The 144,179-nt window shown below is 40.7% G+C and overlaps 3 protein-coding genes and 1 long non-coding RNA gene across 6 annotated transcripts; 1 reads left to right on the top strand and 3 right to left on the bottom strand.

The window, feature by feature from the left end:
- Positions 1 to 16,222: 16,222 nt before the first annotated feature.
- Positions 16,223 to 41,382, bottom strand: pomgnt2 (protein O-linked mannose N-acetylglucosaminyltransferase 2 (beta 1,4-)). 2 transcript variants are annotated; one of them, XM_052023737.1, is made up of 5 exons: positions 41,366 to 41,382; positions 40,742 to 40,869; positions 37,103 to 37,203; positions 32,273 to 32,352; positions 16,223 to 24,714 (listed from the first exon to the last, which is right to left on the bottom strand). In XM_052023737.1, the coding sequence occupies exon 5, from the start codon at positions 24,646 to 24,648 to the stop codon at positions 22,894 to 22,896; it is 1,755 nt and encodes a 584-aa protein (XP_051879697.1). In that variant the 5' UTR covers positions 24,649 to 24,714; positions 32,273 to 32,352; positions 37,103 to 37,203; positions 40,742 to 40,869; positions 41,366 to 41,382; the 3' UTR covers positions 16,223 to 22,893. The 2 variants fall into 2 exon arrangements, with proteins under 2 accessions (XP_051879697.1, XP_051879698.1); XM_052023738.1 differs by lacking the exon at positions 41,366 to 41,382 and having other exon boundaries at positions 40,624 to 40,752.
- A 5,031-nt stretch (positions 41,383 to 46,413) lies between these two features.
- On the bottom strand, positions 46,414 to 54,852 carry LOC127574544 (uncharacterized). Its single transcript, XR_007956919.1, has 3 exons — positions 54,761 to 54,852; positions 51,072 to 51,185; positions 46,414 to 47,888 (listed from the first exon to the last, which is right to left on the bottom strand). It is a non-coding gene; the product is annotated as an uncharacterized LOC127574544 (long non-coding RNA).
- Positions 54,853 to 55,191: 339 nt separating this feature from the next.
- Positions 55,192 to 90,781, top strand: snrka (SNF related kinase a). 2 transcript variants are annotated; one of them, XM_052023601.1, is made up of 6 exons: positions 55,192 to 55,395; positions 64,702 to 65,418; positions 82,386 to 82,527; positions 83,259 to 83,471; positions 84,965 to 85,096; positions 87,818 to 90,781. In XM_052023601.1, the coding sequence occupies exons 2-6, from the start codon at positions 64,830 to 64,832 to the stop codon at positions 89,004 to 89,006; spliced, it is 2,265 nt and encodes a 754-aa protein (XP_051879561.1). In that variant the 5' UTR covers positions 55,192 to 55,395; positions 64,702 to 64,829; the 3' UTR covers positions 89,007 to 90,781. The 2 variants fall into 2 exon arrangements, with proteins under 2 accessions (XP_051879561.1, XP_051879560.1); XM_052023600.1 differs by having other exon boundaries at positions 55,192 to 55,426.
- A 999-nt stretch (positions 90,782 to 91,780) lies between these two features.
- Positions 91,781 to 138,711, bottom strand: ano10a (anoctamin 10a). Its single transcript, XM_052022990.1, has 13 exons — positions 138,596 to 138,711; positions 134,680 to 134,832; positions 133,619 to 133,801; positions 132,948 to 133,082; positions 131,731 to 131,850; positions 123,166 to 123,735; positions 120,411 to 120,466; positions 118,791 to 118,865; positions 115,577 to 115,759; positions 113,885 to 114,076; positions 112,368 to 112,496; positions 99,365 to 99,481; positions 91,781 to 93,124 (listed from the first exon to the last, which is right to left on the bottom strand). The coding sequence occupies exons 2-13, from the start codon at positions 134,822 to 134,824 to the stop codon at positions 93,038 to 93,040; spliced, it is 1,992 nt and encodes a 663-aa protein (XP_051878950.1). The 5' UTR covers positions 134,825 to 134,832; positions 138,596 to 138,711; the 3' UTR covers positions 91,781 to 93,037.
- Positions 138,712 to 144,179: the final 5,468 nt, after the last annotated feature.

Raw genomic sequence — 144,179 nt, 5'->3', positions numbered from 1 at the left:
TGATTGAAACTTTTAAAGAGTGTGTTCCCAAAAGGAAGGGAAAGAGCAGAGTTCAGTCCTTCTCAGAGAGGATTTATCAGTAAGTGGGCTCCACACTGTCCCTCCCCCCCTACACCCTGGAGAGAAATTTTAACAGAAGCTACAAGGGAAGAAACATTGGGTCGAGAGAGCTTGCTGAGAGCCTGGAGACAGAAGCACCCTTTTATACTGAGGTCACACTTCTGAAAAGCAGAAGGATCACATCACATTAAGTGTGATATTTTTTCAAACCCTTCAGGGTCCTCCTGCTGGCCCTTGCAGAGTTATTGACTGGTGTATCTCTTTCTCTCCTGCTTGGCCTCTCTTTGCAAATTATGTCAGACACTTCCCATGAGGGTGAGACCAGGACCAGAACTCAATAGGAGTAGGATTCCCAGATACAATGGTCCTGCAAGCCCAGCTCCTCACAACAGAATTATCTCAACATGTTCAGTCAGGATTACTGCAGCATTTACATTTCATTCTTAGCTCTATTATTTCTTAGATAACAAGAGAAGTGGGTTTATTATCATTGTCTAAACTAATAAAACTTCCAAAGACCTTTCTCTGCTCTAATTACTTTGATCTAATTTGGAGCGATCATTCCCATTGTAAATATCCCTCACAACTCTTCCGAAAGTGGAGTAGTGGGTGCTGATATACATCCTGAGCACAGCTCAGCCCACCCGAGTTTCATATTATTTCAATATAATGGAGGTGTGAGCACTCCTGACTGCCTGGGGCAGGTGCACACTCAGGAGTAAGGAATCCCTGCCTTACATAAAGCTTTAAAAGTTCCTGCCTCCTGCTGTAAACATACAGTAATTCTGTGAAGTGGACTGAGTGGATGCTGAGTGGGGAAGAGCGAAGCGGTGGATGGCGCTAGGGTTGGTAGAAAAGCCTCCTGCTTTGACATTGAGGCTGTCATCACCACCGGAGGGACTGAATTGGGCTGCCCATATAATGAGCTATCTGTTACATCAATGCCAACAGCACCTCTTGGGGTTACACCTGCAGCACTACAAAGGAAAATAATGGAGATGCTGCAAAGCCGAAGTAAAAACTGAGAAAAAGGAAAATAATGCAGATGCTGCAAGGCTGAAGTAAAAACTAAGAAAGATGGAAAGACTCAGCGGTGTTAAGTTACATCTGTGGGGAGAGAAACAGAGTGAATATTTCAAACTAATAACTGTTCATCAGAAATGGGAAAGAAGGGAGACAGGGAGAGAACAAAATGTAAGATGTCTGATGGAGTGGAAAGTAGGAGAGATGACAAAAGAGGTGATTGCACATGATGAAATATGGGGTAACAGGGAAAGTATTGGAATAAGAGGAGTGTAAATGCAGAATAATTACCAGAGGGAGGCGCTGGAAATCTGAAATGGAAGTGCTTTAGAAATTGCTGAGATCAGTTTTGAGTCTGGAAGACTGCAACGTGTCCAGTTGGAAGATGGGATGTTTTTCCCTGTGTTTACAATGGCATGAATCGTACTCAAAGGCAACACAGGCCACAAGTATGGTCCCATTGTTGGTCCAGTAGTCACACTTATCCTTTGTGGCCACACAGCTCCCAACATCCTCAAAGCCTTGATGTCGTACCACTAAGTGGGATTGTGCACAAATAGCAAAACCTGGAACTGCACCCTCAGGCTGCTCTGCTGACCCTCCATCAGCCTTTCCTGCCAAAGGCCTAAATGTCCCCATCGGAGACATTTGGAACCAAATGAAATATATTTAATTGCAAAACTGAAGATAAAATACATAAAAAATAAACATAGAGTGAAATAAAGGAACAGAAATAATAAATCCTTCTGTACCTTTTTAAAGAAGGGGCAGCAATCTCCCTTAAATGAACAGGGCTATGGTACATATATTGGTCATGAGTGTTTGGAACTTCTTGCCACAGAGAACTTTGGGCAGAGTCCTTCAGTGTAGTTAAGGCTGAGAATGGTAGACTCCTAAGGGAATCAAAGGTTATGGGGAAAGGGCAGGGAAGTGGATGTAAGCAATGTTGGATCAGCTGTGATTGTATTGAATCGAGAAGTTGAATGGCCTCCTCCTGTTCTTCTTATGGTTTCATGGTGTAATTGTAGTGTTCAGTCCCTCAGCTCAGGTCGATCCAGAACTGTCCCAAGGCTTGGTGGTAAGGCTGCAGTGGAGCAAGAGGTGAGATGTGCTAGTGTCTGACCTCTATTCCATTCAGAATTTCTAGGAGATGGAAAATTAACATGACATCAACAGGAAGCTCAGGCCATACTTGCCAACTGAATAGAAATTTTCCTCAAAGCAATCACTCAATATGCATTTGTTCTCCTCAGTATGAGGGAGATCACATTATGAGCTATGAATATAATATCCTAGGTCCAAGTAATGTTACATCACCTGGACTGAATGTGTGGGGCCCTGGACAGTGGGAAGAAGTGATAGGGTAGAATTTGTATCTCCTGTGGTTGGGTGGGGAGATGCTGCAGGAAGAACAGGTCCATTGGCTGTGGCTGTAGAGTGAAACTCAGAATACTGAAAAGGGAGAGGAGGGGAATATCAGGGGGTGATATCAAATTGGAGGTGTCGCAAATTATGGAGGCTGATGCATTGATTGTGCAGTCAAATGGATGGAAAAAGAAGAGAAGGGAAATCATATCCCCCTATCCCCAGAAGTGCAGGGAATGGAATATTGTCAAAAGTTCCATAATGGAAGGATATTCACAGTTGAGGAAAAAGGATCTTTGCAGATCTCTTAAAGTCTATTGTCGATGTGATCCCAATCCCTGCCCACCTCACAGTCCAGTGAGTGTGATACAGTAATGAGTCAAGGATCGGATGCAAGGAAACCCGCCACCTCCTTTTTGCTGTTCATTGCACAAGGGCCAAAGTTACATCCAGACCATAAGGCCAAGAAAATTCAGGCCGACAGGAACACAAGGACAAGAGAGGCCATTCTACTGCTAGCCCCAGTTTCAGATTGCGGGGATAGTGGTTGGCGTTCCCTTAGGTTTTGTTGTTGGAGAGTTTTAAAATTAAAATTGTAAATAGATTTTAAAAAGCTTTTCTGACTCTTTTTCTCTCTCTCTAATCGTTCTCTCTTTGTTTTATTTCTCTATCTATACCTGGTCTCAGTTTGAATTCACCCTCTCTAATTTACACTTCCTCCTCACTCTATTAATTCTCAATCCCTCAGACCAATTAGTTAGGGAGACACACCCTTTGCCTTTTACTAAAGTCCTAGATTTCCTTGGAAGAACATCAACAGCTCAAATTTCAACCAACTAGCCACACAAAATAATTAAAACCTAATTGTACAAGGGTAAGTCTAAATAAAGGCAATTGGTGTCAGATATCTTGCCAGAACAAAATTAATGCTGATGCTACAAATTTATAGACCGCTGAAATCTAATTGCCATCTGATCTGTGGGTTTGGATTGAACAGATTAAATCAAGTTATTTGAAAGGTTTTGATTTTCTCGTGCTGAACTCGGTTACAGCTCCATGGTAAAGGGGTGGTAGAGGAGCATTAGGTTCCAATGGATGGGATGGGTGTACTAAGTAAGTGGAACACAAGTTGTGCAGTGGTTGAACAGTTTACTAAAACATTCCTGTGCTGCTCCATGGCAGCACAGTGCAGGACACTTTACATGAATACATCAACACATTTCTTTATATCAACCACAGTGTTATATTCTTGGGGACTTCTTTATACATTCGCCTCTCAGGATGTAGGTGTTGAAAACTAGGCCAGCAGTTATTGCTTATACCTAACTACCCTTTAGGAGATCATGTTGAGTCCCCTTACAATCCTGCTGGCAAAGGACTCCCACAACACCAGAAATTAGACCCAGCAACATTGAAGAACTGGTGATACAAAAACAAGAAACTGTAGGTGCTAGAAATCTGAAATAAAAATGTGCTGGATGCTGGAATCGCTCGGAAGGTTGTGAGAGAGAAACAGAGTTAACGCTTCAGGTTGATGACCTTCGAGAAAAGAGATGAAAATCAAAGGAACTGCAGATACTGGAAACCTGAAATAAAAACAGAAAATACTGGAAACACTCAGCAGATCAGGCATTTTCTCTTTTTTCCCCATTTCTGATGAAGGGTTCTAGATCTAAAATGTTAACAGTTTCTCTGTCCACAGATGTTGCCTGACCTGCTAAGCACTTCCAGCATTTTCTATTTTTCTAATAAAAACATGTTTTAAGCTGCAGAGGTTGGGAGGGTGGAGAGAACAACAGGAATGTCTGTGACAGGGTAGAGACCAAGGCCACAATGCCACAGTTGGTGTTTGTGCTGGCTGTGAAATAGTGGTGAGGCCTCATTAATGACACATGGAGAAGATGTAAATAGAGGAAGATGATTGAGAACAGAGGGGAGTAAAAATCCTGCAATTACGTGATAAAGACACAATCTTTGCTGGAAGTCTGGAATAAAAGGCAACACTGGAAATACACTGCAGATCAGACAGTGTACGTGAGAGAGAAAAACAAAGTTATAGTTACCAGTTGATGACCTTTAATCAGAATTGGCTGGTTCTGACACAAACTGGAAAGGCCTGTTATCTGAAATTGGTGAATTCAATGTTGAGTTCTAATTACTGTAACATGTCTGGTCACACAATTAGACGCAACCAGCACACATTAGGCTTCTTTGAAACAGTGTAAAAGGCCAAATCATGGAGGTCAGAGTGGGAGGGAATGGAAATTTAAGGTAACTCCTGTCACCTCTATGGACAGAACAGGGGAGTCCTGCAGAACGGCCAAATGATTTGTATTCGGTTTCTCCAGCATAGGTGAAACCACTTCATGTGCACTGAAAGTAATACGTAACCGCGATCTGCATCTCCCCGTTGCCAGTCATTTCAACTCCCTCTCCTACACTATCACTGATATGTCTGTCCTCAGCCTCCTTCACTGCCAGGAGAAGTCCAAGCACAAACTGGAGGAACAGCACCTCATTTTCCGTCTTGAAACCTTTAAGCCTAACGACATGAACATTGAATTCTCCCACTTTAAGTAATCCCCAAATCCCCACCCCCCTTACCCACAACCACCCCCCCTCACCACCACCATGTTTCTCTTCTTCCCTTTCCTAGCCTATCTTTTTTCTACCCTTTTTTCCCCTTTCCCTCCTTACCTTTGGCCCATCCCTGGTGGATCTGCTCTCCCCTCCTCCCCCGCACCTGCCTATCACTATCTCTTACCTGCATCTACCTATCACCACCTTGTGCCCACCCCACCTCCCCTCTTTCATCCACCTATCACTGCTCTGCTTTTCCCTTCTATATATTGGGCTTCCCCTTTTTCTATCTTCAGTCTTAAGGGTCCTGACCCAAAACATTGACTACCTGCTTTTCTCCACGGATGCTGCCTGGCCTGCTGAGTTCCTCTAGAATCATAGTGTTTTTCAACATTAACTGCAGAGTTTGAAACATTTCAACCCTTTGGCTACCTGGTTCAAAAGCTCTTAAAACTCCTTCCTGTAACCTCTCCATCTTTCCCTCCTCCTTTAAGCAGCCTTGGAATGTTCTCCCACCCAAATGGCACAATATGAAAGCGTGTCCTTGTTGCATATGTAACCTTAATGAGTGCCAATTGAAAATCCACGTACAGTAAATTCATGGTTATCCAGTATTCGTGCAGATGGAATTCTCATGCAACTGCCAAAAATTTGTTTTTGCGAAAATAGGCTCAAACGGTGAATTTTATTTTGTGGTTTGTGCAAAATAAATGTGAAAAGATGTTTTTGCTTTATTTATATTTATACATAAGGCAGTGCAGTTGTAGGCTGATTAGCAGCAACATCCTCTTTGAAGATTTGGTACCTTGTGATGGTGAGTTCGGTCATTCACTTGATTTATGCTGTTGTTAATATTAATACTGTTTTGCCTTAAAATATAGAATTACAGTGTAAAACATTGTTATTTAAAAGAGTAAGGGGATGACAGATAGTTCATCAATTTACTCAAAGGTTTGTGCATAGAATACTAGAGTGTGATGTACAGTAACGTTTTTTTGAGTAATTCTCATGCAACTGGCACCCCCATTCCCCATAGATGGCAGATGGCTGAGGGTGCACTGTATACAATCTACACTTTATCAATACGTACTGCTGAATCCGTAATTTGCCGGGCATGACTTGCTTTTTACCAAATATACCTTAGCTGTCAATGGCCAATCTTGCCTGTGTGAGTATTAATCTTATCCTTCGCTATGGCCTCTGCAATCATATCCCCACATGAAATGTTAAGCCTTGGACCATGGCAGTTAGGTGGAAATATATTTTCAGAAAGGCATATTTTAGTTTAGATATCAGCTTCACATTTTCTCGACATTGTATTTGTATGAGAACATTGTGGTGGTGGGGTCACATGCACTCTGCTCCCTTGACTGCGTTCCTTGGAGGAGAGGAGGTGAGGGAAGTCATTGTTTTTTTTGAAACTCTGAGTGTTATTTTATAGTGGGTAAGGCTAGTGCCTGGTAGTCGGTTTGTAGGTTGGCAGCCAGAGATTAGAGCCAATGGAACAATTGCCCAAAGAAGTGAAGAGGCAGCAGGTTAAACGTTGATGAGGAAGGCAGCTCTGAGTGCCAGCTCATGTCTGTACACAGGTGATGGGCTGACAACTCATTGTAACACTGAAGGAGGCCTGCATTGTCACCGTTAATAGCCCCAGTCTAACAGCTGCTGAGGAAACTCCAGGCACTTATCCCTATAATCACGCTAAGTGTTACACCTGCCCCTACACCTCCTTGCTCATCACCATTCAGGGCTCTAAACAGTCCTTCCAGGTCAGGCAATCCTTCACATGTGAATCTACCGGTGTCATTTATTGCATCCGGTGGTCCCGGTGCAGCCTCCTCTACATCGATGAGACCCGACGCAGACTGGGGGATCGCTTCATCAAGCACCTTCTGCCGTACCAGCTGGGATCTCCAGGTCGCCAGCCATTTTAATTCCACTTCCCATTCCCACACTGACAGGTCTGTCCACAGCCTCCACTACTGCCAAGTTAAAGCTCGAAGCAGGTTAGAGGAACTGCACCTCATATTCAGCCTTGGTAGTCTCCAACCTGATGGCATGAACATCAATTTCCCTAACTTCCAGTAACCACTCCCCTCTGTCCCTTTTTCCCTTATCCCACAGGCCCCATCACCCCATCTCTTTCCCCTCCCCTGCCCTCTCCAACTACTCATCACCCACACACTCCTCCCACCAGTTCCCCTCCTTACTTCCTTCCCTTTATTCCATGGTCCTCTCCTATCAGATTCCATCTGATTCAGCCCTTTGTCACTTCCACCTCCCAGCTTCTTACATCATTCCCAATCTCCTCCTTCCCCCACCTGCCTATCATCCCCCTCCCCACCAGAATCCACCTATCACCCGCTAGGTCTTGCTCCAACCCCTCCCCCTTACCTTTTTATACCAGCTACTTCCCATCTTTCTTTCAAGCCCAGATGAAGGGTCTGAACCCGAAACGTCGACTGTCCATTTCCCTCCAATAGATGCTGTCTGACCTGCTGGGTTCCTCCAGCATTTTGTGCGTTGCTCCAAATTTCCAGCATCTGCAGTCTCTTGTGTCTTGATACATAAACTACTCACACCATGCTGGAAGACCCTGTTGTTTAGCACTACAGCCTCAGTACAAGCCTCTGCTGTCCTGTAATAGCTCTGCAGAACAAGTCTACACTTCTGACACAGTAAGCAAAGATGGTTCTGCCATCATGTTTCTCTGCTGACCCTGATTCTGAAAACACAGGTCTTCCAGGACAGGCATTTTGATAGATGCACCACTTGTTCTCAATCACCTTGTCATGTCCCAAACAGTGTGGAGATTGATGTGCTACAGCCAGGGAGCTTCTAATGGACCTTCCAGCTTCAGCAAGGGCATTGGCATGTATTAACTCTCCCTGCATATGCACCTATTCTAGTGCTGGTTGAAGAACTGGGACTAAGTTAACTGCCAGCCAGCCTTCCATGGATTCCAGAGGAAGGTGAGCTTGGAAGCCCCCAACACTCCTCCCATCAATGATGTTGAACAAGAATCACTAAAAGCAGTCAGGGTCACAGGAATGGCAACAGAGCGAAGGGCCCTTAAATGACACCCCAGAAAAATGAACAGCAGAATCAGGGCTGACACTCCACTGCAGTACTGAGGGACCATGGCATAATTGATGGTTCCATCTTTCAGAAGAGACTTGAATCCAAGGTCCTGTCTGCTCTATTAGTCAACAGAAAAGGGGGTGTTTTATACTCACTTGATACAGCAGATGGGACATCAAAACTATCAGCACTAATGCAAAGGGTAGTGAAGTTCACTTTGATTTCCTAATATTTCTCACGCCACAACTCTATAATACATTAACCAATCATTGTCATATTGCCACTCCTGGGAGCTTGTTATCCACAAATCAGCTTCCACTTTTCCCCACATAACAGTCATGCCTAAAACTCACCGGTGGGAAAGTACTTAGTACGTGGTGAGGTTGCGGAAGTGCTGTCGAAAGTGATGCTTAAGAGAGGTGTTACAAAATTGTTGGAATAGCCTTACAATGTGTCACAACTAATCAGAGCCTTTACTAAGACTAAAGAGGCAGGCGATTATAAACTGACATTAAAGGACTGACTTAATTGATGGCATGTACTTACAGTGGCTGGAGTGGGTAGCATCTACAATATTAAACGCAGCAACTTGACCAGCCTTCTTTGGTAACATCTCTGACCTCTGCCAGCCATCACTTGTAGGTTCCCCTCCAAGTCACAGCTCATGCTGATCTGAGAGCATATTACCATTCCTTCTTCACTGCTGCATCCAAGAGCACTGCGGGGGCACTCCCACCATGTGGATAACAACAGTTCAAGGAGTTAGCTCACCACCATCTTCTCATGAGAAATAAAGGATGGGCAATAATATAATGACTACGTCACAACCCATGAATGAATTCAACATGCCACTTGCTCTTCGGATGTACATTAGGATGTTACACCTTTGCAAAAGAATGAAATTTCCTTTTGCATGGTATTGGCCAGACTATCTCTGACAGGGAGAAGGGTGTGCAGGTACAAAAGGCAGAATGGGAAGCAGAACTTAGTGTGAGGAGGTTGTAGCAGACATAATGCCAGTGTAGACTGATTGGCCTGAATGGCTTATTTCTGTGCCATAAATTCTATTCTATTTCCTTTCTCCCATAAGTATTTTGTAATTATCAAACCAGCTGGGAATGAGAGACTTTCCAGACATGTGTTGCAGCACTTATTTGGAGAGGAAAAAATAATTCTGGGAAAAGTGAGGCTGTTACTGGCATGTACAGACCAAGGATCAATCTTTACAGCAAACAACATCTGTGCACCCAACTCTCCAAGACCTCCTCCAGCCCTACCACCCTCTGAAGTCACTACAATCCTCTAACTCTTATTTTCCCTGCTCCACTATGAGTAGCCGTAGCCTTAACTGTCTGGGTCCCGAGCCTCGGAACCCCCTCCCAAAACCTATCCCCCTTAAGATGTTGCTTAAAACCTCTCTCTTTGGTCAACCTTTCTGTCAGCTCCACAAACATCTCCTCCTTTGGCTCAGTGTCAAATTTTGTACAACAATATTCCTGTGAAGTAGTCTGGGGACATTGTGTTGTTAATGATGAATTGTATTTGGAAGAGAAGACGCATTCAACAGTAGGTGGCGATATTATGAAAGTTAAGACGACGATGGAAGATTCAGGGGCACCGAATAAGCAGAGATGCCACCAGCCGTGACTTAGATCTTATCTGCATGTGGTGATTGTAGTGACAACTGACGCCACATGGTAACAGAAAGGCTTGCACTACGACAGCACCTTTCACCACTGCAGATCAGCCAAAAACTTCTCACAGACAACAAAATAATCTTGTGATGCCGGAAACACAGCAACCAATCTGTCCAGAGCCAGTTCCCACAAACAGCATAGTGATAATACCCTGATAATCCTTCTAGTGATGCTGGTTGATGGATAAACATTGGCTTGCATACTGGGGATACCATCCCAGCTTCCCGCAAGTGATAAAACATGTCAAACTGAGGAGGCTAAACAGGGCCTCTGACAGGTCAATTATCCCTCAGTATCACTCTCTCAGCATTCATCTAGAGTTTGTATTTGAATTGCTGAAGTGGGACTTGAACCCCTGGCCTTCAAACTCAGAGGCAGAAGAGCATGGTAATTGCCATTGTTTTCATTCTGTTTTTATCAATTCCCTGGATTTTAGATTGTAATCTCATTTCCAGATTGGTGCTAATTGTTTTCCCCTAGTTAATTCAAACAGGATCTCACCATGGCAATACCAGCATCTTTTTTAGACACTGCAATTTCCTGAAACTTGTTTTCTATTGATTTATGGAGTCAGGTTGGATCTATAACAATATAATCTTTGTGCTCAAATCACTTTTTGACCCCACAGCATCCGACAACCCTGTGATCTCTGTCTTGGAGGCCAACATTAGAACATCCTTCAAGAGGATGAACCCTCGCAAGGTATCAGGCCCCAACGGTGTACCTGGCAGGATACTGAAAATCTGTACCAACCAACTGGTTAGAGTGTTCAAAGACATCTTCAACCTCATTGCTGCAGTTGGAGCTTCGCACCTGCTTCAAAAGGGCATCAATCATACCAGTGCCCAAGAAGAGCAGGGTGAGTTGCCTCAATGACTATCGCCCGGTAGCACTCACATCTACTGTGATGAAGTGCTTTGAGAGGTTGGTCATGGCTAGAATTAACTCGTGCCTGAGCAAGGACCTGTAGCCGCTGCAATTTGCCTACCACCACAACTGGTCTACAGTGGATGCAATCTCACTGGCTCTTCACCCGGCTCTGGAGCACCTAGAGAACAGCAAAACTTATGTCAGGCTGCTATTTATCAATTACGGCTCAGCGTTCAACACCATCAACCTCTCAATACTAATCAACAAGCTTCAAAAGCTGGGCCTCTGTACCTCCTTCTTATCGGGAGACCACAGTCAGTGCAGATCGGTAGTAACATCTCCTCCTCGCTGACAATCAACACAGGCGCACCTCAATGATGCGTGCTTAGCCCACTGCTCTACTCTCTCTACACTCATGACTGGGTGGCTAGGCACAGCTCAAATGCCATCTATAAATTCACCGATGACGCCACTGTTGTTGGAAGAATCTCAGATGGCGATGAGGAGACGTACAGGAGTGAGATAGATCGGCTGGTTGAGTGGTGTCGCAACAACAACCTCGCACTCAACATCAGCAAGGCCAAGGAACTGATTGCGGACTTCAGGAAGGGGAAGTCAAGAGAACACACAACAGTTCTCATTGAGGGGTCAGCAGTGGAAAGGGTGAGCAGTTTCAAGTTCCTGGGCATTAACATCTCAGAGGATCTATCTTGGGCTCAACACATTGATGCAATCACGATAAAGGCACGCCAGTGGCTCTACTTCATTCGGAGTTTGAGGAGATTTAGTATGTCACCAAAGACTCTTGCAAATTTCTACAGATGTATGGTGGAGAGCATTCTGACTGGTTGCATCACCACCTGGTACGAAGGCTTCAATGCGCAGGATCGCAAGAGGCTGCAGAGGGTTGTAGACTCAGCCAACTCCATCATGGACTCAACCCTCCCCATCGAGGATATCTTCAAGAGGCGGTGCCTCAAGAAGGCGACATCCATCACTAAGGGCCCTCATCATCCGGGACATGCCCTCTTCTTGTTACTACCATCGGGGAGGAGGTACAGGAGCCTGAAGACCCACACTCAATGATTCAGAAACAGTTTCTTCCCTCTGCTATCAGATTTCTGAATGGTCCATGAAGCTTACCTCATTATTCCTCTTTTTTTGCAACTATTTATTTATTTTTGTAATTTATATTCATTTTCTGTCTTTGCACTGTACTGCTGCCTTAAAACAACAAATTTCCTGTCATATACGTAAGTCAGCGATAATAAATCTGATTCTGATTCTCTGCAACCCCATGCTCCTCTTATTCTGACCTCCTCTGTACTTCCAATTTCCATTAATCCACACTGATAGCTGTTTCTTCAGTTCCCTGTCCCTAAACCCCGGCATTCCTTCTCTCAATCCTAACTTGTCTTTTCTGCTTAAAACCTACCCCTGACCTAATCTCTCCAGCAGACTTGATGTCAAATTTTGTCTGCTAATGCTCCTGTGAACTGCCTTGGGCTGTTTTACTGCACTAAAGATGCTAGAAAGGTAAAGTAATTGTTGTATATCGCACAAAAGAATTCTAGGAAAGCACAGGCTATGAAACTCAGAACCGAGAGAAACTGTAAGTCGGTTCTTGCTCAAGGAATAATAGACCATGAGTTACACAAAGAAAGAAGGGAGACTATGTGTTTCTTGAAAGGGATTTCTTCATAGGTTTGCCATGAAATAACTGCTTCATTCTGAACAATCTTACTGAAGAGCTGTTGCCCTATCAGCTTTGCATGTGTGTTCCATTCTGACAGCCCTCCCAAGCAAATGAGGGCTGGAAAAAGTAAAGGATTAATGTAATTTTAGAATCAGTCAGAAATGGAAGAGACAAGCCAATTAACAACAGTGTGTCAACCTCAGCTGAAACTGCTGCATGAGATTGCATCTGCTGTCTTAACCTTGCTGAGAATAACCTCAAGTGAAGAGATGAAGGGAAGCAGGACCAAGTGAGAGTGTCAGCTAATACAGAGGTTTCTTAACGCATTTACTAATGCAAGGGTTGACATACAACATCCAGACTGACATGAAAGAAAATGGAAATGCTTGAAGCTGTATGAGTTTTCTTATTCTATTTCTCATTGCTGTGTATATCTACTAGTATACACACATTTTTGGACACACATACACAGAAGCGCAGGTATACAGACATTTTAATGGTCAATTTTGTGGCTATGGTAGAGGAATTCTTGCATAGGCATCTTCTTTTCCTTACAGCTGGACCCCAAAATCCTCAGATTCTTGACCGAGATGGACTGCGAAGAAGATATCTTCTGGATTTACAGATGCCAATTATATTTTCAGCTGTGGAGACACAAGAGACTGCAGATGCTGGAATCTGGAGCAAAAAACAAACTGCTGGAAGAACTCAGTGGGTCAGGCAGCATCAGTAAAAGGAAATGGACAGTCGATGTTTCAGATCGAGAGCCTTCATCTGGACTTTCAACTATACTTGGTGTCTGTAAATCTAGAAGGTATCAATGGAAAGAAGGCTAAGATGCAAAGTAGGTTATTGGCAAATGCTGACTATCATCCTCATAGTATTTGCCCAGAAGCTAGCTCTAATATAAAAGATGTTATAGTGAAATAGATTCTCCACAGAGCATACTTTCAGCATGGAAATATACAGTATTACCATTGGGATGAAGCGTTTGTGTTATATTGGCCTATGGTCTAGCTTTCAATTCTTTATTGCTATAACAGAAGGGGGATCTTTCCCAGGAATAGATTGATGTGCCAATATTGCATCGTGAAATTTCAGCCCCTAAGTTTCTGTAGTCTCTTGCACTTTGTGTGACCTGAGAGGGTGAGCCATTTGAAATCCAGACATACTTTGAATATCATGCAACCCACATAACTGAAAATTGATTCAATTATTCTATTGTTGTAATAATAGCCCAGATTTTGGGCTCACTGTCAAAGTTACAGCTTATAGCTACCCTTAGACTTTTAGCACCAACTTATGGGTTACTGGGTAACTTCACCAAATGTGTTTGAATGTCAAGTCTATTCACAACTTCCTGGGGTAGTGAAACCTGAAGGGAAGCAGGGTGTCTCGGCCAACAACAACTTGCATTATCTGTTTAATTGCTCATGTGTGGATTTTATTAGGCACTGCTCAACATCCTTCTCAATACCTGTCAGCACCAATGGCTCCATCATTATTCAGTACTCCAAATCCATGCCAGGAGAAAACAAGAGAAATCAAACAATCCTATCAATTGTTCTGTACTTCCTGGTTACTCTGGACACTCTTCCAGGTTTACTCCAGGGTCTACAGAAATTAAAGATCAAGTTCTGAGATGATGCTGTGAATACAAGTCTGGGAGAAAATTCTTGGGGGGAATATTAACAAACTGTGATATTAAAAAATCATTTGGACTCTTTAATCAGTAACAAAAATATTGCAAATGGAGGGCAAGGCTTGTTTGACATAACATTGAGTCCTGAGGGTTGTAATATGTCAAGTTCAACAATTTCAGCCATCTGAATTTGCTTCAGATCTGGCCATTTCTGAAAGAAACTCTATATGAAACATTAACTGTTTCATTCTCCACTGATGCTGCCTGACCTGCTGAGTATTTTAATACTCTTTTTATTTCAGTTTTTCATCATCTGCAGTGTTTTTCCTTCAGTTTGAATCTCACTTCCAGAATTCCCCCCCCAACACACTTTTCCTGTTTTCATTCATCTTCTTCTATTTCCTTCTCCTCCAGAGTGATCCTCTGTGATTACAATGTCATCACCATCCCAGCTCTCCTGACCACCTGCCAGTCTCCACCCTATCACAGACATTCCCTTTCTTCCCTTCACCCCTCCCCCTTCCATGCAACTTCAAACATCTTTATCTTCTAACTTTTCTCAGGTGTGAGGAAAGTCACACCAACTTGCAGAGGATTTCCAGCATTCCCTGCTGGTCTACTTTGCACTCAGGATGAAGACCATTGCATTGACACCTGGATTATGCATTATATTCAAGACCTGTCAGTTATACACAAAATCCAAATGTCAATTAAAGTTAAACCCCTTTAAAGTTGAGGAGGTTAATTCCTCCAACCTCTACAGGCTTATCAAGATTTATAAAAATTCAGAAACAAGCCAAGGGAAAGATCAGCACAAATTCCCATGGTTACACACCAACTAACAACAAAGTTAAACCAGTGTTACTGGCAAGCAGGAAGCTTTAATAGCTTCTCCTCCAAACCCAATCCCAGCCACATAAAACCTAAAAAGATTTGAATTCCACTTCAACAAGAGCATTCTGGAAGCCAGCTTGCAATTTTTCAAATGCGTGTATAGCAGAGAAAGCAGTCATGGACACACTGTGCAGGTCTTTTGGCCTCTTCTCCGAAAGAGCTCGCCAATCAACACAATCATCCCAATCTCTCCCTGTAACACTGTCAATATTTCATTTTTAAGTGTTTATTCAATTTCCATTTGAAAGTTATTTTTGCTTCCACCATTATTTCCAGTAATGGATTTCAGGCTTAAAAAATCAATCTTCTGCTCCTATCCCTTTGCCAATCAGCGTAAATCTCTGTTCACTGACTGCATGCCCCTCATTGGAAAAGGTTCCTCCTTATTTACCTTGCAAAAACATTTAACTTCCCTTAACCTTGATGTTCCAAGAACAACTCCAGCTTCTCTGGTCTCCCCATATCACTGAAGTCCCTCATCCTAGGCTGATAATAGTAAGTCTCATCTGCAGCCTACAAAAGGTATTGGCATCCTTCCTGAAATGCACTTACAAAAGACTTACAAAATTTCTATAGGTGGAAAGCATTCTGACTGGTTGCATCACAGCCTGGTATGGAGGCTCCAATGCACAGGATCGAGCCTGCAGAGGGTTGTAGACTTAGCCAGCTCTATCAATGGGCACAACACTCCCCACCATTGAGGACATCTTCAAGAGTCAGTGCCTCAAGAAGGTAGCATCCATCGCTAAGGACCCTCACCATCCGGAACGTGCCCTCTTCTCGTTACTACCATCGGAGGTGGTACAGGAGCCTGAAGACCCATACTCAATGATTCAGAAACAGTTTCTTTGCCTCCGTCATCAGATTTCTGAATGGTCCATGAACACTACCTTGTTATTCCTTTTTTAGCAGAACTTATTTTTGTAATTTATGGTAATTTTATGCCTTTGCACTGTACTGCTGCTGCTAAATAACAAATTTCACATCAGTGATAATAAATCTGATTGTGATGCATTGGTCAGAAATGGACTCATCTGAAGTCTGTACTGCTGAAGAAAGCTGCACACATAAGGAGAACTGAGCCCTTGGAGGGGTTGGAAAACAAGGATGAGAATTTAAAAATAGCAACAATTGCCCCCTGGGGAAAGGTTTGGGAATGCAAGGGGTCTACAGTTGTTGCAATGTATTCAATATTAGAGTAATCACACATTTTGAGAATGCTGTCAATGTCTTTTTGGACTGATTCACAATTTCAATGTAAATTTGCAGATTAAAAAGATCAGAAAAATACTTAACAGAATCCAGGAGCTGAAGTTTGAATTAGCTAATCCTATATTTAATTATCCAGTACAGAAATGTCACACCAGATTTATGTCAACATTAAATATGAATGAATTGTCACACTGCATCCAGCTCAAATTCTACTGAAACAAACAAATGTGCAAATGTATCTGGACACAATATTAAATAACCTGCCACATCACAGGAAAGTTAGATTTCTTTTGTGCAGTTCTTGACATCCTGGCCAATACAACAATACAATTTATCAATAAATAGATAAAATTCCCAGAGCAAAAAACAAATGTAAAACATACATTACAAAACAAATATTAAAGACATTTCATAATGTTCACAGTACAACCATCTTACAGTTTCTCACAATTCTTTCTATGCACTTTCACATTGGTTTGAAAATATTAATTATGATTGGTTCTTAAAATTGGTACATTTGGCAGTCCTCAGTGCTACCCAGAGCAAGTGGTACCATATTAGTCTTCTATTCAGATGTTACTTGGTCCTACTGAGCGTTGGGACATTCTGAGGCCATGAAAAGTGCAAGCGTTTTTCTTTATTGATCTATTGTAATCGATGTTATTCAGTCACCATTCACAGTCAATCAATGATACAGAATTTAGGCCTCATTATTAGGAGCCAGCCTTGGCTCAGTTTGAATCAGAAATTCCATTGCAGAAATTTGAGCACATCTTTTGGATGGGATATTAAACTGTGGCCCCAAGATCTCTCCCAGGTCAATATAAAACTTCCCATAGCACTATGTCAAAGAAGAGCAATGGAGCTCCTGAGCAACACTGATCCTTCACTATGCACTAAAATGGACTTTGGTTTATATTCTAATTGTGTTCTTTCTTGTAAATTAAACTCAATTTATACACAATTTTATGTTTTTCTTGTGAATGCTGCTTATATGATGCTGTGTGCCTGTGGTGCTACGGCAAGTAAGTTTTTCATTGCACCTGTGCATATATGTACTTATGCATATGACAATAAACTCTATTTTGATATTACTACAGTCAATATCACCGCTGTTTGTGGGAAGTCACTGCTTCCCAGAGTATAACAATGGCCTTTGGGACAAGTGAGCCATGACATAAATGCAGTATTAGTATGACTCTGTATAGAAGATATCTTTTCAGCAATCGGCGTTAGCAGCACCTACGTTAGGAAATACAGTCTCCATCCACGCAGTAAGTTGCCAGTACATTATCTTGCTGCTGATCAGCACTGTAATCCTGTGCAATAGCTTGACACAACCTAATCTTCAATGACATTGCTAATGTTAAGTCCTACACTGTTGACACCTTGGGGTGCATCACTAGGCAGAAGTCTTATCTGGCCAGATGCACTGGCAGTTGCTTCTAGATCAGGACAATCACTGAGAACTCTGAAAAGTATCACACTCCCTGTCCCCTTGATGCTCTTCCATTAACTGCCAGAAGTGAGATTGGATAGTCACCTGGATATATTACAAGTGCAATGACCCAAGGAGTTCAGTAGTCTACAGAGAGACCTGTCTGTGAGACTGGCATCTAATGCAACATGCAGCTCTTAAATCAATGAGTATGAACTATCCAAAGGAAGCAGAGCATAGACTCAGAGGTACTCTGATACCACAGTTCAACAACACAAGTTTTCTTACTGAGAAGGGTGACAGCTGTAAGATCATGGGAACATCTTTACCTCCAAGCTTCTATCCAAATCATTCAGCACCCCGACTTTAAAACTTAGAGTGGATTTCCACTACTAGAGTATGCATGGTATAGCCAGTGATGTACTATTGAAGTCTATAATGTACAAAATATGGTGGCCAATTGTACACAGCAAGCTCCCACAGGCAGTAATGCGATAATAATCATATACTGATGTTGTTTTAAGGTTAACTAGGTGAAATAGTGCTATTGGGATATTTTATGTTCACCTGAGAGAGATGAGACCTCAGTTTAACCAAAGAATCGCACTTTCACCAATACAGTTTCTCCTCAGTGTTGCACTTGGAGCATAAGCCTAAACTTTTATTCTCAAGCCTGCAACATGGCAACTGAACACACAAGGGTCTGCCTCAGAAGTGCAGGTGTTACCCATGCACTGCCATTTCCTCCACATCATTAAGCTAAGATCTAAGAATTAATTGCCTAATATTCTCATTAGTGCAGTACCTTCACCCCAAGGGTTGCATGGGTTTAATAACGGGGTGCATTATCATCTTGTTAGGGAAACCAGGAATAGACCCCATATCTGAAGAGCAAAATCCTTTATCCTTCATCACTTTTGTCCTATGATTTCTTTGAGGGTATTTTGAGAGTAGCAGTGCTGAGCTGATACAAACTATTTCCAGCCATCAACATCTGGCTTATAGCTGCCGAGCATCTACTGGAGGCTTCAGAGATCAGGGGATGCATCATATAAATAAGAGGGGTTTACAATCAGCACACTGCAGTGCTGATTACAAGATAGCTGCCGACAGCTAGTCAGTGACACAGATGCAAGTTAAATAGGGTATACATCAAAACCAGAAGAGCTGTGCTAGTTTAAATTTTTTAAAAACATATAATTACATAACATTTGTGGCATAGAAACAGGATCTTGGCTCAACCAGCCTTTGCTGAAGTTTTTGCTCCACATAAGCATCCTCAAAACCTAATTTTTAACATGCTGCCAATGAGCTGGCCACCTGTACTTTGAAGGGCTGCTTGCAATTCACATAAATACTGAGCTCTCTTCAAAGGTAACCAATTGGCTTCAATTGTGAAATTATTTGCATCTGGCACAGTTTGTAATCCAAGCTTCCTGAAAATACAGTACAGTATTTGATTTCTAAAATATCGTGATTGCATTGTCAATTTTGAGTATTTTGTTAAGAGACAGTCAAGATGATCACAGGATCTCCTCCAGCAAAGGTGACCCCCATAAATAAACTTTCCTGGTTGCTAATCTTTACCTACCATATTTTAAAAATATTGTGCCTTTCCCAACTTCAAGTGATTCCAAAGGGATTGCAATTAATTGATTTGACCATTAAAAGTTTTTTATGGAATTTACTGAGTATGATTTCTGAAAATACTGGGAGAACATCTAGCCTTTTTAGGCAACAATCTAATACTTGAGTAGCAAATGATTGTCTGTAGTGTTTTATACTGAACGTGCTTCAAATTGTGGATTAGCTCAGGCAGTTCTTGAGTCTATATAAAGTGAGATCTGCTGCAACTGGGTTTAACAGTACAGATCATTCTCCCCTATGTAGCTGGTATGCAATCAACTCTTGAATGAGCCATTTACTATGATTAGGATTCACTGTAGGAGGCAAGGTTAGAATTGAAAAGTTGAGTTTGTGAACAGGACAAAAAAATGTGAAAGAGGGTGAGAAAGAAAAGTAAAAAATAAATAAAAGCTTCAATCATTGTCATTTTCAATCTTGGCTAACAACTTAAAACACACACACAGTGAAACATACAAAACATTTTTCAAGAATATATTCTGAGAACACAATTGTGTGTTCAATATACCACAGACTCCCTTCAATGCCAATAGAACATATACCTGTAAACAGTTATCATCTTGTTTCATGTTTTCAATAATTCAAGAACAACCTTTAAGATAATGAAGACAATGGACCAGCTTTTGCTATCCAAGTAAGAGCGAGGCCAATGGTACCAAACGTTATAGACACACAAACAGTACAGCAATTTCAGGCAAGCATTTGCAGGGCTAAACCTAAAAAAAACTTTCCCATGAGCATCGGACCACAGGGGACTAAACTGCAATAGTCAACATTTAATACTTAAATACAACTCCTGCCAAGATCAATAGCACCATCGCAAAAGTGAGAATTCACATTATGTTTATAAGGGATGTATTTTATGCCAGATCAGATGGGCTTGCTGCTTTTAAATTGCTAATGACTACATCAACATAGTTGGATTTCCTGTGATCCATAAACATGGTGATGGCCCTATTGTGTTGGCACCAGAAATGTTCACAATGAAGACAAAGCAAAAACTGATGTAGATAAGATGGTGTGAATTTCATCTTGCATCAGGCTAACTCACAGATCTAATTTTGAATGCAGCTATCATATTTAAGATGTCATTAACAATGAACTATGTGACTTTGGAAAAAACAGAATACACAGTGACATCATACATCCTGGATAGAATGAAGACCGATGTACATGTGACTAATAAAGGTATCTTATCTTCTCCCTTTCAATCACACCTGTAGCCTACACTGCTCTGAGTGACTGGAATTGATTTTACACATTTTATTTGCTTTGTGTAACTATCTTGACAGGACGAGGGCATAGCTGGGTTTTGCCCTTGAGGGAGTAATGGCTATGTGTCTATGTGCCTTGAAACACTGTAGTCCTTTATAGCGAAGGTACTCCGCAATGCTGTTGCACGAGAAGTTCCAGAATTTAGTCCAGCAACAATGGAATTTCAATATATTTCCAAGTCAGAATGGTACAATACTTGAAGGGGATCCTGCAGGCTATGGTGTTCCAATATCCCTGCTAATTTTGTTTTTCCAAGTAGTATAGATCAGATTTAAGAGATATTGTCAAAGCCCTCAATCTGTACTTGGTACAGACTATAGCCGTGTTGTGGTTGTGGGCTAGGGAGTGAACGTTCATGGTGGTCAAGTAGGTTGCATTGTTCATCTTAAGTAGGTTGCCTTGTCCTGGATGGTGTCAAGGTTCTTGAGTGCTGATGGAGATGTAGACAATTGGAGAGTATTCGAATATAATCCCAAGCTGTGCCTTGTAGATGGTGGAAAAACTTTTGAGAGCCAAGGGGTAAGTCACTAGCTGCAGTATATCCATTCTCTGACCTGCTCAAGGGGAAACCATTACCTTCAAGTTTTCTCACAAGGAAGAAATTATGCTGATACTTAATGTGTCATAACAAATGGAATCCATGGAACTCACTTTACCACCAACCTAGTCTTCGGAAACCAGAAGTTTTCTAATTGCATCCAAACATGATTCTTTTTAAAATCAAAAGCAATTAACCTACTGAAGACTATTCTGTTGGAGTTTAGTTTGTGATGGACTGTTGATACTTTGTTGAACGGTTTACATTTTATACTTGAAAATTCTAAACCACATAAGATCCCTGGCTTTCATTAAAGATACTCCAGTTTAGGAAGTGGTCTTTTGTCTCATCTTGCCCGATTCAGAAAGAATGACCTTATGCTCTGCTCAGTGATTCCCAATGCAGACACTTCCAACTGGGGGAATAAATCTGTCAAATCTAGATTTGCACCTAATCCACTTACATTAATAATTATGTGCATATTTATGGTAATGTCCACAAGTGAAGATTTTACAATTATATTTAGCCATTGTTTGTGCACAGCTGGAGTACTGTTGGTATGGAGATTCAGCTAGGAAAGAAGATTACTACTTGAATTTAAATGAAACTCAGTGGATCAAGCAGCATCTGTGGAGGCAAAAGGTGCAAGTCGATGTTTCGAGTCAAGACCCTGCATCAGAACCACTTTGAAGAAGGTTTCCTCCTCTCTACAAGGATATCCATGAGTCTCTCCCTCACCGTTCTTCCTCTGTGATCTCTGCTCCTGGATAACATCCTCATCTTCATATTACTTGAATTTACTGTGTTCAACTGCAGGTACTTTTCCAAAAAGGGATAGGAATTTGAAAGAAGGTTAAAAGAGCATAATCTGAAAGCAGATACATTTTGCTTTAAATTCATAAACAGGATTTTAGAATCAGAAGTCTTCAAAAGTTCAATGGAAAACTGAAGCAGACAGACATCCTGTCTTCCACAAAAGGCTCTTCAATATATGGCATAAGGAATCTTTGAAGATGAGGAACAGGAAGCTCAAAGATGATATGTTCTTGGCATCTGAAGCTGGGTTGGGAGAAGGTGGTCACACCTACTGGATTCTTACAGGCCACCGATTGCTTTCACTAGTCAGAAATGTAGCATTTTACAATCGGAGGGAACAAGTTATTACAGTGAGAATCGCTGTTGGATCGAAACAAATTTTTTTTTTTACAAGAGCACAAAATACGTCAACCACCAAGTTCACCTGAGCTAATTTACACACTGGAACATATGCTTTTCTGCCACTGTGGCTTGAATCACACCAACCATGCGCAATGCTCTCAACAGCTGTGCCTCACAATGTTTGCTGATGAATCTTTAGCTGTTATTTTCCACTTCGGTTGATTGATGTGTAATACTATTATGTCATTCATCAAACCAAGTTAACCAGTGTTGCTTCTAAACTCCAGCAGTGGCTTCGTTACGAAGATTCAAACATCCACAATCTCTCTGGACTGCACAATACAATATCCTGTGGTACCATTAATGTCCACAGTCGATCCCATCAATACTGAACTTCTGATTTGGGATGCCCTTAAAGTCATTTCAAACGAGTGCATTAAAAACCAGTCCAATCACTTAATACTAATCTTTGTTATGATCCATCACAACCAGAGTGAATCTTATTCCAGCCAGATTAGTTGCCTTTTAACTGTGTTTCTTTGCGTCAGGTCAACACTGTGCACAAAGCCCCAAAACAACTCGTTATTTAAGATCAGTCCTGTTATTCGTTACACACTTTGTCAACTACAGGGCTAACAGAATATTGAATTACACACTTTTGAGCCACACGACATAGTGAAGTACAGGATGTTTCCTCCTTGCCCATACAGCAATCTTGCCTTATGTATTACAAGCCAGTGCCTCTGCAAATGGGCCGAGAAGGTTTTTATTAAAGATGCACCTTATCCAAACCAGATAGGTTGTAAATGGTTTAATGTTTTCTACAAACGTGTAGTTCTGGTGAGGCAAAATGTAGGGCATATACGTGTTCTCACCTTGTTCCTGGATCCAAACCTCATATTTCACCTCTTTTACCTTTAGGTACTTCAGATTCCAAGGTACTTGCCATGAAATTGACAATTTTGCTTCACTGGCACTCTGGACAGAGGCTTGACATGTGGAATCTCGCACTTTCCCAGGATATATTATACTTCTTGCTTTAACCTTTCCGAGAGGAGGTTTGGATCTCACCGACTGATGAATTGTGGTCATTAGCGATGGCATATCTATGAGTGTGTCCTGATAAATACGGAATAGCCATTCAGGATTTCGGCAGCACAGGTGGCGAGGGACTTCTTTGCTCTTTACTATGCGTTCTTGTTCAGCCCTATCTAGGTGAGCAATTCCACCTTGTTCCCAGGGCCTGTCAGGATAGGTAACAGTATTCTCTTCCTTAGTGTTCTGCCAAGCAACATACTGAAGGTCCATGTTTGGGAGAGATGCCAAGGTTTTATAGGGTGTGTAATGTTCTGGGTTCACTGCATAAGGGAAGAGTTCAACTACCACAGCACCCCTGGGCAGAAACAGTGCCATCACCAGTTGGGATCCATGCATGCTGACCAACATGGAGGCGCCGCTAATTAGTCTTACAAGATCTCCAAAGGAATATTCATCCAGAGACAATGCAATAGTCTTCATCTGAAACTCCTGTGCCAGACCTAGGATCAATTCCGCTTCATTCAAAATTAACCTGTTGACTGTGCGACTGAACAGTACAATGTACTCTTCACCACTGGAGCCTGTAGTAACATTTAACTTTTCCACAACGAATTGTGTGAATTGCCTTATTTCATTGCCAGATACCAGTATATTTGCTTTCGGTCCCTGAGGTTGGATGAAGCCATACTGATACCAAGTTGTCATTTTCGACAACCCAACATAAGATTTTGTAAAGCAAAGCAAGCTCCCAAGACTTTTTAACTGTTCCCTCAGAAGAGGTTGTTTGTTGCTAAATAATTTGTAGAGCTCAAAGTGCAACCCTTCATTCCAACCTTCCATGAAGACTAGGCGCGAATCTTCATTCAAGTCTGGGAACTGCTGCATTGTGTAGTAGATTGGGAGCAGATCATCATGGAAGATGTGCATGAGGTTGTCTGGATTGAACCGGTTCATGATCATTGCAACATCTGGCACAAAGACTGGCTTCTGCATGAACTTGAGAGCAGCAACAGGCAATTCAACAAAATTAAAGTATTGTGCGGTATGATCTTCTACCGAAGACAGGTCCAACAGAGCAGGCTGGAACCGCCGCGAGCCCAGGTTTGGCAGCAATATAGAAGCATTGCCATGGAAGAAGACAAACTCTTCGGCCTCAGTAGAGTAGCAGAGGGATTCAATCCGACAGATCCGCTCAGTATGCATCCTCCCTATGCAAACCATTCTGGTGCCATTTTCCATAAGAGCCTGCAGGGCTGCGTGGTAGTCAATCCTCACTTGGGACAGTTCTTGGGTTTGCTGGGATAGCATCAATTCTTCCTCTAGTGAAGTGGCATGCTCCCACAACTTGACATACTTCCACAGCACTGCCGCCAGGATGGATACAAGCAGAGCGTTGAAAATAATTGCTATGCTCATTTTGCGGTTTGATTTATACATGTAGAGCTGAGTGCATATCACAGCAAGGAGATGGCGAAGAGACCCTCTCAAGGCAAAGTGAAGACCCTTAAAAAGACAGCATTATTAGGCAGTTACATTTAATAAAAACATTGGAAAATTGAATTACATCCCATAAAAGTAGTGCAATCACAAGGAGACAAAGAGGGAGGGGAGCAATGATAATTTGACTTAATAAACATCCCAAGGAACTTCATGGAAACAGAATAAAAAAACAATTTGTCACCAAACTACAAGGTCAAATCTTGGTAAGTTACAAGGATGTCCTTATTGGAAGATGAAGCAAAGTGGAGAGGCAGAGAGCAGTGGGGAAGAAATTCCAGGGTCAGCTAGCAAAGGGATGGTCACCGGTGGTGCAGTGATTGAAAGTGGGGAAGATCACGAGGCTGGAGTTGAAGAAGCCGTTTCCATGCTGGGCCTCTATGACTCTAAGAACGGAGATGACAAAGGGATGTGGGAAAGGATGTGTTTGTCAACCAGGATGAGAATTTACAACAGAATATGTGCTAGAACAGCAGTGAGTGCAGGTCAGTGAGCACAGAAGGTGATAAGCAATGGAATGTGGTACAAATTAGGATTTGAATGAAATTATGTTTAGAGGAGATGAGAAATGGGAGATTACTTGAAAAGCAAAATGGTCTCCTATTTCTCTCCTCTCTGGAAGCCTGCACCATGTGTGAATAAACCATCCAAGCCGATTCAGGAGGCGTATCCATCACTTTTGGCAAGACCCTTGGGTACCTTTCCCAGGGCTCAGTAGTGTACCCCTGCGCGAGTGGGTTGTGTTCCTAGAAAACTGTCTGTATCAGAATATTCCAAAATGTGAATCCTTTCTCCCAATTGAATCTCTCAACAGTTATGCCCTAGGTCATGCATGAACTGTAGGTAAGGGAATTCTGACTGTATTGTAGGGAGAAGAGAAAGGGTTGTTGTTTTAATTAACTAGACATGTATGTTAAATTGTTTGATAAAGTATCATTATATAAGTATCAATAGAAGAGATTACCTTGTCAATTTCCAAAGCAAATCTCTTAAGTAGCCTCCCACTGTGAACCAGCAGACTGTGATCATTGTCCTGGGTAAACTAGTTCAGTTCTCCATATACATTGTTCATTTGTTCACATAAATTCCATAAATTATATACTGCATCTCAATTTTTGGTAAATAGTTTGGGAAATTGATTTGTGAATTCCACAAGGGTGAATTTTCTTTACACAAACCACTATATTGTGTGTGTGTGGGGTGGGGGGGGGGGGGTACACTGTGCTGAGCTTCATTGACAGCTCTAAGCCTGTACCCAGCAGCATGGAAGATGTCAATCACATCTCTAAACAAATTCATTTATACATCTGCCCCATATGTGCTCCACAAAGTAAAGCAAGTGGAGAATGAGCACAGCCTACCAACTACTCTCACCCATTCCTCCCACTTTTGTGGTTCTTAATCCAGAGGTTGAGAATGCTTATTCATTGAAAACATTTGTGACCGAAATGAATAAACTTTTGGCACTAAGGAAACAGACAGGGTAGGGAAGTGAAAGTGATGTGGAAAACCAGTCACCTTATTGAAATGCAGGACCATATGTCATAATTCTACTTTCTATTTCTTATGTTGATACCTTCCCAACCCATCCCTCATCCTGTGAAGTTGCACAGGATTATTTTGCACCAAAAACAATTCTACTACAGTATCAGGTAATTTACAGAGAAGCTTTAAAATTCTTAGTATATTCCTAGTTTCATAAACAGAAGATAAATATGTAACAATACATCTATTATTCCTAAATTGGAGTTCTCCCTCATCCAGGGAGAAAACCATGCACAAGCATCCAAGGGTATTTTTTTTTTTAGATTGAAAATTAACAACCTGCAAGTTTTAAATCATCATTAATTAACAGTGTTGCAGCATTCCCACTAGAAGCTGAGTCTACCACAGCAGAAATGGGGTAACAGGATTTGACATTAATCCCCCCGTTATGGCTGAACAGGTTCTTAACTCCTTCCACCTTCTTAACTCATGCCCTGTGATACAACCAATAATTTAACCATCACCTATATATGCATGCAAGGGATTTACCCATTTAAAGTTTTACAACATTAAAGGTTCAAGCATTCAAACCTCAACAGCAGCTAATAAAGTAGGATGACGGAATCATGTAACTAAATGGAATATAACATTTTGATGCCGTAAACAATAGATGTAGAGAACATTATTTGTATTTCTTCCAAGTGGCAGTAGACAACCCCACCTCATCCCACTTACAAAGAACGTTCCAGTACTTTTCGGTGTTTACTCCCCCTCCCTGCTCAAAACCTTACATTTTCAGCTGCATTTTACAAGCTTATTTGGTAGCCCTTTTCAGAACTGTTTGATAAAACATTTCTTTTACTCAGGATTAAATTTTAATCAAATCCCAGTCTTTGGGTCTCTTCACCTTCAGCTAATGACAGGTTTGAATCAATGTTAAACTGGCAGTGCTAGAAGTTTGTTTTTAATATGCATCAGATCACTCCTGTCTTATCCAAGCTGCTGTTTTGTTCTGAATCTGTTCTCGCTTGTACAAACAATTTCCTACCATTTGCTGGCGTCCCAGAGGCTGGTCACATGGGTACGCCTGCAACTCTGAGAGACAGGAACAAGGATGGAAATAAACACAAGGTCAACTTTTTCACAGCCAAGCAGCAAACGTTAAAGTAGAAAAGAGCTGTGAACCAGCTTCATGTGCAGCATGAATAAAACAGTGCAAAATGTTTTTTCTCAAGTACAGCAAAAGTTTTAGTCATGAATGTTATTTGTGTCAAATACGGTTTGCCTCAGTGAGCTCAGAATAGAGCAACATATGGTTATGTATCCACTTGTTGTCTGCCTTTCTCACAGGTTTCCGGTGATACTTCTCATGATGGATTTATATTTTAGACCTCAGTCACACTGCCCCAATGATAACCATCTGAAGTGAGCCCAAGCCTGTCCTCAACCCTACTGGATTTATCCCCACCTCTCCTCAGATCACAATAGGTTGAGTCTCCAGCTGTCTGTGCCATGTAATAACAGGATCTTCTTTCTGGTCCTCAATCCCCCTACAGATTCTTCTTATTCAACAAAATGGATCCCCATTTCTCCTTCGGTCCAAAAGTAACGGCACTAATCCATGAGTAAGAGAGGTGATGAAAGTTGGAAGTTTGTTTATTAGGTGCTGGTATTCTAGGTTTGAACATATTTTATAATGAAGGTATTATTGAGCCAGATCTCATTTTCTCATAGCCTCTTACCTAACATCTGTTCTAGGACCATTGCCAGCCAACCAGTACCTTGCTTGTATTGCCAGGATGAATTTACAATGCTGCGGCTTTTTAGATTCCTGGGCACATTTTATTCTGGCATTGGTACTGTACTGTGAAACTACCTCTTCAAGGGGCCTCAAACTACTGGGCTCTGAGCTGGGTAAGATCCAAGTCCAGAGCCATAATGCAACCTATGTTAGTGTGCAGTAGAAATTCATTCACAGCGTGGATACAGTCACAGTCAGAATGCATCCTTACACACAGTTCAGTGCTTTATTATGGATTGGTCTTAAGCAAATGAATCATCATAGGGACATTTTGATGCTATGAAGACAGATCTGTGGTTGTAAGTAAATGTGCTTTAATTGGCTGCTCTCAGCTGCAAAGCTAAGTGAAGCCAAAACTTATTCTGGATTCAAAGCAAGTACTCTACAGAAGATACAAGATTCCTCATTTTTCATTGATACTGAATTTCATTGATATGAGGTGTCCTAGGTACCGAGGAACAGGGCAAGGCTATTCAGTCCCTCATTTATTCCAATATCTGGTAAGATCATGGCTACTTTATGTCTTTAACTCTCATCCCTTGTCTTGGCTCCACACAATGGAAATTTACCAGAGAAAAAAAGATATTTGGCCCATCATTGTCCATGCTGGACAAAAAAAAGCAGCTATTTAGTTTAATCCCACTTCCCAGCAGTCCACATTCTTGAAGATTACAGCTCTATGTCCTCATCTTGGTACTTGTTAAATTGTGGTGAAGGTTTCTGCCTCCTTCACCCTTTCAGGCAGTGAGCTTCTCAACATCCTTCTATTTTGTTTAAGCGACTAACTTAAAAATGTGTTCTCTAGTTATCAAAGTCACTAAGGAAAATAGGTCCTTCCTGTTCACCCTATCTAGGCCTCTCACAACTTTTACACCTCATTTAAATCACTCTTCTGTTCCTCCCTTTCCAGCTTACCCAAAATTCTTGTATCCTACAGATCTCCTCTGCACCTTTTCTCAGTGCTATCACATCCATCCTGTAGTGTGGTGATAGCTTCTGTAAAGCAGTACTTTAGTTGGGGTCCAACTAGCATTTTATACAATTCCAACACGACCTCTCTGCATGTATATTCTATGCCTTGGATGATAAATGCAGGCATCTCATTTACCATGTGGTTCACCTTTTCTACTTGCTTTGCTACCCTCAGGGATCTTTGGACATGCAATCAAAGAGTCATCTGTTCCTCTCCCATTTCTTTGCCCTTTTGCCTTCCCCAGAAGCATTACTTTATCCTTCTCTGCACGACCATTTTGGTGCTCAGTTAACCAGCTTGTTGATACCTTCCTACAGCCAACAAATTTCTTCCTCACTATCAACTACACTGCCAATTTTGACATCATCAGCAAACTTCACCTCAGCCTATTTGTTTGTCTATATCATTGGTAGATATAATCCACAGAAAGGAAAGGACCTAGTATCGAGCCATGAGGAACCTCACCACATCTAGCTCTCCAGTCACCAAAACTCCTGACCATCATATCCCTTTGCTTTTGCCCAATTGACCCAATTTTGAGTTCAACTTGCCAACTTTCCCTTGGATCACATGGCTTTTACTTTACTGATAAATATACCAGGTGGAACTGGATCACACATTTTGCTTTATTCTTGGTTCACAAAATCCTATCAATCCTAGATCTTAAAGTTAGCATTAACTGCTTTTTCTGGGAGAGGGCCCTACATTTTTACCACCCATTTGAAGAAGTGCTTCATAATCCTTCTCCTGAATGACCTGGCTCTAGTTTGAAGGTGACATTCCTTGTCATAGATTCCCCCACCAGCAGAGTAGGCTTCTCTCAATCTAGCCTGTTAATTCCAGTTATGACCTTAAAATTCTCATCAAATCATCCCTTAACCTTTTATTTTTTTGGGAATATACACATAGTGTATATATGTACTAATTAACCCTTGCGATCCTGATAATATCCTGTTGAAGCTGTACTGCACTCCACCAAAGGCAAGTGTATTCTTTGTGGTACACTGCCAAAACTGTACACAATGCTTCAAATACATTCTAACCAGAAATACATAATTATAGTTATGTATATAGCTCTTCCCTTTATAATTCTATCCCTCCAATAGTGAGATCAGGGATGGGTGTGCTGATATTCTTGGCCATGTTGATATCAAGAAGATAGTGGTGTTGGGTCTCTTGAAGAAAATTAAGGCAAGTAAGTCTCCAGGGCCAGATAGGATCTATCCCAGGTTATTGAGAGATGCAAGAGTGGCGATTGCTATGGCCTTGCTATATCCTTTTTAGCCACAGGCGAGGTCCCCAAGCATTGTAGGATAGCCAATGTTGTTCCTTTGTTTAAGAAGGGCTATTGGGACAAATAGGCTAGTGTTCTCTAATAATTTTCCCATCATCGGTGCAAGGGATAGGACTGACTTGCATCTGGAAAAGCATAGACTTATTAGGGATAGTCAGCATGGCTTTGTGTAGGGGAGGTCATGTCTTACAAACTAGATTGTTTTTTTTTGAGGATGTGACAAAGATGATTGATGAAGGTAGAACAGTGGATGTTATATATATGGACTTTAGTAAAGCATTTGATAAGGTCCTTCATGGTAGACTGATCCAAAATGTTAAGGAACATGGGATCCACAGTGACTTGTTACACTGGATTCAAAATTGGCTTGGCCTTGGAAGACAGAGGGTAGTGATGGAGGGGTGTTATTCTGCCTGGAGGTCTGTGACCAGTGGTGTTTCACAGAGATCAGTGCTGGGACCTGTATGGTTTGGACGAAAATGTAGGTGGACTGATTAGTAAGTTGCAGATGACACAAAAATTGGCAGAGTTGTGGATGGTTAGAAAAGTTTTCAAAGCATATAGCAGGATATAGATCAGTTGGAAATATGAGCAGAGAAATAGCAGATGGAGTTTAATCTAGACAATTTTGAGGTGCTACACTTTGGGAGGTCAAACGTAAGAGGAAAGTATACAGTAAATGGCAGGACACTTAAGAACATTGATGTACAGAGTGATCTTGGGGTCCAAATCCATAGCTTCCTGAAAGTAGAAACACAAGTAGATAGGGTGGTAAAGGTGGCACATGGCATACTTGTCTTCATTGGTTGAGGCAGTGAGTACAAAAGTCAGGAAGTCAAGTTGCAGCTGTCTAAAACTTTGGTTAGGCCACATTTGGAGTAATGTATGCAGTTCTGGTCACCATATTACAGGAAGGAGGTGGCGGCTTTGGAGACGGTGCAGAAGAGGTTCACCGGGATGTTGCCTGGATTAGAGAGTATTAGCTATAAAGAGAGGTTGTCTGGTGCACTAAGGCTAGTGCATCAGGCTGCCCTTGATTTTGGAATTGGCCACAGGTTGAAGAGTATTAACCACAACCAAAAAACAAGACACGGGCAATAGCAGCTGGTCATTACAGACCAGTAAGGCACAGCTGCATTGACCTCTGTTCATAAAGTCAACAGGCTGGCAAACAAAACTACCCCACTAAATGTAATTGAATAGTGAGTCGCAGTGTCTTAACTTTGTTCTCAGCAAATGTAGGCGCTGAGCAGTGGTTCATGTTTGGAGGTTCTGCATTTATCGTTATACTCATACGTTGAGTGCTGTCAGTGTGAATGTAGGCAAACAAAGGCGCCAAGCCAGCAGCACGCGACACAGGATGGTTAGTCAGTATCCGCAGTGGAATATCCAGCTGGAGACCTGGCCCCATCTCTATTCGTACTAATCTGTGACAAACAGATGCCTGCTATAACACCTTTTCTGGCACTTTAATTTTATCTCTTTCCCTACTGCGCATGCACTGGCTTCTTCAAGCATGAAACCAGCCAAGGCACTGAGTGAAAAGCTGCAGGAGGGGCTGAAGAAAAGTAATCGATCTATGTTTATGAAGGAATGTGGAAGAAAGTTGACCTACAGTGGATTTATTTCTAACAGATTCATTCCCTGCCAATACCTGAATCATCCACTGCCACCGGGAAATGAATCTTTAAATATTCCTGCACCTTTACCGGAAATTCTGTTGTGCCTGAGAGAGACCATAAATGGGAACAAGTTACAAGTTAAAGTCTCACTTTACTCAGTTTCTGATCTGAACCTTATTTACCAAGGAATAGGTCCAGTCTTATATCATCTTCCAGCAGGATAAAGACAGGGATAAAGAGAGGGATTAGCATCTCCCAGCACCAGTGAAGGGATAACAGCAGTGAGCCACATATCTGCCTTTTTATAAACTATATATTAATATTTAATCATTACATCTCCCATCTGTGTTATATCTAATATTGCCATTTTTATCTACATGTCAACTTACCTCGAAGTTCTTCACAGACTTGGAAAACTATTCAGGTTTTGGCCCAACACTTCCTACACTTGAGTCTCCATTCAGCAAAACTGCAGAGGTGAAAGGGAAAAAATATTTTAAAAATTTCAAAATGGTGTTCAGCGCTGTTACACACAAAGCAGGAGCATGCAATTAGTACCTGGTATACCTAGACTGCTTCAGACAATGAACAAATTTAAACATTTAAACTTTGACTGCACATTCCAAGATTTCACTGGTGCCTTACAAAAATATTACAGTAGATATGCAAAGCTATTATAATAAAGTATTGCCTTTTGGCTTTAGCCAGGTAACACTTTTCTCTCAATTATTCATTGCACCATTTATTAGGCACTGGGGTATATTGACACTTCAACATGACTTAACATTACAAAAGATCTAGAGAGTTAGTTCACTAGTGACACTACTCATCAGGAGTGGATGACACATAATTGGACAGGGACAATGTTGTCTTTCTCAATTTGAATATTCTCTTTACAGGCAGAACTGATTTTGACATCCGAGAACACTACCCAGAGGTTAACAATCATTAGAACGGTGGGAGCAGGGTGTGGGAGCCAGGGGTCGGAGGGCAGGCCATTCAGTCCCTAGGATCTGCTCCACCATTCAATGTCACAGCTGATCTTCCTCCAGAACACCAATTTCCTGTCCTAGCCCCATGTTCCTTCATTCCTTTAATATCCAGAAATCTAATTTGAATGAACTCAATGACAGAGCTTCCATAGCCCTCTGGGGGTAAAAATTCAGAAGATCCACCACTCCCACAGTCCCAAATGACCCGTTCCTTATTTTTGAGGCTTGTGACCCCCTATTTCTAGACTCCTCAGTCAGGGGAATCATTCTCCCAGCATCCAGCCTGTCAAACCCCATTTGTATGTTTCAATAAGGTTATCTCTCATTCTTCTAAACTCCAGAGAATAGAGGCTTGCCTACCTAATCTCATCTCATATAGCAGACCTGCCATCCAAGGAACCAGTTACATTCATTTACAGCTCAACAGTAACACTGGGTTCAAGGTTGAGTGCTTAGCATCACTCATTCCCACACCTCCTCCCTGACACACTTTTACAAACCCACCTCCTCCCTCTCCCTTCCATTCAACATCTCTCCAGCTTCATTAACTTTCCTTTCCTCCCTTCTACTCTACAACAACATTTACCCACACTGGGCTCCACCTTATTTTTTTAAAAAACACATTCACATGTGATACCTTTAATTGCCTGGGTTTAAATAGAATGAAGGTGAGAACAATAAACAAACTGCTGGAGGAACTCAGTGAGTCAGGCAGCGTCTATGGAGGGAAATGGACAATCAACTTTTCATGTCGATACCCTTCATCTGGACCGAAAGATCGCGGGGAGGTAGCCAGTATAAAGAGGTGAGGAAGGGGTGGGGCAAGAGCTAGCAGGTGATAGGTAGATCCGGGTGAAGAGGGATGATAAGCAGATGGAGGAGGGAAGAGTGGAAATAGCGACAGATACTGGGAGGTGATAGGCGGAGGCGACAAAGGCCTGCAGATGGTGGAACCTGATAGGAAAGGAAGGTGGAACATGGAACCAAATGGGATGTGGGGAGAGCTGATGGGAACAGTGGGGGGAGGGGGACCTGATGGGAAGAGTATGTGGGTGATGGGCAGATGGAAAGGGTGGAGGAGGAGAATGTAACAGGGTAATGGGAGGGGTGGTGGGTGTAAGAGGAACTGGGTAGATCAGGAGTAGCGAGAAAAGGGACAGAGGGGTAGCAGCTTACCCGAAATTGGGAACAAAGTGAGAGTGACATTGCTCTCCCTACATATAAATATGTGATCTATGGTATGCATAGAACATTACAGCGCAGAAAACAGGCCATTCGGCCCTTCTAGTCTGTGCCGAAATGGTATTCCGCTAGTCCCATTTACCTGCACCCAGTCCATAACCCTCCAGACCTATAGAACCATAGAGCATGAGAAGTGATGGGCAAATGGTCAGAGGTGGGCCATTATTTTCTGACAACAAGAAAGATGCGCAGCCCTCATACTCAAAATAATTTGTGAAGGTGCAGGAACCATTGGTAACTGGGAGAGATCGACATGCGACTATCCTGGCTTATGGCATAAAGTGACCATTGTACAGCAGGTCTCAAAGGTGCTGCAAACTGACATCTTTCAGCTGATTTTAAATATCAGTAACGTGCAACTTTCTTTAAATAATGTTTGCTCAGAGTACCTCTATCTAACAATACAATAAACACAGAGGAATTTGTGGGTATTAATTGCAGCACATCTAGAATGGTGCAACACACAAAAAGCTGGAGGAACTCAGCAGGTCCGGCAACATCTATGGAGGGAAATGGACAGTTGATGTTTTGGATCAAGACCCTTCATCAGGACTGGAAACAGGGGAGATGGCCAGTAATAAAAAGGTGGGGGGGGGGGGGGGGAAGGGGTGGAGCAAGAGCTGGCGGGTGATAGGTGGATCTGGATGAGGAGGGTGATAGGCAGGTGGGGGAAGGGGGAGAGTGGGAATGATGCAAGAAGCTGGGAGGTGATAGGCGGAGGTGACAAAGGGCTGAAGAAGATGGAATCTGAAAGGAGAGGACAGTGGACCATGGAATAAAAGGGAGGGAGGTAGGGAGGGGAACTGGAGGAAGGAATGTGTGGGTGATGGGCAGATGAGTGGGTGGGGAAGGGGAAAGAGAAGGGGCAATGGGGCCATTGGGAGGGGGGGGAAAACAGAGGGGAGTGGTTACCAGAAGATAGAGAAATTGATGTTTATGCACTCGGCTTGGAGACTACCAAGGTGGAATATGAGGTGCTGTTCCTCTAATCTGCATCAAGCCTCAACTTGCCAGTAGAGGAGGCTGTGGGCAAACCTGTCAGTGTGGGAATGGGAAGTGGAACTAAAATTTTTTTTATTCCAAAATAAACTTTATTCATAATAAAAGACAAGCTATATACAATTATAAAACAGGGAAAGCCTTTACATTCTTGTATACATCATTCATTAGTGTTACCTTTTTATATAAAAAAAACAGCACCGATGCCACACGTGTGGCTCCCTGGGGGCTACCCAGTCCTGTATTTACGATATTTAGGGGCTTTCTCGCCTGACCCCGCCCCTCCCTCTCCAGTGGCAGAAGAACCCTAAACTGTAGTCCTTCCCCACCGAGCCTTTGCGTTGTCTGCACCCAGCTTCAGCGCGTCCCTCAGCACGTACTCCTGCAGCCTGGAATGTGCCAGTCGGCAGTATTCCCCTACGGACATCTCACTGTGCTGGAAGACCAACAAGTTTCGGGCAGACCAAAGGGCGTCTTTCCCCGAGTTGATGACCTTCCAGCAGCAGTTGATGTCTGTCTGTGTGTTCCCCTGGAAACAGCCCATAGATCAGAGAATCCTCTGTTACACAGCTGCTGGGGATGAACCGTGACAAGGACCCTTGCATCTTTCACCACACCCTCCTCGCAAACCCACAGCCCGCAAAGAGGTGGGCAACCGTCTTGTCCCCAGCACAGTCCTCCCGGGGGCAGAGTGCGCTGGGAGTGAATGGGAAGTGGAACTAAAATGGCTGACCACTGGGAGATCCTGGCTGGTACAGTGGACGGAGCAAAGGTGCTCAACAAAGTGATCCCCCAATCTGTGTCAGGTCTCACCAAAGTAGAGGAGGCTGCATCGGGAGCACTGGATGCAATAAATGGCACCGATGGATTCACATGTGAAGGACTGCCTCACCTGGAAGGACTGTTTAGGGCTCTGAATGGTGGCGAGGGAGGTGGTGTAGGAGCAGATGTAACAGTTAGCGTGGTTGCAGGGAAAAGTGCCTGGAGGGGGATTGGTGGGGAGGGATGAGAGGACAAGGGAATCATGGAGGGAGCAATTCCTGAGGGGAGAGGGGTGGGGAAAATTTGCCTGGAGGTGGAATCCCATAGGCTCGTGAGGTGGTAGGTGAGGAGGCAAGGGGAACTCTTATCCCTGTTATGCCCGGGGGGGCGGGGGGGGGGGGCGGCGGGGGGCGGATGCACAGGAAATAGAAGAAATGTGGGTGAGGGCTGCATTGATAGCCGGGGGGGGGGGGGGGGGGGGGGGGAGGAGGCGGTCGGTGGTGGTAGGGAACCACATTTTCTGAAAAAGGAGGACATCTCAAATATCCTGGAGTGGAAAGCCTCATCATGAGAACAGACACGGCAGAGATGGAGGAACTGAGAAAAGAGAAATGGACAGATTATGTTTCAGGACGAGACCCTTCATCAGGACTAGAAAGAAAGAGGGCATATAGCCAGTATAAAAAATTGGGGTGGGGGGGGTGGTGTTTGGGTAAGGGGTTGAGCAGCAAGAGCTGGCAGGTGACAGGTGGATCCAGGTGAGGGGGGTGATAGGCAGGTGAGGGAGGGGGAGAGTGGGAATGATGCAATAAACTGGGAGGTGTTAAGTGGAAGTGACAAAAGGCTGATGAAGATGGAATCTAAAACAAATGTGTTCCTCCAGTTTTTTGTGTTGCTTCAGATTTCCAGCATCTGCAGCCTCTTGTGTCTACATCTATAATGGTAATCTTTCCTAGGATAATGATCTCACCTCAACAGCTGAGGAATTAAAATTTAAATAATTAAGTAACATTTGGAAGAGAATGCTATTATTAGTAATGATGACCATCGAACTACCAGAATATCCTAAAAATCACTGGGCTCATAATGTTAACTATCTAATGTTTGATTACCTATTTAATATGCATCCATTGTTTGTATTTGACTACACATTAGTCGTTAGATTATGCTCATTTGTGCACACCTATTTCTATTGCTGGGTATTAACATCCTCTGTAGTCTTACCAGTATTTGCTTGGCAACAGCAGACAGATTTGGTGGTGCTTTCAGTTTCTTTCAACTTTTTCAGTCACCTCGCAGCATCTCTGATTCAGCGAACTCCAGAGCTGAAGGTTTAAAGAAAGTGGGAGAGAAAAGATCAGATACAGGTCTTAACAGAACAGACATGCATTTGCAGATCAATTTATTACAGAGATCAAATGTTATTACTTCAAGCAAAGCACCATACAGATGGGGGAGGAGCAAGGCATCCCATCATAGAGGCACCAGGTGTTAACAAGTTACAATTGGCATACACATCACACAACTGAGCAAAACAGTTGCAATAACTCAAGTGTTATTGAGTTATTGAGGGTTGCCAATATGACCAGATTTCAATAGGATATGTTAGCCCTTTGTAGAAGGAATTCAATGCTCCTGTGGAAAGCATCTCACTGCATCATTTGGCTCCCCTACACCATTCAATAAGTGATCAAATTCATAGAATAGAATCACAAAGCCTGGTGTGATTTTGACCATGAGGTATCCATTTTGACCATGAAGTATCCAGTTACGCTAATCCTATACCAATCCCATTCTCCCTGCACTCCCATCAACCTCTCTATATTCTACCACTCATCTACACTCCAGGGACAATTTACAGCAGCCAATTAACCTACCAACCCACACATATTTAGCACGTGGAAGGAAACCCACACCATCACAGGAAGGACATGCAAACTCTGCACAGCAGAATGTGCAAGTCCACACATCTGTAAATCTGGCTAACAATCTTAATTTGCTTTAATCTCCCAAGAGTTAGGAGAATAAAGCAAACATCAACCACCACTGTCTCCAAAGATGGGGCAATTGACATAGTAGGTGCAGAAGATAGATACTTACACAGAATACCAGAAACCACTGAACTAGTTCCAGATTTCTGACATCATGTGGAATTGGAACCTACCTACTGGCTTGAATAGGGAAGTGGTTAGGAGGTGACAGAATGAATGGATAATGGAACATTGGATCAATGGTTTCCCTCACATTTGTACTGATGACACAGATTTTCACCATATTTATAAATGACTTTTATAAAAGGAATGGAGAGCCAAAATATTTTTAAAATTTGCTGATTACACTGCTAGGTGACATAGGAAAATAGTGTATATGATACAGAGGTTGCAGAGATACATTATCAGATTAAATGAGTGGGCAAAATGGTGCAAAGCCATCCACATTGGACCAAAACAAAATCCGAATATTCTCCAAATAGTGAAAAACTAGAAGCAGATTTTTAGAGGTCCAAGTACAGAAATCGTTAAGAGCTAGAGAACCGAAACAAAAAGAATTTAAAAGTCCAAAAGATCACTCGCATGACATTGGAAAGGGTAGACACGTTGTTACAGTTGCACAGAGTTCAATATTGGCCCCATCAGCTTTACTGTATTCATTCTTGATCACTGCAGATTAGAGAAGTTGTATTGGCATTGGGGGCAAGTGAGGTGTTGCATTGCAGATTCACCAGCAGGCATTCATGTCATGCCTAAAGTGTTATATTACAAGGACTGGTTGCACAGAATAAGCATGGATTCCCTTGAATAAAGAAAATTAAGGAGTGATCTAATCTAGGATGCACAAGATGATTGATAAAAGAATTCTTTAGTGTAGATCAAGATAAACTATTTCCTCTGGTGTGAAAGTTTTGGACAAAGGGGCATAGAATTAATGTCAAAGCTTGGCCATTCAGGGATGATGTCAGGAAGTGCTTCTCATGCATAAGAGAACTCTGGAATTTTCCCAAAGAGCTGCTGTGGCTGGCAGTCAACAGACAACTTCAAAAACATGAGCTTGTTAGCCAAATGTGTTAAGGCTTAGAAAACCAAAATGAGGAAAATGGAGCCGAGATAAAAGGGCAGCAATGATCCAAATCATCCGCAAAACAGGTTGGAGGAGCCAAATTATCTACTTCTGTTCTTATGATCAGTTGTCTTAAAGGGCACCGAATACATATGTATGGTATATATAATGGCACAGGTTCCTGTATGATGCAAAACTTGAAAGGTCAAATTTTCCTTCCCCAACAGTATAAATGAGATGAACACAGATCAGCAACTGGTTTTATATCCCCTCTGATATTCTGTTCAATTGAAGCCAAAGGGTAAGAATATTGGACATGGGTGGTAAAACAGGCTGTCCAATTACAATTATCCATTAAGCACGAGCCCAATCCCCTCCTACACCCAGGACAATTTCAATATTGGCTCACTGAAACCACCTTCTTTCCATTAAAAGACGAAAGTATTGGAGAGAAAGTTGAACTGGTCACATCCTTGAATTAATAATCAAAACACTCTTGGCCCAGATTTGTATACAACATTCTTGAGCAATATCATCTGGTCCACAGCAAAACTCACTGCCTTCCAGTGAGAGAGGAAAGTGATAACAATTAAAGTTAATCATGGCCTGTGAAAGAGAGAGGGATGAAAATCACAGTCACCCAGCTCACATCCTTTACACGAACAACATTTTTTTTTGAAAAATAGGGATAGATGAAAATACAATGAAGATAATTGTGGGGTAGAGATTCAAGATTAATTTTGGTAAAGAAAATAAAAACAGCCCTTAACCTTACTATAACATCTATTTGCATCATTCACTGTTTTGGTTTTTCAATTTGGTTGCACAAAAGTAGCGATTACAGAACTTTAAAATAATCTATGAAGTGACAAACACCTTGGGTTTTGGAAAATTTAGTTGGATATTACAATGAGTTAGTACTTTTTCTCTTGAGGCTTTGCAGTTGGGTGGCCTCACATCTGAAACACAGCTGCGGTTTAGCTACACGTTCCTTTAATATTACTGAAGTAAGTAAGAAAATGTGAGGATGTACAGTGACTTACAATTACTGGGACCAAAGAATAGCTTTAAACTGTTTAAGATTTCAGCTGCAGACCAATGGTGAAGGGTCATCGATTTGAAACATTAACCCTCGTTTCTCTCCACAGATGCTGCCTGTCCTGCTGAGTGTTTCTGGCATTTTCTATGTTTATTTCACATTCCCAGCATCTGCAATTATTTGCCTTTTGACCACTGAGAGGATTGTTTTGAGGTTTTCTTTTCGATCCATTACACATTATCATAGCAAGTCAGAACGTGGAGATAAGAATTTTCACATATTCCCTTTTAAGCAATTCCCTCTCCTCCAGCTTTCCTCACCAAATAAGCAGAGCACCAGGTGTACGGAAGAGACAGCCTGAGTGGGAGGCACTCGCTTGCTTAGGCCTCCGGCAGTGGACTCTCTGCAAAAAGCACCAGTCCTTAAGTAGGCCGTTATCAATCACCACACACGTTTGTCCCCTATTCTATCTGAGGCAGCATCCATTAATGACACAGATCGGGGTTATCTTGCTAATAACAGGCCGTCCTATCTCTCGATTAGCTTAAATTCGGCACAATATATTAAGACAAACATCATCAATCATATGCATTGGAGCAGAATGATACAAATGCATACGTCTGACATATTGTATCAAATATTCACATACATTGTATCTGTGGTTATACATAAGAATCGAAAGGTTGCACTTTGTATCAAATACTGCAGAGAACCGTTTGCTGTATCTATTTCACGAAATGACTGTCCGCCTGCTCCCGTACACTTACTCTGGTTCCTACAGTGGCAGCGTCTGTGCTACACACTGGCAATTGCAGGCCCGGCCCAGCACCGCTTCCACAACACAACCTCCTGCCTCGGACACGTCACACGCCGCCACACGTGACTCGCCGCTCTGCTGAAACAGGACAGAGGTTCAACTCCAGAAGATGCCGTTCTGCGCGCAGTCTTCTGCTTGTACTGCATCGTACCGTTTCATGTAGTGACAAAGGTTGCAATAGGATCCGAATCTATAAATTACACTGACATTGTTTAGAATGTTAGTGAAGGAACGATCTCTCTCCACTGCTACAGACTCGTTGCACAATCCAATCTTTAATTAGAGATCGGGAATATTAGCCCCGTTACAACCCCCGTTCTCTCGCCACCAATCCTATCCGCCTTCCTTATCCACAGTCTTGGATTGAAGAAGACTCACAGCCTACGTGACCTTGAGGCGAGCTCCTGAAGTTCGGTCCTCTAATATCACCAACTTGCATTTCCCCTATTCCCGGTCCCCGTCCCCTGCCTCGGTCATTCTGCTCTGCACACCTTCACCTTTCCCAATTTTGTTTTATTACCTTCAGACTCGCTTTCCCATATTCAACCTTGAGTTCACTCAAGGTCTAACTCACCAATCATCCCACTGCTCATTGCATTACCGCAGTAATGCCATTGATTTTAAGATGCTCGTGTATTTACAAATCCGCCCAAGCTTTGTCACGTTCTCTGTGGCCTTCTCCAATACTAAAACCCTCCGCGGACAGTACCCTGCCTTATACATATATAGCCTCCAGCACTCTACCAGTGTCGGTATCGGTTTCAACGGCCCAAGCCCTCAATTCAAGAATTGCTAAGCTTCTCTATCTCTCCATCCTCAATGACAGTCCTTAAAATATAATTTTTACTATGTTGTTAGGCATCTTCCCCAACACCATCTTTGGCTCAGTATCAGATTTTGTCTGCGTACATTCCTATGAGGAACTTCCTTCTTTAAAAGGTGTTTGTATAAATGAGTTGCTGTTAACACAGACCACCCCAACAATCTGTAGAAAACGTTTGCGAGAGCGGAAGAAACGGCCATAAGAAGGTGTGCTGTTACCACTCTCGGCTAAATTTTGCTGACTTTATTGAAATTGATATAAACTTTCCGCACTTTTACGCAATTACTCATTCTATTTTTAGATTTCTAGAAATGGCCTGAAATTAATTGAAACAGATCTGTGAAAAGCGAGTAGTTTTCTGAAACTTGCTGTGCCTAAAGGTTCATTTTAACTCCAAATGGCGCATCAAGATGGTATTTTTAATTTAACGTCAAGAAATTTACGGTAAATATTCCATAATACCTACTTTTAGGCCACTGTTTAATTATATTCATAACTTTTAGACGATATTGTGGAACAGACACATGACAGATTTAAAGACATTAGGATCCAAATTCCATTAAAGCGCACTGAACGCACAGTTCTGCCTTGCCATTTGCTCTTTCCTTGATCCAACCGTAGGGCTCCGTCTCAAAGATTCCAGCGTTTGGAACGTTGACCTTGGACATGGATCGGGTTGGCCTAAAAAGTTGGTGCGGATCCTAGATGACATGGTACTGCTGTACCTCAATCACAATAGATATTATCATCCGAATATTAAACCCTAGGAGCCCATTTACAGCAAGCACACCTGCTTCATGCCTGCGTACCTCCTACTAGCTGTCTGGTGTTCAGATATAGAGACACAAGAGACTGCAGATGGTAAAACCTGGAGTAACACACAACGCGTTGGAGGAACTCAGCGCGTCAAGCAGCATCAATGGAGAGAAATGGACAGTCGCCGTTTCGGGTCGAGATCTAGTCTGGATTACATTAAATTCATGCCAGGCCAGTGAAATAGCTCAGAATTTCTATGTTATTGCATTTTGTACTGCAGTATTTCCTGATGTTTTCATGTTTCTTGCAGGTCTAGGCACCAATTCCAGTAATGTTCTATCTGCTTTCCCTCACAGAGCAACTTTCTTACGGTTTCTGCCACCTTCCTTGTTAAACAAATGGGCTGAAATCAAGGCTTTATGTGGAAGAAAATAAACAACGATGGCTGAGCACAAAGAAGAACTTCTGAGAGGCAAGGCTGATGTATTTACAACTATCTTCAGCTAGAAATGCTGAATGGATAATCTTGGCTACTTGTAAGGTTTCCACCATCAGTATCAATTTCATCAACTCCACATGATGTCAAAAAGTAACCAAAAGTTCTGGATACAAAGACTATTGGACCAGACATCATCCCAGCTGTAATGCTGAAACTTGTGCTCCAGAACTAACTGTGCTTCCAGTATAATTACATTGGCATCTACTCAACATTATACAAAATTGCCTAGATACATTCTGAACACAAAAAAGAGAAATCCGTTGTAACAATTGCAGATCATCAGGAAAATGGAAAGTGCCAACAGTTCTAAATTAAATTAAATTTTATTTACAGCGTGGTAACAGGCCCTTCTGGCCCAACGAGTCCGCGCCGCCCATTTTAAACCTAAATTAACCTACCCGTATGTCTTTGGAATGTGGGAGGAAACCGGAGCACCCGGAGGAAACCCATGCAGACACGGGAGAACGTACAAACTCCTTACAGACAGCAATGGGAACCTTGATCGCTGGCGCTGTAATAGCGTCGCGCTAACCGCTACGCTACCGTGCCGCTATCAAATGACACCCACTAATAATGTGCTCACCAATGTAAGATACCACTAGGAGTACTTTGGAGACACAAGAGACTGCAGATGCTGGAAATCTGGAGCAACACACAAATGCTGGAGGAACTCAGTGGGTCAGGCAACAGGTATAGAGGGAAATGGACAGTCAACATTTTGGGTTGAGACCCTTCATCAGGGCTGGTGGTGAAGGGTCCTGATGAAGGGTCTTAACCCAAAATGTCGATTGTCCATTCCCCTCCATAGATGCTGTCTGACTCACCTAGTTCCTACAGCATTTTGGGTGTTGCACTAGGGGTACTTGTATGCTGATGATTGCACAACAATCAGTTTTATTTACATCTCCTCAGAAAATGAAGCTATTCACTGAAGCAGGAACAGTCCAACAGTTTTCAGAAACAGACTCATAGGTGGCAAGTGTCAGGCAATGACCATGTCTAACAAGAGTCAAACTACCTATCCTTGACAGTCACTGGTGTTGCCATCACTGAGTCCCACACCATCAATATTGTGGGGTCGCCAGTGACTAGAAACTCAACCGGACCAGTGTTGTGAGAAAGGTTCTTTTGGATCTTAAAGATAGAGATCTGGACACACAGTCTTTGTACTTCAAAAAGGAGAACTTTTATTTACAAAGACAGACGCAGGAACAGAATGGAAAGGAACAAATGCACACTCGCACACTCTCAAGCAGGAGATCGCGAACGTGAAGGGAATCACAACAGGGGGTGAGGTGCACACACACAATAACTGGTTACAAATGATCAAGGAATAAACAATACAATGTTTGAACACCCTGATATTCTGGACAAACATTGGCTCTTTGGTCTCGGGAGTCCTTAACTAACTGCCCTGAAGTAGCGCACAGCTTACCTCAACATCCTCGGAAACAGAGAGAGAAAACCAAACATGCAGCACTTATATACTGCTGGGGGGCTGGGTGGTCCAGCAAGGACAAAGATATTTAAACGGGCCAATGGTAGGTGTGCCCAGGAACAAAGGTGCTCACAAAGACCAATCTGAGTGGTTCAGCAAGGACAAAGGTGTTTACCTAGTGGGGTGGAGCCAAACCTTGATCGACAGTGGTGTTGCTTTCAGCCATGTGCTCAAGGGTGTCATCCCAGCCAGAGGGGTCAGTGTTGTCATGGTCACATGATAGCCATGACCTTTTACACTACAACCAGCTACATAAATATATGGCTACAAGAGCAGGTTAAAAATTGGATCTGTGGTGAGTGACACCCCCCCAGTTCCCCAAAATTGTTCCATAAAGCACCAATCTGCAGGGTCATGTAATATCTTCACTTGCCTGGATGAGCGAAGCTCCAACAACAGTCAAGAAGCCCAACACCATCCAGGGAAAAGCTGCCACTTGATTGGCACCCAATCCACTACCCTAAACACTCATTTCTCCACCACTGTGGCTGCAGTATGTATCATCTACAAAATGTATCATAGCAACTCACCAAGACATCCTCAAAAAGCATTTCCCAAACCAGTGATCTTTACCACCAAATAACAAACAAGGAGAACAGATGCAAGGGAACACCACCACCTGCTGATTCCCCTCCAAGCTGCACACCATATTGATGTGGAAATATATAACACTGTTCCTTCATTACTGCGAGATCCAAATCCTAGCATTCTCCACCCAACTGTTACCGCAGGAGCACATTCAAGATGGGAATATCGGCAATTTACAATGATGGCTCACCACCACATTCTCAAAGGAACCCATCAGCATCCTGTAAATTAATTCAATAAAAGAGGGTCTGTAAACATTATGGAAGTAAGGAACATCATGCATATCCTTTTACCAAGGCATTTGTTAAGGGTGTCATGTAGATGGAGACAAGTAGAATGCATCAACCAGTCTTGGCTCAGTGGAAAGCATTTTGGCTTTGATTCAGAATGTTATAGGTTGAAATCCTACTTTAGAGGCTTGAGCAGAAAATTTAGGCTGATTTCCCTCTCCCCGTGTAATACAGACAGAGTGTCACACTGTTGGAGCTGTTTTCTTAATAATACCAAGATTCTTAGCCCTTTTAAAGATCTCAGCTCATTTTGAGCAGTAGGGGAGTTCTCCCTGAAGCTCTGTTGAGAGTAAGAAAACAGATTCGATGGGTCTCAAAAGCAAGGACTCTGAACACAGTCTGGCAGTAAATGATTTTATTTACAGAAGACGAGTGTGGGAAAATGGTAATGGGAATAACACACACACACACTCACACAGTTTACAGCGAGCATGGGAAAAATTGCACCGGGGATAAAATACACACACAATGAACTAGGTACATACAATCAAGGAAAAACAATACGATACCTGCCATCTCAGGGTTCTATGTTACTAGGGACACTAACTAAAACACTCCCAACCCTTTAACAGTGCACACCTCACCAATGATTTCTCCAGCGCTATTCCATGGTACTCAGCCTGGAGTGAAGCAGGGTGGTCCCTCAAAGATGGCAAAGAGAGCGAGCTGAGCACATGTGGCACCCTTTACAGTGCTGGAGGGTCCAGCCCAGGTAATTTACAGGGGGCCAATGGCTCAGTGCCAGCAAGGACTAATTGATTACAAAGGACAGTGGCCCAAGGCCAAGTACAAAGGTACTTAAAGGGGCCAATGGTCAGGTGTGCGCTGAGCCAAACCTTGATTTGCAGTGGTGTGTCTTCCAACCAGGTAGTGGGCAGTGCTGTCACGTGACAGCCACAACCCTCCACAATATAAGCTCTCATCAATATTTATCAATATCATTATCACATTTCTGTGCACAAATTAACTGCCACATTTCCTACAACAGTGACTGCAATTAATATATTGGGAAGCAGCTTGGGACACCCTGAAAGGTAAAATATAGATGTAAACATTTTTTGCTTTACAGTTGAACCACTATGGAATAAAGAAGCTCATTTCCTACTAGGCTGCATGATGGACATCCTCCCTACCACATACCCCCACACCACCCCCCCCATCTCCCCTTTGAATACCATTTTACTTGTAAAGTGAATTCCTTTAATTTTTTTTGCATAGCCAGTTGTCTGCAGCTGATGGTACCACAGACCTGGTTACAAGCCAACTGATTACTGTACTTTTCCACAGAGCCCATCTGCCTTCTCTGAGTGCTCACTGCAGTGGTCTATTTATCCACTGTTCCATAAATTGACAATTCATTAGCTGCAGCCTGCCCACAGTGTGGATCTGCAGATGATTTTTTTTTGGGGTCAATTTATGTGAACTTCGCTGGCAATATACTGTACAGATTGCAACCCATCCATCAAGTGCTGCTTCATGCCTATTAAGTATTAGTTATGTAGAACCATTGTAGATTTAAACAAAGATTAGTATTTAACAAATAAACACAGATAGAATCTTTAAAATCAAAAAGGTAGTTACAGTCTAATGTAGCACTACAGAATTCTAAATATTTGAGATTTCTAGTCACTGTGCAGCAATATCTGGGGTAACACTGGAGTAATTTCTACTTCCATTGCTCTGTGGGTCACCTAATCCATCAGGGATGAGGTGCAATCATGCTTATCTAGGGGATTTTCAGTAATGAGGCTGGCAGTTTTAAATTGGAATGCTGCTTATAATATTGATAGATCCAGTTCCCATACCTATCAATCTACTGTGATCTATGGCTTGGAGGGCAGTAATATGCAATGGAGCCTCATGGCTTCAAGTTTAAAAACTCAAATACTAAATCCCACTGCAGTATTAAGAGGGCAGTGCATTGTTAGAGATGTCATCCTTTGTATGCATTTCACACCAAGATCACATCTGCATGGAACTTTAAAGATACCATTTGGAATTAGAAAGAAAAAGCATTAGTGCTTTCCTTAGTGTTCTGATTGATTACTCATTTTTAAATCCACATCACATTGTGGAAGTACTTCATTTAAAGATCAGCTGCCATGATTCCCACATTACAACTTCAAAAGTACCCCATCAGCTGGAAAGTACTTTGAGACATTTTGGAAAGTCCCATGTTAGTAAGCTTTTATTTTATTGGTACTTGCATACTGAAAGGTTCAAATACAACAGGAATACTCCAAAAGCAAAACACTGCAGAAGCTGGAGGCTAACAAAAGTAGAAAATACTTAGATCAGTCAACATCCATGGAGGGAGAAGCAGAGTTAAAGTTTCACATTGAAGGACTTTAAGCAGAATTTGATAAATGTCTTATAAAATCAACAGTCCCCAGGCAACTGTTCTGTTTAAGTCAGCTAGGCCAGTTCAAAATCTTGGAGTAGAGCAGAGTTGCAACCAACATAGGAAACAAAGCAAGAATGGCTAGCTGGAGCAACAGAAAATGTTGAAGGAACTCAGCTGGTCAGGCAGCATCCATGGAAGGAAATGGATAGTCGATGTTTTGGGACCTACTGAGTTCCTCCAGCATTTTATTTCTCCAGATTTCCAGCATCTGCAGTCTCTTGTATATCCATGTAGAACTCCTGTAATTAGAAAAGATTCCAAGAAAAGAAAATAGTTTAATGTTTGGATATATAATTTTTATTTGAATTGCTTAGTATGACTTATAAATGCCTTATTACTGCCACCCCCCCCCCCAAGTTTTCAATTAGTTATTGAAATGGAGAGAGAAGTTTGATTTTCTGATGCTTTATTGCTTCTGGAAGATGTGACAGATTAAGGTACAAAGGTTTTCCATTTGTCTTCCTGTGCGCACCAAAATATCTTGACACCAGGCAAGGTAAGTGGGCTTTGCAGAGCTGAGACATGCCTGCAAGAATAAACTAGATACAGTAGCTGAGTATTTAGACCAAGAGGCAGAACCACCTATTGTGCCAAAGTTAAGCAGGATTGTTTGCAGATTCAATAGAAATAAGCCTTGCACACACAATGCTGTATACAACACACTTTATTGCTAAGTTACAACAAGTGGTACTTATCTCAGAAGCATGCCTGAGCCAGTTTAACTGCAGCACCCCATTCCAATCAGTCCACAGCATCAGTTGTGACCTAACCTGTGGTGAGCCCAAATCTAATGTGGTCACTCTTTTATACCCTGGTCACTTCTGACCCAAGTAGGATTTTTGTCCAGGTCAACCCATCATGTGACCATTCCCTCAGGCACTGCAGGCTCATGTCTGAAGAGACAGTCTTGGTTACCTAGCACCCAGGTCACCCTTCCCCCATGCACACACATTTGATCCCAGCAATTGTTCCTTGCACTTTGGCCAACATTTCAGGATTCTTACTACACCACCTCTCCTCCCACCCTCCCCACAAAGTATGAATGACAAAGTAGAACCCAAAAACCACCTCACACTACCATTTCTTTCTGCAGTAAAACCCTTCCAGTAGCATTGGATTGCAAGGAAACTACTCCCAGTTTCTGCAGAGTATATATTTTGTAAAGCAAGCACGAATTACTGAGCTGGCTCTAAAATAACATGCCTGGTGATGGGAGCTTGGAACTGGATCAGTGCTCTATTGCAGATCTGCTACTGCTGAGCCAAGGTATGTCTGCAAGACTCCAGAAAAAACCCACCCACCTGACTCATTAATGGAACTGGAACAGACTTAGGGCTGGGAATTTTTTTTTTAAAAAAGCTCAGGCACTTGGTAACATTACAAACCAATGGCACATGGCCAGTTTGGCCCAAGCTGTAGTAGCAGCAGCATTATTACTTGCATGTTTAATAGACTCTGGTGTTTAAGCATTGATCTCAACACCCCTATTTGCAGGGTGTCTGCATGTGAACTTAACATTTTTGATGTTTGTTGGTAAAATTGTGAATTAAAAGGCAGAGTATACAGAGCATGTCCAGCCACATGAAGTTAAGACAATGGTGGCAAATCTTCCCCTTTTCAGAATCAGCACTAACTTTGTTAATTACATAGGCATTACAACAGAAGCAGCATTAGCAACTTAGTCTATGACTGCAGCAAATGGTCTGATCTTCTGCTCAACTATGAAATGGCACCACTGAGTCCAGTATGGCAGCACAAACTTCATCTTTTATAGCAGTTGGATACCATTGACTGACATTGAATGCTGTACCTGGGGGGGAAGACTGAAATAGTCAGCAAGACTGATCAAGTAATCTGGTCCTGGAAAACTATTGGTTTAGAGGTGTGAACTTTTATTTTTACATTGAAGCAAACCAAAAGCAAATAGGCCCATGCTCTAATGACAGAGGCTCTCTACACTTAAAAAATAATGTTATGAATGGTCTGTGGAATGTTAACTTGCCTGCAGTTGAAATCTGGAAGATTAGAAGTACCAGGAATATAAAACACAGTAATGCATTCCTGTTCTTCACACTGAACTGCCATTCAGTTTAAAGATGTGAAACACTCAGACTTTAATGTATACCGATGTTTTAATGAACAATGTTTAGTGCTTTACAACTTATCATATCAAAAGGCAAATGTAAGTGTCCTCCAGTTTAGTATTTGACAAGGGAATAGCATATAGATAAATTTCCAATGAGACCAATTTATGTTCTGTGTTTTCTAGATGCACAATAGCTACCAAGCAATTAACCTACTGCCTTTGATTCATTCTGACCTTCCCATTCTAAAAAAGATGCCTTTCAGGGCAAGTGATTGTGCCATGCCAAGGGCCAGAGCTAGAGCAGAGTCAGGGTTACTACCAGTAACTCTTGCAGAGGATCAAACTTGTCACCTGAGCACAAATCACCAGAATCTTAACTAAATGTTGTCAGAACAGGTGTGTACAAGTCAAAGGAGCCATCTGATGGAATCATTAGGAACAACCTCCAACCATACTCAAAACCAGACTGAAGATGACTACAGAACTAAATATTAATGCAACAGGCTCTTTCCAATCTAGTATTAGAGATGTGTGCAATGTTACATAGAATGGACAGCATAGTGGCACAGTCAAGAGCTGCTGCCACAATTCCAGTGAGCTGGGTTCAATCCTCATCTCCAGGGCTTTGCACTTTTTATGGACTGAATTATCTGAAGTTTATAAAATTTCTAAGTTTCATGTTATTTCCTTTTTAGTTTACATTTAATTTCCTCCCCCCCCCACCCCAAGGTACTGATAATCACCTGTGAAAATTTAAGCTTTTGTCAATGTCATTAGATCAGATGGACAAATGCACCACTTCTTTATTACAAATGCAACAGGATAATGTACCTATAATTGATACCAACTAAATGGGGAAAATGAAATAAAACAATTGGTGGTCAGAGAAGGGTTAAACAGGAATAGAAGACAAGCACAGACTTATTCAGATGCCCTCTACTGGCCTTTTGTACTACATGTCCTCATAGCTCTAGCTTCAACCTGTAAATTGGTAATTGGTATTTTATTGTCACATACATTGAGATACTGTGAAAAGCTTTTGTTTGCATGCTATCCAGACAGATCATTCTGTACACAAGTACATCAAGGGAGCTTTTCACTGTACCTCAGTACAAGTGACAATAATAAACCAATACCAATAGGGAAGAAAAACAGAATGCAGTATAAAATGTTACAGCTACAGAGAATGTGCAGTACAGGAAGACAAAGTGCAAGGGCCATGACGAGGTAGGTTGAGAGATCAAGAGTTCATTTTAGCATACAAGAAGTCCATTCAAGAGTCAGGGAGCACAAACATTCAACAGCTTCCAAGTCTTATGCTGAATGCAGCACTTACTTATACTTAGTCCAATGTCTGGTCATCACCAGACATGCAGCACCAGGAGTCAGCAGATCACATCTTCTGTCCTCAATGGGAAAATGCCACCACTGGTCTTCCAAACATGGTGCACTGGACAAATGGAAAGACAGCAGTTCAAATGTTTTGAGAACTTCCATATGCTCGGTATATACTTGCAATTACAAACAGTAAGGAAAGTGATACTGTTCAAAACCAGTGGCCTGCCTCCTATGCCAAGAGGTTTTCCTACAGTAGAGGATCTAGAATTAAAACTGAAAAGCTGTATCCAAGACACCTGTTCAAGAGGCATGTGCCTACCTTGACAAATTTCTATTACATGTGTTGACAGTTCAGTAATTCTACTTTTTCTAAGAAATGTTTTTGATTTAAAGTAATATTGATGTTAATGTTCGAAACTAATGTAGAAGACATTTCAGAGAAAATAATGTACATTTGAATTACTTATCAAGCAGTAGCTTGTTTACATTTCCTGGGGCATTCACATTTTGCCATGTCACAGACTACCACGATTCCAACATTCTCAGAAATTGGGACAGATGTGCTTCATTTTTTTTTTACATGCTTTGGAGCAGGCCACAGGATATGACAAAGCTTTGGCAGACACAGTACATGATTTGCCCCATTATGTCTGCTTGCATCAACTACATTAAGTATTGAAATAAGTTTAGCAAGAAAATGGAATATCACCAAATGTTCTATGGTGAGAAAGTAACATGGTTACATCATTCCCACACTCTGGTTGACAAATGCACATGTTTATTTATATTACATTACCTCAGATTGACAGAACAGAAAGATCATTCAGCACAAACCCTTTTTCCAGTGTCTGTGCTTCACTTTGAACATCCTCCATTTGGTTCACTTATCCCTATTATTTGTTCCTTTCTCCTTCATGCATTTCCCTTAAATTCATCTCACCCATTCACCTCATTCACTATGTCAGCATTCCATATTCTAATCACTCATCTCATTCCAAGGTGAATTACAAGGTGCCATTCCTCATGTTATGTTTCACATCCACACCTTAATATTGAACTTTTGATATCAGGGGCACACATGAATCACTTTTCCAGGAGATCCAAAGCAGAACAGCCTGCTCAGTAAAATTAGTTTGCAAGATCCAATCTCACACTTAAAAGACAAGTGAAGTGTTGCCAACAAAAGATGTATTGGTGCTTTAGAGGGTTTGTTTTATGTGGCTTTGATTCCATCACTAGTCCTGCTGGTAGTTGGAGCAGCAGTGGCAAAATTGGTCTTTCTGTGCTTGTATGGTTCTGCACCAGCAGAACTGCACAATGATCTCACTCTGCACCAGGTGTTGATTTTGGCAGAGTGGCCTCCTACTGTACTAATAGAGTCAGTGTCCCAGAATATCCCCTCAATTTGTATCAGAAGCCAACTATTACACAATAATCTCATATGGTGTTTGACAGGATGGATGCAGAGATATTTCCAGTAACTAGGGGTGTTTAGAACCCATGGTTGCACAGTCTTCAAGGAGTGTGGACATTCATGACAAGATGAGGAGAGATGAGGGTAGTGAAGGCTCAGTCATTGATTGCATACAAAATGGAGATCCTTTGATTTCTGAACATTAAAGGACTCAAGGAGTTAGTTCAGGAAAACTGCACTGAGACAGATCAGTCACAATCTCACTGAATGGTAACTTTTCTAATATTGTATGGAATCATCTCAGAGTCTGAGATTAACTTCAGTTATAAACACTTCTATTGGTGGAAAAGCTTAGGTATTTGCAAATCCAATTAAAATCTGACAGCTCTAGTTAATGCCCAATTGAGACACTTGAAAGGATAATCTGCATCACTGATCAAGATGCACGGAACAGGATTTGTTTCTATGATAGATTAAAAATTCACATGCTTTGGTCAAATTAAAATAAATGTTACAGATGACGAAGCTGTTACTTTTTCCCCCTAGAGTTTTAGAAGGAAGCCTACCACTCTCATCTACCCTGGGTCTATAAAAGACAATAGACCTATAACATACACGCGAGTGACCCAGGAATTTCAAAGATTACAAGTGTCTGCAACACACTTGGGGAGAGCTTGTAGTTGTGAAAGACATTATGGAAATGCACACCTTTCTCCAATTAAGTGGCATCAAACTGTTACTACATAATTTGCAGCCCCTTAAGAACACCCAGCATAATCTGAAAAATACAAAGATGGACCATGGAATCTCAGATGACCATCTTCAAAACAGTCAAATTTGATTGCTGCAACTACAGAGGGAACCACCTGCTGTCTGCCTCTGGGAAGGTCATCTTAAGGGTTCTCTCAAAACACCTTTCAGCACCTGAAGAGATGCTCCCCCAATCAGTGTGATTCCATCCATCTAGGAGGCACAATGGAAGTATTCTTCTATGCAATAGTGTTTAAAAAAGCTCAGAACAATCTCCACCACTATACATAACTGTTTGCCTTCAAAAGCCTTTGATTTCAATCCAGAGACACTGGAATATCCTTCTCAAATCTGGCTGCCCTCAAATTTATCTTCATTGAACATCAAATACATGGCACAAAATCTGTGACTTTAACCAACAGAACCTCAACAGACCCACTGGTTGTCAAGCAGACAGTCAAAACTTTAATTCCACAATACTTGCAACAAGCTTCCAGCTTGAGTGGAGCTGATCCAGAGCACAAGTGGGAAATTGTTCAGTCTACCTCCATTGTATTTCAGAACCACAATTTGGCAACACTTGCATATACACATTACTGTCAACTTGTTCAGTGCAGTGTACAAAACATTGAACCTTACACTACACCTGCAAAACAAAGGTCCTCTACCAACCAGCACTAACTCAAAATACCATCTTCTGACAATAAAGGTCCCCTTAGAGAATGTGGTCAGCTTTTATCTCAGTGCATATGAATATTGACAAAACTCACCATTGCCTTTGGTGGCCCAGCACAGCTGAGGAAAGGAATGAAGATCAAGCCCAGCACAGAACACTTGGTTTACCAGGCTTCCTTCTGAGACAGACTACAGCAGGTACCTCAAAGCATCAGTCCTATATCTACAAAATCCTGAAAATCCACTGGCAGGATAAGCAAACCAATGTCTGTGTTTTTTCCCCCGCCTCATTTGAGTTACACTCAGCAGGTATCAATGGGCAGGCCACTGTTTTCATGTGTCACCAGACACCCAAAATAAGCACTTTTACTCCAAGCCATATTAGGGTTTGATATTACCAGGAAGACAGGAAACAATTCAAGGATGTTCTTAAAGACTCCTTGAAAACTAACATCTCCGCCAATTTCTGGGAAACTCTAGCCCATGATGGAGAAGGAGAAATCATCATGTTTTTGAAAACCTCAAGTTCCTTTACAAAAGAAGTGGAAGACTGACAAAGGAGCAAACTACCCCTCACACCTCCAGCTGCGGCACATTTGATGAACCCCACATCAGTCAGCACTCAACCCACAGAACTGAAGTCAGTCATCCTCACACCAACGATTGCCACAGAAAGTCTTAGTTCAGAAAAATCAAAAAAACGGAAAATGCCAGAAATACTCAGCAGGAGCATCTATGGAAGGAGAAACCTGAAACTGAACTATTTCACTTTCCACAGATACTGCCTAACCCGCTGCGTGCTTCCAGCATCTTCAAATTTTGTGTCTCTTCGTTTATCAATACTTCACCTTTTGAAAGCCATTACAAGTGATATTTTACTACTTCTGCATTTTTACCATAACACTTTTCTATAGAAATTTGCTGACAGGAAATATTTTTAATAACCTCTTGGTGTTAACCTGCGCTGCAGTTGAATCAGCTGACAGGAAAAGGTTTTGTTGAAGACTGGCACACCCTTTTGTTTTTGCAGATTTTATCTGACTCTTACACGATAGGAGGCTAGTCATACAAAAAAAACGTGCAAAGGAGAAAGGAAAAAAACCTCTAGTATACGCCTAGGTTGTCCACACCCTCACCTCACAGGTGCAAACCTGCTGCTGGTTGCAACACTGACACCAAACCTCCAAGCCCTACCCCTCCATTCTATGACGTAGACAGAACGCTCGTCATAGCCCCACCCCCGCCGCGAGCTGCCTTTGACGTAGATGGGGATGCGCAGTCGAGTGCTGCGCAGGTCGCTCGAGCCCTCGCCTGTGTTTGCAGCTGTCGGTTTGCGCGGCGCTCGAAATTGCACCGCTGACGGGATTAAGGGCGTTCGCATCCGAGGCCGGGTACCTGCCTGCGCCGTTTTGTTGCTCCTCCAATCCGTCGTGTGGTCAAGGCGGGAGAGAATTAAACCGAGCGATCGCAGGCTTCGGTTCAGGTGAGCGGGCGAAGCCGTGCTTGGGAGCCAGGTGAGGCGAAGTGCCGTTTCTCGCCGCTGCTGCCCACATCCCCTCCGCTCCCCTCCTCCCGCTGGCTCCGAGCCTCTCAGACGGCGCCTGTTGCTTCAGGGGGATCGCCGCCGCCTCCGTCCTTCACCGAGCGCTGCGCGAGAGCGAGGCGCTCGCCATCCGGGGCCTTCAGCGAGCCCTGCGCTGCCAGCAACGGAACGCCCGGGAGGCACGGTCGCCACGGTAACCGGCTCGGTCACGAGCGGGAGAAGGCGGAGCCGCTGCACCTAGGTCTGGTCTGGCCACGCCCCTCCCAGGGATGTCGCGGTGATTCGGCTGAGCCACTGTGGTAGGGTGGCCCTTAATATAGGATTTTACTTGGCATTCTTGTGCGGATGTATCCACCCCATCCAATCACTGATCCAGGCATTTCAATGAGGAAAAACTCATTGGAAGTATTCCATTTCCCTGCTCTTAAAGGCAACTTGTCTTGAAACAAGACCAAATTGTTTGGATAAATAGTCATCGACCTACAGATGCTGCCTTACCTGCTGAGTATCTCCAGCATTTTCTGTTTTTATTTCAGATTTCTAGCATCTGCAGTCTTTTGCTTCCCCAACCGGACACGCGCGTTTGACCTGATCCTTGCCATTGTTATACTGACTTCTGTAGCATCGCCGATCTTCCTTGGCTCATTTTCTGCTGAAATCATCCTCTGTGCCGTTATTTCCTTTCGACTTGACTATTCCATTGCATTCCTAACCTGCCTCCCTCAGTATTTTCTCTGTGAAGCAGTCATATACACAACTGTGCTATGTGATAATGATTCCTGATCACTCATCCTCCCTATGCTCATTGACCTACATTGCCTGCTGGTTAAGCAAAGCTTTCATTTACATTCTCTTCTAAATTCCTGCTGGCTTTATCCTTTTGCTTTTCTGTAAACTTCAGCATGGTACCTCTTCAAGATATCTACACTCCAACTTTGATCTCTTGGACATTTCCAATTTTATTGCTTTTCTATTGTTGGTAACTTTTCTTGCCACGGCCATAAACTCTGAAATTTCCTTGCTTGACCATGATAGGCAGTGATTAAGCAAGAAATCTTTCCTATTTTTAAGATGCCTTTTAAACCTGTAACTTTGCTGGCTTGGTTTTTGATGTTACTGTGAAGCATCTTGTGGTTCCTGCATTGACCATATCTCAGTTCCTTACAATGTACATGGTGTTTCATCTTGCATAAAATGAGTTAAAAATTTTAAAGTGGCATTTTTAGATCATTTATGGCATTGATTCTGCTGTGTAATAGGTTATTAATTTTCCTGGGGCATTGGTTACAGTAATTCAATGTTCATCAGCCATATTGTAAATTTCGTGGTTTTTTTAAGGCTACAGGATTTAATTACATTGTAATCGCAGCACAAAATGGGGGTAGTTTGCTCTACTGTCCATGCCACTGTTAAGTTGCACATCTGTCACTTCTCATCCTTTATGTAACTGCCAGCAACATTCTTCAGTTCTTTTAAATAATCACAGGATTCTGGTGCATTTTGTTACTGTTTTCTGTAAAGCAACTGCTGATTTTTTTTTAAACAAACCGCTTTTTCTTTGTATAGTTGATACTGATTGCTGATCTTTAACGAGCAAGTAGGTATAGTGGTATGCCCAAGCTGTAAGAAACCTATTTATATGGTTGCTCATCTAGTATTTGCTTCAGACAACGTTGCTGTACAATTGCAACAGAGCAAAGAAAAGCACATGAAAGTGAAAATGAATAATGAAGAACATGACTCCCAATATATTCCTTCAGCATCTGTGATATGGAGCCATGACTGGATTCTCAGCTAAATTACTGAAAAAAAGGTGGAGAGAGACTTGTGGTTTAATCAGTGAGCAATGGAAATGACTTGTTCATCCTTCAGACGTGGCTGAGCTATTGTGCCTTTTATTTAACATGAAGATTTGAAACTCTGATTACTTAAGCAGTTTTACAAATGCATCAGATAATTTAATTTGAAAAACGATCACTTTAGAGGGTTGGAGGTTTAGGTATAAGTTTCTGGGAGTTGTTTATGTTCAAACAAGGTTTGGTAGTCTGCAAGCTGCTCTGCACTCTAGTGTACCTGGACTTGTGCATATGTCTGTAATTAAATATTTCAGGTGTGGTATATGAAGTACTTCTTTTTCTTCTCATTGGTTTCCTATTAAGTTGCAGTATTGCAGTCTGGACAGCCAGCACCTTTTCCCCAGGATGGCAGTGGCCAATACCAGAGGACATCAGTTTAAGGTCAGAGGAGGAAAGTTTAGGGGAGACGTCAGAGGTAGGTTTTTTACACAGAGATTGGTGGGTGCCTGGAACACACTGCCGAGGTGGTAGTAGAGGCTGATACAATAGGGACATTTAAGAGACTCTTAGACAGGCAGATGGATATGAGAGAAATGGAGGGTTATGGGCTGTGTCAGAGGGAAGGGTTAGATTGATCATGGTTTACATATTTTGGCACAACATCGTGGGCTGAAGGGCCCATACTGTGCTGTAATGTTTTATGTTCTTCTATCCATTTTCCCCAAATGCTTTTCATGTAATTTCAATGCTATCACTGTTCATAGCAAAGTTACCGTATTGAATCCAATTACATTTTACAAATATTTTGGCTGTAGTTAGAATATTTTGAGCTATAATACTGCTTGAAAGATCTGCCTGTATGGTATGAGGTACAGGTCCTCCCCAGGTTATGGCAGGGTTCTGTTCCTGAGAACTATCCGTTACCTGAACCGTTTGCAAGTCAGAAATGCGACCACGAACTGAGTTCCTACATGGCAGAAGGTAAATACAGAGGTGGATTGTCCCATGGGAATAGATAGTCTAGAGAAGCATTTTAAATCTCGTTTTGCCATTCTTAATATTAAAGCTGATATTAACAAATTTAGCTTTAACCTATCCTCGGCTAGTAATAATATTCTTTTAAAAGATTTTACTGCAGAAGAGGTTTTAAGTGCTTTTTACAGTTTTAAAAAGGACACTGCTGCTGGCTGGTACGGCATGTCTCTTGATAGGATTTGCAAAATGGACATCAATGTGTTAACTCAAATGTATTCTTCTTGGGTTTGATGTGGCAAAATTCCAGATAGTGTCAAGAACAGTTGCCTGCAGTCCCACAGTAGCTGGCGAATCCATCCCGCCGGTCTCATAACCGCTTGTTTGTATATACAGGCTGTTCATAAGTTGGGTGTTTGTAAACTGGGGACGACCTGTAAATGGATAATTTACATGATAAAACTACAGAAATGATTAAACCAACAAGGTGCATATATGAAATAGATAAAAATTTCAGTAAATAATAGGCAATTGTAGAAATGTTTAAAAATATATACTCGGGTACAAATAAACACTCAAACAATTGAGTCAAGGAAAGTGTTCAGTATCATGATAATAAACGATGGAGGATGTGTGCTAAGTCTTTTGAAGAAGAGTAATAATTGGAGAGCTTCTTACAAGTACTTTTTTTCCTGTATGTTCCATAATTTGAGGTTTTCTAATGTTTCTTCGAGTCTTATCCCCATTAGGTCTTCTTGTTGCTTGCATTTTTTTACACATTTATAGTATTGTGAACAAAACTGAGCTTCAAGTATGGTTTAGTCAGTCTTCTGTATTGAACTAGCATAACCTGTCGGGAGTTGTCTTCTGCTGTTAAGGATATGCCTTTTATTGTGTTTGCTTAATTACATTTTTTAGAAATTAATGATCATATTGCTTTCATAACTAAATCCTTTTGTCTGTTGCTTTGTCCATTTTAACACTAATCATTTACATACCTGCAAAAGCATTTTTCAATTTCAAATGAAATTCTATAGAGTAATGTTCATACAATTTCATTTGCCAGTACTGTTGTATGAACATTAGTCTATACAATTTAATTTTCCATTTATTGAGTCAATTCTGTAGCTAAATCCTTGTAAATATTCTGTGGTATGATATATACTTATGCATTCTGTACTACAGCTTTTTTATTTATTAACATTCATTTTGAATCTAAGTCACGAGGTTAGGTTGAGACTGATGACCTTAGAAGAACAGGTCCTCCCAATTTGAAATTAAGGCTGCACTGTGTTCTTTTTGTTTTCTTATTTTACCATTAATTTCATATACAGTCCTTTGTCCTTCCTTGTATTCCCATGGATTGCAGTTTGTGAAAAATCTTTCATGTGGAGCTTTTCTAGAACCTTTCTGAAAGCTACAGTGTTGATGTTGAATGTTAAAATTTGGACCACACGTCCCATGGTAAAACTTGCAAATATTTTGAAAATCTCAGTCTAGCATTTAATCAGAATAGAATCAAGAGATAAATTTTATCCTTCGCAGTTATGATATTTATCTGGTAGTAAAGATTTTTGCTTAACCAGTAATTTGTCTTGTACACTTTTCATCTTAGAGCATAGTTACTTAAGAATAAAATTATTATGTATGTTTTGAAATAGATTATCATGTGACTTTCCATTGGGCTTGGTAATGTTATTTTACACAACATTAACTCTTTTTAATCTTATGTACACTTCAACGAACATTTTAATGTGTTGCATATTTGCTAATAACTGACACATGCTTCTGTATAGTTCAAAACCAATCTCATTATTTTGCTAATTGTAGTATGTAAATTGCAGGACTATTTAGTACATATCTAAGTGAGGAAAATTATAGTTCAACTAAGTTTTCTATTTCGTAAACTTTATGTTAATTTTTGGTGAATAATAATTTGTATGGATGTGACTCTTGTCTAGAAATGATGATGATGAGCAATATTTTTCCCTTCTTTTGGAAAATTATTGCTTGCAAAGCAGTAGTGTTACGAACCAGCAACGAAAGAAACACACCGAGTCATGTATAAGTGTTAAAAACTATGTTATTAATAACTACTTATGATAATAAGAGAAATAAAAGTAAAAATGTTAGAATGCTAGAAGTAAAAATGTTAGATCTTAAACATTAACCCCAAAAACTAAACTCGAAGTGTGTGTGTGTGTGTGTGTGTGTGTGTGTGTGTGTGTGTGTGTGTGTGTGTGTGTGTGTGTGTGTGTGTCAGATTCCCAAACTCCAAGTCCAGGAATAGTTCTCAAAGTTCAGTTCAGCAAGCCGTAAGGTGAAACATGAGCAAAAGCTTCTTCAACAACCACTGTTGACTGAAGACAAAACGTAGAGAGAAAATAGAGGGTAATTACAAAATCCAAATGTTCCATGATGGAACTCATATGACACCTCAGTGTCTACTCAGCAGTGACTACTCCACCGCTTTGTTCCGAAGCATCTGCCACCCCGAAAGGCATCCGAGATGTGGCCATCCACACAAATACCTGTTTCCTTCTACAGGTTAACGACAAAGTGAACTCCACTGGATTATTCCAAAATTCCATACGTGGATTGTAGTGACAGGCACAGTTATTGTTTTTCATCCATCGATAGAGACTGGCAGGCTGGTGTCTCCCTCCCTCCCTCCCCCCCCCCCCCCCCCGATTGTCTGCTCCAAAAACGTCATTACATCCTTATCTTCTTTTGTCGTCATCTCACACACACACACACACACACATACATACACCACTGTGCTCTGTCTTAAAGGGACATTCATCAATAGTAACCTAGTCCGTAACAGTAGCATGATTATGGCAGTTTGTGCAAGTGTTGAAAATGAAATAAAACATGCAGAGATGAGGCTCAATTTACTTGAGGGTGGGGGGAGAATGTGACAGAATCTCAATATGTTATGCCAATAAGCTATACACATTTATAAAGTTAGCATCAAAAATTGTGCTTACCCTCTCCCACATAGAAGCACATAACAATGAGAAAATAATTAATGCTTGCAAATCATATCAGAATCAGGTTTATTGTCACTGACATATGTCTTGAAATTTGTTGTTTTGCGGCAGCAGTACAGTGCAAGACATAAAAATTACTATAAGTCACAGAAGTAAATAAATAGTACAAGATAGTGTTCATGGACCATTCAGAAGTCTGGTGGCAGAGGGGAAGGAGCTGGTCCTCAAGCATTGAGTGTGGTTCTTCAGGCTTCTGTACCTCCTCTCTGACGGTAGTAACGAGAAGACGGCATGTCCCAGATGGTGAAGGTCCTCAATGATGGATGCTGCCTTCTTGAGGCACCACCTCCTGAAGATGTCAGCCTCTTTCAATCCTGCACCTTGGAGCCTCCATACCAGATGGTGATGCAACCAGTCAGAATGCTCTCCACTGTACATCTGCCCAGGTCTATTGGCAATAGAACATGTATATTCAGTAATATTTGGCCAAGAATATTGACTTAAAAGCCACCCTCACAGAGCTATCATTAAAGCAAACTTCATGAGTTTAAACTACATGCGTACATATAGATGGTTTGTTTTTGGGTATCACTAATTTTGCTATATGGATTACGCAACTGGTTTACTGAAAAAGATTGACAATGTGTTGTTTTCATAGACTGGGTATTTAAAATCTGCTTGGGGACAAATATTCAAGTTATTTATGAATATAGAATTAAAATAGAATTTTGGAGTGTGGGGTGGCGGGGGGGGGGTTTCATTATCACCCACTATTCTTTATGAAAGTACTGGTAGTTCTCTGTGATTACTTGAACTTTTGCAAATGCTCCAGAGAGGCAAATCTTTATTTTTGGGTAAATTCATGAAGGTTATTGACAAATTATTTCAAGATTGGCTTGGGAATGAACCACTCACTTATTCTAAATCTCAAATTTCTAAGGATCCATGCAGCTTTGAACATTATGATTAAAGTTTTAGTTTCTAATTTGAGTGGTACACCTTTTAGTTGTACTAATAACTCCTTCAGTGGAAGAATTAATCAATTTTGAGATTAAACAACCACAGAGTAATGAAATTCAGATAATAGATGACGACATTTACAGAAAAACAAACCAAAAGGAAATGTGGTTCTGCTGTTTCCACATCACTTGTGTAAAGTTGCTTGATGCAATTATTTTCCCAATCTAATTTCACTAGGGAATTTTATAGGGTGTACCTTTTTTGGTTATTTCTGTTACACGTCAACACTTCATAGTAAGTTTAAAGGTACATTACCTCTTAAGTTGTGGGTACAGAAAATTAAAACATCATTAATAATTGCTAAAAACTGATGCAGTTAGACACAAGTGACATTTTATCGAGGCTAGTGATGTCACAGCAATTCGTCAAGAGGTAAATCCCATCATTTTTAATACCTATGATAACTTCTAATTTTTAAATTTGGAATCAATTTACTATTTGACAGATATTAGGTACTTAAAAGGAAATAAGGAGGGGCAGTAGCAAATAATATTCTGTCCTTTGATTTAGACCTTCAGTCTAACACTGTCAACCTTTAACATTAGGTTATCTGCATTGCTGATTTTTGAAGGTATTGCATGGATTTATCGAAAAACTCACCCAATTGATCTCTGGCAGTTACAATTTACCACTGGAAATGATTCTAAGTACATCCAAACTCTGATCCTGGTGACTGGTAGATGTGACACATGGTAGTATTAGAAAGAGTGGCATTTGAGGGGAAGAGATCCAGATAGTTGAACTGAGGAACAGGAGTGGGTGCAAAGGAGTTAGAGAAAAACATACAGCCAGTTTGGCGGAAGATAGGATTAAAAGAGAACAGAGATACTTGAGATTGAGGAGAGACTTTTAAATTAGAACAAAAACTCCTGACTGGAGCCATTGGTGCTTGGGATGGGCTTGATTTGAATCAGTTGGGCATATATTTGGGTGTTTTGAAGTGTCTCTTCATATGGAATTTTGCATGAAAGAAATATTAATTGAGTTATTTGGATTAAAGTTGTTTTGTTCCAAAATACTCAAGTTTTTCTTGCTAATCAGATCACAATTTATAATTATTCCAATGTTTGTGAATTAACACACAAAATTTGGTGGGAAAAATGATTTGAGTTAGAAATGCCTATCTTCTTATTGGATAATCTCTCTAGATCAAGGATAACTCCCTTCTCCTCAAGTTCCATGGCTGTTGACATGCCTGCTGAGGCCAATTTGCAATTGCAGACTGCCACGGGTGGGGCAGTGGGTGGTGCTTGGCTTTGTAGGCAGATTGGTTGTTTGAGATGTGTATTCCTTCTGCTTTTTGGCCTGGGCTTCTGTGTGCTCCTAACAATGGGATGGCTTTGAGAACTTCAAGACCAATTGGTCTTTCTCCATTTTGAGCTGTCATGGGTAAAGAGTTCCCATGAGTTGGGAGCACACAGAAACTCAGCATAAACAGCAGAAGGAGCACACCACTTTTAAAGCTACTCACATGTCTATCTTAATCCCCATCAGTCTTCTTCCCTCCCCACTCTTCCCTTCCCCCCACGGTGAGTATGCAGGTCCCACATTAGCCTCTTCAGCTACCTTATAACCCACAGAACTGGAGTCATAACAAGTCACTCTTGATTCTAAGGGACTGCCTGAGAAGATAGCCATTTCTAACTCAAACTCCTTCAACATTAATTCATGAACATTGGAATAATTTTGGAGAGTGGCCAGAAGCAGTTGTGAGGCCACTCAAATGCAAATTGTTCTGTAACAGTAGCCTTTTCCTTTACCAATTATGCTTCAAGCAATGCAGTATTGTTTAATTATGATGATGGGTCAATAACCAGAAATGTTATTTGTGGGAAGAAAAACAGATATGGTATTATCACCATCCTGAGTATTGCCACCATTTCTGTTTTATTTCATTAATGCCTAGTGATTTGTAATATTTACATCCTGAACTTTGTATACGATAAATGCAGGTTGGTAATGATTTAGCTTTCTTTCTTGTGAATAATGCATTTATTGTTGGATTTGCCATTTTCTTACATTGTTTACTGCCATTGTCACAATTTTGCAAAATTTTGCCTTGACATTCCAATACAGTAGAAATATTTAATGATACTTCTGCATGCCATTTTTCTTTGAAGCTTAGTTTGCACAGTTAGTAATGTGGGTCAGAGTAAAATTTTGATCAGATAATCTTTCAAAAGGCATTATCTTGTTGTCTGCAACCTTAAATTGTGAAATAGTTTAAATTTTATTTTTTTTTACATATAGGTATTATGAGCTGAATAGTGTAGAATGTACTTTTTAAGTTGGAATTGCAATAGGGTAATTCACAGTGCTGTCATTCTCTTTTCATTTTGTATCTATATGAATTGAAATTTCTATTGCAGACATTGACATTGTGCTTTAGAGCATTTATACAGTGCTTAAACAGTCTTTCCATGTAGATGGATGAATTAACTTAATGTTTTCCTCTTGTATTACAGGGTCCATCATAATAAACAGCAAGAAGAAAAATGGGTCCTTTGGACATACTGAAATAATTGCAAATTGACAGATTTTACCTGCTACTGGAAATAAACTCTTATGCTCTACTTCCAGTTTTAAAAACAGAATGGCAGGTTTTAAACGTGGATATGATGGAAAAATTGCTGGGCTATATGATTTAGATAAAACATTGGGCAGGGGTCATTTTGCTGTTGTGAAATTAGCACGACATGTTTTCACTGGAGAAAAAGTAGCAGTGAAAGTCATCGATAAAACAAAACTTGACTCTGTTGCCACAGGGCATTTGTTCCAGGAAGTCCGATGCATGAAACTGGTGCAGCATCCCAACATTGTTCGTTTATATGAAGTAATTGACACTCAAACAAAACTTTATCTTATTCTGGAATTGGGAGATGGAGGTGATATGTTTGATTACATCATGAAACATGAAGATGGTCTCAGTGAAGATCAAGCAAAAAAATACTTTGCACAGATAGTACATGCAATATCTTATTGCCATAAGCTGCATGTTGTCCACAGAGATCTGAAGCCAGAAAATGTGGTTTTCTTTGAACATCAAGGAATTGTAAAACTTACAGATTTTGGGTTTAGCAACAAGTTTCAACCTGGAAAGAAGTTAACAACAAGCTGTGGGTCACTTGCATATTCGGCACCAGAAATTCTGCTTGGAGATGAATATGATGCACCTGCAGTAGGTAGGTTCATTTTAAATATGGGTTTTTAAGATAAGTTTTTTATTGTGATTTGAAGAGCACTTTAACTGTCGGGAACTGTTCAGTTTTGATTCGGTGGTACTTCTGGTTATTGAAAAGCAGCTTGGGGTTGGGGGGGGGAAGGGGAAAGAAGTCAATGGTTCCATGAAGTCTTTCTTATCCTGATGTGATGCAACTTGTAGCCACCTGCTCTTCCAGCCTTTTCCAGCAACCTCCCACTTCTCCCATACAATGCTACAAATTGGAAATTTCTGCAAGCAAGAACTTGTCCATCTCCCTTTTTAAACTTTTTAAGATGTAAGGTGATTAATTTTGGGCCTAAAATTGGATAGAGGAGAGTACTTAACAGTGAAAAGCTAGCAGTGGAGATCCAAAGTGATTTGCCTATCCATATATCATTGAAATATCACAGACTGGTATGGAAGATAATCAAAATGGCAAAAAAGCTGGCCAATTTTGTATCTAGAGAACTGGAATAAATGATGCCCTATTCAAATCATATCTGGAGTAACTGTGAGCAGATCTGATCACTTCACCTTAAGGATAAATTGGCCTTGGAGATGGTGAACTTTTGATTTCCCTGAATGCTACCTTGATTCCAGGGATAAAATAAAAAAAACATAAATTAGATTTGTATTCCCTGATATTTAGGTTAACGTGTGCAAAATATTAAGGGAAACTAACAGATAGATAAAGTAAGCTGTTTGGGCCGTCTAAGGTGCTTGTTTTAAGATTCAGAGCTAAGTCTTTCAATGGTGAAGTTTAGAACCATTTGAACTTACATGAGGTTGCAAATTGAAACTTTTCTGTAAACACAAGTTGATACGTTCAGCTGTTAATTTTAAACAGGGTGAAATGGGGTGCCAAGGTAGTTTATATGGAATTGGGTCACGGATTCACTGTGATCCTGTTGAATAGCTGACCTGACGAGACTAAGTAGTATACTCCTGGCTCTGTATTTCCCAAGTTCCTATAAAGGCATGCATCAAACCACACAGTCCTAACTGTCTGCTTTTGTAACACATACTGTTGCTAACTAGTCCTCCCCAGAAAATCTGGATCAAATGTTTTTTCTGTACAGCATTTTATCTTTCATTATTTTAAAAATATGATCATGCCCCTTGAGGTTAAGTATTTTTCATGAATAAGAAGCTCCAGTTCCCTAGGCCTATTTAATATCTAATACACATAACAATCTTCTGAATTTTTTTGGGCATGAACATCCCTTATCCTATAAAGGGATCAAAACTGGGTACAGGATTCTAAATTAAGCTTTGTAAAAGGTAAGACTTCCTGTTTAGTACCTAATTGTTCCAGTTATACATCCTAACATACTCTGATAATCTATCTGACTATTTAGAAACCCCAGTGGTTTGGCATTTGGGTGACAAGATGATGTTTGCCGCACTCCCCATTCACCTAGCAGAACCTGTTCCCGCACTCCCTTTAAACTTGCCAGGTTCGCTGGAAACTTTATAATACAACTGTGTAACATCTCTTTATTTAAAAAAAAGAATCAAAAGTATATCGAAGTGTTAATCGAATATCATCTAATAGTCTGGAAAATCTGCTAATCTGACACCATCAAAGTCCTGTGCGTGCCAGATTAATGGAATTTTACAATAGTCATAACTGGGGTAGACGTTGGTAACAGGCCCTCAGAATTTCACATATTTCTCCTGCGCAGCCTTGAATAGGCAATCTCTGGAATTTGGATACCATGCTGTTACTCCAGTCCATACCCTCCTTTGAAGACATCTACCACATATGGGCCATTCCCCTATTTTATCTGGATCCACTTGAAGACTATTTAATTTGTCTAAGATGCCAAATACCACTTGTGTAATTATTATCATTGTCTCTTCAAGTACCAACATTCAGATTATTACTAAAAATGAAGAACAACAGACCCAGTGAGGATTCTCTTGGGACTCCAATAGTAGTCATTTCACTAAGTGTCTGTGCTGTCTTTGTGATTGCCCTGTGATATTACTTAGCAATGTTATATCATTATGTCATTTTATCAACGTCATGTCACACGCTAAACTTGGCTTAACTCTACCAAAAAAAGGTCAAACCCTTTGGAGGATGAGGGTGAACTTTTAAGAAGTAGTGGTGGGATTCCAAATTTTCATCTTTTCTGTGTATACTATATCTCTTAATACTTCCTAGTAACCTTGCGTATAATTGCGGTTTAACAAGCAGGCATGTTTTCCTTTAATTCTAAATTATTGCCTTTATTAAACTCCTGGACCACATAGAAACTTCTCCTTCACTTTCAGTATAATTCATTAACGTGTCCATCACAATTATTAAATATCATCAGATACATGTTACTTAATACATGTCACTGTGCTATACATAATACATTTCTTAGGCTAGTACTCTGTATAAAACTAATAAAATGCTATCAGTTCCACTGCTAGTGACCAAAATTTGATTTCTCCAAGGTGTTTTCCCCAATGTCTTGTATATGTTCCAAAATCATACTTTTCCATCAAACTAAACTGATGGTTTCCTCTATTACAACCATTGGAAGAATCTGTCCTACTGGTAGGACAGACTTCCCAGAGGGGTGGCATAGTGATATACAAGCAGAAGGCAGTAGCTCTGCAAGTCCTCTACATTGACTCTGGACTACCCGACCTAACTCGGCAAATTAATCAATGCTTATCCATGTCGAATGAAACTTGGAAGAAACTCTGAACCTAGCAAGGACAGAATATACTTTGAGTGGGAGTGGAGGGTCCACTCAGAGTACATAGATGTTCACCACCAAAAGGACTTGATAGTTCCAGCACGAAACTAACTGGTCAAATCCTGAAGGAGAGAACCACCAATGGGTTTGTCTGAACCAACATGAGGGATAAAACTACTTCACCAATCTACCTGCGGCAGGTGAATCTGTCCATAATAGAAGTGATAGAAGAGGTCACTGTACAATCCTTATGAAAACAAGGTCCTGTCTTCACATCAAAGGCACCGTCTAGTATTACAAGAATCGATGGATTTGCAATGGATCCAGCTCAAAACTGGGCATCCATGAGGTGCAGTGGACCATTAGCAGCAGTAGCGATGAACACCACTACAATCTGTAACCTCATGGCCTGGTAATTTCTTTGGTCTGTCAGGGGATTAGCCATGGTTCAAAGAGGAATTTCAAAGAGTATGTGTGGAGCACCACCAAGCACATGAAGTACCAACTTGGTGAAACTGCAACACAGAAGCACGTGCATGCAAAACAGCTAAGTGATTGCACAACCAGAGATTCAGATGAAAACTCTGCAGTCATACCTCCTATTTATTAATAGTGGTGGATAATTAAAGAGCTAACAAAAGAAGCAGTCTGCTCTGAGAAAATCCCCATACCTGGTTTGGGTTTTACAGGGCTAGTTGGCTCCAGACATGGATGAAAGTGCTGAACTCAGCGAGAGTAACTGCCTTTGACATGAAGGTAGCATTTTGCAGAGTGTGGCATGAAGGAGCCCTGGTAAATCTCATGTCAATGGCCATCAAAGAGACAACAGTACAGTGGTTAGAGTTGTGCCTTCTACAAGAGAAAATGATTGTGGCTTTTGAAGGTTCATAACTCTAGCCCCTGGATATCACTACATGAGTTTCTTAGGACAGTTAGGTCCATCCATCTTCAGCTGCTTCGGCAAAGATCTTCCTTCCATTTAGGGGGGATGAAGTTCTTGGCTGTTAAAAGAAGGAAAGGAGAAAATTGTATTCCTTGCTACAAGAGTTGTGCTAGAGGATTAGAGGACTGTTAACTGCAAAAAGAGAGGATGGAAAGAAATAATAACTAGAGTTCAATTAGATTAAACTTGGTTTTGGGCATATTCTTGGGGACAGTATGAACTTTCATTTAGAAAGGCACAGATTTTTGGAGATAGAGATTTGGTAAAGTGGGGTTATGTTAGAAACTGATTGACCCTCCATGGTACCTCAAACATTTGAAGAGTATACTGCATTTGATGTGATCTAATGGATTTCAGTAGGTTTTTGACAAGATCCCACTTGGCAGGCTAGTCAAAAAAATAAAAGTCCAAAGGAGATTGGATCCAGTTGGTGCAAAATTATCTGTGGTGGGTGGCAAAGGGTAATGGTTGGCAAGCATTTCTTGTGATTGAATGGCTGTTATCAGTAGGTTTCATGGGACTCAGTACCCTGTTCCGATTATAGTATGTGATGATTCAGAGATGTACGTAGGTGGCAGACTAAATTAGTTTGCAGATAATAAAACAATTGGCTGTGAAGAGGGAAGATCTACACTGCAGTAAAAGATGTTGATTCTCTGAATGATTGGATAAATTAGGGTTATTTTCATTGTAAGGAGGCTGAGGGAAATCTGTGTCTAATCCCCTCAATTTCATGCCCCTCAATTTCATGCACCTCAATTGAGTAAATGAGAAGAACCTATTTCCCTTAACAAAAAGATGTAAAAAAACAAAATATGGATTTAAGATAATTGGTAGAAGGATTCAAGGGGGGATGAGGAAAACCTTTTTATCCAGAGGGTGGTGGAGGTCTGGACCTCTCTGCCTGAAAGAATAGTAGAGACTGAAATTTTCACCACACTTTAAATGCATATCAAAGACCTGTAACCAGCAGGTTTATGGATCTGGTGCTGGATGGTGGGATTAGGCTGGGTAGTACAGACACTGAGTCAAATGGACTCTGCCCTAAATTTTGAATCTCTAATAATTAGAGCATTGGTCATATTTGTGCATAGTTCAGAATCTTTTTTGGAGTTCCAGGTTTTCCCTCTTCATTGATAAAAATAGGAAGGGACATTTTCCTCTGGGCTCTTTTACTATTTGGCTTAGTTACTGCAGTATTCTTGGTCATAATCAGGCACAGACATGTCATTATACTTGTAGAACCATCCACTTGCCTTTGTTGTTCTGCTTAACTCAGCTTTGGGTAGAATTGCTTCATAAAATTCTTTCAACAGAAGCTCAAAATATACCTAATTAGGAATGAGGATGGAAGTTCCAAGGAATAATGTGATCAAACACTCCAAGACTTAAGAGATATTGCGTGTAAATATATTCTTGTCCTTGGAGACTAAAGTATCCAATGCAGTAATGGTTGTCTATCAAATGATGCAGTGGATTTCAAGCTTTGATCAGCTCTTTATTTAGTTGTAAATATCAGGTTATACAAAATCTAAAGATCTATTCATTCTTGGATTTCTGTTAGCTGTATGTACTTAGCAAATAAAACAGTTCCCTTAAGTCAAATACTTGGGTCAGGCTATACTTGACTGGTTAGTCTAGCTTGCATCCATCAATTTTATAAATTGGCCCAGGGCATGTCTTGCCTAATGACTGTCTAAGAAAATTTTCTAACTCATTGCACAGTTGTCCTCTTCCATCTCTGCTGATTGAAGAGTAAGTGAAAACCATGTGACATCTGTTCTCAGTGGTTATGTGCTCAAATGTTATTGTGGGGTACAAATATGTTATTTGGGGAATGGTGTTGGATCATTTTTTTCTTGGAATTAAAAATATTGAATGCAGTACTCTGCTGAAGCTATATTATAAGCTGGAAGGAAGGAGGAAACTCTTTCATTTTTGCCATATCCTTCCCAGTCCGTCTTTGTTCTTACTCCATAGCAGTGACCCCAAGCAAAATTGAGCAGAAGTTTGAATGGGCCTGGAGATGCTCTAATTTTTATTGATTTGAATAAATTTTATTCTTCTTGTTTTCTGTACAGATTTTTCAAGATCATGCTAGATTAATGTGCTGACCAGGGTAGCCATTACGGTGTTTAAGAAAATTACTTGCTGCAGATTAATTGCTTGGAGGATGTTATGCCTCCAATAGAGAAATTGCTAAAACCATCAGGGTGTCTCTGATGATAGATATTTAGTAGTATGCTCTAATTTTAACAGAAACCATTTTTTAGTTCAAGTGTATATTTAGTAAACTGATATTTCCATTCTTTAACTTGGTGATCAGTAAATGCAAACCCGTCTTGATCTTTGTACCATTTTTCTAATGTGCACACAAAAGTTTAAAGTGCACCTGTTTTATAAATGAGTTTTAAAATCACTTCCCCAGCACCGGTGTCTGTTACTTAATGAGATCTTATAATTAACCACATATGGATCTCCAGTTGGCTACATTTGGCCTTTGTGTTTACATCTTTGTCTTTTAATATTGCTTAACATTTAAAATTTTTCTCGATGGATTTGAATATTTGTTTGCTGCAAGAAATTGAAATGGGGGCACGTTCAGTTGTTACTCAGTTGACTCCTATTTCTGGTTAATAATTGAACCATGCAAATTAGAAAGTCCCATGTTCAATTACCAGATTGCTAACAGAGCTGATCTTGTTCTGTGCCATTAGTGGGCATGAAATGTAAAAGGGGAATATTACTGCTATTGCTGTTTGATAATCCTTGTTAGTTGTGCATTTGGGCATCAGTTTAGCATTCAATTTGGTTCTAACAAGCTGCATTCCACTATTTAAAAAGATTGGACATCACCGGGAAGTGGGGGAGGAGAGTTAGGGTGGGATGAGGAGAGGGTGGGGGGAGGGGGAAGATGATGGGGATGAAATGGTGAAATTTGATAAACGAACTCATTTGTTTATTCAAAGGAGATGTTACTCCTGTCTATACCAGATAGTATGAATAAATAAATTCCAGAAGCTTCAGATTTTCTGAATGAGGAAATTCACCTTGGTATATATGTTAGAATTCCAGAATGTATAATTTCCATTTCTGTTGCTGTCTCTCTTTTCCTGAGGTACTGTTAGAGGTGTGGTTGGAATGTACTGTAGATGTGTTTTGCAGCAATGAGAGCTTTTGTTCTGTATGACTGTCCTAACTTGTTAAGATGCCATGGGTGTTTCTGACCACATACCTGCAAAGGAAAGAATGCTGAACATAGCTTACATAACCTGTTGTCTTACATTCTGAAGAGGTTCTTCAAAAACCCTTCTCCCTTGTTTGTAATACAATTGTAATTAGTCATGATTTTTGTATGCCGTGCTCAGTTTTTAACACCAAAACATTTGTTGGCTTATTCATCTTATTGGCATTGAACTCTCCAGATCAAAAATTATGTGCAGGTGGCAACTATCCTGTGCTTCATTCGAGTCAAGCTACCAATTCTTATTAACACATGCAACTTAAACTGTAAAATTTAGTGGGCAAGCAAAATTTTGACCCAGATAGCTTCTGTTCCATCTATCTGGAATTGAGCTCTTAAGGTACAAGCATCCTTTAGCTATTTTTGATAAAACTTGGTAAGTTCTGTCTAAGTTGCAAAAACCCACAATTTCCCTTCCTGTAGATAAAGGACACTGCTTTATAGCTGATTCATGGTCATAGTCATATAGCAGGGAAACCAGCCCTGCAGCCTACCGTGTCATTGCTGGCTATTTGGTATACACCCATGTTATTCTCATTTTCTAGTACTTGGCCTGTAGCCTTCCATGCCATGCAACCACAGACATCTAAATATTTAATAAATGTGGCCAGACTATCTTCCTCATCAACCACTCAGGCAGTGCATTCCAGGTTTCAACCATGGGGGCGGTGGGGTGGGGGGGGTGGTGAGGGGAAAAGATCTTTCTCCAATCACCTCTCAATCTGCTACCCTTATCTTAAACCTATGCCCCATGATCATAGACATCTCTGCTAAGGGAAAAGGTTTCTCACTATCTACCCTGCCTAAGAGCCCCCCTCCCCAGCACACTGCTAGCTAACGTCCAGGCCATTGAGAACAAAGTTGATGAACTAAAGGCAAGACTGACCTATCAAAGAGAACTGAGGGAGTTCACGGGAGTTCACTTCAGCTATCCCGATGGCAGTCTACATCCCACCCCAGACGGACATGAAGCCTGCACTCAATGAACTATACGTGGTCAACAACCTTGAGACAGGATACCCGAGGCCCTCTTCATTATTGTAGGTGACTTCAACCAGGCCAACCTCAAGAGTGTGTTACTAAAGTACTACCAGCATGTCTCCTGTCCCACCAGGGGCCCTAACACCCTTGACCATTGCTATACAACCATCAAAGATGCCTTCCAAGCCACCCCTCGCCCTCACTTTGGTAAATCAGGCCACCAGGCTGTGCTGCTCCTCCCTGCATACAAACAGAAACTGAAATCGGAGGATCCAATATAGAGAGTAGTGCAGTGCTGGTCTGTGGAAATAGATGAGCTTCTACGTGACTGCTTTGACTCAGTGGACTGGTCCATGTTCAAAGGCTCAGCTGCCAGCCTTGATGAGTATGTCACCACCATCACAGACTTTATCAGCAAGTGTGTTGAGACTGTGTACCAAAGAGGACAATACGGATGTTCCCAAACTGGAAACCATGGATGAACTGGGATATCCACTTCTTACTGAAGTCGAGGACTGCAGCATTCAAATCAGGTGACCCTGACCTTTACAAGAAATCGAGATACGACCTCCGAAAAGCTATCAGGAATGCCAAGAGACAATAGCGGTTCAAAATAAAGTCCCAGACCAGATGTCAGTTGTGGCAGGGTTTACACCTTATAACGGGCTACAAAACGAAGTCGGGCAGCTTATTCAACAACAGCGCATCCCTTCCTGATGAGCTTAATGCATTCTATGCACGTTTTGAACAGAAGGGGAGTAGATTGTCACCACCCACTCTGACAGTCTCAAATGCAACTGAACCCATGGTCACCATCGAGGACTTCAGATCAGTCTTCCGGAGAGTGAACCTAAGGAAAGCATCTGGCCCAGATGGTGTCCCTGGCCATGTGCTCAGATATTATGCTGATCAGCTGGCAGGAGTATTTGTAGACATATTTAACCTCTCCCTGCTTCAATCTCAGCTTCCCACCTGTTTTAAGAAGACCGCTATCATCTCGGTACCTAAGAAAAACAAGGTAACATGCCTTAATGACTACTGACCAGTGGCTCTGACATCCACCATCATGAAGTGCTTTGAGAGGCTGGTCATGGCACACATTAACTCCTGCCTCCCAGACAATCTCAACCCACTGCAATTCGCCTACTGCCAAAACAGGTCTACAGTGGACGCCATCTCCCTGGCCCTACACTCATCTCTGGAGCATCTGGACAGTAAAGACACCTACGTTAGACTGCAGTTTATTGACTACAGCTCCACCTTCAATACTATAATTCCAAGCAAACTCATCACCAAACTACGAGACCTGGGACTCAACACTTCCCTCTGTACCTGGATCCTTGACTTTCTGACCAACAGACCGTAATCAGTGAGGATAGGCAGCAACACCTCCAGCACGATTATTCTCAACACTGGTGCCCCACAAGGCTGCGTCTTCAGCCCTCTACTCTACTCCCTGTATACTATTGACTGTGTGGCCAGATTCTGCTCTAACTCCCATCTACAAGTTTGCAGATGATACCACCGTAGTAGGCCGTATCTCAAATAATGATGAGTCAAAGTACAGGAAGGAGATAGAGAGCTTAGTGACATGGTGTCATGACAACAATTTTTCTCTCAATGTCAGCAAAACAAAAGAGCTGGTCATTGACTTGAGGAAGAGGGGCGGTGTACATGCAGCTGTCTACATCAATGGTGCTGAGGTCGAGAGAGTTGAGAGCTTCAAGTTCCTAGGAGTGAACATCACTAATAGCCTGTGCTGGTCCAACCACGTGGGCACCATGGCCAAGAAAGCTCACCAGCGCCTCTACTTCCTCGGGAGGCTAAAGAAATTTGGCATGTCCCCTTTGACACTAACCAACTTTTATCGATGCACCATAGAAAGCATCCTATCTGGATACATCATTGCTTGGTATGGCAACTGCTCTGCCTGAGACTGCAAGAACCTGCAGAGGGTTGTGAGCACAGCCCAGCACATCACAGAAACCAGCCTCCCCTCCATGGACTCTGTCTATACATCTTGCTGCCTTGGTGAAGCAGCCAGCATAATCAAAGACCCCAGCCACCCAGGTCATTCTCTCTTCTCTCTTCTTCCATCAGGCAGAAGATACAGGAGCCCGCGGGCACATCCACCAGGCTCGAGGACAGTTTCTATACCACTGTGATAAGACTATTGAACGGTTCCCTTATACGATGAGATGGACTCTTGACCTCACAATCTACCTTGTTATGACCTGCAGCTTATTATCTATCTGCAATGCACTTCCCTGTAGCTGTGGCACTCTACTCTATATTCTCTTACTGTTTTCACCGTGTACTACCTCAATGCACTGTGTAATGAATTGATCTGTACGAACGATATGCAAGACAAATTTTTCACTGTACCTTGGTACAAGTGACAATAATAAACCAATACCAATATGAGTATGTCCCTCCATAATTTTGAATGCCTCAAGCAAGTTCTCCACTCCACCTTCCCCAGCTTTCTCTGCTCCAGTGAAAACAAACTCAGCCTGTCAAACCTGTCCTCATAACTGAAACGTTTCACCCCAAGCAACATCCTGGTGAACCTCCTCTGCACCCCCTCTAATGTAATCACCTCCTCCCTGTAGTGTGGTGATCAGAACTGCACACAATGCTCCAACTATGGCCTAAATAATAGTTTCTATGGATGTACTACAACCTCTCTGCTCTGTATTCTGTGCCCTAGCTATTGAAGACAAGTTTCCCATATACCACCTTATCTACCAGTACTGTTGCCTTCAGTGATCCTTGGACATGTACACTGAATTCCTTTTGTTCCTCAATACTTACCAGAATCCTACCCCTCTTGTATATTACCTAGCCTTATTAGTCTTTCCAAAATACATCACCTTGCATTTTACATGATTAAATTCCATCTACTATTGCTTTAGCTACCTTATCAACTCAAAATATCATTCTGTAGCCAAAGACTACCCTCTTCACTATCAGCACACCATCAAGTTGCTTTATCACCAGGCCATTTTTGGATCAAACTTGCCAATTAACCCTAGATCCCATGGGCTCTTGCCTTTTGGACCAGGTTCCCATACGGGACCCTATCCAAAGCCTTACTAATATGGACTACATTGACCACACTATCCTCATCAATACCTCTGAAAATTCAGTCAAATTAGGCAGGATCTCCTCTTAACAAAACCATGCTGACCATCCTTGATTAATCCTGTCCCTCAGAATTTTTTCCAGTAATTTCTCTACTTCTGATATTAGACACTAGTCTGTGGTTACCTGGCATATCCTTGCTACCCTTCTTGAATAATGGCACCATACCAGTCAACTGGTTCCTTCTCCGGGGCTAGAAACGATTTGGAATGTTAGGGCCTCAGCAGTCTCTTCCCTTGCTTCTCATACCAACCTATATACAACTCACTAGGCCCTAGGGATTTATCCTTTACATTGAGTCCATTTAGTATGTCATTTTCTTCTTTCCCTTGACACCTAACCTTCAGCTGAACAAAAAAAATGAAATAATTTATTCAGCTTTAGAACTGAAAAAGATTGTGACTACCCACAGAAATTAAAACTCTGTGGACAATACAGTGAATGCCGACTGACTTGTGTGGGACACTAGAGAACACAAATGATTTATTTTTCCCTTGGTAAAGGGATAAAAATAGTGAGGCATTGTGATGTATACTGCTTTTCATCCTTCCATATTTACGATTTTAAACATTGTGCTGATATGTCTATCCTGAGAAAACCGCAAGACTACAATCTGTTTAGCATTTTCATGGTAATACGTGATGTATTTTGAAATACACCACCTGTGTCTTTTTGCCATGCAAATAAATACTGAAATTAAAAACCTCCAATTCATTCCATTCCATTATGAATTTATTTTTAACTCAATCTCTGCCTTAGCCTATCATCTTGTTCTTTTTAATGCTCACCAGAAAGTCAGGCAATTTTTTTGTACATCGAGTATTTGTATGTATTGTTTTTTTAATAAAGTCTATTGGGCCTTTTAAACTCATTTGGTTAGACACTTGTCCTTTGTTTTTGTGTAAAACATAAAATTCAGTGGCAATTTGATCGTGTTCTTCCCTTCCAAAATTCAGTTCCTGGAAGTCACTGGAACTGTTACTAGAAAAACCTTTGTTCCTTAGAACGTAGGTGAATGAGGAGTGACCTTATAGAAGTGTTTTAAAATTATGAGAGACATAGATAAGGTGGGTGGTAACCAGGCTAGGGGAGTCCAAAACTAAGGGGTGGAGGTTTAGGGTGAGAGGGGAAAGATTTAAAAGGGACCTTAGGGGCAACTTTTTCATATGGAGTGTGGTGAGTATATGGACTGAGCTGCCAGAGGAAGTGGTTGAGGCAGGTACAATAGTATCACTAAGAAGCACTTGGATAGGTAGTTGGAGGGATATGGGCTGAACACAGGAAATTGGGATGAGCTGGGTGGGCACTATGGTTGGTGTGGACTGGTTGGGCCAAAGGTCCAGTATCTGTGCTGTATTGCTCTATGACTCTTTCTCTCTGACTCTTTCTCTCCATGACTCTAACTGAATTTTGGAAGCTGAGTACAATACTTAACAGCTACAATATTGTGCAACCAACATAAGCAGAGTTTCTATCCCATTAAATGAGATGGAACATAACTGACTCTAGTTCACTCTCTCTTTATCCTTCATTATTTTGCTAGCCCTGTCAAAGGATTCATTTTATTTCTCAGTTTTCATTTCTTAGAATGAATATGCACCAGAACTATTAACCTTATTACCCTCCCCATCTCCCTTTACTGATGCTAACAAGTGCCATGTTCAGTTTTTAATTCTGAGCATTTTAAAAATGGGATTAACTCTCATAGTTAAGCCTCTGATTCATAATAGACTCCATATTTAATAAACATAGAATGATAAAACAATTGGAAAAATAACACATCTATGGGTAACAAGATATTGGAAAATCTCTAGGACTTCTGAACAGACCAGTGCTGCCTGTCTGACACCTTCAATTCTGGCTGTCTTGCAGAAAAAGACTACTTGGGCCATTTGGGTTGCCTGTGGAAACAAACACTTAGTTCATACAAGAGTCAAATTTTAGTATGCATAGATACATAAAATTGTTTAACTGTGCATGTTTGGTGGGAAACTAACTAGAATAGTTCATCCTGCTTGACAGCTATCTGATTTTATTCTTTCCATTGAAATCAATTAATTAGCTTTCTGCCCAGTGTAAGAATGTCTCAGTTAAATGCTTTATGTCCCTGTGACACCCAAAGATCTTTACAACCCATGTTTCATTTTGATGCACATTCACTGTTATGTTGGCCAGTGCAGCAGCCAATTTGCTGAAGTATATTGACCAGGAGACTCTGGAATTTTTTTTGTGTTGAACATCCAGTTGGAGAGGGATAGGAGCAGACGATATGGGGAAGTATTTAATTGGGGGAGGGGGGAGTATGATGCTATTAGGCAGGAACTTGGGAGCATGAATTGAGAATTGGGGAAGTGCACAATGGAAATGTGGAGGTTGTTTAGGGAGTACTTGCATGGGGTTCTGGATAGGTTTGACTTATTGAAGTAGGGTAAGGATGGTAGAGCGAAGGAACCATGGTTGACAAGAGATGTTGAATATCTTGTCAAGGGGAAGAAAGAAGCTTACCTAAGGTTTAGAAAGCAAGGATCAGACAGGGCTCGGAAGAGTTACAAGGTAGCCAGGAGGGAGCTTAAAAATGGATTTAGGAGAGCTAGAAAGGGGCATGAGAAGGCCTTGGCAAGTAGGATTAAAGAAAACTCCAAGGCGTTCTATATGTATGTGAAGAATACGAGGATGACTAGAGAGGGTAGGACCATTCAGGGATAAGAGAGGAAACGTGTGCCAGGAGTCGGAAGAGGTAGGGGATGTCCTTAATGAATACTTTGCTTCAGTATTCACCAGTGAGAGAGACCTTGACATTTGTGAGGATAGCATACAACATGCTGATAGGCTAAGGCATGTCAACGTGAGGAAAGAAGATGTGTCGGAACTTTTAAAAAACATTAGGATAGATAAGTCACCGAGGCCAGATGGGATATATCCAAGGTTATTACAGGAAGTGAGAGAAGTGATTGCTGCGTCTTTGGTGATGATCCTTGCATCTACACTGGCCACAGGAGTTGTGCCAGATGATTGGAGGGTGGCAAATGTTGTTCCTTTGTTCAAGAAAGAGTAGGGACAACCCTGGGAATTACAGGACAGTGAGTCTTGCTTCAGTGGTGGGTAAATTACTGGAGAAGATTCTTAGAGACAGGATTTATGGGCATTTAGAGAAGCACCAGCTGATTAGGGACAGTCAGCATGTCTTTGTGAGGGGCAGGTCATGCTTCATGAGCCTGATTGAATTCTTTGACAATATGACAAAGCACATTCATGAAGGTGCAGTAGTGGGTGTGTTGTACGTGGATTTTAATAAGGCATTTGATAAGATTCCTCATGGAAGGCTCATTCAGAAAGACAGGAGCTATGGGATCCAGGGAAACTTGGCTGTGTGGATTCAGAATTGGCTCGCCCATAGAAGACAGAGGGTGGTTGTAGATGGAGTGTATTCTGACTGGAGGTTGGTGAGCAGTGGTGTTCCGCAGGGATCCGGTCTGGGACCCCTGCTCTTTGTGATTTTTATAAATGACTTGGATGAGGATGTGGAAGGGTGGGTTAGTAAGTTTGCAGATGACTCAAAGGTTGGTGATGTTGTGGATAGTGTAGAAGGTTGCTGTAGATTACAACAGGACATTGATAGGATGCAGAGCTGGGCTGAGAAGCGGCAGATGGAGTTCAACCTGGAAAAGTGTGAAGTGATACACTTTGGAAGATCGAATTTGAAGGCAGAATACAAGGTTAATGGCAGGACTCTTAGCAGTGAGGAGGAAGGGAGGGATCTTGGGATCCACATCCATAAATCCCTCAAGGTTGCCGCGCAGGTTGATAGGGTAGTTAAAAAGGCTTATGATGTGTTGGCCTTCGTTAGTCTGGAGCTGCCAGGTAATGTTGCAGTTCCATAAAAATCAGGTTAGTACACACTTGGAGCATTGTGTTCAGTTCCGGTCGCCTCATTATAGGAAGGATGTGGAAATTTTAGAGAGGGTGCAGAGGAGGTTTACCAGGATGCTGCCTGGATCGGAGAGCATGTCTTATGAGGATAGGTTGAGTGAGCTTGGGCTTTTCTCTTTGGAGCGAAGGAGGATGAGAGGCGACTTGATAGAGGTGTACAAGATGATAAGAGTCATGATCAAGTGGACAGTCAGAGACTTTTTCCCAGGGCGAAAATGGCTAACATGCGGGGGCATACTTTTAAGGTGATTGGAGGAAGGCATAGGGGGGATGTCAGAGGCAAGTTTTTTTTTACACAGAAAGTGGTGGGTGCGTGGAATGCACTGCTGGCATAAGTGGTGGAGGCAGATACATTAGGGACATTTAAGAGACTCTTTGATAGCCACATGAATGATAGAAAAATGGAGGGCTGTGTGGGAGGGAAGGGTTAGATAGATCTTAGAGTAGGATAAAATGTCGGCACAGCATCGTGAGCCGAAGGCCCTGTACTGTGCTGTGATGTTCTATGGAATGGATTCTGAGATTGACATCTCACTACTGCATCAATGTGCTCACTGATATAATGCATTTGGGTATTTAGTAAGAATTCAACAGTCTCTCTGGGTTGTAATACTGCTAAATTGAGCCAAGCTAGTTGGTTGTGATAAGTGTATTATAAAGAGTATTCTCAACTGGTGCTTTATTACTGAAGACTGCCTGCATTGATAGTGTGAAGATGCAATATCTTTGCTAAGCAGGATGAGATCGCTTCTTGTGTCTCCAGAGTGAGATTGTTGTCTATTTGAAGTGATTCTTTAGATGTTTCCTACAGAGGTTTTGCTGAGATTAGTTTAATATACAAATCTTGAGAAAATCATCATGATTGTTGTTTTGATTGTTTGGGCTATGAGCTTAGGCTATACCAATAACAAATGGGTGCTTGGATTTTCTGTGGGATATAGAAACCTCTAATTAAATCTTGTCTTCTCAGTCTATTATTTCATTTCCTTGTAAAGGTATCAGTTAAGTTTCACTTTTCAGGGCATCACATGTCTGTATTACAGATGTAATGAGCAACAACAAATGAAATGGCTGTCATAACACATCTAGAAAATTATCAACCAACTAACTGATTCACTAAATGTCATTGTCAAAGGAGTAACAAAAAGTATCAAAGGAACAAGTGAGCAAAAATACTGAAGTATAAAACTGCTGTTTCCATGTATCATAAAACTGATCCTTCATTGTCTTGGGTAGCTGTTTTTGAAATGATTGAAATGTAATCTTCAATGTTGGGATGCCATGACTTGTAGAAGGATTTGTTGATGAGGATCAGGCTTTTGAAATCAGTACTGTTGTGCAGACTATGCCACTAAATAATATTTAATAATTCTGCAGCTTGCTATGGATGTAAATTTATGGAAAAAGTATGTTGCACAGTGTCCATAATTTTCCTAGAAGGAGGAGAAGGGGGTACTATGTAGTTCCCATTGATGTGAAGATTACAGAAGAGTAATAATTAGATGCAAATGATCCTGATCATGAGAGTGAATTGCAAAACTTAATCAGTCTGAGCAAATTAGCTCAAATGTTAAAGTCAAAACCTGAGGGGAAAAAAAAGAAACTTGTGCAAATTCTATTAATATATCCACATATGTGGAGGAACCCAGAACAAGATAGAAGCATTCCAATTGTATGATAGACCTTCAGGTCTGCTTTTGCTGGAAGTCGAGGGAGCAGCTATTCTGAACTAATTTCTCTCATCTTTAAATACATCTAAGATAAATAATGAGAATTTCTTTTAATTGACAATAGTCATTATTACTGCTAGATAAAGCTTACAATGTTTGGATTGATAATGGAATGGAGTAACATTGGAATGTATACTTAGGCGAATATTACACAAATCAAAGTGCATACTTCTTTCAAAAGAGACAAAATGCAGAAATTTAGATGTGTTTTCTAAATGTAGGTTTACAAGTTGGGGTATTAGAAACTACTAAGGTTTTTTTTATGCATTGTTTTTGCAGATATCTGGAGCCTGGGTGTTATTCTTTTCATGTTGGTATGTGGCCAGCCTCCATTTCAAGAGGCAAATGACAGTGAGACTCTCACCATGATTATGGACTGCAAGTACACAGTGCCCACCCATGTCTCCAAAGAATGCAAGGAGTAAGTTACTGATCTATTTTAATGTGTGTTTCTGTCACATGAATTAGTTATAACACAGTTGAGGGATCAGGGAACATTATTTACATTAAATGGGCCACATTGGTTACAGTGCAATTGTGATTAGAAAAACCTGTTAAAATCTGTCCTCTGAAGGCAACTACAGCCTGTTCTACTGTAATGCCACTTTCAATAGCGAGACTTTCTATAATGTGAGGTTTTTCAAAAATGTAACTATAGCGTTATTGCTGTCTATGTTTTATACAGCTGTTTTGTAAATCTTTAATACATCAAAATAATGTAAATGCATTTAATAAGGCTGTATATTTAAAACAGCTGCATGACAGACTAACAGTGCAACTTGACAGATTTCAAAATAATAATTTAAGAAAAATTAAGGTGACATAATGTCAGTAAATATTCCTTTCAAAAATTTTACTATTCATTTATATGTATAAATGTGGGCTCACTACAATATATCCATTTTATACAATAAATTATTAATTTCAAAATGGGCAGTATGTGTACAGGTTTTAGTCGGACTGTGGGTAAGATGCTAAGATGTGGTAATGATTAAAACTTTGAACATTGGTTTTCCTGAGGACTCCTCACATTTATTTTCAACTCCAAAAACATAAGTTTGGATATCCCGTTCTCTCAGTCACAGAAGGCAATGATTCTAAACAGTTTCAGCACAGACAAGTTAAAGATATTTTTGATGTTACTTCCAACAGTCTTATCAATCGCATGCTGCAGAGAGATCCAAAACGAAGAGCCTCACTGGAGGAGATTGAGAACCACCGCTGGCTTCTAGGAATTGATCCTTCGCCTGCAACCAAGTGCAATGTACCGCTCGTCTCTTACAAGAATCTCTCTGATGAAGAGCATAATGGCATCATCCAGCGCATGGTGCTTGGTGACATTGCAGACCGAGAAACCATTATTGAGTAGGTGCAGCTGAACCCTAGACACAAGAAGCAAGTCTTTATTAATACCAGCTTCTTTTTCCAAAGTGTATTGTGAACATATCGTTTACATACACTGTCTAAGTTTGAGATTGATGGATGTAACGCATCGCAAAACTTGAATTTGAGCTGTGTTTTGCAGAACTGCATATTTAATATCTTTTTGACTCAAACTATTGAAACTTAGTCACAGCAAAAATATATTTGCATACATTGTGGGATAGCATATTAGCAATTTTACTACTCTAATGGTAAAAATGTATTTGCTGGCATTCACCGGCGGATAGCAATGAGGAAATAGAAATGGGAGTAAAACAGAAAATTCTGGAAATACTCAAGTTAGGCAACTATAGAGAGAAATGATTAATGTATCAGGTTGTTGATAAGATTCTAGGTAGAGTGGGGAAACTTCAATGACTTTCTAAAATTATAATCAGCTTTCACATGTGCAATTAAAAGTTGTTGAAATTCCACTGAATAACCATCATTGATGGTTAGTACACTTTACATTTCTGCTATGCATTTAATTACTAACATTAAAGACTAAGAAGATGGGCAAATTAGTTTGTAGATGTCTCAGTCAGCTTTACACTTTTTCTTCAAAGGTGATTTTATTTGCAAGTAAATAAATACAAAGAAGGGTAAAAAATACACATTAATCTACAGAGCATAATGCTTAAAGTATTATGCAATTACAGGAAAGATTATTCACAGGCAGGAATCTTAATTACTGTTTAATTATTTTGTCAGGAATTTTTTTTCCATTTCTGTACACTTGTTGGTGTCAGGCTGTCACATAGAAACTGACATTTAATATTACATTTGCAACAAAATATGATGCCTAGAATATTAAAGTTGTGGATAGATGCATGTGTGTACAAACACATGATATGTATCTCAGACTTCCTGAAAGATTCTCTATAAGTCGTATTGTGTTACAAATGGACAACAGCCCTCAGTAATGAGAAGGGAACTCTCATCACTTGATACCGGCCACTTTTGACCTGAAGGCAGGAATGTATTAACTTACCAACACTTTCAATCACACATTTGCTTAATGGAGCAGCTCTGGACTTATGAGTGAGTCAAATGCCAAACCTTTGGGATTTCTGAACAATGGGATAGCAGATTATTGCAGTTTTACTGTATAGCATTGTTAATGCCAAATTAGTTATAGTTCTGGATATAAGTGTTTCCATAAATTCAAGATGCTATGACATTATGATAAAAATACAGTAACTTGGAAGAAGGCCAAATTTCTTTTGTTACAAGGAACTTCAAATAAGTAGTAACCTCCAATCCATTTTAAAGGAAATGGACATGCATTTCTATAATGCCTTTCAGACTCGGGACATCCCAAAGCACTTTACAGGCATTTAGTACTTGTGAAATTTGGTCACTGTTGTGATGTAGGAATTTTTCAAAGGATATGCTGAAAATGTTTCTTCTAAATAGTTGTTTATTTGTTCTTTAAGGTCGCTGGAAAGTAATAAATACAATCACATCACTGCCACTTACTTTTTGCTGGCTGAAAGGACCTTAAAGGAGAAACAGGAGAAAGAAGTCACCCGTTCTTCCAGTCCAAGCCACATCAAAGCTCAATTCAGGTACAGACAAGTAGACTGCACATGTATGTTAACAAAGATACTTGGAGAGGTACACTGTCACAGTGCATTTCTAATGTAATTATAGATTACTTGGGTCTCTGAATCTGTCATTTTCTGTGGTGCGGCACTAGCAGATACGCACGTACATGTAGAAGCTTTTCCTGCAGCTTGGTCACATGCAGATTTTTTAAAAAACTGGATATTGTAACATTGTTTTACAGAATGAGAAAGATACATTTTCTTGGTGAAACTGCCTCCTCTGGATGTCTACAAGAGGGGTCTGATCTTTGGAGTCTGAGCTCTGAAACATTTACTTCCAGGACACCTGAATGTTGTGCAGAGGCATTTGAAACATTCTTTTTCTTCCAGACATAGCTTAGAGGAAGGAGGTTCTTTGTAAAGAACTAAAGATACTTCTCTACTATAGGGTCACTGGATGCATGGGGAAGAAAAATTTGAGTAGTCAGTTTTCACCTGAGGGATCCTTTTCTCTATGAGTGCTTATCTCCTTGTTTCTTGAATGAACTGCTTCTGCCGACCCACTTCCCTGCAAGTAAAAGTATACAAGCTCTTGAGTCTTAGATTAAATGAAGTAAAAAAATTTAAGGTATAAAACCATATCTCTTATTAACTTAAAATGTAGATGGAGCTAGAGATGAGCATTTTGAATACATTGCATGAGGGCAGAATACATTGATAAATTTAAGATTTCCTGGGATAGTTGCATGTGGATTGGAGGTGCAGTTGTCTGGTGCAATGCCCATTTGGCTTGGTGAAGGAATTTTAAATCAATAGGTTATGACTTCCAAGCCCAAATGTAGGATTTGAACAAGTAATCAATGTTGACTGGAGATATACTGTGCTGTCAGAGATGCTGCTTTACATCTGACATGGGTTCTGTTTTATTCACAGGAAGTTAAATATGTCAGGACAGTATTTGAGGAGCAGGAATGTTAATAAATTAATTGGAACCTTTGATCAAAATTCATTGCTCATGTAAAAACCAACATAGAAGTGAACAGAAAGGGCTTAGCTTTAGAAAGTCCCAAGGATGTGCAAGGCACCATTAAAAATGCTACACCTTGTTTTAAAAAAAAGTTTTGCTTATGTGGCTTGAGCTTGGATGAGAAGTGGTCCTGCCTATTGTGTTCCCCTGGTACTGGTTCATTGTCCTTGTTTGTCCATGCTGGTTTACTACAGGGGGACCTGGACTAGCTTGTTGTTGCACTGAAGGCAAAGCAGCCCGAATTGCATTCTGAGATTGGGTGTCATAGGTTTTTTTTCATGTTGTTGCTGCAGCTACGTTTGCTACGGAAAGTGTTTTGTAGTCTCCCACATCAGAAAGATGCATCTTCTTACGGGCTTTCTGTGCCTTCCACTGAATAGGAGACAGGGTCAGACTAAGACACTTTTTATAAACCTTAATGAATTCTAGGTTTCATCACAAGGACAATATGATAACCTTGCATGAGATATTATTGTGGTGAATATTTTTCTCTGCAGGCTCAATTTTTCTGTATTGTGGAACCCTGCACTAGACAAAGCAATCAAAGTTTCACTTTCTTAAAGTCTCACAATTTGCTAAAAAGGATATTTCAACCTTTTGTATGGTAGAGTATCAAATTTAAGTGCGCAGTGTGAGAATGTGACATTAAGTTGATAATCTGTACTAGTCAAATCTGGAAGATTAAACTGTCAGTCCAACCTTTAACCAGTTTATCATATGAATTGATTCTGGTAGAAGCCTGGTGAGGTCGTATTTTTCCTTACGAAGTTTTGTGTCTGAGCTTTTCCATTTGAATTTGCAAATGGTACTGAGATTCAGTGCCATGGTTGCTGTTTCTCCAAACAGTAGATCCAATCTTGTTTTAGTTTAGACTGAAAGATGATTTTAAGTCCTGTAAATGCATGATCACATCTTCTTAGGATTTGGTACACATTGCCATTTTTTTTTTGAAAAGTCATTCAGTGCCTGCTATACCCACATCTTGTTGGGCATTTTGATTTAGCCTTTAGCCTTTTCCATTACTCATATTTGTGAAAATGTCAATTCAAGAATTACTCCCTTATACCAGTGCATGAAGTGACCTTCATGCTATTAACCAAAACTGAGGCAATAGTACCATCATTGTCATCGGGTCCAGTCACAGTATTTACCCAGATTATGGCTGGTAATCTCATCACAGCAGGTTGAGTAGAGTTATTTTCTCTCCACCTGGATGAGTTAGCCACACCTACATTCATTAAACAAAGATTAGTACAATTTCATAAACATTTTGAATATTCGGGCTGGGGAAGATGGGAGTTTTTGAATCATTGACATCTGAATTTTGATCTTTCTGAAAATGATAAACTTTGATAACTTTATGAAAGAGAACTTGATATTTTCAACTGTATATACCTATGCCAAGTGTCCTTTTGAATTTGGGGAGTGTTATATTAGTAGCATTTATTGAAGTAGTATGCCAGTTCACGTTTCCTTCACGATTTTCTTCATGTTTTCTGCACAACATTGTGTCTTAGTACAGCATAAACTGATGCTGATGGATTTGCTGTAAGGCAGAAGTAGCCAGGATGTCTAATGTTTAACATTCTATTAGTATGCATTCCATATTAAATAACTGAAGTGTTAACCTAATTTTAAATTTTGCACCATAGAGCCTCATAAGAAAGTGACTGAAGATTTTGTTTGCCTTTTCTGTTTTTTGTTTTCAAAATTAGGCAGTCCTGGCCTACAAAAATTGAAGTGGCCAAAGATATTGAAGACATAACAACATCACCCATCATCCATCCTGTGTCAATTGCTGGAGTCTGTTCCCCAGCCCGCACTGCAGAGTCCACCATGAATGGCCACAGAATGAAATCTGGTGAGCCTGCAAAAAAAGAAGAGTCATCGACAATTGGAACAAGCGGAAAGCCTGCTCCAAACAATAGGACGTGTCTGTTCAGAGTGGAGGAGGATGAAGAGGATGATGAGGATGACAGAAATGTCATTCCTCTTCCCACTCCTGTTGTTTTGCGACGTAAACCTTCCATAACAAACCGGCTTACCACCAGGAAGAGTGCTCCTGTCCTTAATCAAATATTTGAGGAAGGAGAGTCGGACGATGACTTTGACATGGATGAAAACCTGCCCCCCAAGCTCAGCCGATTAAAGATGAACATTGCTTCTCCAAGCACTGTGAATAAACGGTACCACAAACGGAAAAGTCAAGGCCGTGGATCGAGTTGCAGCAGTTCCGAAACCAGTGATGATGACTCGGAAAGTCGCCGGCTTCTTGACAAAGACAGCGGGTTCACCTACTCCTGGCACCGCCGTGATAGCAGCGAAGGACCTCCAGGGAGTGGAGGAGATGGAAGTGGGCAAGGCAAGTCAAGTGATGGGAATGCTGGTTTTGACAAGAGCAGCCCAAGTGATGGCAACAAAGGTGGGAGTAGCCCTTCCAATGAGTCCAGTGGGAGCACCAACAACACAGGATCAAGAACTCGCAGCTGTGCAACCCAAGGAAATTCATCCCAGTCACACAAAGCTGCAGAGGATTTGGTGGAGAGCCTGAAGCTAATGAGCCTCTGTCTTGGGACCCAACTGCAGGGTGGCAACAGTAGTAGATACATCATTGAACCAGCATCTGGGATTCGAATACATGAGAAATCATCCTGGAAAATGTGCATCACCTCGAGCAATATTATAGAGCGAACCTCTCCCTTGACCAACGGCAAGTCTTATTCTGACCAAATGGCTGACCTGCTGAATGTGCTTGAAATGTCAAAAGAGAACAACATGAACTTGAAGAACAATATTCTACAGCTACCTCTTTGTGAGAAAACGCTCTCTGTGAATTTTCAACGGAACCCTAAGGATGGGCTGCTGTGTACCTCCAGTCAAACCAGCTGCTGTCAAGTTATTTAATAAGTTTCAGCTTGATTTAACTCTTATTCTTGCTGGTTACATTTTGACTTTCTTAGCAAAGTGAAATTCTTTTAGCCTTGAGCTTTTTAAATGGACTCTTAGAATTATTTATTGCAATGTTTTAATTGGTTTGCTCAATATCTTGACAATGCATGGTCTTTGTGCATGCTGCTCGCTACTGCTTTACTTTCCCAACAAGAAAAACATGACTGGGGCAGAATTTTTAATATCTTGGGAGTTTAGTATCAACCTGTTGGTTGTATGTTGTTTATGGAGCTAAATGCGGTTTAAGTAAATAGTGCACTTTGTAGCTCTTTGTGTTGCACATGAAAGGATACAGCAAATCCATATGGTTTTAAACCATCTGATCAAAGAGTGTTAGGTTTAATTACTTACACTAGTGTACCTGACAGAAAAGAACCAAAGCAATAACTGAAATATTGCAGCTCTTGTGAAAACATTTCAATATTCCATGCCTGATGAAATGCTCTCTGCACAATAGTCATACTGGAGAGTCTTAATTTGTTGAAAGATTGCAGATAACTCACTTCAGGGCGGGTTAGTCTATATTGACTTAAACTCAGGATAAGGCAAACTTGAGCAAGAATTTTAAGGTGCTATAATTGGACAGAGTTGGATTGAACTAAGTTTGCTGATTATTAGTGTCCATGACACCATGTTGCCCCTCAAGTGAGAAAGCCCTGCACTTAGGCTAGCTTGTCTCTTCATCTGTGTATATGTTTGGATCTAATTGTCTGTCAGTTCTGTGGGGTAGGACATGGTGTAGTGATTGGAAATAATGCAAAATTGCATTGTCTCTTGCAGACCAATGTCAGAGTAGCTATGATTTAAATGTGAAGTACTTACTGCTTATGTCCTGCAGCGTGAGATTTGAAATACCACCCACTCCCTTCCTGCTGTTGAAGGGATTCTCCATTGACACATGGAGAATCACATCAAAGCCTTGGTTTGAGGATTGCTTTCTGTTAAATTCTGTAGTTTATGGAAAAAGTTAAACCTTTCCTAATCCATGGGTAAATCAGCTAAAGGGAGTAATGGATTTACTGTTAAGATTATTTATTCTAACATTGAAGAACTCTACTTTCTTGAAATATAGATCTGGTTCTGGCAATGGCTTTCCAGTCAGTTATTTGGTGGTAAATATATGTTCCAAATTGAATGCTGCAGGAGAATTTGGGAGGGTTGGGGTTGGGAATTGTATCAAGTTACTCTTAAAGTATATTGGCATTCCAGTTTTTAATGACCTGATTTTCATTGTGGGAAATAACACATAGTGAAGCAAATTCATAGCAATTGTGTAGATGCAGTTAAGTTTTTGGATTATTGTAAATAGTTTTGTTTATATTTTATGTATAGCCTTGTGATGGCACCTTTTAGAACTCCTACCTTGTGTATTTGTACAAGAACTGTAAATTTGTGTATACACAGTACTGAGAATTACAGTGATGTACAGTTGTCAGATTGTACTAGATTAATGTAGGTGGAAACGCCCACTATTTAACTGTCTGTATTCTATATGGAGTTGTCCAATGTGAATGAGCAGTAACGTGTTGTATGTTGTGCTGCATCGTTTGGTGCAATGAATGGAAAGAGTAACCACTACTTATGAATGTTATTGGACCAAATAATGTAACAGTCCGAAAATGTGGCATTCCATGGCCAACCTGTCTTCAAATTGGTATTTTCATGTGTGAATAAAATAGTGGCTAGTTTCTAGTCATTTGTGACTTTCAAACAAATAAAATATTTTAAGTTATTTGAAATAGGAAGAAAGCCTAGCTCATGCTGTGGTTGACTCTTGCGTGTGTAGATGGCAAGCAAAAAACCCTTCAAAACTACCATCTGAGCTTGATAGCTCAGTGCTATCACTGAAACAATAGACTAGTTTCCTTCACTGTTGCTACTCTGGTATTTATGAAACCAACCACATACTGTATTTTTGTAGTTGGTAGTGGCAGTTTACAGAAAGGGAATTTTGAAAATTACCCAGGGCTGAAAGTAACCATTAGAATGATCTGCACAGCAGTCCTGTGCCACTAGAGTATTGCCTCCCAAACTCAACTGGCCATTAATGTAACTAAATTGGGAGGTTTAAATCAACCTCTGCACTTTGTGTCTATGCTACCTGTTGAACATAGTTATATTTCCTCAAGAGGGCTTAAATATATCAGCACACCACCAGTGTTTTGGAGAATTTGCCTTGACTGCTGCTATCCCATCATTAATGAGCCATGGATATCCCAATGATTAATGCCATTGTTACAGGTAAAAAAACTGCAAGTTCATTGGGACTGTTAGGGCCAGGAATATTGGTACCTTGAACCAGAAATAACTGCAGTAGAGCCAGAATATAATATAACCAGGCAGCTTGAATGGGAGATGCCATATTCTAATTGCATAGCTAAATAATCATAAAGTAAGTTGACTGGAAGGCACGTTATTTATGTAAACACTTTGGTTCTAATAAATACCAATTTTACAGAAAGTTTCAGGCCTCTACACAAGGTTAGAGACAGGAGTCATTTGGCAGAGTTAGGAAAACAAAACCCTGAAAGCTAGGCTTGTAAGTTTTTCCTGTGCATTTTTTTTAAAGCTCATAACCATGAAGGACTCCCTTTGATCCATATGCCATGATATGTCAGGTTGTGAAATGGCAAAAATAAAAATTTTTAGAGTACAACTCAAGGGAGGTAGGAGAGAAATTATGCAGTAACAATAAAACTTTGAATTTCAGAGCAGAAGCAATACATAGACACATCTTTCAACAGTGCCGGATCCAGGTGACAAAACTATAACGTAGTTTTCTGTGAAGGGACATACAGCATTAATTATAGCCAAATTACTTGTACAGCTTTGTTTGACAGGATCTCATTTGGCTAAATTTAGTTAGTATCATTGAGGCCAGGGAGTTGGAAGAGATTTACTAGCACCATACCATAAGACCGGTTGAGCACAAATAGTTGTGTTTAGATATGGTAAAAAGGGAAAATCAGTTGCTAGTAAATTAACAAACCTGTATTGTTTTAAGCACATTCCATAGCCTAACAACTTTAAGATTATACTACTATTCATTTGTATTTAAAAAGTCACGTGGATTCCTGTATTGCCCAGGGTATTGTAGGAATGTACTTGCCCGATTGTAGATTGTAGCATAGATTTCAGCCCAAATGGCTCTTCCCAGTATTTTTACTGCACGCAAACCAGCTTCCCATTTTAACCTTTTTGGCATCCATTTTGGGTATATTAGCTAGCTTTCCCTTCCACTTCAAGTATTACCTGTGCTAATGAATTTTACACTTTTTGGCTAAGAAATTTCTCCTACATTCCCCCTAAAGTTTATTGGGTTCCTATAGTGGCCACCTCAGAACTCAGAACTGCAGCCGAAGTAGTCAAGCTACTGAAATGTCAGAGTTCATGGGCAACTTCAAGATTTCGATGTTCACGTGTGCATGATGGAAATCCCAAAGTTGTCTGCAGTTTAGCAGGCAGAATTAATGATGACAAAAGGCCTATGATGCTAATGTGAATAACTCGAAGCCAGAACCTATTTCCTTAATGCATAGTTTGCAAAGGGTTATCATAGGGTGAGAGGTGCAGTGTCATTTATTGTATTTTATACAAGGATTTTTCTTTTGAACCAAGACAGCATGCAATACACTTTTATACACACATTTAAGCATTCAAGTGTCGCACAATACCTGTGACTGAGAACTGCTCCAGCAATCTAAAATTATCCTCAGCTTGATGCAGTTCAAAGGCTGACCTACTCAAATTTAAGTGTTATTTGTCCATCCTATGCTGGTACATGCTTTGCTCTGCACCATACAATTTGATTTATCCTTGTGTGCAAAATCACAATGATTCATGCAAGCTTGTGATGATGGATACATTTACAAAGAGATAGCACTGTGCTGAGAGACATTCTCAAGCTATATATATCTTCACACCTACTAAACAGTTTTTAATTTTGGTAAATGGCTTGATCCACTTAAGGCCTATCATGCATCTCTTCATAACTTTTTCTTTTCTTCCCATTCTCTCTTTGTTTCAACAAGTTGCTCTTCCTTTGCCATTGATTCATCAGCTTCCTTTATTTGCTGTGGGAACAAAATCAGATTACTGAGAAGTCAGAAAATAACTCCTTTATTGTGTTCAAGGCCAAAAGTGAAGAGGGAGCAATGTGATACAGTAAAATATTGTTCCATCTCTGGGCTGTTTCACACCTTATACTGAGCAGATGATAAGCTAGATGTTTCCTCAATCCAGAGATTCTAAAACTAGGAAGCTTGGTCTTAGGTTAAGGGGTCAGCCTTATAGAGGTCAGATGAGGAGAAATTTCAAAGGTTTGTAAATCTTTGAGATTCCCTGTCTGAAGGCTGTGGATAATTGGTTATTAAATATATTCAAGTCTGATATATTTTAAACACTAAAGGAAGGAATTTGAAGATGGGGATTGGACAGCAAAGTGGATGAGGCAGTAAAAGGAATCTCAAGAGACTATATGACCTACTGCTTCTATGCTTACGGGACATGAAATAAAATCCATTAAGACTGAAGATTTGCATATCTGTAGCATCTTTCACCGTCTTGTATCCTGAACCTTTTTGAAGTCCATGGATGAGGTTCTGAGCATATGAACCAAAGATCTGAACCCATAATTGCCACAATACTCACAGCTCTACATTTCTTTCATCTCAAAGTTGCTAAACATTTAACTGAAGAGATACACAGCACAAGGTGTAAATTAGCAGAGATCTCACAAGAAGCTACAACACACAGGTAAACAAAATAAAATCTGAATATTCTGTGGAAAGTATCATGGTGGAAAATTAGAGGGTGGCAAAGAGAAAGATTGGAAATAAACTTGAATTAAAGGCCAATTAGTTCCCTTACACCAACAGATGCTAAACTCTGGTCCAAAAGTGTTCCATTTCTATTTACCAACACTTCTTCATTGCTATAATAATATCAAGTTGGAAGATATTATGTTTTCAGCAACCTCTCATCAAATAATTTCTAATTTAGGAAATATTGCCTGGATGAGCATTAATTGCCTCAAAGAAATACAGATGAATTGTGATGGAATTACTGTTGCATTAAATTTAATTAACTACTGCTCAATGCACCTTTGCAATAATCAACATCTTGTCCCACTGGGCCACAGAATACAGTAGTTTCAAAAAGTAATGCATATATAAAAAAAGCAGTTATCACTACAAAAGGAGGATGTTGAAGAGCCTTAAGTATTATATTAAAGAAGAGTAGGGAATTCCCTATTCAAAGGATGAAACTGCATTGGAAGCAATTCAGAGAATGTTTGCTCAATCAATACTGGAATGGGAGGCTGCTTTATGAAGAATGGTTCGGCTAGGCTTGTCTCCCCTGGAGTTTAGAAGAATGAATTGCAACTTCATTGAAGCAATACAAGATTCTGTGAAAGGATATTTCCTCATGTGGTAGAAGTTAGAAGTAGGGGTCATTGCTTAATAAAAGATTGCCCATTTAAGATTTAAACTTTTCTCTCAGGGGGTCAAGATTCTTTAGAACTGTTCCTCAACAGGTGGTAGAAGCAGAGACAATGTTTTTAAAGAGGGAAGTAGATAGTTTCTTGCCAAGCAAAGTGAAAGTTTGCTGGGGATAAGTGGGAATAATGGAGTTGAGGTAAAAATCAGACCAGCCATGCTCTTAGTAAATGGCAGAAGATTCAGGGGGCCAGGTGTCCCTCCTGCTCCTAATTCATATTTTCACATGTATATATGTAAAACATTTGAGGGTGTGATAAAGAACTACTGAAAAGTAGATTCTTCTCCCCTTTAATTTAGTATAACACAGTGAAGCACAAACCATTGACCTGGCTCAAGTTTCTGGATATCCAACATGTCCTCTCATCACCTTACAGGACAATTTGATCAGTCACAGCAAATACTTAACTAACAGCAAACCTAGCAAACGGGTTAATTCAGAGAGAGAATGATGTACAGCAACAAGTTAGAGAACTGGTTGACGTCAGTCCTTTAAAGTGGATTAGAACCAGTAATAAAAACAGAAAACACTGGAAATACTCAACAGTTCAATTGCTTACATTATAACCAGGAAAAGTACAGGAGAAACTCACCATTTGTTTTTGCTTTAAGTGGCTTTGTACTGAAAGAATAGACAAGCATCATTTTTTTTTGGGTAGTTGCACCTGGTTATAACCTTTTGAGGAATTATGCAGCTGCCTTACTCTTGTGTCGTGTTTTGCCTTCAAGTCTGTTGCACCTAAATCAAAGTCTGCTGGGTCCAAGATCTGTATTCCTGACCAGCACTGTCCCTCTGCTGATCAGCTTCAAAATCCACCAAGTGAAGCCACAGGCCATTCTCTCTTTACCATCATTATCTCACCCCACCCAGTGCTATGAAACACTCACATTCCGGACCAGGAAGCCCTACCTCAGAGCATCACAAAGGTAACAGGAATCATTCAAGTGGCTCCTTGAGCCTGCCCCGCATTGAATAAGATCTTGGATGATCTACCCTTAGCCTCAGCTCCACATTGCTGCCTGTGCTCATATCCTTGATCTGTTTACACACAGCAGTACTTAAAATTTACTCTGCAACCTTTACATATTGCTTTAGAGTGAAATACCATAAAGCTCACCATTAAGCTTCAGCCCATACAATTGATACAAGTTCCATGTTTGTTTTTATAAACACAGAGTCTGGCTTGATACTCCAGTGGGTACTGAGGGAGCATTGTACCATTACAGATACTATTTTTATCCTGTATCATATACTGTATTAAACTAAGATCATGCTTGCTCTTCAGGTAGACAAGAAGTGCTCAGGATATGATTTAACAGCAGAGTTGTTCTAACTTGCTGTCTTAACCAAAAATTACCTTTCACCAATACCCATCTTGTCATTGCCGCTTTGCCCATTGTGGAAGCCTGTAACATTTTTGCTGACATAGATCACTTATCACCCATATCCTCCAACTCACTATGAGCAACACCACAACAGATCTGCCACAGTTACATACATGCAAATCAATGTTTGTTGCTCCTGCCATTATAAAATAACCATTTCTCAATTTCCATTTACAATGAACTGGAGAACTGCTGATAATTTGTAAGAGTATACTGTGCATCACACTATTTCATGACTCCCACTATAAAGATCACAGAAGTCATGCAGGTTTGTGCTATTTTTAACCTGCTACACCTTGCAGCTGGACTCAAAAGGCCTGATCCTATTCACTACACAAGTGCCTATTATCTCAGAACCTTTACCTTACAGAAACAAAAACGTAGATATATCACGTCTTTGCACACAAATAATTAAGATTTCCATTTAAGTAGCATCTCATTATGTTGAAATCCTTAAAGATGCTTCTGACAGTGAATCATTCTAAAATGTTGAGTACGACCCTTTCAGTCTATTTATCTCTTGGTACCTTTTATTTCTATTTCCAAAAACTAACAATTTTCAACAGTAACATTGCATCCTGCAGCTACACTATTTCAGTTGAAAGATTTTCTGCCAAATTTTCTGCTGCTAAAGGGATAAGCGAGCATTTATGAACAATACATTCCTCCCAATAGCCAACTACCAGTTCCAGCTCACCTGAGAAGAACTCCCCACTAAATTGTCTTTATAAGACTCTGGCTAACACTTAAACAATCACTGATGATGATAATAAATACTGCAACTTAGTCTCTTTGATGCTTATGCTTCCCTGAATGATACATTACAGGAGTTTTAAATATAGAAACTCTAATTTCTTAACAGCTTAAGCAATAACACTGGGCACTGTTTATTAATGACAGACTCAGCATAATGATACTAGAATCATTTTGTACATCACATATGAAGGTAACTGATCAATAGCCAGTGATGGTGCTGTTTCCAAGATAATGCAAGCCAAAACCTGTTTGTCTTTCTGACTGCATTGAATTCTTCCTTTGAATCTGGGACTGATTGGGACAATTGCCTTTATTCCCAATCTTCCACTTGCCAGGCTTCCTCTAGTGGAGATACTTGGCTCCCGATGCTCTCAGAACACCCAATTCCTGCATGTTGTGCCAATCGCAGTAGCAATGCTTTAACATGCTGCAAAGTTCATACCAGTCTCATTTATCCAATCCACACAGTCTAGCCAAGAGTCTGTGCTCAGCAGTTCTCCATGTGGTGAATGTAACCTTGGCAAGGTAGTTTTTCCATACAGGGCTGGCTCATCAGCACATTACTAAACAACAATGATACCTTGGTATGTGCTGGCACTGCATTCAAACAAGGAGGCAAAATATAAACAGAAAATGTGAAGGTTAGGTAGCACTGATGGAGAGATTTGCAGGGCCACGACCATAACTTGATGTGCTGAATGGTTGTCTCCTATTTGTACTGTTTTTTGCTAAATAGGACATAAAAAATAGAACAGTACAGCACAGGAACAGGTCCTTTGGCCCACAATGTCTGCACCAAACATGATGCCGAATTAAACTAAATGTCTTCTGCCTGCGCACAATCCATATCCCTCCATTCCTGCATGTTCATGTTTGAACAGCTTCTCCAACACCACTGTTGTCTGTTTCCACCACTACCCCTGGCAGCCACTTCCAGGCACCTACCACTCTCCGCTTAAAAAACTTGCCCTGCACATCTCCTTTAAACTTTCCCATCACCTTAAATGCATGTCCTCTAGTATTTGAAACTTTTACCCTGGAAAAAGATACTGACTGTCTACCCTATCAATGCCTCTCATAATTTTATAAACTTCTATCAGATCTCCCTTCAGCTTTCGACGCTCCAGAGAAAACAATCCAAGTTTGTCCAACTTCTCATTACAGTTCATACCCTCTAATCCAGGCAGCATCCTGGTAAACCTCTTCTGCACCTTTTCCAAAGCCTTTAATGGGGCAACCAGAAATGCACACAATACTAAAAGTGCAGCCTAACCAAAGTTTTATATAGCTGTAACATGACTTCCTGACTCTTATACTCAATGCCCTGACCAATGAAGGCAAACATGCCATATACCTTCTTTACCACCCTATCTACTTGTGTGCCACTTTCGCTGAGCTATGGACTTGGACCCCAAGATCCCCTCTCTAAATCAATGCTGTTAAGGGTCCTGCCATTAACTGTGTACTTTCCCCCTGTATTTGACCTCCAAAAGTGCAACACCTCACACTGCTCCAGATTGAACTGCTGCCATTTCCCCTGCCCATATCTGTAACTGATCTAAATTCTGCTATATCCTTAGATTACCCTCAACACTCTCCACAGCTCCATGAATCTTTGTGTGATCTGCAAACTTACTAACCCACCCATCTACATTTTCATCCAAGATATTTATATATAATTACAAACAACAGAGGCCTCAGCACCGACCTCTGCATAACACCACTGGCCACAGACCTTAAGCCAGAATAACACCCTTCCACCACTACCCTCTGTCTTCTATGGGCAAGCCAATTCTGAATCCAAACTGTCAAGTTACTGTGGATCCCACACATCTTAAGGGACAGTTCATTTCTGCTAATCTTTTTAGGAATATGGAATCATGGAAATCCACAGCACGGAAGGAATAACTTCTCTCTTCTGACCATCTCTCACCAGCCATTCACCTTTGTGAATACTTTTATGTAGCAAACTTCAATGCTACATGAATAAACGTTGATATTTCTAAACACCAGCAAGCCATATATCAAAGGTCATTGATCTTCATGTATCCTGATCACAAATAGTGAGTTCAGAAATACAAAAATCACAAGCAACGTCACAAAGCTGCTCCAGACTGCAGGTCACTTTAGCTTCCAGTCAATGCATTACCCAAGGGCCTGTCTGCACTTTTGACGGCACTATTTGTAAGGCAGTGGAGCTTTCTGCACTATCCTGGCCAATAGTTACCTCTCAAATGAAACAATATTTTATCTCATTTTTATTTGAGAGAGCTTACAGTCAAACTTCAACTACCACACTTTTCATCTTACAGTTCTGACTATACTTGAAAAGTATGGCCAACTGCCCAGAACTTAATGCCATTCTGAGCTGGTAAAAGATCATTAATAAAATGCAATTAAAAAAATATTAGTTTTATTAAAATTATATATCTACTCTGCATACAAGCAAGAAGCTTGCTAATCCACTGAACCCCACAATCAGTTAAAGCCCAAAGTTTATACTTTATCTGGATAAGTGATCCAGTTTGCTACCATCTTAGTGGAAGACTGCAGGAAAAGGAAGAGAGTGTATGCCAAATACGCAAGTAATTGAAATTCATGCGGTGGAATTATCTCTTAACATATTAAGTCTTTAATTGATCATTAACTATCACAGACAAATCCCCTCCTTACCTTTCGTTTCAGGGCCTCCATAGACTCAAATTCCATCCTGGCCACTTTAGTACGGATATCACTTGGGATGTCAGAGATGGCAAATGCCAGGATAAATTTCAGAGCCAACAGAGCATGCTGCAAAATACAGGGTAGGCAACATTAAAATGAAAATACACAAAATTTATTTTAAAAACTACATCATGTACATATGGCATATTTCAATATATCCCATAATATCCAAAACGCAAGAAATGCTTACTCATACAATTATTCCCTGGGAGATACATTAACTGTCTGGAAGATGGGATGTATTTATTCCAACAGGTAGTTAACCAGTTACTGCCCAACAGCATCTAACTGAAGTTTTTAAAATCAAGTAGTAATTTGGTACTGAAGATGGAGACCCATCATGGGATCCATATGCACCTCCCAAGATGACTGACAGTCCTGGTTTAACTCCTCATCTGAAAGGTGGCACTTTCGATGGCAGAGCAGTTTTCCATTACTGCACCAGGAGCATCAGCTTAGACCCTGTGTTCAAGTCTCTGGTATGGGACTTGAGCCTAAAAACTTCTCACTTACAATTTAAGATCAAGAACATAAGAAATAAGAGCAGACACAGGCTCTTAGGTCCCTTAAGCCTGCTCCATCATTCAACAAGATCGAGGCTGACCTTTTACCTCAACACCATTTTCCTCCACTATTCCCCTACCCTTTGATTCTTTTATGACTTAGACATCTATCATTCTGTTTAAACCTAACCCTAATGCAACCAATGACCGAGCCTTCACAGTCTCTGGGGCAGAAAATTCCAAAGAATTACCACCCTTTGATTGAAAAATTTCTCATTCCACTTCTACGTGGCATTTTGAGATTGTTCTAATACAAAATTTCTCAATCAGGGAAACATATTCCTTGCACTTACCTTGTCAAGCCATCCAAGGATTTTGTATATTCAATGAGGTCATCTCCCATTCTTCTAAGCCCTAAGTACCAGAACACAGCTGACTCAACCTCTCCTCATACAGCAGTCCCACCATCCCAGGAACCAGTCTGGTGAATCTTCACTGCACTCCCTCTCCAGCAAATACATCTTTCTTTAGGAAAACTGCACACTGTATACGCAGTGTCAAGAAGACCCTATGTAATTGTAACAAGATGTTCTTACTCTTGTACTCAAATCCCCTTGCAATAAAGGTCAAAATGCCATTGCTTCTTAACTGCCCGCTGCACCTGCATGTTAGCTTTCTGTGACATCCAGATCCCTTTGAATATTTCCCGATCTCTCACTATTTAAAAAGATACTTAACATTCCTTCTTTCAGCTGAAGTAGATGAGCTCATTTTCCACATTGCGCTCCATCGACCATGCTGTTTCCCACATACTTAGTATCCTTTATCCCTCTTGAAGCCTCTCTGTATACTCATCTCTATTCACAATCCCACCTTATGTCATATCACTTGCAAACTTGAAGATGTTGCATTTGATCCCTTCAGCCAACGCTGATGTAGATTATGAATAGTTGCACCAACCCCTGTAGTACCTCACAAGTCGTGGTCTGCCAACCTGAGAAGAATCCATTTATCCCTACACTTTGTTTTCTCTCTGACCAATCCTCAGTGCAAGCCAGTATACTACTCAATTCCATGTTGTTGGATTCGACTGTTTTAATTAGCTTTTAACATGCATAATGTTTAATACACCTCAAGTGGCTGCACAAGGAATGGCCGCTTCCTAGTTTATTGGTTCGTCCATCAGGTGAATATGTGTGTTCTCATTGGTTGGTTTGGCCACAGGTATCTAATAGGTTTATTGATTGGACTATCTCCTTTCTCAGGTATAAAAGGTGTTGCTTTTTGTTAATCACTCTCTTGCTTATCTCCCTCTCTTGCCTCTATCTCTCTCTTGCTTATCTCTCACTGTGATAAGACTATTGAACGGTTCCCTTATACAATGAGATGGACTATGACCTCACGATCTACCTTGTTGTGACCTTGTACCTTATTGCACTGCACTCTCTCTGTAGCTGTACTCTGTACTGTTATTGTTTTTACCTGTACTACATCAATGCACTCTGTACTAACTCAATGTAACTGCACTGTGTAATGAATTGACCTGTACGATCGATTTGTAAGACAAGCTTTTCACTGTACCTCGGTACAAGTGACAATAATAAACCAATACCAATTATCTCTCTCTCTAGCTCACCTCCCCCCTGGCCCGAGCTCATCTTTTGTTCCTTTTGTCTCAGCTCAAGCTAGTGCCATGTGCTCTGTGACTGTTTCTTTGTCTTAAACTTTTCCAATAAAACTTTGTGAAGCACCAAGTTGTTTTCAACTCATTCCTGGACTCCTGAAAGAACCAGCGGATTCGAAAATAACTGGATCTGACAACTTACATGTTCTAACCTTGTTCTCTAACCTTTTGTGTGGTACTTTCTGAACATCCACATATTTTATTATAAATTCCAATGATTTTCCAACTACCATTACCAGGCTAACAGGTCAGTAGTTCTCCATTTTCTCCCTTCCTCCTTTCCTAAATACTGAGGTCACATTTGCAACCCCCAAATCAGCAGGCACCATTCCAGGGTCTATAAAATTTTGAAGGATGATAACCAGGGCATCCACTATCTCTTTAAAAACGCTGGGGTGTAGGTCATCTGCTCCTTGAGATTTATCAGTCCTCCGGCTGATTAACTTCTCTAGTTGTACATCTTTACTGATACTAATTTCTTCACGTCCTCATTGTACAAGACCCTCAGTCCTCTGGTCGTTCTGGGAGGTTTTTTTTATACCTTCTTCTGTGAAGACAAAGTATTTGTTTAGCTCCTCTGCCAACTCTTTATTCCCTGGGAGAGATCCATCTACTTGTGCCAGAACTGGGACACTAAGGAAACTAAAAGGAAATTCAGGATAAGTTGGTGAGGATATGGAACCCACAAAGACAATAAGAGGCTGAGACAATTTAAAGGCCAGGATGAGGAGGGGTGAGGAAGGCTTGTGTGGAGCATAAATACCAGTATGGACTCATTGAGCTAAATAATCTGCTGCAGGCTGTACATAAATGGGTCTTTGTGGATTCAGCTTTCACAACTCTTCACAATAGGTAATGGTGTATTCTCTGTCCAACAATATTCTGCTTTGAATGCACTTAAATCCAATCTTAAAATTTATCAAAAAGCTGTCAGTTCAAGGCCCATTCCAGAGAGATGGCGACAAGGGTCAGGCTGACACTTGGGAACGTGTGCCATTAGAGGTGCCATGCTTCAGATGAGAAGTTAAACCAAGATAAAGATTCCTTCTGTCCTCTCAGGCAGACACTTCCTTTGAAGAAGAGCAGAAACATCATCCCTGATGTTCTGTTCAAAACTCACCCCTCAATCAACATTACCTTTCCAAAAAAAACTGTCAGTCATTATTACTTTTGCTGTTTAAGGGAGTTTTCTTAATCTATTAATTTTTCAGGATCTAGCCATTGTTGGCAAGGCCAATAATGATTGTACACCTCCAATAGGGTGGTGTTGAGTCACTTTCCTGAAGGGCTGCTGTCCTTCTGATGAAGGTTCTCCCAAAACGCTGTTGCACAGCGAGTTCCATGACTTAGACCCAGCAATGATGAAGGAACAGCAGCATGTTTCCAGGTCAGGGAAATGCACATCTCAGAGGGGAACCTGGAGACGGTGGCATTCTGATGCACCTGCTGTCCTTGTTCTTCTTGGTATGGAGGTCAGGGGTTTGGGAGGTGATCCATGAGTAGCCTAGCCGAGGAACTGCATTGCATTTTGTAGACAATACAGTCAGGCTGCATCAGTAGCAAAGGAAATGAATGTGTACAAATCATATGCTCTTTCTGACAGCTTAGGGGTGATGAGTATTAATTTGACTGTAAAACACTTTGGGACGACCCAGTGAAATTCCACTCATTCACCTGGTCAAACTCAGTCATAGGTTTTACTACAGCTATCAGACAATTGTTCCAATGGAAGTAGATGCAATTTCTCCTCACATCAGGACAATCAGAAAATTCCCAGGCTAACTAAATAAACAGGGTCCTCATCATTCTGAACAAATACAAAAGTATGTACCTCTACATGAACAACTCCAACTTTAAAGTTTCTTGAGTAGCACATTTACTTTTTATACAAATGAAAAGCAAAATTTTAAGGTCAGTCTGTTAATAATTGTAAAGTTAGCATGCATGTCCCCACATTCCCCATCTGGACGCATCACGGCTTGGTACGGCAACTGCTCTGCCCAGGGCTGCAAGAAACTGCAGAGAGTTGTGGACTCAGCCCAGTGCCTCATGGAAACCAGCCTCCCCTCCTTGGACTCTGTCTTTACCTCTTGCTGCCTTGGCGAAGCAGCCAGCATAATCAAAGACCCCACCCACCCAGGTCATTCTCTCTTCTCTGCTCTTCTATCAGGTAGAAGATACAGGAGCCTGAGGGTATGTACCACCAGGCTTAAGGACAGCTTCTATCCCACTGTGATAAGACTATTGAACGGTTCCCTTATAGGATGAGATGGACTCTGACCTCACACCTTATTGCACTGCACTTTCTCTGTAGCTGTGACACTTTACTCTGTACTGTTATTGTTTTTATCTGTACTACCTCAATGCACTCTGTACTAACTCAATGTAACTGCACTGTGTAATGAATTGACCTGTACGGTCAGTATGCAAGACAGGTTTTTCACTGTACCTCAGTACAAGTGACAATAATAAACCAATACCAAAGAACAAAGTATTTGAATTACTTGTTATTACCAGGTCAACTGGATTTCCCAAGACATGGGTGGTTAATTGGTACCTTCCTGGGCAGGTTCTTTTCCCAATTTAGTTGGTATTATAATTGTAAATACACAAAATTTCAAGGCATACAGTAGATGATAGATTAAAAAGTTGAGTGAAGGTTTTGAAGCTACTGAGAAGCACATTATGGATTAGGGAACTAGGCTGTCCTTGCTGATGACAGAGCCTGCAAGTATGGATTTGAGGATTTGAGGATTTGTGTATGGCAATATTGTGATTAAGATACAGGATACTAGCATCCAAAGACCTAAACAGCTTGATCAGAGACAAATTTGAATCCCACTCAGAGATGGTGAATTTTAAATTCAAGAAATTAAGTAAGTTTAGAATTAAAAAACAGTATTAGTAAGTGTAAAAACCCATCTGGTTCACAAATGTCCTTCTGGGGAGGAAATCTGCCTCCCTCATATGCTCTGGCCTGGATGCCAGATGGGGTTTACTCTGAACTCTCCAATGGTAATGACCCAGCAAGCTACTCAATTCAGAAGCAATAAAGTTCAGACAATAAATGCTGATTTTGTCAGTGACATCCACATCTCATAAACAAATAATCAAGGTAATCGTCAGCTTTGCGTTAAGGTCAAAACAATCCCAGCATGAAAATTTGACCCTCACCGATTTTTATAGATGCACCACAGAAAGCATCCTATCCAGATGCACCACAGCTTGGTATGGCAGCTGCTCTGCCCGAGACCGCAAGAAGCCACAGAGAGTTGTGGACGGAGCTCAGTACATCATGGAAACCAGCCTCCCCTTCATGGACTCTGTCTACACTTCTCACTGCCTCGGTAAAGCAGCCAGCATAATCAAAGACCCTACCCACCCCTGACATTCTCACTTCTGCCCCCTCCCATTGGGCAGAAGATTCAAAAGCCTGAAAGCATGTACCACCAGGCTCAAGGACAGCTTCTATCCCGCCGTTACAAAACTATTGAACGGTCCTCTTGTATGATAAGATGGACTCTTGACCTCACAGTCTACCTCGTCATGGCTTTGCACCTTATTGTCTGCCTGCACTGCACTGCACTTTCTCTGTAACACTTTATTCTGCATTGTTATTGTTTTCCCTTGAACTACCTCAATGTACTGATGTGATGAAATCAGTACGTGGATGAAATCAGTACTGTATGGATGGCGTGCAAAACAGATTTTCACTGTACCTCAATACATGCGACTATAATAAACCAATTTACCCCAGTGCTCTCTTTTGTCCATAATCCTTCAAACACATTAGATTGGAACATACATGGCTGCTTTCCCTGTCCATTCACATCAGAGATTCCTTCACTAACGTAACACAACTTCCAGTTCCAGTAATTTAACATGCAAAATAAATAAATAAACCAAATTTTCAACGTCAAGTCCAACTATGAATATGCACTACTGAATGCTTTACTACAAAAAATCCTTAGTCCATTGATGTTCTACTGTCATCGTCCCACTACTCCCCCTGCTGGTATTAACGTGTTAGTGGGTAAAATAATAATAAACTATCACCAACTGAAAGAATTGATTGCATCTGACTAAAAATTGTGTTTTACTAATCTAAAATCAATGTCATCACATAACTGGGGGGGGGGGTTAGTCACTAATGAAAGGGTTCATGACACTAATGAAAATAAAACTCAACAGCTTCAGAGCAATTTAATGCAAAACAAAATGTTGGTATACGGGTATGATGTCTCAGTGTTTTACAGCCTAATTGTGGTCACCGACATAATATAGACAAATACAGGACAGCAAGTTCCTACATATCACAGTGTGATAAAAGTAACAAGATAATCTGCCTCTGGTGATGCTGTTCAAGTGTAAATACACCCAAACACCAGGGAGGGCTTCTCTGCTCTTCTTCAAAATGATTTCGTGGGATCTTTCACATCCACCAGTCTAATCTGGGTAGAAAGCAGCAGAGTTTGTGACAGTATCCAGGAAAGAGTACTAAGTTGGTTGTGAGGGAATAGATCACTCAGCAGGTAAAGCATGTTTCCCTGTCCAATCATTCCTTAGTATTTCAGTTTCATTTACCCTTGCACTTAGTACAAACCCCTTGATAACCTCAGCTAATAAAAATCTCGATTCCCATTCCAATCCAAATTGACACCCATCATCTTCAATTTTCTGAGGATAGTTTACTGATTTCCATTGACTTTTCCTGAATAGTCAAGCTCTGATTTCCAGATTATGCCTCTTTGCTCCGAATTTCCCTACCTGAGAAACTAGGTTCTCTGCATCCACATTTACTGAATCTGGTTATTTAAAAAAAAACTCATTTGGATCAATCTTAAGCCTCTGAAAGGAAGTGTTCCCACATTTATGCAACCAGTCCTCAGAATTTAACCTGTTTGTTATAATCCTGGTGGATTGACACTGTACATTCTCTAAAGTTGCACAGCATTTATAGGTAGGGACAGGCCTTTTGGCCAGGTGGTATTCAAGCTCTACATAAGCCATCTCATATTACCCCTCCATTTAAACCTAATTAGCATCTGTCTCATACCTGTCTCCATGTGTTTGTGTAGTGTCCCCTTAAATGCATCTTTAATAGCCACCTTAATTATGTATTGTAGTAGGTAGTTATTCTCACCACTCTGGAAATAGAGTTCCTTGTTGTACTTTAAGTTTGCAAACTCTTTTTTTTAAAAAAAGAGTTTCTCCACAAGTGGAAAAATCAGTGCTATTCCTGGGGGTGGAATGAACAAGGTTCTGCATAATTAAAGGAACACCCCCCCAATTTACCTCCTCGAGGTAAAGAGGAACGTTTTAATGGGTTTGTGATTACTCTCTACACTGGTGCACACTGATAGTTTGTTTACCTGGACACTTAAACCTCTGCCCATCCACAGTTCCTCGTTTCTCACCATTGAGATAATATTCTTGGATCCACACTGGATAGAGTTCACATTGAATTCCATCTGCCAGTTTTACCCACTCATTTTCGCTGTTTGTATCCCTACGATAGTTGTTGTTCCTATCTACAAAATTTACTGAGATTCTTGGTGTCATCTATAAACATGGATATACAACAATGTATCCTTCATCTGTCACTGATATACTGTATATGGGGAACAACAGGACCCAATACCGACAACTGGAATCAAAACTTCACATTCTGCTGATCAAAGTACATTCCTCCCGCATCTTATGCCTCCTACCTCCCACCTCCCACAAGCTACTATTTACAAGCCCGCCTCCCCATTCCATGCACCCTTATTCTTAGTAACAGTTTCTTGCCCAGACCTTATCAAATACTTCTCTAAGACCACATAAACAACTGATCCCCAGCTAAGTTTGTTAGACAGATCCTCAAAAACAATTTACTTTAGTCACACACAATATAACTTTCACAAATTAATGCTTCCTGCTTCTTCAACTGAATCTGGCCAAGTACCTAGTCCCTCTGTGCCAAGTGACAGATTTAAATACTCTGTCCAGAGCTATCATTAACTCCTCTCTCTCTCTCATGAATTAAAAACAGAGTGACATTTGTAAGTTTCTAATTTAATTTGCAAGTTTCTAATCTAATCATGCAAGTGGCCAGTGGAGGAGTAGGGAGCTGAGGCTTGGGCTCAAGAGGCTTCAACATGAAGAGGCTGAGTAAGTGGCCCTGGTGTTGGGAGTGAGAGTGGATCTTTAAAAAGGCTTCAGTGAGGAGGCACACTTAAGGACAGGCAAGGTTTAATTTTGCTGTTGATCCTTACCACTTGATTCAATGTAGGCAGGATGGTAGTTAGGACATTGGAATGCTCCTCCTGCAAGGTGTGGGAAGTCAGGGAACCTCATGGTCTCCCTGATCACTACGTTGGTGGGACGTTCCCGACAGACTAGGTCAAGAAAAGAGAGCTGGATTTGGATATTCAGGATCATATGGGAAGCTGAGAGCATCATAGAGGAGACTTTTACTGAGGTGATCACACCCAAGGTACAGGCTTCAGATAGATGGATGATCACCAGGAAAAGTAAGGGGAGCAGGTAGTCAGTGAAGGGTTCCCCTGTGGCCATTCCCCTCACTAATAGGTATACCTCTTTGGATACTGTTGAAGGGAGATGTTCTTTCAGGGACTACCAGCAGTAGCCAGGTCTCTGGCACTGTGAACAGCTGTGAGGCCCAGAGAGATGGGGTGCAGTCAGACAGGGCAATAGTGATAGGAGATAGCGAGGGGGACAGACAGGAGATTCTGTGGCCACAGAAAACATGCCAGGATGGTGTGTTGCCTCCTGGGTGCCAGGGTCATGGATGTTTTGTTTCTGAGCGGCTGCAGAACATTCTTGAGGGGGAGAGTGAATAGCCAGAGGTTGTTGTACATGTTGGTACAAATGACATAGGTAGAACAAGGGATGAGGTCCTGCAGAGTGAGTACAGGGATTTAGGTAAGAAATTAAGAAACAGGACCTTGAGGGTAGTGATCACTGGTTTACTCCCAGCGCAACATGCTAGTGAGGTCAGAAATAGAAGGATAGGCCAGATGAATTTGTGGCTGAGGAGCTGGTGCAGTGGGTAGGGATTCAGGTCCTTGGACCACTGGGATTTCTTCTAGGGTAGAGGTGACCTGTACAAGAGGGATGGGTTGCACTTGAACCAGAGAGGGATCAATACCCTTGCAAGGAAAATTGCTAATGCTAAATGCTACACAGGAGGGTTTAAACCAGATTGGTGTGTTGGGGGGTGGGGGGGGGGGGGGCGGTTGGGGGCAATTCATGGGATAAAGCAGTAGCCAGCAAGAGCAAGGTTAGTAATCAGGATAGCCAGGGGAAGGGAAAGGAATACTCAGTTAAACTGCATTTATTTAAATGCATGAGATTTAACAGGTAAGGCGGATGAACCCAGAGTGTGGACTGGCTCTGAGGACTGGGATGTTATAGTCATAACAGAAATATGGCTGACAGAAGGGTAGGACTGGCAGCTCAATATTCCAGGATGCAAATGCTACAGGCATGACAGAGGTACTGGTAAGTGAGGAGGGGTGTTGCCTTTTTGATAAGGGAGGACGTAACAGCAGTACTTAGAGATGATGTTATTGAGGGAATCGTTCAGTGAGGCCATATGGGTAGAAGTTAGAAACAAGAAGGGTAGGGTCATTCTAGTGGGGGTGTATTATAGACCCCCCCCCCCCCATAGTCAGCGGGAACTTGAGGAGCAGGTATGTAGAGAAATTGCTCATTGATGTAAGAATAATAGTTGTATTAGTGGGAGATTTTAATTTCCCCAGTATTAACTAGACTACCCAGAATGTTAAGGGCCTGGACAGGGTGTTTCCTGAGTCAATATATAGAAGGCCCTACTTGGGAGGGTGCTACACTGGATCTTCTCTTAGGGAATGAAGCAGGACAAGTAACTGAATTAGCAGTCAGGGAGCACTTTGGCACTAAAGACCATAATTCAATTAGTTTTAAGATGGTGATGGAAAAGTGTAGGACAGGCCCACGGGTTAAGGTCCTAAATTGGAACAAGGCTAATTTTAGGGGAATTAGGCAGGATCTAGCAGAGGTTGATTGGGTGAGCCTGTTTGAAGGAAAAGGAACGAACAGCAAGTGGGAGGCTTTTAAGAGTATGATATCCTGGACTCTTGAGCAGCATGTTCCTGTTAGAGTGAAGGGTAAATCTGGCAAGTTTAGGGAACCTTGGCTGATGAGACATATCGAGGCTCTGGTCAAGAAAAAGAAAGCATACACTGGGTTTAGGAGGTCAGGGTGAGTGAATCCTTTGATTACTATTAAAAGATTAAGAATACTCTTAAAAGGGAAATCAGGAGGTCAAAGAGAGGATCTGGCAGGTAAGGTTAAGGAAAATCCCAAGAGGGATTTATAGCTATATAAAGAGTACAAGGGTAGAGAGAGCGAGCGAGAGCGAGAGAGAATGTCCCCTTAGAGATCAGCAGGGCCACCTATGTCTCGAGCTACAGAAGGTGAGTGGGATTTTTAATGAATATTTCTCTCAGAGAAGAAAATCGGGGTTGTTCAAGACAAAAGGGAAACTAGTGGAGATGTTTTGGAGAACATTCATTTTACTAGGGAGGTGTATTTGCAGCCTTACAGCACATTGAGGAGAATAAATCCCCAAGGTCTAACTGAGTGCATCCCCGGACTTTCTGGGAGGCTAGAGAAGAAATTGCAGAAGCCCTTGCGGAGATATTTGCTTCACTGTTAGCCACTGGTGGAGTTCCCGAAGACTGGAAGGTGGCTAATGTTGTTCCATTGCTTAAGAAGGGGAGCAAGGACAAACCAGGGAACCACAGGCTGGTGAGCCTGACATTAGTGGTGGGGAAGTTACTGGAGGGAATTCTGAGGGACAGGAGCTACCACAATTTGGATAGACAGAGCCTGATTGGGAGGAGTCACCATGGCTTTGTGTGTGGAACTTTAAGAGTTATTTTTGAAAGAGGTAACCAAAAAGGTAGATGAGGGCAGGGCAGTGAATGTCGTCTATTTGGACTTTAGCAAGGCCTTCAACAAGGTCCCGCATGGCAGGCTGGTCTGGAAGATTAGGTCCTATGGAATCCAGGGAGAACTAGCTAGATGGATTCAAAATTGGCTCAGAGGAAGGAAGCAGTGGGTGGTGGTCGAAGGTTGTTTTTCGGAATGGAGGCCGGTGACTAGTGATGTGTCGCAGGGATTGGTGTTGGGATCCTCATTATTCGTTATTTATATAAATGAGTTGGATGTGAATACACAAGGCTTGATCAGTAAGTTTGTGGATGACACAAAATTAGGTGTTGTTGATAGTGAAGAAGGTTATCACAGATTACAGGGGGATCTTGATCAGTTAGAGAAGTGGGCCAAGGAGAAGCAAATGGATTTCAATACAGATAAGTGTGAGGTGATGCATTTTGGAAAGTCAAACCAGTGTAGGACTTGTACTATGAATGATTGGGCACTGGGGAGTGTAATGGAACAGAGGGACCTTGGAATATAAATGCATAGTTTGTTGAAAGCGGTATCACAGGTAGACAGGGTGGGGAAAAAGGCATTCAGCATGTTGACCTTCATTAGTCAGGGCACTGAGTGTAGGAGTTGGGACATTATGTCGCAGATGTATAAGTCGTTAGTGAGGCCGCACTCAGCGTACTGTGCACAGTTTTGGTTACCCTGTTATAGGAAAGATGTGGTTAAACCGGAAAGAGTGCAGAAAGATTTACAAGGATGTTGCCAGAACTAGAGGGCCTGAGTTATAGGGAGAGGTTGGCCAGGCTAGGTCTTTATTTCTTGGAACATAGGAGAATGAGGGGTGACCTTATATAAATGTTTAAGGTTATGAGAGGCATAGATAAGGGGAATGGTAACAGTCTTTTCCCCCAGAATAGGCAAGTATAAAACTAGGGGGCATAGGTTTAGGGCGAGAGGGGAAAGATTTAAAAGGCACCCAAGGGGCAACTTTTTCATGCAGAGGGTGATAAGTATATGGAATGAGCTGCCAGAGGAAATGATTGAGGCAGGTACAATAGTATCATTTAAGAAGCATTTGGATAGGTACATGGAGGGGCGGGCTTAGAGGGATATGGACTGAACATAGGAAATTGAGACTAGTTGGGTGGACAACATGGTTGACATGGACTAATTTTGCTGAAGGGCCTGTACGCCTGCTGTATTGGTCTATGACTCTAAAAGCACAAATCCCAAATCTGAAGAGTTATGTAAAATTATGTACCAATTATTTCTCAACCTATTTCTTTTAATATCCTTGGATGGAAATCAGCAGGCTTTGGGGGGGGGGGGGGGGGGTGCTTTTCCCCTTAAACTGCCATTCCTATTTCCTTCCCTATGTATATTGATTCCATCAAATTGCTCCCCTTGACATATTTTAGGTCATTTATATACTTTTGTTACATACTTTAATCAGGGAATGAAGTATAGTTTGAGCCATTCCGAGACAGATCAAATGAGTATATTTAATTTCCAATTGATTTTCACCCACTCCAAAGCAAACAAACTAAAAACACTGAACTATTTAAATTGCCCTGCATAAACTTGTGGCTCATTGTCTGAAACAGAATTTTTCATCAGTTTTGCAAATTAAATAGATCGGTTATAGACTATATATACCCATATGAACAGAAATTATTCTATGTTGCTGACATGTTACAACAAATCTAACAAAGCCAACTAATCCTTGATTAAAAACATGGGGTTAAGAAGGGGAGGGAAGGAAGAAATTCTTCAGTTAATACAAAATGCACATTCAATCCCAATTAAGTCCACTAGTTTAACTTACCTCTATAGCCACAACCAGCAAGACAAGTTCTATACCATTTCTCTGAAAAAGCCACTTCACTTGGGGCGACATCCCAATCAATGCACAGTTGGTCATCACGGAAATAATTCCCATCGTTTCAAAGGCTAGCTATAGAAATAGGAAAATGATCAATAAAAGCATATAATATTTTAAAAATCAATATTCATGTTAATGTGAGGTTTTAGGGACTAAAATTAGCAAAATATTATAAATAAATAGCATCCAAGGATTAACATTTTCCCACAGTTATCCATAAAGCTTTTAAGCCTAATAAATAACAATTGTTAAAGAAAATAAAATACTCAAAGGAAATAAATTGTGAACATTTTGGACAACTTTAAATCCTGACAGCACTAACTGAGAAAATTCTCCACTCTAAAAACAAACTATAAAGTGCAGTATTTCTATCTGCTTACATCAACCTTCATCCCACAATGGTCACATTATTAGTTTCTTCTTAGGTTTTAAACTCTTCTTGTATCATCAAGTAACTGGTGGCTGCAACTGTCCTCACATACACCTGATACTTTGAAGGACTTAAAAGTGAAACCTCGTAACACCATCTGTACCAAAGCTTGTGAGCATTCAAAGGGGTCATGGAAATTACAGTCATCTGCCTTGAAATGTGTGAACCGTCTATTGAACACAGTTTGAAAGAGAGTATTTTTGGTGCTGGAGTGTGTTTGGCATAGAGATATAAATCAAAGATTTAAATGACCTAATATACCAACTGGATGCAAAAGCCAAACACTGCAAATATGAGAAATGTAAAACAAGAGCAGTAAATATTGGAAACACCCAGCAGGTGGAGCAGCATCTGAGACTTCCGATGAAGGGCCATCGACCGGAAACACGAGCTCAGTTTGGAACAACAGAATAGTATACAAGTACATAAGTTAAGCAGGAATGAGTTATACGCCTACTCAAACCTGTCTCATCATTAAGATCCTGCATCTCACCCACTTCAATTCCCTTAATATCCAACGATCTATCAGTCTCAGCTTTAGGTATACTCAAATGAGCAGTCACTAAGGGATGAAAACATTCCAAGGATTCACTACCCTCTGCATAAAAGGAATTTCTCTTGCATCATTCCCACTCTCCCCCCTCCCTCACCTGGATCCACATATCACCCGCCAGCTCTTGCTCAACCCCTTCCCTCCACCTTTTTATACTGGCCATCTCCCCTCTTTCTTTCCAGTCCTAATGAAGGGTCTTGACCTGAAATGTCGATTGTATACTTCCCTCCACAGATGCTGCCTGACCTGCTGAGTTCCTCCAGCAATTTGTGTATTGCTCCAGATTTCCAGCATCTGCAGTCTCATGTGTCCTCCTTATACTGAGACTGTGATCCTGTGGTTTCAGATTCTCCAGCCTAAGGAAACAACTTCTCAGTTTCTATCTTCTGTCAGTCCCTCTCAATCATTCTTATTTCAATGAGATCGCCTTTCATTCTTCTCAAATGCTTTAGGAAAACAGGCAATAACTCTGCTTACCAACCATACTCCTATATCAGCCACAGGCTCGAAGAACGGCCGTTGGAAGACACAGCACATTTTAAGCCCATCAGAGTAGACTTCAGTGATGTTGTTCAAAACTGCTAATATGGCAGCAAGTGGGTAGACACAGGAGAAAAGACTGACAAAGCCAAACTGTTGAAACAATTCCAAGTAATCATCAAATGTTCCCTACGAGAACGTGGAGGGAAAAAAAAGAGTAAAAAAACACATTTATAGCTTTACATAAAGGATCAGCTGTGACTCAGCAGATGACACTCTCATCTGAATTACAAGGGCTCAAGTCTCACCCTTGACACGCTTCATGTTATACTGAGTGCGCTGCACTGTGGAGTGGCGCTGTCTTTTGGATGTTCTCAAGTTGCTTTACAGTCAATGGAGTATTTTTAAGTGCAGCCAGTCACTACTGTAGATGTGGGAAATGTCTCAGCCAATTTGCACAATGAACCACAACCAGCAATTAGATCATTGAACTGATTGGTTGAGAGATCCATATTGGCCATATCACTGGGTAGATTTCCTTTTCTTCAGATCAGTGCTATGGGATCTTTTAAACTCATCTGATAAATCAGATGATTTAACATCTCAACCAAAAGAAAGCAACCAAAAGTATCTCACTAGAGAGTCAGCCTAAATTTTGTGTTCAGGGCTTTGGAGGGAGACGTGAACTGTCACCTTCTGATTCAGAGGCGAGGGTGTGAGCTACTAAGATATGGCCAATCAATCATCGACATTAACTTTTATCACAACCCTTCCTAACTTCAAAAGTCCCCAATGTCTTCCCATTTCCACAACAGTCTTATTGAATAAAACCTTAATTTTACTTTGGGAATCTAATCTCTTGCCAAATAGCACACAAACTAATCTACCGTGCACTTTCTATTTTCTTCCTGCAACCATACACAATGCTCCAACTGAGGGCCAAGGTCCTCAATATCATCCTTTTTAGCACTTTGTGACATGGAGGGAAGGCTGCCTGTTTCTGAGCCACTAGATGGCAATTCAGTTCCCCAATTCCACTTCAGAAAGCTGAGCACAATGCTAGAAGTTTCCCCACGTGGTAGTGAAGGAAAGAACACTTTTTGGATGAAAATTTAAACTACAATTTACATGCCCTCTCAGATAGACCCCAAAGAATGTGTGATACTATTTCAAAGTGGAGCAGGGGAGTTGTGAACAAGCACTAGGAAGGGCCGAGGAAAGAGCAGTAAAGGAGGGCCAGCTATAGACAAATGGGAATGAGAGAAAAGACAGTATGAAATGAAGAGGGAATAAGGTTTGATAACCAAGAGAGGGAAAGTGGAAAGGAACAAGAAACTCATGGGGAAAATGGTAGAATGAGGAACAACTTATATTAGCTAGCAGCTTAATATTGTAAAATGCCCTGAGGGGAAGAGAAAGTGAAGAACTAAAGTGTAAAGGAGGAGGAATGGTAAAGATATGTATTATTGCATGCAAGATGGAAACAAAATGCTTTGGACACAGGCAATTGAGCCATTTCCAATCACATTAAGTCAAATTAAACTTGCCCCAAGATTCCTCACATAGAATATAAGATCGTAATATTAACAATCTAAGGTAGGCCTGAGGTAGAAGACATTCCTAAGAATTTGAAGGGCTCTGATGAAACTTTGCAGGCTGTATAACCTCATAACTGTGACAGAAACACACCAAATATCTGTCCATTTCTCCTTCCATCTTGACTTGTTCAACTAATGGAAGTTCTTTTTCTAAACTTGTTATATGCAGTTCCTTCTTGATCTTCCTGTTACGACGCTTTTGTAGCCAGTAAGGAAACAACGATTCCACAAACTGGTTGAGTATCTGCGAGGTGATGAGTAAGGCAGCCAGATTCTATAATGAGCACAAAATATATCAGGCACGTTATTGAGTATTTTAAATTTTAGTTCAATAAAACAAAATAGATCTGTACATTTTCCCTTTGAGCCATGAAGAGGTACAGACTAAAACTGGGTGGCCACGTGCATCTTGGCCAAGCAACCGTTATTCACAAATTAAATTCACTCACATCATAGGGAACTAGTTCCGGATGGAAGGATTCACTAGTGCACCGTACATCTGCCTTGTTAAATCACATAGCATAGGAGGCCATTGAGCCATCTTGTCATATGGTTCTGTGAAAGAACTGTACAACTTATGCTTTCCCTCTGTATATTTTGTGGAATCATGAAAAGTAAAAATTTACATGTTTGCAAGTATTAATTAAATTCTTTTAAAAATTGCGATGCAAACTGCTTTCATCACTCTTTCAAGCACCATAGCTGGTAGAAATACCTCTTCTATTAAAACCCCAATTCAATCTCCTTAATATTTTCTTCTCCTGTCCCTACAGATAACTGAAATCTCTCATCCCTGGTACCATTCTGGCTCTGCAAGGTCTTGATAGCCTTCCTAAAATACGAGGTGCAGAATCAGATAAACATCAGCTGGCCTAACCCAGTGCTTAATACTATTTTCTTGCTTTAGTACTCCATGCTTCTATGTATGAAACCAAAACTCCTGTGCGTTTTAGCTTGTACTGCCTTCTTCAAAGACATTTCTAGTAATGCCAGATCCCTTTTAGCGCCTACACCCACTTTTCAATTGCTCAAAAGCGAATTGTATGCCAGTTTTCTTTCCCCAGCATTAGCTAAATGAATGCTAAGAGCCTTCTGGTTTCACTGGGATAACCTTGTTGAGCTTTCAAGGAGATCGAACATTTTAAATATTGAACTACATCTCATGTTATTTGAGCTGGAGATTAGATTTACTGCTCTTAATTTCAACAGTTACCAGCCAGCGCAAACATAAAGGATGGCCACAGCAAGAATAGAGCAGTACACCGCACCTGTCATTCAAGTAAACTTGCTACAACACATAATGTTGTGGTTGGAACATGAGCAAAAGATTAGAGAGAGATGAAAGAAAGGAGTAGGCATAAAAGACAGGGCCAGATCAAGAACAGACGGGGCCAATGGGAAAAATTTCCAAGCAGAAAGTCTCATAGCTGGAAGGTTAGTCATTGATGGAGCCAAGGAGCAGAAAGGTAAATTTTAAATTGGAGTCAGACTAGTTGAAGATGCAAGTTGGGACAGGGAACTGCATAGCCACTTAATGTTTAGCTCATGGTTCAACACACCAAAAGGACTTGCTTTTCATGAATTCAGAATCTCAAAAAGCACTTTAGTAGTGATGTACAAATGAGGTGTAGTCAGTATAGTAATGAAGGAAACACAGCAGTCAATTTATAAATGGCAGCAATGAGAGATTAAATAACGTTTTCTTTTTTAAGTGATGTTGATTGATAGATAAACATTGGCCAAAGACCCTGAAGTTCTTTACCTTTAAATTCAAGAAGAATGGATAAGTAAGGACAGGAAAAAGGGGACAGATGAGATTAAATGGGTGGGAATTCAAGATGGTATTTGTGACATGAAATTTCAGAATAGTTCCTAATCTTCTCATTGGTGAGCTGACAAGGGTGCTGCTCATCCAGGAATGGAGATTTTACATCCAGTCAGACAAGAGGATATTTGTGGAGCAAGAGTTGTAGGTTAACAGTGGAATAAAAACAGAAAATACTCAATGGGTCAAGCAGCATCTGTGGAGAGAAAAACAAAATTAACATTTCAGGTCAGTGATCTTTCATCAAAACTAGGAAAAGATGGGAAATCAAGCATGTTTTAAGATGAGTGGAGGGAGGGTTGGAGAATAAACGGGAATGTCTGTGATGTGCGTGCGCCATTAAGGTCAAGGTCACATTTCCACATAAACCCACCACTTGATAGCATATCTAAAGAACAAAAATTGTATAAACAAAAACCCAGTAACTGCAGATGACTTTTTCTTGATATACTGATGACTTGGATGTACGAGGAATCACTTCAAAATCTATACAAGACACATAACAAAGGCATAGAATAGAACAAAGAGGAGAGCTGAAGGATTCAAGAGGATAAAGACAGACTGGTGGAATATGCAGACACATGGCAGCTGGGAATAATTGCAGAGATATGTAAAATGATATATTTTGGTAGGAAGAACAAAAAGGCAATATAATACATGCACATATCTTTGAAGGTGAAAGGACTGATTGAGTGCAAAGGATTCTTGGCTTCATAGATAGAAGTAGAGAGGACAAAACCAAAGTGGTTATGTTAAACCTTTACAAAACACTGCTTTGACTGAACCTAGAGTATTAAATCCAGTTCTGGTCACTGCACTAAAGCCCGAGGGAGAGAACAGGAAAGATGTAGTAGAATGATCTGGAGATGAGGGCCTTCAGTTTCCTGAATCGACTGGAGAAGCCAGGATAGCTCTCCCTATTGCAGAGAAGGTTGAGAGGTGATAGCTTAGATTTGTTAAAGGGTCTGGATAAAGGATACTGGCTGAAGAGTTAAGAACTAGGGCACAGATTTAGTAAGTGGCAAAAGGCCAAGATACAAAATGAGGAAACATTTTTGCACATAGCGGGTAGTCATTGATCTGGGTGGAGGAAGCATATACAATTGCTGCTTTCAAAACAAAAATTAAGGAAAACTGCAGAAAAAAAAAGAAAACAAAACCGACTGCCCTTGCAAAGAAGTGATGGCCTTGAGGTAAATTGACTACTTCAGGCTGCAATGATTTTGTGGTCCTGTGATTTTAAGAGAAGAAACTATTGAGGATACCTACCAACCACATTAGGACTGTAATTACCAGTTAGGATAAATAGTGACTTACAAAGCAAATGCAAAAACTAAAACAAATGTGGAGGGAAGGCACTTCTGGCTAAATGCTGAACAACTAAGGACCCCTTGCTACAAACTGAAGCCTTTGTTACTTGCCCACCCATGATACTCAACAAGCAAATCAGTCAAGTCACTTAATTTCAAAAATCATTTACCTGTCGTAGAAGTTTCATATCCTGAAGAATAAATGCGATGTAGAAGAGGGATGCAAAACAATTTATGAAATTGAACTGGAAAGATGAAAATTATTTGTGTAAGAAAATCATTAAGATAGGATGACATAATTCCAAAATGCAACATTGGAATAAAAAAAATAAACTCATCAGTTCCTATCTTTACTTTGATGGTGGTTACTCTGATACTGTTACTTCAGCGGTTCTTAGATTTGCAAAAGTCAATCCTAACTATGAAATTTCTAATAATTTTGAATACTATTGAAATATCTGAATTGTCAGTCCCTCTTTTTATCCTTGTTCTCCCTCTGCATGACTTGCCAAGTCATCCATTTATGCAGCAAAGTGGGCAGGTATTCTTTTATTTCAACCAGAAATGGAGTTTTACCCCTTGTGATAATGTCTGGCTGACTTTGTTTTGAGATATGAACTGTCTTCACCAGTTGCATTAATTTCCTGTCCTTCCCTCTCCTCTTGGCATTCATTGGCACCTCTTGATTTCACTTTTCCTCTATCCATCAATGATAACCCTTAAATACTCAAATAATTTTACTACACGAGTTTTGTATATATCTGAAGGCTGTATGACTGCAGCATCCAAAACCAATACCATTATTGTTCAACATTAAAATATGGTCACTGACAAATAGATGGAAGAGCAGGAAACTGATGAGTTACTTAACCACTCCTGAACAGAAGTCGGAAAATTCAGAAAACGCCACTACTTTTGTAATTCTTACACAGCATTTACAATCAGGCCATGCAGTCCAACTTATCAATTTGGTATACATGCTCCATAGCAGCCTCTTCACCTAATGCTATTAGCACATCCTTCTATTCCTTCAATACATTCCTTCCTCCTAGAAGGAACTTAGCCTCAACTCTTCCACCAGTCTCATTATTTTGCATGTAAAGTTTTCTCTTGTAATTCCTCATTAAATTTATTGGTGATTACCATACATTTTTGATCCCTTGTATTGGGACCCTTCACCAGTGGGATCGTTGACTGTGTCAAACACATCAAAACCCTTCATATTCTGAAACCCCTCAGACATTGTTTTTCTATAGAAGAGTTGCAGCTGAATGGTTACCAGCAGTTTTCATTACAGATGACCTGAAGCTGATCTTTAAAAAGTGTAAGTATAAATGATCCAGCTGCCTACAGATGTATTAAATATGCATTCAAAACTAGCTAAGTAGCCCTGTCGCCACTTAGTTCAGATGAACTGATTCTCTCCAATTATTGGTAAAAGGAACACTAAATAGATCACAGCTCCCTAAACTTCTGCTGCAATGAACAAGATCATGGCTGATGTGCATCTTAACTCTATACACCAGCCTTGGATCTATATTATTTCATAGGCTAGCAAACATCAACCAACATTCAGGTTTAAATTAATTGACTGCATCTTGTGGGAAACTGTTCGATGCTGCATTTTTATAATGAAATTTCTAATCTACCAATCCTTTCAATAAAAATCACCTAGCTTTTTTGATACTGGGCTAGCTGGTGTAATCTCTCTTCAATCTAACCCCAGAGCCTGGGTCCTTTGAATACTGTGGGTGACATTCGGAGAAATGCAGGACTTTTATTAAACTTACCACCAACACTTTGAGAACTAAATGATTCTGATACGATGATTCGAGTCTGTGGTTTTCTACAAACACAGAATACGTACATGAATCAATTGATCAGTCAAATGAGGGACAAACAAAAACCTTAGAAGAAAATGTGGAAAGATATTTTTACTAAAAAAAAGTAACAAAATTACATAGTATACCGCAGAATCATGCCATTCAGCCTAAGCTGTCTGTGCTGGGTTTTAAACTCTACATGACTCTCGTAGATTTTCTTTATCTTAACCTTTTATACATCTTTCTATTTGAATATTGCTTAAGGGCTCATCTAGTTTCCTTTCAAAAATGTTATAGTTATTTGCCTCAACTACAACTTACGGCAGCAAGTCCCCACATTCTAATCATTCTCAGAGCACAGTAATAGATCATTTTCCTAAATACCATATAATCTTATTTCAATGATTACTTACAAGTATTCAAGATCAGGTTTTATTATTATCATTTTTGTTATCGCCCATGGCTCACTTGGTGGCATTTTTGCCTCAGAGTCAAAAGGTTATGGACTCAAGTCCCTTGAGCAGAAAGATTGAGGCTGATATTACCAGTGCAGCACTGAAGTGTTGCTGCACTGTTGTGGGTGATGTCTTTCAGGTGAGATGTTAAACTGAGGCCTTGTCTGTGCTCTCAGGCGAAGTTAAATAAGCCTTATGGCATAGTTTTGCTGATAACTATTATTACCCTCAATTAACAAAATCTGGTCATTTCTCACACTGCTATCATGGAATTCTCCTCTTCAAAAACAGTTGCTGACATCAGAACAGTGACTGCTTCATTGGGTGCAAAATGCTTTGTAATATCCCGAAACAGAGAGAAGCATTGTAGAAGTACAAGTTTTGCTTTATCATTTAAATGTTACCAGAGTAAATTTATATTGGTTTTACTCTAGTACTTCTCCAAAAGTTGATAATGTAATTCCTAGCAAACTAACGAAACCACAGGAACCATCAACAGAAGATAAGCTCTTCAAAATGCAGATGTTATACCAGATTTTCCATTGCTGTACACCGGTTCTTCAGAGGAAATTAAAAGATTTCCTGTTTATGTCTTGTAAAAATTTGTTACAAAAATCTAAACTATTTTATTCAATCGTAGCATATTTTAAAAATTTTAAGTGTTTACTTCTAACATGTACAACTGAATCTCAATTACATTCTACCTCTTCCACAGGGACAGATTTTTGCTAAACTTCCAGTTGTTACAATATTTTAAGATAATCTAATGGAGATGCAAGAATGCTTCAGGGTTGACTCATGACTCTAAAGGTTGCATTTTTTTCCCTATTTCATGGCTCCACACCAACAGGAGCTACATTTTATAGAATTTTACCAATCAAACTAATTCCCCTTCAAACACCATTCAACCACCTTTACATTTCCAGGTTATCTGGCTCCACGAATATTCTGTGCAGTCTCATGTTTGCCTCAATCTAATAGTTTATGATGATCTATCTGCTGGGGCCAATTGAAGAGGATGCAATAAAATAATTGCTCCAAACTGATATCCTAGCTCCCACCAGATCACAGTATAACTTAAATTGATACAAGGCCTTAAACTTAGTTAAAAAAAAACCCAAGGCATTTTATATTGTCAGACAAAGTTTGACACTCGTGAGATATTACAAGTAACCAAAACCACAGTCACACTCTACCCATCATTACTGCACTATACTTAGTTCAATCTCTTTGAATTTCCCTTGATCTGAAAGCTCCTTCCACTATTTAGATCAAAGTGTGATCTACATTCCTGGTTTTTCATTTTGCTGGTACACTGGCACAGGTCTAAAGGAATGATTTGCCTCTTTCATGTAATTTCTGCAATTAAGTTTAGTCTTTATCAATCGTTTTCCTCTTCATAAATATTTCAATATTCTGCAACTGGTACCATCACAAGCTGACTGGCTAAGAGTCTTGCTGATTGCTGTGGCAACAAACCACTTACTTCTCCAATGTTTTTAATACTTTTCTCTCCCCAATCCAAAGCTGTAAAAGATAGGTAGGCAGACTAAAATTGGTAAAATGGGAGATAAAAGTGAACCTCCTTCCCAAGATCTTGTCACTTCCACATTAGCTATCAGAGAAATACATGGCAGTCAGAGAAATACATGGCAGTCAGAGAAACACCTGGTGCCTGTGCCAACTTTCTGAAAGAAGATGAAAAACACGATGACGCTGGAGGAACTCAGCAGGCCAGGCAGCATCCATGGGGAAAAGCAGGAGGTCAATGTTTCAGGTCAGGACCCTTCTTCAGGGCTGAAGATAGGAAAAGGGGGAGCTTAATATACAGGAGGAAAAAGCAGAGCAGTGATAGGTGGACAAAAGAAGGGAGGTGGGGTGGGCACAAGGTGGTGTTTGATTTGAGCTGCTGAGTTCCTCCAGCGTCACCGCATTTTTCTCTAGATTCCAGCATCGGCAGTCCTTTGTTTCTCTACTATTTCTGAAAGAAGCATCAAGTAGACCAACTGCTGCGGGCCTGAAAATTTTTCCCCTTCACGTATTAATGACATTCTCTTTTGAAAATGTGTTTCTGCCATCCTTTCAAGCAGCGTAAAAAAGATCATAAACTTACTAGGTAAAACTGTCTCATCTTGTCAGTTCTTCCTGTAAACCACCTTATGTAGAATTAACTGGTTCAATTAGTGAGAAAGCCTTCAACGAAATTTTTGAGAAGTGCAAGAAAACTAGGTGATGCAAGTTGGCCATTGAGATGGGTGTGTACTTACCTGAAGAAGTTAACCATTCAGCAGCATACTTGTAGATGCGATTCATGATTTCAATAACTACAGCATAAATTATACTGGGGCAGTACAACAAGATGGAGCTAAAGAATGTTTGGACCTCTTTATCATAGGCTAAGACTAGGTCCTCCATCTGAAAGTAGATCATCATAACAAAAAGGCAGATGTAAAGGCTCACACAGACAAAGGGCACGGAAACAAGATAGATGCGTAGCTGCCTCTTGTAAGTAGGATACGTGGGTTCCTTTCTTCCCGTCGCTGGGTTAATTCCCAATTTTCCATGAAAACCAGGCCGAGGTTCTTCAAACTCTCTCTTCATCAACAGTGTCCCCCATTGGTAGGAAAGTTTAGCACACCAACGTTTCCACACTTCCAAAACGATGGTCGACCACAGGAGGTTAAAGGTGGCAAACACAATGTACTTATCATAATCTTCCCAGGCAAAGAAATAGTAAGGCACTCCAATTATGGCCATAGGAAACAAAGCAATGGTGAAATACTCCAGAAATGCAAAATAGAGTGCAATATTCTGTCCAAAATATTTCTCGATATCATCTACAAGGAAGAAAGAAAAAGAAACAAAGTTAATGCTGCTTGAACTGTTAATTATTTCCAGCAGTTGCTATTTTTATTTCAGATTTCCAGCATCTGCGTACTTTTTTTAAAAACAGGAATGGCCCAAGTTAAAACCAGTGACAATTTTGATAAAACCCAAGGATTGATTTAAATCAGTGAACAAAATATTTCAGGTTTGGTATATTTCCAAAATATTTACAGGCAAACTTCTTGTGACCAGTCACATTCTTTTTAAACAACAGGATAAGGTACCACACAAATCAGAATGAAGTAAAAGATAGAATGAATTACAGTGACAATGTCAAATCGCACTCTAACTTCACAGTATTCTGCAATCTTTAACTGCCCTTACGAGAATCGAATTAGAACTATACAACACAGAAATAGACCCTTTGGACTACCAAGTCTGTGCAGATCAGCAAACACCTACACTTTTTACACTTGCACCATTTTATTCTCCCCAAATTCTCATTAACTCCCTCTAGATTCTACTATTCACCTACACACTAGGGGCAATTTATAGCAGCTAATTAACCCACCTACCTGCATGTCTTTGGAATATGGGACAAAACCGAAACACCCAGAGGAAACCCACAGGATCACAGGGAGAACATGCAAACTCCACACAGACAGCACCAGAGGTCAGGATTGACCCTGGGTCTCTGGGGCTGTGAGACAGCAGCTCTACAACCAGCATCCTCTGCTGCCCAAATTTATTCTGCCTTTTTGAGAAGTACAATACAGTGCAAAGTATGGAAGGTGTGCACAATAGCACATTTTGAAGATTATTTGAGAAGGACTGGCTGAAATCCCTTGATACTCTTCAACATGAACAAATCATGAATAAGGTATTCTTGTGAAATAAAAGACTACTGGTCCGACCTATTCTCTGTTCCCCTCATCATCAAGTCTGACTACCGGAGGTGCTGAGGACCTGATTCAGAGGAGCCAGGGTGTGTGGCAAGAATTGGCTGGAGTAGATAGCCAAGGCGAAACAGAAGTGGGGAATGTGGAAGCAATATCCCCCTCCGAGATGCCGGGCAAGCATCCGGTCAGCAGGTGTGAAGTGCTCTCGGTGTTGATATAGTGTAGCGTCCCATATCACACTCCTGTGCTACAGCAATCACCTGAGCCATTTTCCATTTCATCTGGAGATCCAGAATAGATCACGTCCAATGGGTCAAGGTGAACAGGTCTCCAGGAAGTGGAGATAAAAACAAACCCAACAGACATTCTCTCCTCTTCCATCGGGTAGAAGATACAGGTGCCTGAGGGCACGTACCACCAGACTTAAGGACAGCTTCTACCCCACTGTGATAAGACTATTAAACGGTTCCCTTATACAATGAGATGGACTGACTTCACGATCTACCTTGTTGTGACTTTGCACCTTATTGCACTGCACTCTCTCTGTAGCTGTGGCACTTTACTCTGTACTGTTATTGTTTTTACCTGTACTATATCAATGCACTCTGTACTAACTCAAAGTAACTGCACTGTGTAATGAATTGACCTGTCTGATCGATATGCAAGACAAGTTTTTCCACTGTACCTCGGTACAAGTGACAATAATAAACCAATACCAATGGCCACCTATGCATGTGGCCAAAGTTCTAAGATGTGAAAGAAAATACCCAAATATTAGTTACTAGACATGCACCCCTTTAAAAGATATATTCTTTTCTATTCTACTCCTACATGGATAATTTCACGAATACCCTAAACTATACTCCATTGCCATCTTTCTGCCCAATCACTTAACCACTCTACATATGTTTGCTGCCTCTGTAAACCTGTGATGGTTTACTTTTTGGGCTAGGCTTTCAGTACTTCCTTTCCATTTGTAAGAAAGTTCTGCAGCATTTCCATTGGTTCCATGTGAAGATGGCTAATGCAATCTGACATATCACCCTGCCAGGGTGAAATGATAGGCATCAAAATAACATGAGGCAAGTGCTCATACTTCCTAACCACATTTGAAATCTGACCCTCATGACAGAGACAGAAACTAACATTTGTCTGTCCACATTCCCCATTAACAGTACACACAAATGAATGGAAGTCTAAAATTAAAGCACATTGTTCATTCAGTGATACGCCAGAGTAGTTTATAAGAAAGACAAATGTGCCTTCCAGGCTTGGCACACCCCTTGTGCCAACAGTCATATGTGAATGAACATAAGTCAGTGTTCGCAAAAATTGTGAAGAGCAATTCACATTGTGATTGACTTAACAAATGTAATGAGTGGGCTTGTATCCAAACTGACCCTTTGCCTCCACTAACCCCCCTGTACTAATCACCGGATGAGTAATGCTACAAGGCTGAGGGGGGACCTGATGGAAGTTTATAAAACTATGAGAGGCATAAATCGGGCAGACAGTGGGAATCTTTTTCCTAGAGTAGAAATTCAATACTAGGGGACATGCATTTAACTTGAGAGGGGAAAAGTTTAAAGGACATGTGTGGGACAAGCTTTTTTTTAAAAACACAGAATGGTCAGTGCCTAGAACATGCTCCCGGGGTGGTGGTGGAAGCAGATACGATAGAGGCATTTAAGATGCTTTTAGATAGGCACATGAATATGCAGGGAATGGAGGGATATAGATCATGTACAGGCAGAAGGGATTAGTTTAATTTGGCATCATGTTCGGTACAGACATCATGGGCTGAATGGCCTGTTCTTGTGCTGTACTGTTCTATGTTCTAAATCTGTAGCCCTTCTGTGATCTGGAGTAGGGCTCCACCCCAGGCAATTAAAAACAGCCAAAATGTATTAAAATAATTCAAAATAAATAAATATTTTTTTAAAAAGTCATAAGTTTAGTTCAAAACATTGCACTGTTAATAAATTTTTTAAAAATGTTTTGTTTCATTATAACTAAAATAACAATAAATTTTTTAAAAATGTTTTGTTTCATTATAACTAAAATAACAAATACTTTAAATATCATGTTGATTTTTCTTTTGTTTAAACTTAATAACAGAATATTGTCAGATCAAATTTTTAGATTACATCACCAGAACTTTACGTTCAATGCTTAATATTGACCTTTAAAGGGGGGGGGGGAGAATATCTTTAGAGTTTTCTGCTGTCAAATTAGCAAGGATTGTATAGACATTAATGGAATTTATAATAATTTATAAATATATTAATTATAGGAGTTTATAATTTTATAACAACTTTTTATCATGGTATTGTACTGCTGCCACAAAACAACAAATTTCACGCAATACAAGTCAGTGATAATCTGATTCTGAAGCTCTTCAGATTTGAGGTAAATGCCCACTGAGTGCATTTAAATCCACCTCCCTGAATTCTTCAGCTACAATGACCTTCTCTTTAGGGCTCTCTCCTACTCTTTCCCTGGTTAACCTCTTGCCCTCAACATACACATGAAATACTTTGTTTTTCCTTAACCTTGTGACATTTTGTTGTCTTCTTTGCCCTGCTAATTTCTTTTTTTTAAATGTACAAGCCTACACTTTCTACACTCCTGAATGGCTTCCCCCAAAACTAGTTCTACCTGCCATATGCACTTTTTAAAAAATCCAACCCTTGATATTCCTTGAATCCAGGATTCCTAAAGGGAACACCACCCTGAACTCTTAACATGTCACTTCTGAATGACTCGCACTTGTTGGATGTAAAACTTACCTGCAAGTAGCTGTTCTCAGTCTACCTTTGCCGGGTTCTGTCATATAATATTGAAATCAGCCTTTCCCCAATTCAGGACATTAATTTACAGATCATCCATCCCTTTCCATAACCACCTTGAAACTTAGAGTCACAGTCATTATCTCCTAATTGCTCTCCCACTGACATTTCAACCACTTGCCTGGCTACTTTCCTGCATTCGCTGCAGCATGATCAGCACTTGCTGCTTCTCCTTGCATTTTAATGTTATGCAAATTACCCTTTGCTTTAAATCTTTTAAACCATCCTCTACTTGCAACAAATTCTTCACTTTCATTACCACGCTTTTTCTTCAAATCTTTGAACAGGGTCTTTGCTTTTTCTTGAATAATCATCAGGCTAAGGGGTATTTGGCTTCGATTTTGATCTTCAAGCCAAATCATAGAATCATACAGTTTGGAAACAGGCCCTTTGGCCCAAATCGTCCACACTCACTATGGTGCCCACCAAGCTAGTCCCATTTGCCTGCATTTGGCCCATGTCCCTCTAAACCCCTCCTATCCATGTACTTATCCATATGTCTTTTAAATGTTATTGTACCTGCCTCAATTACTTCCTCTGGCAGCTCATTCCATATACGCACCACCCTCTGCGTGAAGAAGTTGACATTCAGGTCCCTTTAAATCTTTCCCCTCTCACCTTAGACCTATGCCCTCTAGTTTTCAGTTCCCTTTCCCTAGGAAAAGGACAACGTGCATTCACCCTACCTGTGCCCCTCATAATTCTATACACCTCTGTAAGGTTACCCCTCAATCTCCTACATTCCAAAGTCCTAACTTCTTCCAAAAACTCAGGCCCTCGAGTCCTAGCAGCATCGTTGTAAATCTTCTCTGCACTCTTTCCGGTTTAATGATATCTTTCCTATAACAGGAAAACCAAAACTGTACATAATACTCCAAGTGTGGTCTCACCAACGTCTTGTACAACTGCAATGTCCCAACTCTTATATTCAGTGCTCTGACTGAAGGCCAGTGTCCCAAACACCTTCTTCACCACCCTGTCTACTTGTGACACTCCTTTCAGTGAACTATGTACTTGTACTCTAGGTCTCTCTGTTCCACAACATTCCCCAAGCCTGACCATTTATTGTACAAGTCCTACCCTGGTTTGACTTCTCAAAGTGCAACAAAATTGAAAGCCATTTGCCAATCTATAACCCACTTTCCTAGCTGATCAAGATTCCCCTGTAATTCTTGATAACCTTCTTCGCTGTGTACGACACCAGTATCATCCTCAAACTTACTAACCATGCCTTGTATATTCACATCCAAATTGTTTATATAGATAATGAACAACAAAGATCCCAGCACTGACCCCTGTGGTACACCACTAGTCACAGGCCTCCTGTGCGAGAAACAACTTTTGACCATCATCTTCTGCTTCCTACTATCGAGCCAATTATGAATCCAAATAGCTATCACTCCCTGGGTCCCATGCAATCTTACCTTCTAGACTAAGCCTGCTGTGCGGGACCTTGTCCAAGGCCCTGCTAAAGTCCATATAGATAATGTCCATTGCCCTACCCTCCTCTATCCTCTTGGTTACCTCTTCAAAAAACTCAGATTTGTCAAACACTGTTTCCCATGCACAAAGCCACACTGACTATCTAATTAGACCTTGCCTATCCAAATGTTGATAGATCCTGTCCCTAGAATCCCTTCCAATAACTTACCCACCACTGGGTTAACCACCCAGGTTAGGACTTTAACCTGTGGACCGGTCCTATTTTTCTCCATAACTATTTTAAAACTAATAGAATTATGGTCACTGGATCCAATGTGCTCCCCAATTGACACTTCAGTCACTTGCCCTACCTTCTTCCCCAAGAGGAGGTCCAGAGATGTGCTCTAGGAGGATCCTCTGTAATTGTTAAGGAAACTTTCTTGGACACATTTAACAAACTCCACCTCATCCAAGCCCTTTGCACTATGGGTATCCCAGTCAATGTTAGAGAAGTTAAAATCTCCCACTATTTCTAGGACTGTACCACCAACAGTTGTTCCATTTCAATTAACAAACCACTTCGCTGCTTTGTAATTATGGCAGCCTGCATCAGGACTGATCCTTTAACTTTCTCAAGAATCCACACCTTGTCCTTCACGGTGGTGCCTACCATTGAACGATTGAAAATTGACAAAGCATGGGGTTTCAATGGCATTTTTCCCTTTTCAGATCACTTTAATTATATCCATTTTAACTTCCATTGTGATAGCTTTCCTTTTCTTAGATGCACCACCAACACGTGCATCTTTTGCGCTTTTGAGAGGAATAGTAGTGACAAAATACTGTAAGGATTATACAGCACAGTACCTGTAAAGTGTTTGTAAAGAATCATAAACACTGCTCTCAATATGAAACCATCTGTTTGCTTTCACAGATGCTAATGACCTGCTGAGTTTGTCCAGCAATATGTACTTCACTGCTCTCAATATGATGCTCTCAAGATGACTGGGGTGGCAGGAAACTCAGGTGTCCTCATCTGCCCGGTGCACAAGATAAACTGCCGTTTGTAGGAACCAACAAGTGAACACATCAGACTTTTGAATTTATGTGCGCAGGCATTTGTAACCTGGGGACGACCTGTATCAGGCTCTCCTGGGAGTACTTTAAAAATTCCACCATCTCCAAACTTTTCACACTATGATCTTAATTAATACTGGGTACGTTGAAATCCCCCACAGTAACCCAATTATTCTTGCACCATTCTGTGATATGCCAACATATCTGCTTCTTCATTTCTAGCTATTAGGAGGCCTGTAGTAAGTCCCCAGCAAGTGATTACTTTTTTTCTGTTTCTAAGCTCTACCCATATGGCCTCATTTGAAAAGCCTTCACAAATTTCTCCCTTATTACTGTAGTACTATACTTTTAATCAATACTGCAATACCTTCTCCTCTTTTACATCCACCTTGTCATGCCTGAAGATTCGATATCCTGGACTGTAGAGTTGCCAATCCTGCTCTTCTTTCAACAATATCATATTCACATCCACTGATTAACAGTAACAGTTCATCTACCTTACTAGTCAGATTCCTTGCACTAAAAGATGCAATTTAGCCTTGTGTTCCTCCCAAGTGCCTTATAACTTCCATACACTCTGCTTTCCAAGCTCAGTTTTTACTACTGTATTTGACTGTTTTTTAAAAAAAGGTCATTTGCAATCTTCTCAGAACTAAAGCTGAGGAATACACATCATTCATGCCACTAATGCCCTATATTCTGAGAATGAAAAATATGACCAGTGGATTGAGACAAGTATTGGAGAGAAAGAGCTGAATGCTGGCAGTGAACATATGGAATGATGAAGAGGCCACATCCAGATGAGAATCATTCATTGAGCAACTCCAGGTGGTGGTTAACCTGGGGAAGAAGACAGTGATCCCAATTACATACAACAAGGAAGAAAGAAGACATACAAGGACAGCCTCATGTTGATATCTGTGGAGGGGAATACAGCTGTTGGCTGCTTTGAATACTGTAGCAGTAGGTGCAGAAGAGTAAGGTGCCATGTGTTTTGGAATGAATGGCAAAGACTTTCATGAAATACATTCAAGAGATGCAAACTGGACCCAGATACAAGGAAGGGGAGAATCCTATTTACACAGAGATTGATCTTGAACACACAGATTGATTAGTCATTCCATAAGCAAATTGGATAAATATTTGGAGAAAATCTTGCAGGTTTGGGGAAAGAATAGACGGATTAATACTAATTGGCCCACACTTCCAAAGAGCCAGCAAAAGCACAATGTGGTAAATGGTGACTTCGTGGGCTATATGGTTCTTACCACAGTGAACAGAAGTCACAACCAAAATTACTGCGGTTTCCTGGTAAAACTGATTATTTCTCGAAGAAAACTGTCACAAATGGAGTACAAATTATGTACGTCATTAATGCAGCAACTATTAAGGTAATGGATGCATAGAATCATGCAGTACTTGAGATCTGATGAAGAATCAATCTCAATTACTTACAGCACTGCAGTCTCAAGGACTGACGTGGGTTTTCATCTTTATTCTGGCAGGAAATTGTGGTTCCATTCTGTACAGCCAATGAAATATTAGGAAAAAGAATGCCAATTAGCAGAGCACAGTAGTTCCTGGCCAGAAGCCTGGGGCAGCAAATCAGCTGTTGCAATATATTGCGAAAACCGATTGTCTGACCCAAGGAACAAACACTCATTGTGATGCATCCAGGTGTACCACTGATAGCATTAGGCTGAGTACTTATTACAAATACCAATAAGGCTTTAATCATTTATCAAACTTATAGACTTACTGAGTGGCTGCAAGGCAATATGTAAGCGTTTATACCAGATGGTGCTGAGTTTTTTCAATTCTTCCTTATTATGTAGTGGATAGATCCGAAGGAGAAGTCCACTGGTTTGTAAACGACGAACTGGATGAAAACAGAAGTTGTTCTTAATGCATAATCAATTCCTTTGCAAACTTTCACCTTAAAAGATGTGCAAAAATGATACAAGTACATAAAACTTTGATAAGAGAAATAAAATATTCCTCCACTGACCTTCATGACATCATTTTACAGCTAACATACTTTTGAAGCATACTCATTTTGTTATGTAGGAAATACACTACAGCAGCTAATTTGTGCAAAGAAGGCTTTAAGAACAGCTGCATGATGATGATTTGTTAACTTTTTTTTAAAGAAAACAATGCTGCTGAAATAGTGAAAAATATTGACCAGGACACCCAGAGCATTTCTGCAGCTCTTCAAAATAATGTCACGCAAATTTTTATGTCTACTTTTGAGAGCAGACAGAGTTTATTTAAATCTCAATCTTTTGAAATTGCAACATTCTCTCAAACTTATGCAGAAGCATCAACCTAGACTACTGTATCGAATATCTAGAATAGGATTTGAACATTCTGAACCACTGAGTCATTGCTGATACTGATTACATCCCATCTCTGACTGCAACGAAAACTAAGTCATGTTTGACTGCAGCCACACCCTTATCTGAAGAAATTGTTATTTACATACCACCTTTGCTCGCAGGAGTTCCCTATAATAGGGCGACTAATCTTGAAGCTGAAAACTTAGAGATCATACAGTACCTGGAACAATATCAGCAATTTTGCAAATTCTGAACTTATCAAAAGTCCAGCAAGCAACTGTAAAGCTTCCCCCCCAACAAAAAACAGTGAGCTGAGTTGTGATTGAACACTTTGCTGGGGTGCCATCAAGTTGCTCTTCAGGAACCACTGCTATACGTTATCACCAAACACCTTGGAAGTCATCATTCATTGGTAATTCCCCAGAACACTCTTCAAGCCAAAGGTGATTACACAAGCCTGAATTCAATTCACTGGATCAGAAGAGATTTAATACAATGGTTGACAATTGCAACAAAGAACAGGAGTACATAGAACAACACAGTTTTGTTGCATTATATATCTTCCCACGATCCCCACACCCCATTTTCCTGTTCCCAATTGAGCAACTCTTGAAAACCCTAAATCAAAGTAACTTACTGATCGATTTCCCAGGATACAGCTTTGCTTGTGGGTGACCAGGAACCATAGTTTCATCTATTGCTCTCAGATTTTCTAATTCGCGTTTAATAATGTACTGTCGCTCTGCCATTGTTAGAAAATCATAGCTGTCATCTGAAAACAAGAATCTGTATTTACACATTGCCTTTGCCATGATTTAATTTCACAAGATGATTGAAAAGAACATTAACAAACAAAATTTAATACTGATCCAAATATGTTAGGATAGGTAACTGTGAACCATCAAAGAAGTAGGTTTTAAAATGCTTCATTCAAAGGAAGAGAGAGAGAGACATTGTGGTTTAGGGAGGAAATTTCACAGTCTGGGCACAGAAAGCTCCGTCACGTATGATGAAGAAATGGATGGACATGCAAGAGAGAGTTATTGGGAGACTGCAGATATCTTGGAGGGTTCTAATGGCTGCAGAAGATTACAGAAATAGTGAGGAGCAAGGCCATAGAGGAACTTGAAAATGAGGATGAGAATTACTTTTAAATTGAGGCATTGCCACTTGCTGATTGAGGTATTGCCACTAGAATTCAGCAACTAGCGGAGGCCAGCAGTACTGGCTAAATTCCTTTCTACAGATATCTACGATAATATTCCAAATCATTTGTTGCTAATGATATTCCTTAAATTATAAACTTACCTGAAAAGTATTTGTAGTCTTCTTTGTTCTGGTAGGTAAAGGCTCTCATTGATCCATCTTGATACTCCTTAACTAAACCCAAGGCTTCAGCTCCCAACAATAACCTTCTCCAAGATGCTCCAATAAGATATACACGAGTTTTCTCAGCTTTGTCATCCAAAGGTTTAATATACAAATGGGCTCCTTTGAAATAAAAGGATGAATCCTTTAACATTAGAGATCTTAAGGTAGATGGTCAACCAGCTAATGATACAGCCTGCAGATCTTTACTGGTTACAATAGCTGGAATGCACTAATGTATTTTGTACGATCACAAATTTCAAGTCCAAGCAAGGGATACTAACATAATACTGGTGTTGTCCATGCTAGACTGAATGCATGTTTATTATAAAGACAGGAGCCCAATACCATGAAATACAGTACATAACTTCTAGATCTTAGTAATTTTACTCATAGTAAGTTGAAGGCTCTTGCAGGAACCGGGACACTTGCTTATTATCATCAATCTCTGCAACACCCCACCAGTCATGCCTCCTAAAGAAAAAAATGTCTCATTTTGCCGACTCTGTTTTTATCTGCCAATATATTATTCCCAACAGCACAAGTTCTAGTTTTGTTTAATAATCTGTGTGGTATCTTATCAAAGGCCTTCTGAAAGTCCAAATGCACTATATCAACTGGGTTGTTAATTGCAATTTCAAAAAAATCCTGCCATTTTGTTTTTTCCAAATATATTTTTCTATCTCCATGTGTAAGGGACTCACATTAACTTTAGCTCATCTTTTCCTTTTTATATATCTGTAGTAGCTTTTACTGTCTACGCTTTATGTTTTTTTACTAGCCTTCTCTCACTCTACCTTCCTTTTCTTTATCAATGCCTTAAAGGCAAAGAGAGAAGAAGCCAGATAAAAGGTTTTAAGGGAGGGCTTAAAGATACAAGGGTCTGAAAAACATGGTTGCCAAATCTGATATTCCTTCAATATGCATATTGATCAGTAACAACCACAAAAACTTTATTAATTCAGGCAGTATTGTACATTAAATGTGTTTGCTATACTCACCACCCAGGTGCTTTCTCCCTTTGATTCTTTGAGTGAGCCATTCTACCATCTCATCTTGTGTTTCTTTGGCAAGTTCCAGTACCACTAGTGGGGTGAAAGTAAATTCATTGTCTTCAGAAATAGAGCTGTTTCTTTTCATCTTCATGCCACTTTCTGAAAATGTAAATAAAGGCAGGAGTACAGTTAACAAACTTCATGATGATGGTGGGCTATTCTAATAACATTGAATTCCCACAACTGAACTTCCTCTGGCAGCCAATTCCATATACGAACCACCGAGAGAAAAGGTTTCCCCTTAGGTTCCACAGCCAAGAACGTGCACCAGTGTCTCTACTTACTTCCTCAGAAGGCGAAAGGAATTTGGCATGTCCCCATTGTCCCTCACCAATTTTTATCAAAGCACCATGGAAGGCATCCTATCCAGATGCATCACAGCTTGGTGTGACAACTGCTCTGCCCAGGACCGCAAGAAACTGCAGAGAGTTGTGGGCACATCACAGAAACCAGCCTGAAACCAGACCCTGACTACACTTCTCACTGTCTCAGTAAAGCAGCCAACATAATCAAAGACCCCACCCACGCTGGTCATTCTCTCTTCTCCAGTGCGCACCCCCCCACCCCCCAATCGGGCAGAAGATACAGGAGCTTGAGGGTACATACCACCAGGCTCAAGAACAGCTTCTATCCCACTGTTACAAGACTATTGAATGGTCCCCTTGCATAATAAGATGGATTCTTGGCCTTGCATCTTATTGTCTGCCTGCACTGCACTTTCTCTGTAACTGTAACACTTTATACTGCATTGTTATTGCTTTTCCTTTGTATTACATCAACGTACTGATGTGATGAAATGGATGACATGTAAAACAAAGTTTTTCACTAGACCTCAGTACATATGACAATAATAAACCTACTTAATTCTAAATCTCTTCCCTCTCACCTTAAACCCATGTCCTCTAGTTCTTGATTCTCCAATCCTGGAGAAAAGATTCTGTGCATTCACTCTATCTATGCCACTCTTGACTTTATACACCTCTAAGATCACCCCACATTCTCCTATGCTCAACCTCTCTCCATAACTCAGTCCTTTGAGTCGTGGCAACATCCTCGTAAATCTCCTCTGCACTCTTTCCAGCTTAATAGCATCGTTCTTATAGCAGTGTAACCAAAACCGAACACAATATTCCAAATGCGGTCTCACCAACAACTTGTACAACTGTAATATAAAATTATGAAACATGAAATCTTAACCTAGCTATTCACTGCTGGAACATATTGTTTTGGGTGGCACTGAAGGGAAAGGGAATTGTGAAAAACAAAGGCTCTCAATGAGAGATGGTCATTGTTTTCATTCAAATTAATCCCCATTATAGCTCCAGCATATCATGCTTCAACTATTATATTTAAAATCTTGTTTAAAGCTAAATTAAAGAGCTAGCTATTCAGTACTAACATCTCCCTATTCTTAGGGCATAAAAGACACATGAAGGATTTAGCCATGTATAAAGGATGGGCTCATTGTGCCTCCCTGAATGAGGAAAATCCTAGAAATCCCTGTTGTAGTCAGGGATGGAAGACACTTGAAAATTACAGATGTGACGCAGGAAATGAATTACATAAGTAAAATTCTGTGGATGCCAGATATCAGAAATAAAAATAGAAAACACTGGAAATACTCAGTGGGTCAGGCAGCATCTGTGGAGAGAGAAAAACAGTTAATGTTTCAGTTCTGATGAAGGCTTGTCAACCTGCAAAGTTAACTGTTTCTCTCTCCACAGATGCTGCATGACCTGCTGAATATTTCCAGCATTTTGTGTTTTTATTTCAGAATTCCACAATCAGCAATTGCTTGATTTTCAATTACTTTTTAGGGGTATACTAGCAGAGCATGTTTCAGGCCAATAATCTGTCTTCCTGACCTGTTGAGCATTTCTTCAATAAAAACAAGAAATTCTGGAAAAGGAGCAACTCATTCAGCCCTCAAAGTGATTATACATTTTCAGAACCCAAATTAATTTGTGCCAATTTTTTTATCCAGGCTAATAAAATATAACTTTTTAAAGAAATTCAAATGATAATTCTGAAAATTAAACTAAGCCATAAAATACCTCATTAATATAACCATCTCATTGGATAACTTTTTTTTATTTTCTCAGTGATATGATATGCAAGATGCAGAATTATTTTAATACTTAATTGGGCACAATACACTAAAATCTGACTTATTTTTTAATAAAATGCAATACAAAATCAGCTGAAATTCTCTACCCAGCCAAATAGATCGTTCTACCTTCAAAGAAAACTTTCTACAATTTAGTACGTGTCAAATTTACCCCAACTAACATTATATAATGATTACCTTGCATTAACATGTAGTGTATTTACAATTATCAGTGGCAATATTTAATTATTATTGCATGTGTTTTCTCACTAGGTAATGACTACTTAATACATCTATTGGTAATGAAACAGTTTGATTTTAATTTCAATAAGAAGCAATGTTTATAGCTCGTACGCTTCAGTGAATTAATTATCATAGCGTCCTTTATACTTATGAAAAACAGTTTACAAGCAAAAAATATATAATTACTATGACTTCTAGGTCAGTACGAATCAAGATTGGAACTTGTGCTTTTGAATATGAGCCACTGCAAAGCCACTTCAACTTTTGAATATGAGCCACTGCAAAGGCCACCAATTACTCCAGATGGAAAGTGAAGCTCACAATTTCCCCAAGCAAATCACCAACAATAACAAATTGCACTTATATTACAGATAATGAATCAAGTTTTTTTTCTCTTCTTGAGGTTCAAGAGGAAAAATAAACTTGCTGAACCAAAGGAAGAGATTAGGATACAATGACATAAACACTGGAGGGGAGAGTTTTAAGAACGCTCAAAAGGATGGGAGAAATAAGAGGGGCTGACAAAGGGAATTCAAAAACCTGGTTATTTGAAGTTGCAGTTACCAAAGGTAGATAAAAAGTGCATGTGCAAAAGAGTGCTACAATTTAAAAGCTTGCAGGGCTGGAGATTGAGGCGCAAAGTCCCAATGGAATTTCGCACATGGCTACGAAATATTAACTGAAGGAATCAAGGTCCTGGGCACCAATGTATGTTATTGAATACAGGGCTGTAGGCAAATAGGTCTTGTTACAGATTACAGTAAAGACAGCAGAGTTTTTCAAGAGCTGAAGCTTAGAGCGTAGAGGACAGGAGAGTTGAGTCTGGATCCGAGAAAAGCTGAGGGCTTCAGCAAACAGAGGAAGTCAGAAAGTACCCAAAGGCGGTAAAGTGCCCGAGGAAGGGGCATCTTTCGCAATGTCAGCCAAGGGAAGATCCGCGGAATAGAATCAACTAGGCAGAAGGCGAACGTGTTGCAGAGTATAAAGTTTGTTGAGGAAGTGTGTGTGGGGTTAAAGCGGCCGAACATCAGCTGTTTTTGATGTGAGCTGTCTCGGGGCCAGCAACCTGATGAAGATGATGGGCGGGGCGGGGGCACCAACGCCCTCATCAAATGCTGGGAAGGCTTGGAGACTGCCTAGAGATGTCACCAAACTGAGCCAGGCAGTAATGACAGGTAAACCCCTCCCCTGGAGAAGGGGGATGGTGACGGCGAGGTGTCTCCAGCAACATGGCAATCAGGCGGTGCAGCAATAGTGGACGATCCGGCTGATGAACCTCGTTAGAACCCCGTTATTAAGGAGCGGGGACCAGCTGTCTAAAGACAGCAGGGACTCTCCCTCGGGAACAGTGTGGCCTGCCAGGCCTCTGTCATACCACACGGTCCAGTCCTACCCAGTGCCTGGTAACCCCAGCCTCAAGCCGGCCCGCCTCCACCCACCCCCTGGCAGAGGACAGGGCGGTGCTTTCTGGCCTTTGCACTGCAGTGTGAAAGGACTCGGCTCGCTACTCACCGGGGAGGCCCGAGACTCAGCGCCTCAGCCCCTCACACACCGGCTGAGACGGACAGCCGGTAGGTCCACAACGGGAAAGCTCGCACGTCACTCACCAAACCACGCCCCGCCCCTCCTTTCGTCACATAACGCCGTGTCCTTCTACATGTCACACGCTCCGCCCCCACCCGCCGCAACACATCAGTCGTCTAGCCCCGCCCCTCAACACGTCGATCATCTAGCCCCCCCCCAACAGCACGTCAGTCGCGTAGCCCCGCCCGCTCAACGCGTAAATCGTCTAGCTCCTCCCCATCAACAGTCCTCTAGCCCCACCATCACCACCCCATTAGTGAAGCGTTGTCTTCGGATCAAAGCTGGCAGTGTTGTGCATGAATAGGCTCTGCTGGAATTGGTCCATAATATCCAATAATGCTGATGATAATCCACTGTATTAATTTCTTAACATAAATAGGTGCAGCCAATCAGACCCTTGAGCCTAGATCCCCATCCAACAACTATTCCAACTCAACACTTTCCTTCCCTAAGCCAGTATGTATGATTCCCCTAATATCCAGAAATCTATTGATCTCTGATTGAATGCGATCAATGAGTGAGCTTCCAGGCTGGAGAACTTTCAAGGATTCACCATACTCAGTACAGCGCTGTGGCACAACAGTTAATGTCGCTGCCTCACAACTCCAGCGACCTAGGTTCAATCCTGACCTGTCCTGCCTGTGTGCAGTTTGCATGTTCTCTCTGTAACTACGTGGGTTTCCTCGAGGTACTTTGGCTTCCTCCCATACCTCAAAAACATGGTGGTAGGTTAATTGGCTATTGTAAATTGTCTCTAGTGTAAGTGGATGGCAGGAGAATTGGTTTGAGGCTATGAGAGAGAATAGGTTACAGGGAAATAAGTGGCGGAATGGGACTGAAGAATATTTTGAGACTGCCATAAACTTGAATGGCCTCCCATATCATAAAAGAATGTGAAAATAATATGAAGGAATTTCATCTTACTTCAGCCCCAGCTAGCCTATCCCTTACTTTGAAACCATGCCCCCTGTTTCTAGACTCCTTAGCCTGGGGAAATGCCTAGCTGAGTCCTGTGTTAAATATTTTGTATGTTCCAAAGAGGTCACATACATACCAAAGTCTAGAGAATACAGTGCAAAGAGTCCACTGGTGTTCAAGCATAGACTTCAATGGCGTTTTGTAGGGGCTCTGCTGCAGTTAATGCAGATGCTCAATTGGTGCTAAGGGATGAAATCCAAGTCAGGTATCCCAGTCACACTAGTATTATTGCATAGTCCTGTGGAAGATGTATCAGCTTGGGCATGCACAAGCACTTCTGGACAGACTTGTCCCAATCTATGAGTCTGCAGCAAAACTTCTGTAAATACCACATTGCAGCATCTAAATATATTTTAGTATCTGGAGCACTAATACATCAAAGGTTTACCCATGCCATAAAATACAAACAACTGAGATTGAAAGCCAATTACAGGAAGTCATTTGCAAAATGAACTCTGATTCTTCAGGGCATTATTCCAGATAACTAGCAGCAGGTGAGGTCCTGGAGGACTGGAGAGTAGCAAATGTTGTGCCTTTGTTCAGGAAGGGAAATAGAGATAATCCAGGTAATTATAGGCTAGTGAGCCTCACGTCAGTTGTAGGGAAGCAAATGGAGAGGATGCTGAGGAATAGGACTCATGCGCATTTGGAAAGACATGGCCTGCTTAGGGACAGTCAGCATAGCTTTGTGCGGGGCAGGTCATGCTTTACAAACTTGATTGAGTTTTTTAAGGAGTTGTCAAAAGTGCTTGATGAGGGTAAGGTAGTGGACATTATCTAAATGGACTTTAGTAAGGTATTTGATAAGGTCCCTCACAGTAGGTTGATTCAGAAGATAAAGATGCATGGGATCAAGGGTGAATTGCAAGTTTGGATTTGGAACTGGCTTGCCTACAGAAGACAGAGAGCAGGGGTGGAAGGCTGTTATTCTGGCTGGAGGTCTGTGACCATTCGTGTTCCCCAAGGATCTGTTGTTTGTGATATATATCAATGATTTAGATGAAAATGTAGATGGGTGGATTAGCAAATTTGCAGATGACACCAAGATTGGTGGAGTTGTGTAAAGGACTATCAAAGAATACAGTGGGATATAGATTGGTTACAGATATGGACAGAGAAGTGGCAGATGGAGTTTAATCTGGGCAAGTGTGAGGTATTGCACTTTGGGAAGTCAAATGAATGGAGAAAGTATACAGTTAATGGTAGGCTCCTTAAATAGCATTGAGGTGCAGAGGGATCTTGGGGTCGACGCAAGTGGATAAAGTGGTAAAGAAGGTGTATGGAATGCTTGCCTTCATTGGTAGGGGTGCTGAGTATAAGAGTAAAGAAGTCATGCTGCAGCTATACAAAACTTTAGTCAGACCACACTTGGAGTATTGTGTGCAGTTCTGGTCACCCCATTACGTGAAGGTTGTGGAGACTTTGGAAAGGGTGCAGATGAGGTTTACCAGGATGCTGCCTGGATTAGAGGGCATGAGCTATAAGGAAAGGCTGAACAAACTTGGGTTGTTCTCCCAAGAGTGTCAGAGGCTGAGAGTGTTAACCTGATTTTTAACAGAAGTTCCCCTTCTGTCTGTTGGAAGATCACACAGTGCCACAGTTTACTTCAAATGCGTTTATTTAGCAGTATATTGCTGGGGAGAAATCTCCTCACTCTATCGTGGAGCCTGCTGCGGAGTTCTCCGAAGTACAAAGGAGTAAGCAGTTATTTATACAAACATTGTCACGCACACTTTAATTAGCCAGGCTCCACAGTACTGGGTTGAGCAGAAAACAGACAAAGGGCTACTGCAGATGGACAAAGAGCAGCCTCACACCCCAGGTTCAGCTAATCGTTTTGCAATCGGGTGAGACACCTTCATTGTTTGAGACAGCCTTCCCATTTCCCATTAAGATTGACTATCATCTCCATAGTCAAACATAATGGGAATCCAATTAAGTTCCAGACACAGCAATTACCACACAGCACCCAGCCCAGGAAAGCAGTGGTGTGGCTGTTCTGGCCTGAAGGACACTTTTTAAATCAGTATTTCGAGCAGCCATAATTCTCATCCATCTTAAGATATGAATACAGTTATAGTTTATTAATCCTACACCTCCTCAAGAGGAGACATGATGGAGGTTTTTAAAATTATGAGAGGCATAGATAGGGTAGACAGAATCTTTTCCCCAGGGTGAAATGTCGTTTCTTTTTATTAAACGCAGAGAGTGGTAGGTGCCTGGAAGGGATTAACAGAGGTAGTAGTGGAAGCAGACGGTTTGGTGGAGTTTAGGAAGCTTTTAGATAGACACATGAATATTAAGGGAATGGAAGTGTATGGATGATACACAGGAGGACATTTAGTATAAATTGGCATCAAGATCAGCACAACATTTTGGGCCAAATGGCCTGTCCTGCGTTGTATAACCTTGTTACAGATTTTTCTGCTACTATATCCATTTCCCTTACTCAAGACTAAACATTTCCGGGTGGAGGCAAAGGCTTGAATTTGTGCAGTGTTTAACAGTCAATGAAATTGTAGTTTTTAATATCAGACTTAAAACTGCCTATTGTTTCCAGATCAAGTTCCCAGATACTTTATTTCAGTGATAGGAATATAAGATCAGGAAGGGAACTATAAAGCAACAGCAAGATACTTGCTGTCAATTACTTATATAGTTAGAGGATTTCTGTAGAGATCAAGCAAAGAATAAAATAAAAAGATCATCCTCCATTTCTCCTCCTTCCTCTTAGGTAGTTTCTCAAGGCCAAGGATGAATTAGTTCAACAAAGTGGAAGGTGCTTTTAGGTGAATACTTCTGTAGTGGGGTGGTCACTGCACTCCATCTACCTCATGGTTCTGATAGAGCGAGGTCCAAGGTCCAGGTCCAATGGAAAAGAGGTCCAAGACAACTACAAGCCAGTTCTGCTGCATGGAGCTCACACATACACACACACATAACATACATGGACACATGCCCTCTGTTTACTCTGAGAGTTTCGTGTGAACAAGGAATTTCATTGTACCCTGGTGTATATGACAATCATCTAATCAGATGCATACTCACACTCTACCCATACATAGATGCATTCTAAGCACAGTGACAGACATGTACACATACACTCTTGTTCATATCCTTCCTAATTCCCTTCCTCCCATGCTCCTCAGTTACCCCACACTATCCCTTCCTCCCTCAAGCCTTACTCCAATATTCCTTCAGTGTCCCCTTACCACTTTCCTCCCTCACAACCACCATGACCTCCCTGCCTCCTTACTCCCCTTGCTCTTTCACCCGCCCACTCTCCAACCCATTACTACCAGCACCACCCATCTCAAGAATAGGATGGGGAGAGAAGAACACTTGAACATTTAGGAAATCTAGGATTTTCTGGAATTTATTTTTTGATTTCAATGGAAACATTTCACCAGTTTAAAGAAAAGCAAATAATCTTCCAGGATGATGAACAAGTTAGTAGTTTTGCTATAGTTAAACACTCTCACTGTAATTGCTCTGACAAATCAGCATTTTTTTCAGGGAGATGGATGCAAGTATTTAAATACATACTTAGTTAAAGAGCACTACTGGAGTCCAGTATATTTCAGTGTACGTGCTTGTGCTAAACTTGTAGAAACTTATTTGAACAGTGTACTTTAACTTTCAAACATTGCAAAGTGCAGCATCTCAAACCAGAAGGGAAGTAAATCCTTTTGCAACAATATGCTTCAGAACAAACAAAGAGGGCTAACCGTGCTAAATTTAGTAATGAGTAATGGACCACATATACTAATGTTCCAACAGTAAGGGAACATTTATCTAACAAAATTTGCAAGACGATCCAATTATTCTTTGCTTTGTAAATGAGAAATAACACAACTATTGAGTTTATAGGTTAAGCTTAATGGGATGAGACAATGATTGCCAAATTGAAAGCTCTGTGGAAAAATTACAGATAAACAATAGAGATTCAAAAAGAACTTACTTCAATAGGAGCAGCATTAATCCTACATCCAGAGGAGCTGTACTTACCAAAATAAGAGCAATTAAAGTGCAGATAAAATCAAACGACTAGGAAAGATATAAAGAAACACCAAAGAAATCAAATTGTAAGATCCATAAAATAGTAATAAGGCAATGCAATATACATCAAAATTAATAGAACACATTTTTACAAAAATATTAGAAGGAAAATTAGGAGCATAGTGGGTCCTTTAAAACTAATTGCATTATATTTTGTTAGTCTTCACTATAGAGAAAGATAATAAATATGAACTTCCACATAAATTAATAATGAATTAAGAACTAGCACTAACTAAAGATAAGATAAACATGACATTAACATGAACATTAAACATGACATTAAAATAAATCATTCTGAAGACAGAATGACACCCAAATCCTAATCATTTCCACCCAGAGTTTTAAAGAAGTAATCGATGGTCCAGCCATCATCTTCAAAAGTTCAGCTCAGGAATTCAAGTTTGTTCATTGTCAGAGGCATGCATACCTAGGGTATAAACACCATGAAAATGAGCAATTTTGCAGCAGTAGTTTA

Source organism: Pristis pectinata, chromosome 9 (genome assembly GCF_009764475.1).
Source record: "Pristis pectinata isolate sPriPec2 chromosome 9, sPriPec2.1.pri, whole genome shotgun sequence".
Taxonomy (NCBI): domain Eukaryota; kingdom Metazoa; phylum Chordata; class Chondrichthyes; order Rhinopristiformes; family Pristidae; genus Pristis; species Pristis pectinata.
Note: the sequence above shows the minus strand (reverse complement) of the source record. Positions and strands in the feature narration are given on the sequence as shown.

What these genes read in the sequence shown, in the direction of transcription:
- pomgnt2 (XM_052023737.1), bottom strand. Translation starts at nt 24,648, where the DNA reads ATGTATAAATCAAACCGCAAAATGAGCATAGCAATTATTTTCAACGCT.
- snrka (XM_052023601.1), top strand. Translation starts at nt 64,830, where the DNA reads ATGGCAGGTTTTAAACGTGGATATGATGGAAAAATTGCTGGGCTATAT. An exon ending in ATATGATGCACCTGCAGTAG is followed by an intron (nt 65,419 to 82,385) that starts GTAGGTTCATTT and finishes TTGTTTTTGCAG; the next exon opens with ATATCTGGAGCCTGGGTGTT. An exon ending in CACATCAAAGCTCAATTCAG is followed by an intron (nt 85,097 to 87,817) that starts GTACAGACAAGT and finishes TTTCAAAATTAG; the next exon opens with GCAGTCCTGGCCTACAAAAA.
- ano10a (XM_052022990.1), bottom strand. Translation starts at nt 134,824, where the DNA reads ATGAAGATGAAAAGAAACAGCTCTATTTCTGAAGACAATGAATTTACT. An exon ending in ATATGAAACTTCTACGACAG is followed by an intron (nt 115,760 to 118,790) that starts GTAAATGATTTT and finishes TGCTCATTATAG; the next exon opens with AATCTGGCTGCCTTACTCAT. An exon ending in TGCTGGTTGTGGCTATAGAG is followed by an intron (nt 99,482 to 112,367) that starts GTAAGTTAAACT and finishes TGTATTTTGCAG; the next exon opens with CATGCTCTGTTGGCTCTGAA.